At 45.8% G+C, this 120,632-nt stretch overlaps 1 protein-coding gene across 2 annotated transcripts; it reads left to right on the top strand.

Annotated features, from left to right (window-relative positions):
- The first annotated feature begins 5,680 nt into the window (after window positions 1-5,680).
- On the top strand, window positions 5,681-115,985 carry LOC133344678 (potassium voltage-gated channel subfamily H member 8-like). Of its 2 annotated transcripts, none has more exons than XM_061554735.1 (15): window positions 5,681-6,610; window positions 32,358-32,591; window positions 60,460-60,594; window positions 61,717-61,847; window positions 62,832-63,078; window positions 64,627-64,784; window positions 75,648-75,855; window positions 86,402-86,599; window positions 88,346-88,545; window positions 91,900-92,149; window positions 100,166-100,380; window positions 105,932-106,422; window positions 108,373-108,458; window positions 110,149-110,222; window positions 111,783-115,985. In XM_061554735.1, exons 1-15 carry the CDS (start codon window positions 6,535-6,537, stop codon window positions 112,479-112,481), a joined length of 3,402 nt encoding a protein of 1,133 aa, XP_061410719.1. In that variant the 5' UTR covers window positions 5,681-6,534; the 3' UTR covers window positions 112,482-115,985. The 2 variants fall into 2 exon arrangements, with proteins under 2 accessions (XP_061410719.1, XP_061410720.1); XM_061554736.1 differs by having other exon boundaries at window positions 32,387-32,591.
- The last annotated feature ends 4,647 nt before the right edge of the window (window positions 115,986-120,632 follow it).

Raw genomic sequence — 120,632 nt, forward strand, 5'->3', positions numbered from 1 at the left:
TGGTGTGGACCAATCAGTAAAAAAAACAATGCATATTTTATCAGTATGTTTTTTTTTTGCATTCTGACCACAAGTGTTGTGGTTAATGCAGACATGACTCCTTGTAAAAGGTTTCAGTTTGGTGTTTTAACATCTGTTGCCAGAAAAAAGGGGAAAACCTATTATATTTTGGTACTGGCAAAGGAGGTCCCATGACAAAACTTGACTTGTTTAATTCAGCCACGTGTTGATTTTTATCAACCTGTAGCCTTTCAGTAACTAAGGCAAAAGCTTACAGTGGGAAAAACCAGCACAGCAAACATACATGTTTATACAGCATCATACGACAGCACTGTCGTAAAACACTACATATTGGGCAAATGAGAATATAAATGCATACAAATACATGTTATGGGATGCATTAAACTGGTTAAAGTCGGTTGTAAGGTTTTTGTGTAGTGATGGATACATGTCACATTGACATACAACGTCTAAAATCCTTTGCACCATTTTATTTACAATAGCGTTGCTCTTCGTAGCAATGGGTGGTTGGATACATTTTGTTAAAGCTTTTATGGAATAGGGAGTTGTTAGACGAGGTGAGTCATCCGAGGGGTTTTTCCTCGCTGGGTGGCGAATGCATCCAGGCACTGGCGAACTCCCACGTTAAATGAGGTGACTCAAGGTGTCTTGTCTGGTCACACATGAGTGGGGAACACATACAATGGTGTGCTATCTAAAGCGGAGGAGCATTTGCGCTGCACACCTGCCTCTCAGGCTGAAGTAATCCTGGCCAGGTGAATGGTTGACATAATAGGTCCACATCCTGTGTTCGTCTCCATAGCTGCACTAAACAAATTAGATAATTTTAATATGTTTGCAACCACTGGATTCATGTTTATTTAATGCAATAGTTTGTGTTTATGAAACGCTAAATTATATCTGGATTATATTTTGAATTTAGTTACGTAAATGTATGCCCTCGGTGAATTCGTTGAGTGAAGTGCGGCGTGACTGAGTAGGTTATGCTCCATCCCTTAAAATAAGGCAGTTTTATACGCTGGTGGGGTGCTTGCCAGTGCATTGCAGCCAGGGACCAATGTTTAATACGTTTAACTCTTGACCCCAACATGTCAAGGCAAATCTAATTTACCACTTCCCCTGAGCAGACTTAAGGAGGGCCTGGTGGTTGGTCTTCATATCCCACTCGACGCGTGTTACATTATAAAATAACAACGAGCGTGGGGTGGGGCATGGGTCCTCATTTCGCAGAGCTGACGAGTCTGCGTCATTTGCAATCGCCCTCGCCAGTTGTGAATGACTGAATGGCTTACAGGTGAACGCAGGCAAGGTTTGATGCCAGTGAATTATCATGTGTTAGAATAGGCTTGGCCAAGAACACACAAAAGGTACAGAAAATGTCATCTTGATGTCACTGTATTGTGCAAGTTCAGATAAGTTGCAACCTAAAAAATATATCATTTGTGTACATGCCAAAGCCGCCGTGTCTTTGGTTGTGCAGTCCGATTTTGATACGTTTTAAACTTTAGGGTTATGTTTGTGTTCCTTTACAGCACTGCAATGATGTCTCTTCGACGTATGTCATTCATCTCAATTTAAAATATAAATAATAGAGCTTGAACATTGTGTCAGACACGCAGCCTTTAGTTGCGTGTATACATGGTAATGTTTTTTTCTTACGTCATTAATTCGTGATATATTTATGGGTTTATTTTTTATTCTGTCATCAAGTGACTGCATTTGATCACAAGTCATACATGGTCAGGCCTAAACCAGCTCATGACTCCTGACCTGTCCACGAGTGGGATTTGGTATTTTAAAAAAATTCTATATAACTGCATTGAGTTTCTGTAGTTATTCTGTATAACACTCCCATATCTTTTCAGTTTGTACCACGCGTTGTTCGGCATGAAGACTGGAATTTAACAGCACGTGGAGCGAAACCTCATTGGCGAACAACAAGTGGTAGAATCTGAAAACATCGGACAGCAGTTATTTTATGCTTTTTTTTTGCTTTCTCCGAGTCTTTGCTGTCAACGCATACAGCTTTGTTCTTTTCTGGAAAATTGCTACCGCAGCAGCGCGGCTTAGGCGTGCGTTTCTTTTTTTCAGACGCTAAATGGCTTGCGCCATGAGTACACACATAAGCGCTGGCTGCTATTCCATCGACCGAAGGTGAATATTAAACACGACAACGGGAATTTAATTCTCAAGGCGGGCACCGTCTCCTCGGACTTACAGGGTTCATTTAATACTGAGTTCAGGTCGCCAGACAATTTCGTCCTCGGCGTCTGCTCCTCCTCTAATCCCGCAAGTGACAAGACCAGCCCTTATCCCGGCGCTTGCATCACCTGCACAGCAACCCACGTGTTCATCGACAGCTCCCGTGTTTCATTTGCTGACCTACGGATGACCCCCCAGTCGCCCATTCCCGCACGATGCTGTCTTTTTAAAATGTATTTGGGGGGGGGGGGACGGGGGGTAGAGAGAGAAAAAGTGATACACACACACGCACACAACCGACCGGATCGATTTCACCGTAAAACCTGACGCTTAGGAAAACAATCGAGGCGTTGCTTGCTCGCAGCGTTCTCTGCCATCGCCTCTAGACTTGTGGTGACGTCAGCGAGGTTTTTATTGTTCATACATTGCGCCTCCCCCACCCCCACCACAATCAGCCGACCCCCACTTTTGCCGGTCAGGCTGTGTGAGCTGATAAGACCCCTTGCTAGGAGGTCCCGTTGCACATAAATATGAGCCGCTGTCTTATCATGCTCTGCAAAATTGTGCTAATTCAGCCTCATAACCGTAAATCCATATCTAACCAAAAACCGCTATGCCCCTTCCTTGGTAATTCATGTATATGGCGTATCGATTAATGCAACCATTAATAAAAACTACATCAAATAATTACAGACCCTTTATCGACCCACTGCTGGATGATGTTCTCATGCCGTGTTGATCATTGGGTGTATTTTATTTTTTACCATACTTCGGCACACTGCCCACTGTGCCGAAAATGGAGTGTGTGTTCAGAACCGGCTTTAGAGATCACTTACCACTTATGTGAGCTGTGACTACGAAAATTAGAACTCGGGTTGCCAGATTCGTGGCACAATGCGCTTACCACTGCACTGCTGCTCTGCCCCAACACCCGTCAACTCAGCCCTAAAACCCCACGCGTTTGGTGGCGTGATTTTTTTTCTTCTGAGCAGCTGTATTTTTCATGGCATGCTCCGTGCACCAGTTGGCCATTGTGGACCGCACGCTTTCATCACGAGGGCTTTGAGGAAAATTATCGCCATGGCGACGCAGCAGGATGAAGCGTCTGTTAACAAAACAAAAAAACATTTCTCATGCAGATGCAACCGCGTAATTATTCACTTGCCAGAAAATGTCAACCCGGCGGACACGTGCACCGCCAGGAGCACTCGCGCAGCGGCGAGATTGGTCTCTTTACCACCTTTTGTTTTTATATTTTGTACCATCAGGCCACTCGACAGGACATTTCAATAAACTTTAACAGGGCGCCTTGCCTGAGTGTATGAAAGCAAATTTACGTCCATTTCGATCATAAATTGACAAACGAATATGATGTTGTCGGTGAAAGGTTTTTGAATAAATGGAACGCCACATACGCTCTGTGTAATTATGCCTTCAGCTCGGCTGAGAGCTTAGTTTTCTAGCAGTCCAAGCCATCACGTCGAACCCTGCATGTACCTCCTAGTGATTTTTAAGGCTTAGTCTCGCCTTACCACTTAAATGTTACAGTTTCATACTTCAATCTTCGGACTCTCGTGTTTTTATTATGAAGCGGCGGGTACAATGGGACGATTTGAGATGGGATTGGGCATCTGAAGTGGAAGGTACCAAGGTGTGAACAATGCAATACCCCCACTGGCTGCCAACGAAGGTCACAGTGTTCGTGATAAATTATTAACATGAGGGTAAATATATATTCTTTGGCTCTTTCGGTAAAGTCACGAAGATAGGTTCAAAGAAAATAACAAAAGCCATTCACCATTTCTCACGATTACAACTGGGACACAACTGGAAAACACTTCACATATACCTCGGGCAGTTATTGAAGGTGGGCCTGGGATCCAATCGACGAAATAAAAATGCGAGCGCGAACGTTTGGAGGTACATTTCTAAAACTGAACTTGATCATAAAAATAAACAGGCACTTACCAATGTCACTAAAGAAGAAGAACAACAAAATGTAATATCCTGCTATAACATGGCTCAGAAACGTGTACATGGACAAAGAACACGTGCATTAACGTGAGTCTGGGCAGGGCCAGTCGCTGTAAGGTAGGAAAGAACGCGGCTGAGAATGTCGACCACGAAAATGAACGTGGAGATTAGCTCGTGTGTGGGATTTAGATTGTGTCATCGCGGCTCCATCAGAGACGGCGACAGCTTGGGGAGACATTCGTGGATGGTCACGATTAATCAAATGTAGAGTTATTCCTAAACTAGAATGTTTTGTTCAGAGACCACGGCGTACAGGAAGAAAAAAAACTGACATTAAAGTGTAAGCAGTACCGGAATCAGCCCCTCGAAGAATTGTAAAGGGGCCGTCCATAAATGACGTAACGCGATTTTGGACGATTTTTGACCGCCCCCCCCCCTCGTCACACGGCGTCACAAAAAGTCAGACCCCCTCTCAAATATGACGTCACAAAGCTCTGCCTCTCCCCCGCAAAAAAATATAAAACATGCTTCAAATAGCTTTAAACTATTGTCATTGTAGTGCGTATTTAATGTGGCGCTGCTCTCTAATGTTGTAGGAGAAAACATTTATTAAAAAGTATATTTAATTAAGTAGAACGTGACGTCACATTTCTCAACCCCCCCCCCCCTCGTCACACATCGTCACGAATGTCTGACCCCCCCCCCCCCCAGGTGCGTGACGTCATTTATGGACATCCCCAAAGGAGGTGAACAATGTAACGCCGGTAAAATAAATGGTCTCATTCACTGATCAGCGATTTTCACTCACTTAAATACGGATCTATTCAAGCGACCACATTTATTTTCATATAGATCGAAGAGAGCGAGCTTCATAGCATGAAGTCACGTTGCTTCTATTGTAACACTATGGGTCCTACTCACCTGCAAATGTCGGCCTTTCGTCGATTTTTTGTTGTTGTTGCGTAAATGTTCCGATGTTTCAAGAACCAACAGCGGGAAAAGGTTAAGGGTTCAGCCCTGCATTTTCTTGCTGTTGACGGATAGGTCTCCACTGCAGTGTGCTCAAGAGAGACCCCTATTCTGGCCAACTCTTCCACATGTGCCCGACGTTGTGGGAGAAGTGGGAGTTCCACATTTGACCCCATCATGGGCGACCAGCTAATCGATTAACTGTGCCCATTGTTTCAATCGAATCGGCCGACCTCTGATTTGCAAGTCTACCGCGGGAGCTTCCCGGGGATGGGTGCAGTGGCGGTACCAAATTCGGAATTTCGCATTGCAGTGTCTTCAGACAAGATTTGAAGCGCTGTCTCTGCGTTAAGGCTTCAGCAGCTGTGCAAAGCGGTAGTGCCTGAACACCCGGCATGGATCGAATCCGCGCGTACAGAGTCGAATGAGCCAGTGTCAACGTGCACATCGCTCTGGGGAAGCTACAATCCCCGCTCTCCCCAGTACTTTTGCCTATCGGACCCAAGTCTCATGCATCACATGTGGATCCAATGCTCATTAGCGAGTCTCCTAGTCGAAGATACATCACCATCCATCAACACCATCGGCACCCTATTTTGTTTGCGTGAACCTCACCAGTGTTGTTCTCGCACCATCATTTCGGTTAAAAATAAAACGTGCAATCTGCGCTACAATGCTTGGCATACCCTCCCACACCAATGTGTAATGCACACGGATATATATACTGTATAATTATACCGCGAGAAGTGGGCGGCGTGGCTTAGGCGCGCATAATGGTTAAGTCCGACTCGGCGCATGATGTCAGCTGCTCATACAGGCGCCGCTTGGATACCGGGTCCCCGGCTTTTTTGTTAGCGCAGGGGCTCCATAAAAGGGTTATAATCGTAAGAGGCGGGGCTGGTCGGGCACCACTCCACGGCTCGTTCGTTGCCGCAAGATACATGTCAGGTTTTTTTTTTTGTCACACCAGCTCGCATCAACCCGACGACGCTCAGTTTATGTCCACGCTGTGTTAGTGCTACTGGCCAACCCACCCCTCCTCCTCCTCCGCTTCCCTCCCCGCAAACAGCCACAGCCCCTAACCCATCCCCCGAGCACCACCGCTACCACCCCCACAATTATTTATTTAATTCTCTTTTGTTTTTATAATAAAGTAACACAGATCACCAGCGGTGCCCTGCGCGCTAGCCGCGGCGACGTGAGGATGTAATGCGCCCTGCCGCTGTGTTTACTTCTGCGTTCGTGGAGCGCAGAGAGGTTGACCCAGTGCGAGAGACACCGTCGGGTCTCCGGGACCCGTGCCCGGTCCGCGTGGATGCGAGATTAGCACTTTTTATTTGATGGCTGCACCCAGAACATTGGACCAAGATGCCAGTGATGAAAGGATTGCTTGCCCCGCAGAATACTTTCCTGGACACGATTGCAACGCGGTTTGATGGGACACGTAAGTCAAGTGTGCGTGGTTTTTTTTAACGTTGGTTTTTGTTTTGGGCGGGGATGTTTTATGTATTGTTTTGTTGTTTTGCTTGTTGCTTTGCCATTTTTTTTACAGCGCGTGCGCAAGTTGCAAACAACAGCAGCAGCAACAGCGAGACTGAACGTTTAAGTGTGAAACGTGAGCCTGCCGTACTCAATAGCAGTGCGTGTTTGTAATTCTACAGTAAAAGCTGAACTATAGTGGGGTTTTTTCAAAATGTGTAAAATGTTAAGATAATTTCGCAGACCTTCGTGTTTACACGCACGTCGCGTTTTATTGTATGCCCTGTCATTGCTGGCAATAGTTGATGCACATGAAGAAATGACTGGTCAATGGTTTTTCTTTCTTTATAAATGCCCAGATCGCGTTTCCGTTGCTGACACGTTACACAAAACGAAATGCCATTCATTATTGAAACCGTGCAAGTGGACAACGAAGGGAGCGGTATGCTAATGAGTCACCCACAGACGTTACCATGTTTTTTTGTGCTGAGCTTTGCAAGTCCCCCCGTGCTGTAGCCCTTAAGTGGCCATTGGCGTTCGCATTCAGTACCATGGATAGCGCCCGCGCGGTGCGGCGGTTATACAGTGTGCAACGATATTGCCCAATCTGACTGCGTGCAGTAATACCTACTTTTGCTGAAATATCTCAATGGGGGTAATAACATTAGATGCTCGCGTTGTATCTGTTGAGCCCTGGTTATTACACTAATGTAGTGCGTTTTTGTCATTAATATTGGACGACGCGTACTGTTGCAAACATTATTGACACTCATTCGCCTCATTTTAGGTATGCACCGTCATCGTTTTAATATTATACGTTTGGCAATAACGCGTTTGCTGGCTTGTGATGGGCAATAACTCACGGCAACAGTAGGACACGATCAGAGACTAAGTTATTTTTGTGTCGTGCATCTGTTTGTCCAGCCAGAAAAATGTGGGTTCCCAAACCCTGCTTATTACAGAGGCCAGCAATGCACGAGATAGCCCCCGTGTGTGCTGTCAAGTCTATAAATGAGCAGCGCTTTGGAAGCGAAACGCAGACTCCATCCCCCCATCCTATACCCTAACCCCGACTGTTTCATCCGCATCCATAGGGAACCCAAGGCGGTCGTGGTGCATTGTTTATCGATGCCTGGTCACGGCCAGATGATGGCCATTCACGCGAGGACATTAACCCATCTCCACCAAAGCACGTTCTTGCATGTGATTACCCAAATAGCTCCTGGCTTCGCTTAAGTATAACCAGCATGCAATGCAGGCTTTAACGTGAATGTGCAGTATTGTTGGGATGTCGCTTTGACATCTAAGAGTTATGATCTAGAACCATGTTAATGTGTTTTTTTTCTACTTTTGTTTAATATCTTCTGCTGCTGTGATTGAAAAAGACTTTTGGGTTTTCTGCTCGTTTAAAAGGCTCCTCGTCATCCAATGCGTTCACAGGGGTGCGTGGTGTGCGCATCGCTGATTGCTCCAACGTGCGTGTCTGTGTTTGTCAGTTGGCTCAGCTCTGAAAACACAGTACCGCATCACCGTTGACTACATGTTATTGTTGGGACATTTTCTTATATGCGAAATGAATGTAAAATCGCACATTAGTACACCTGCACTAAAAATTAAAACTGTTTATAATGACGCTTTTGAATGGGATTTCATCATTTTTGCCAGCATCTAATTATTCCTGGTTCATCAGTGTTTCATTTACCGCACCGCTGACTCGTCTGAAAAGTGTTAAGGGTGCGTTCAAGTGAATTGTTTAAGCGTGCAAACACCTCACCTCTCCGATCTGCCCTCTATTGTGCTGCCATCTGCTTTCAGTCTTAAAATGTATGGCAGGACATGTATACAATGCCCCTATATTGATGCAGTCTGAAGCATGCAAAGGATATCTAACAACTCATTCGTGACTGTGACATTTGGAAATTAGATATCTCTTCAGTACATTGTCGAAACATGCCTGGTTACCAAAATCCATTATATTATTCACTGCAGCTGAAACTATCTGTGTAACAAAACATAACAGTGATTTAATATCAAGTCTTAAAAAGAGCTTGCAGCATTTTGCAATCCAAGTTTTGAAAGATGTATTATGAATGGCCACTCAATTGAAATGCAAAAGCTTCAGGTTAACCATTTTTAGGTAAGGAGGTGTTCTGTTCACAGTGTATTTTAAGTATTTGATAGCGTTTCAATCACTCTGGCATCACTATAACACGATGGCCTCGTGATGAACAACATCGGTACTGAATTGCAAACTAGTCAGGCAACAAATGAGAAATTACCGTTTGGTAAATTACATTTTAACGTGTTAAACATATATAGAAACGAACTCTATCACAGGTGCACCAAGCATAAATTCAACTCTGAACGATAAAGCAGTGTGCCCATACACCTAATACAGTACATCATTGTCTCTTGTAACGTAATTATTCAGAATGGCTATTAGGTCTTGTGTTGTACCCTAATAGAGTAAATTAGCACAATGGAAAGGCAGCACCTTGTTTGTTGATGCAAGAGGGACCGTATAGTGGGAGAGGGTGGTGGGGGACTGCCGTAGAGTAGATAAGATGTTGTTGATTGCGGGGTGAGCAAGGGCTTTTGGAGTATTGTGCTAAAAATCGCCATTGGTGCACAGCCGAAATCCACACTGCAATGCCTGAACCACAAAATGCCGCAGCGTTGACACTGCAGCTTTGAGTTTTTTTTTCTCCCTTCTGATATAAACAAGTCAGTGTGTCTACTGAAGCTACATGTGCCTTTATCCCAGAAGACAGTTTCACTGCAGATCTGTTCATTGGAGTGCACGGCTAATAGTGCAGCCCAGTCGCAATGGGTCAGTGCAACAACATGCAGATTTAATTAAGAATTTCGTAAACCAGGTTAATTTGCTCGAAAATGACTCATGGGCTTACTTGTCTGATTGGGGTGGCTAAATTACCATTATAATTTCTTAACCTTAGCCAATTTTGATTGTAATATGTATGTTACATAAGCTGTAACTCTATTGCAGGCGAGTGCAGATTTCACTATAGCAGAGTTACATTCTACATTAAATAAAGTATTGTGGGAGGTGGCTGGAGTGACTCAGAGGTTAACTGGAGCTGAGGTGTCACCTCTGGAGTTTGGTTAGAATCCAGGCGGCCACCTATGATTAAACTGAGTTGTGAAGTCATTTTGGCTGGGTTTGCCATTGAAAAATAACTTATTGACTCAATGGGCTTAACCCTAAATAAACGGACTGACTGATTGTCACGGTTGGCTACGTACGATGGGTAAGAAGCTCAACATAGGTACATATATGAAGTGTAGTTTGTTGATGGTTTCAGCCTAGTTACCAATAAATGCACAAAAAATAATGTCAATTTTATTTTGCACTTATTTTGCCTAATTTCCAGGTGAGGAATGTTTGTCATCTGATAAATATAAATCTGTAGCAGGACGGGTGGGAAAGTGCTTCCCTCCATTGTGTACATTAAGATCACTTGACGGGATCACAGAGGAAACTCTGTGATATTCTCTTTCATGGACCATTCTCAAGTACAAAAGGTTGCACTGCTCGCTCTGCGAGAGTTTTTAATCTCGTGCCATGACGCCAATAGCACATTGAGGATGAATTGTGAGAGAAATGTTTGATAGAAAGAAAGAAGGCACAGCGCTTTTGAGTGCATGCTCACAACCTTTAGGCATCAAATTATCTTTATAGAGTATGTTTAAAGAAAACAAACTTTCAGTCGGTCAAGCACGACAACAATATTATTAACATTAACTAGAAAGACCCTAGATGTTCCCTCAATGCCCCCGAATATTTTTGGTGCTCTAAGAGACTTGTGATATATAACACACTTTTCTTATACTGGTAGGAACCTCCTGGTTACACCAGCCCACAGGGGATTATTGTGTCCGTCTGTCTGTCGTGCAGGGAGGGGCTGGGTGGGGAGGGAGGGGCTGGGTGGGGAGGGGAGGGTGGGAGGGGCTGGGTGGGGAGGGTGGGGCTGGGTGGGGAGGGTGGGGAGGGGCTGGGTGGGGAGGGTGGGGAGGGGCTGGGTGGGGAGGGTGGGGCTGAGTGGGGGGTTGGACAGGTGGGGCTGGTCACCCCGTGGTGCCCTTATAAAACTCAACGTTTAACCTACTCACGCCGGCTTGTGCCCGCCCTCACAGTCGGGCATATTTGCGGAATACACCACGCCGCCGTTGACCCTGGCCATTGACCGAGTAACCCAACGTTCCTACCAGCTCCCTCCGCAGGAATGTGTTTATATGTAGCTTGTACCAAATGCAAATGCCCGTCTATGACAGTGATATTAAACTACAATGATTTATGTTATTTATAACATCAAACGTTGTGAAATCTTTTTTTTTAATACCATTGAGTTTGGTAAAGTTTAGATTACCTTTGAAACCATACTCAGGCTATTATGGTATTCATATTATACACACTTGATGGAGTGAATGAAACAAACACAGGTGCACAGGTGCAGTGACAATATCCCTAAATATACAAAGAAACACTGTGAACATAGTATCCATTCTATCATTGTGTATGCTGCAGTAATACCTTGCTAACTAACAATGGGCCGGGATTTACAGCGATCATTGCAGATGCAGAGCTGTATGCCATGGAGAATCCGAATCGTAATACTGCTGTCAAAACAGAAACAATTGAGCGTTAGCAGCATGTGGGTCACACACCCACCTTATAGTCGTTTCCCCCCCAGTTTCATGCTACATGTTGGCTAGTTATAGTTGTCTTGGTGATCCGTAAAAATGAACCCGTAAAAACAAAGTTTTTCACTATAAATCCTTTATATGCGTGGCATCGGTTTTATTTTATTATTCATTTCTGTTTTTCTTGAGTAAGAGTTTCATTTTTATCACATTGGTATTTTAAATTAAATATGAATTTATTTGTTTTCCTAAAAAGTGGAAAATTTTGGAATTTTTTTTCACGAAAATAAATTGTCACGCACAACGAGTCAGTGTGCAAAATGTCAGCTCGATCGGATCACGGGAAGTGGGTTAAAAAACGACCGAAAGATTTGCACGGTCTTAAGTGTGCAAGCAAGCAAGCAAGTGAACTTAATATAAAGGATTTTTTTTTTTAAAAACAAGAGGTCCTCCATGTAAATGAGTTGATCAGGAGGTTTGCCTGTGGCGTGGGTAAAATGTGGGTGCTTCCACTTCTTCTAAAAGAGGTGGAGCAGTCGGTCGAGAGGGGAGCTCTTCAGAACTCCCTCATGGGGGGGGGGGGGGGCTCCTTCCTCTGGAAGTGGCTTGAGCAAGATATTATAGTTCTAGATTTGAAGCTTTCGTGACTGCAAGGATTCATACTCTTAGCTTTTTTCGGTAAAGTCACGTAGGTAAAAAATTTTAAATTAATAAAAGTGAAATAAAACAAATTAAAAAAGTTCACGACGTTTCGGAAGCAACACAAGCCTCTTTATCTTTACTTTATATAAGCAGTTGCTACGGCTCGGGTCGGAATTGTCTCCCGCATGAGAAGCCATGAATAAATGATTTTAAATTACATCCAGAATTCAAGACAACAATAGCTGAACGCTCATCCGTCAAAGCGGTGGGAGAATCCAGATCAGACATGTGAGTGGTGGACCTTAGGATCTGAAGAAGAGAACATGATGTGTCGGCAAGGTTCACATGTTGAAGTGGAAAAAGATCACTTTTTCCTTCTTGTTCCCAGCTGTGAGAGGAATTCAGAGAGTATGAAGCTACGATACAAGAACACACGAGTTAGTAATTGGATGTTATTTGTGGTCAAAACAAATATTTGTCAGCTATTCAGCACCCATGGTCTCAAGGAGCGGAGTGATGGTGGATGTATGAAAACGGCAGGAAAAAGGTAGAGAGAGAGAACATTGTCACAATTGATGATGCCCGCGAGCTGCTTCTTTCACGCTAAATTTATTTCACATGTTCACGCCACATGCACTGACTGACCCTCTCGATACGAGGGGTGATCCTGAAATTCATTCAACATTCAGTTGCCTCATTAAAGCTTTACCACAACGAGGTGATTAGCATCGTATATTGTGGTAGCTCACGAGTTAACACAGCAACCTGCCCTCACTCCCTAAATAAGTTATCTTTAGCCTGATAATTGACACAATACAAGAGGCGTTGGATTAGAGATGCACAGGAAGTCGAGTTGGAAGGCAGCCCCTGTGATCAATGACAAAGTTTCGCTTATAGCCTTTCACCAACTGGTGGGGCAATTTCCATTTGCGAGCACCTATTAAGGCCAGCCCAGCGCCCTATGGGTTTATTGTGCCCGTACAATGCCCAGCCACTTTAGTCTATGTTGATGTTTCCTCGCTGGACCAGGTACTCAGGCTGAATAGACCTAGGGGAGGCACAGACCCGATTATAATAACATATGCCACTTACGATAGCTGGGGCAGAGAATCGAACTCAGTTGGCCAGGATCATAGCGGAGTGCGTTAACCAGTGCACTACCTATCCCCATGATATGTCATGTCTACCTAACACATGCATGCAGCAGCACCATTGACTAATGATTGGAGTCAGAAATATTGTCGCTTAAGGTAGGAATGATGTTCGTGTTATTGTCTAATTAGAGGCGTGGACTTTAACAAGGTAACTAGGAATATCATTCAGTTTCAGTATAATTTATTTGGTATAGCCATGTGAGCCATTCGGCTCTTGAATCGGGTGCAACCGCAACAAACAAAAAACAAAAACATGAACAAGAAAACATCTTAAAGTGACTATGCGCAAACAGAAAAATGCAGGAAAACATTGCAGTCTTCCAGAAAAAAAGCATCGTACACCAACGCTGTGCAAAAATCCCAGTGGGATGCAAGTCAAACAACAACAACAACAACCACAAGACAACTTAGATTAAAGCCATCATTCTAACTCCGTACTACAACAAACAAACATGGCCAAACCAAAACACGTTTTCAATATCACCAAAATAAAGCCATAAGCAATGTAACAGTGATCACAATAAACGACATAAAAAAACATGTACCACCAAACCCTGTAGCCGTAGTTGGCTGCATGAGTCACTCCACAACAGCAGGAGCATCATGTCAGGATAGGGTAAGAAACTTGGAGGTTTGGATTATAATGTGGCAATAAAGTGTTTGAGAGGGAAGGAGTTGTGATGGGTGTAGAATAACGACAGCTTATTGCTGACAATTCCACAACTGTCACGAGAAGGGCCTTTTATATTTCACAAGTGAGGCATTTCGAATGCAGCAAGAAGTCATCATCCATCTGTAATCTAATGACCGTCACAGGAGGCTTACGACGGCGCATAACCCATAGATGTGAGGGCACGGTGGAAAGCAGGGTGGACAGTTATCTAGTTTCAATGATATTGTACAGCCCGTTGTCAAATCAACTGCTGGATGCATTCCGCCTCATGCAATTTCAGTCATGTTTTTTTAACCTTATTTCGCCATGCTGGTCAGTTTGCAGTGAGTTATTTACCAATCTGGGATTTTGACATTACTCATCCCAATACAAACCGTCTGTGGTGTGGCAAGTGTACCGACCAACTAACGAATGCATCCTGGTGGGTATCAATTACAGATATTAAATCTACACAGAGATTGACTACTGGCTCAATGCTGAGCCGACTGTCCGTGCCCCACTGTTTATTAAAATATTCTGCCATCAGCATAATCGGTATTAATGCCACCTAATAGAAGGAATTCAAATGACCATAATTGCAATAAAGAAAGTTTGCCTGCTCTCTTAGTCGTATCAAACATTCAGGAGGTATGTGGACAGCCACGTCTCCCACAATGTACCCCTGGCAAAGACAAAGACTCCCCGTATAGGCTACACATACTGTCGGGGCAAGTGCTGTTAGCAAGCACCTATGAAGGCCGGCACGGCACACGAGGGGGTGGGTGGCCAACACCACGCGCGGGACGCCTTTGTCTCCCCAGCGGCGATGTTTACACACCGCGCCGGGTACTCATTTGAGGCCGAGTCGACCTAGGGGAGGCCCGGGACCGGTTCAGATAATCGTCACTGGTGTCGGTCCGTGGGCGGGAATCGAACCCGGGTGGCCGGGTTAAGTCAGCGCAGCGCCGGCCGCTAAACGCTACCGCTGCCCCCGGCGCGCGCACGACTCCACGGGTAGCCGGTGTGCCACGAGGCTGCGGTGTTGGCAGGAGAATCCCGCGCCGCGTAAGTGGCCACCGCGCGCGCCTCTCGTTCTCCGTTGGGGCGCAGCTGCGGGGCTTTAAGCGGCATCAGAGCGGCTTGTTGCCGGGGCGACTGCGCCCGCTGTCGCCAAACTTTGTTCTCGCACAACAGGCGGACGGACGAACCCCCCCACCCCAATCTCGGGGCCCTCTCTCCGATGGTTTCTCGCGGTCAGCGGTCGTCAATTTTTTTGCGAGCTTTGCCAAGTGACGGCCTCGCTGCTTCCGGAGGCTTGTCGCGCAAAAGGGAGCCAGACGTCGTTAGTTTCTGTCGCTGCTGCCTCTTCTTCTTCTGCTGCTGCTGCTGCTGCTGATGTGCTGATGCTGATGTCTTCTCTGAGCTCGGCAAACAAACTCGGATGACGTCGGAACGGGAATGTGCGGAGTGGCATTGATTAGGTCGGCAACGAACGTTTTGATGTTGCATCCAAAAGTTGGAATTGTAGGGCAATCTGTAAATGCTGCCTTTATTGGTGGTTTAAATAAGTTATCTATTTCGGATGGGATGCGTGCAATGGGAATAAGAATCTGTCCGTCGAATTTTATTTAGAATTGCCCCCTCTGCTTATGCAGGAGTTGGCAGAGCAGATGTGCAATGGTTAACGAGTTGCGCTACGAACCCGGTGAACCCAGTTCGTTTCCCAGGCACGGCTAATATTCGTGACTCGTGATATCGGAACTGCTCGTACTATCCCGCCCCCCTCCACCAAACCACACTGACCAGCGTGGTCAAAAAAAAAAAACTCATCACCCCACATTGTGTGGAGAGGCCTTCATCCAGCAGTGAATTGAGAATGGCTGAGATGTGTTTTGCCGCAGAATATGAATACCCCTCAGAGCAATTTTAACAAAACTCATGAATATTATTATTTAGAAGCACCCCGTTAGCAACTTGAATTGAATAAATAACAATCTAATCTGTCATTTAAGGCATTTGCGCCTATGGGGTTATTGTAGTGGAAAGGTTGCGTGTTGCTTGTCATTTCAAACGTTGGGGTACAGAATAAGGACGGACGAAGCATTATTTTGGACACATGACAACATGGGATGACGTCCGATGGTCAAAAATAATGACGTCTCTAAACTGAGGACATCGGAGCCGATGAATGAGCTCGTATGCACGAGCTGGGTTAGACGATTACACAAATGGCAGTGGATTTGAGGGAGGGGCTTTTTCCAGCAGTAGATTGACCTCGACCGACGACGAAGCAAATTAGCGCAAGAGTGCAGCATGCTTGTAATCTCAACAGCCACTGTATGCATGTACTACGGAGATGAGAGAAAAAAACCCACCCTTTGCAAGTCAGCCTATGTCCGTGCGTGTGACGGAGTGGGGCATCTCTGTGGGCCCTCGTAATGATGTCTCGCTCTCGCCTGGGGATGCAATGCTATTTATTCAGTGAATTGCAGGCAGGTAATCATGTGCATTAATAATCAAGACCTAATGTGCTTAAACATTGTGTGGGAAGAGGCTGCATTTGAAATTTAATATGATATCCGTTGTTAATAGGATTCTTTTTTAAATCGGCCACTTGCATAATTGGCCAGAAATGCATGTGTGTATGTGCATTACAGAACAGCAGGAAATCTGTTAAACATTCATTATTTACGAGATTAAAGGATTTTTTTCAATAGAAGAGGTTCATAAAGAATAATTAGCGCGTTTTATGTTAGAGTTACAGCTTGCGCTGTGGATAGTATATTATCATGTTGTACGATATTGATTTACGAAAAGAAAGCGGTTTGGCTGCAAGTCAGCCACGCGAGCAAAAAAAAATGCGTTCCAGTTTCTCAGCCACCACCATGATACTGTGGATTGAAATGATCAAACAGCTCTGAGCTGTTCTCGTGGACAGCGTAAGAGGGTGGATGGTGCTGCAGCAGCAGTGGAGCAGTGCTTCCACCACCGAATAATTATATTTGTCATCGTTAACCTCCCACCACCGATTACCATTGTTTACCTCCCACCACCGATTACCATTGTTTACCTCCCACCACCGATTACCATTGTTTACCTCCCACCACCGATTACCATTGTTTACCTCTCACCACTGATTACCATTGTTCACCTCCAACTCCGGCGAAATTGACAAATGTCACCGGCGCAGCAGAAGTGCGCGCAGCGATTAAACAGAAATGACCACTTTACTTCCTAAAATTGCGAATTCTGCGAGGTAATTGTGTTGACGGCAACGTTAATCGCATGACGTCAGCTCGAGCGGAACGTTGTTAGACGGCCACATTGTTGGCAGGGTACAGCGTGTGCTCGAAGGCTCGCCAATAATGTTTTACCAATTCCCACACGGCTGCTTATTTATAATACCACCGCCGGTGTTGGGCATATGCTCGCGTGTAGACGCGTGCGTTGCGCACGTATCACAGCTTGGATTGTCATTCCATGCTAGCATGCAATGGGTCTGCAACTCAGCTGCTGATGGGTCCTGGGGCAAGCAGAGCTGACCGCTCACTCGAGCTTGCCACCTTGGAGGAACAAAAAAAACAGGAGCATACCATGGGAAAATAATTCCTCAGGAAAGTGGAAGAGGTGCTGTCTTATCATCATTATTATTATTGTTGTTACACAATTGACAAAAAAATGGGACTCTGAGAAGACTGACAGATTGGAACCTCATTTGCCAGTAAAAAATATTATAATTGGTTTTTTACCCTTCTATCTGGCAACAAAACTGACACCTTTTTTTACAAGGAGTCATGTTTGCATAGACCACAATACCTGCAGTCATAATACAAACAAAAAAACATAACTCTGTATGCACTGTCCTTGAAGTTGATTGGTCCACACCCGAGACAGCTTTCCTTAGAGCCTAGTCTCACATGGGTTGGACCAGATATCTGGTTATGTTTTTTTTTGCATTATGACTGCAGCTATTGTGGTCTATGCAAACATGACTCCTTGTAAAAAAAGGCGTCAGTTTTGTTGCCAGATAGAAGGGTAAAAAACTAATTATCAAGACTTACAGATGTTTGTAGGACAGAAGCTATCTGATAAAGAGATGAATCTTGGGAAAACCAAGACAAATGAAAACCATACTGCTTATATGGCATCGCACGACCTAAGTCAGACAGATGTAGCGAGAACACCTCCTTCATAATGTACATGTACAGCCCTTTTGCCAATCCACTTCTGGATGAGGGGCCCCCTACTCCATGCGGATTGTGGGGGTCATTTGAACGCATTTGTGCGGGTTGGTGAAGGGTACTTGCCACGAATGTTATTCGTTTGTGGCGAGTGCTATCTGCCACTCGCGATGAACATGAGTGCTATGAACCTGGTTACGCGGGCTCATAGCTGCACAGTGTGATAACCACTGTGTCACGGCTCCCCCCCCCCCCCATCCACTATATGTGCAGTGTGTGCCTGTGTCTGTATATCCCATCACCTGTGGAATCTAAATATGAAACAGCCACGTGAATAAAAGCCGAGGAATAATAATACCTGACGTCGCATTGTCCTTTCAGGAAACAGGCGCAACTCATTTGGATATATAATGGCATCAGTCATCAATATTTCAGTTTGTACAAAACTTTTCACAAAAAGCCTCGAAGCACATTGTAAAAATAAAGAAAGAAAAAAAACACAATCTACAAGCACTTGGGAATTAATGGCATAATTATATCCAGTTCGGGTGCATCAGCAATCGGGAAGCTTCTACATCATTAGACCTCTTTTGCCAGTACCAAAATATTATAATAGGGTTTTCCTCCTTTTTTCTGGCAACAAAATTGAAACCTTTTTACAAGGAGTCATGTCTGCATTAACCACAATACTTGCAGTCAAAATGCAAACAAAAACACACTCTGATAATATATGCATTGTCCTTGAAACTGATTGGTCCAAACCAGAGACAGCTTTCTTTTGAGCCTCATCTCAGAAGGCGTCCTCTGGACTAGCATCAGTTTTGCTGCCAGAAAAAAGGGGGAAAACTCCTATTATTAATCTGGAAGCTGTCATGAAGTATAGCAGAAAATCAAGAATAGTTCCAGCAGAAGATGTCCCCCATTCAAAAAAATCTTCATTGATACCTCAAAGATTATGCTTTGTAAAAATGACATATTGCCGGTTCAGTTCGAACTCCTGGCACGGTAGTTGAAAAAATGGGCGAGTTTTTTTGTTTGTTAAATACCACGTCCTCTGTCCACCCAGCACTATAATTGAGTACACCACAGTAAGTCGATCGGCAGGTCGTATATCTGGTTGGATAAAGTGTGGGTACTCCGACCTCTCCCTAAGACATCTATCTGGTCAGCGTGAAAGAGCAGTCTAAATACCTTCTGGAGGGGTATCTCTAGAACTTCCTCGAGCAGAGGCCCTTTTTGGCAGAAGTTGCGTGAGCAGAACATTTCAGGGTTCCACCAAATGTCGTTTTACATACGCCCACATTCGGAGCTTTCAGACGCACAATGCGCCGAGCTTGTGTACACACTTGCTGGAAGCCGACACCGGTGGGGAATTGCCACGGTCGTGGTGGAAAGTTGGTGTTGAATTATTAAAGGCGTTGTTTTCTCTCGGCCCGTGGCGCGTTCCGAAATCGTGGGTGAATGTCTTCGCATTCCATTCCCCACTGATTGTTGACCAAAACTACGGCACGCGCGCGAGGTTACAAAAGAAAACAGGGACATCGCAAGAAATAAAAAAATACCTCGCAATGCCGGAAGAGGGGAGAACTACGCGCAAATACATTGTCGTGAGTGGCATATTAGCACACGACGGATAAATAGATATTACCGTTAATATCCTGGGAAAACTGACAGATTTCCCGGGACAGCAGCTACCTCAATAAAGAGGACAATTCCGTGAAAACCAGGACAGGTGGCAACCCTTCCTGCACGCCCTTGCAAGCAGTCTGCATTTTCCTGTTGATGTGTGCGCTTGTATATTGCGTACCTATTGTATAATACGGGCACAGAGAGCACAAGAGCTCTTGTACATGCATTGTCATATACCCACCTGGATTTAAACTGTGTTTATTGTCCGCGCATAGGAATACTCTCACCGCGGTCTCTTCAAAAACCAGTGGGGCAAAGGAGGGCATCGTCAATACCCCATGACAAAATTTGGCATGGGATAAACGTCCACCAGATGAAACTCGTCAGACTTTTTTCCGTCACAACAGGAAATATTCAGGCGTAATAAGTAGTCTGAGGTTTGCATTTTTCTGCGTGCGAATCTCTCGAAAAAGTTTGCTTCACAGTGAAGAGATCACCTTGCTTTGCGGGCAGCCACGCAGGGTCCGCTCACTGATGCGGGGAGCCAGGACAGGGCTTGCTGTGCTTCACTTGACTCAGCTTGAAGTGTGACATACGTAGAGTCAGTGCTTTTTTTTTACTCTTCTCACACAATAGCACTGATCAAAAGTGTTGTTTTGGTAAAAGGTGGCGAAGGTGTCGCGCGTTCAATTTTTTGCTCGCATTGCTGCCAGCCGAAGGGTCTCCAATCGATGCAGCTCGTGAGAGAGAGAGAGAGAGGCCCTCTTAAAGGTGATTTTGGCCTACTCTTTTGTTTTGGACAGACGTGCCGGGAAGAGTTGTGTGTACCGACGATACTTTGCGACCTGCAGATTGACTGATTGTGGTGCACCCACTTAATTCTACTGGGTTGACAGAGGCGGCAAGATCTCGTAGAGTTGCCTGCATTGATTCAACTGCTGAGCTGGAAGGTCCAGCAACCTCTGCATCGCAAGGCTAATAATCTGTAACCATTACCATGGCGATGGGTTTTAGTACAACGGCTTTGGTCGAACGCTAGCGAATTCGTTAAATCAGCGAATAACACTTACTAACGTTCTTTTCAACGCAGGTAACCGTCAGATGAACATCTTGGCACGCTTTCAGTGCGACATCGAGGAGTTTTTCGCCTTGTTAAATGCATTATTTCAGCTCTTGTGAAATAATGCTGAAGATAACTGAGATTGTGACACTGTTAAATGATTACCCCACCCTCCTCCCCTTGCCTTGAGCGTCATCTGTAAACCCGTTTCTCTGTGTAGCGTGCGCTTTATATTAAAATATACAGTGCAGTGTGCACTGTGTATTTAAAATCTATTTTGAGCAGAGCTTCCTATTTTCCCCTCTATTATGCATGGCTTTCTCCGGACACTGCAGTTTCCACACATACAAAGAAGACGATAAAAAGTGGTGAAAATAGTAATCCATTCCTGAATCGAATCGCATCCATAAATTGTGATAATTCCTGAAATTACTAACAGAGTGAAAATCTACATGCGAATGCAGCATCCACCAAAAATATTTCTATCCTTAGAATCATAGAAAATTCCTCAGGTGCGTGGTTATTATTATAGGATCCCCCCCACCCCCCCGGAATTCCATCTTCAAGGGTGTGCGCGTGTCCGTGTGCCACGTGAGAAATGTCGCGCACGCAGAGGTGGTGCCTCCGTTAAAATGAGGTCTCCCATCCCACCTGCTGCGGGCATGGACTTCTCTACACAATACCCCTCGCACGAGCGGTTTTTGCAGAAAGCAAATCACTGTCACGGCAAGGGGTACTGCTCGGTCGAGGCCACGCGGTCAAATTTAATCATTATCATACGCGGTCAGAATCGCAGCGGTCCCTTTGCTGTTTAGATTTCGTGTTGACGAGTTAATTTCTCAAATTGGCTTGTGAATGGTTTCCTTGAGGAAGAAGAAACCCATCGCGTCAACTATTGTACCGTAATAACACTTCGAAATGGAACATGAATATTTCAAGGTTGCAATTTCGAATGTGCGGCTGTGAATCACTTTTAGATTTACATATATTCGTTTAATTGGGCGTTCATTTTGGCCTTCCTTGGAAAATTTGCATTTCTTATTGCAGACACTTATGGAAACTATATTTAATCATAGTGGGGCATTGCATTTCTCCAATGGCCTCCATTTCTTCAATTGGTGTCATTACTCAGTTCAAATGTTCCGCTCTTCAACGCGCAGGCTTGATAGTCGGGGGCCATGTGCAAACACAGCAATGGCCATGTTAATGATGACATTGATGGTAATGGACAAAATAAATGTTGATATTTCATGGGCAGTAATTTCCTGCCAGAAGTATAATTTAATACTCTGTGCTTGATTGAAAACAGCTGCGTCGACAATTCCTTTATTTTATTTAGGGGAACTCCATATGCTCGCAGCACATCATTGTCGGGGATTTCACAGTAATCTGACACAGCTTGACTGTGTGGGTGTTGTGACCCGGCTGCTATCATTTAAATTGCTACTGATGGATTCTGCTCTTTGTGATTTATGTGGCAGGGTCAAATTAAAACGTTCTTTGCATACATCTATAATAGTAATACAATGCACGTAGCTTTGTCTTTCCACTGCTTAATTAAAACATAATGCCCTGCTGGACATCATTATTGCTTTGCCATTCTTCACCACGCCAGTGAGTGCTTGTTGGTAAGAAATGGCGGAAGGGCCAGAACCAGTTCCGATCTCACTCGACATTGATGTTAGCAGCGGCCAGGGAATCAACTCAATTCGCTGGACCCATTGCGCAGTGCGCCAACCACTATCCCACCGCTCCTTCCCATTGTGTACCTGTATTCATCATAAAATGTTTGCATTCGAATATTTACTCAAGAGGCATCAATTAAATTGATCCTGATAGTCGTGATGCATCTGTTGACCCATCCATCTTGCTTATTGCTTTGCTTTTTACCCCGGAAATCCTCAATGAGTCTCAGGAGGGCCTTGCCAAGGGGGTGATGTAGCAATGTGCCATCCCAATTGAGTAATTTGTATTTGTAAGTTTGGCCGATACCAGCTATTTTGAATGGTTCTTTTTAGGAATTCTAGATTTGAAGCTTTCGTGACTGCAAGGATTCATATTCTTAGGTTTTTTCGGTAAAGTCACGTAGGTAAAACATTAAAATTAATAAAAGTATTAATTTTAATGGAAACCTGAGAATCTGGTTTCCATCATTAGGAAACCTGAGAATCTGGAGGAAAGCCATGTAGAAGAAGGAGATAACGTATTAACTCTACTCAGAAAGGTGCCCAAGATGGGAATGGAACCCAGGCTCTTTTTTACTGTGCTGTGACGCGCAAGTGTTACCACTGATGCATGTGAACGGCACACAAATGACGCAGTGGTAGAACGAGCGGTTTGCAATCACAATGTTGCAAAGTCAAATCTTGGTTGGGGGTTAACGCAGCCCATCATCCCTCCATGGCTGATAAAACGAGTATCACTTTGTGGGGAAGTCAAAAGTGACCGTCTTTTTGAGAGACTCACCCCCGCCAGACGGATGTGCAATATTCACAATTGACTCGGCACTGTAAGCAGGAGATGAGCACTGCTTCAATGCTCACTTGAGCAGGAAATCACTGACTTTATTTTTGGCACAGAGACGCATCGTTAGGTTAATAGACTGAACGAGGCAGATCAAACGAGACAGAACACACATGACGGACAGGCGGGAATGTGAACGTGAGGGTACAAATGAAACTCAAAATAATTGCTGCTTGAAATCGCCTCTTGACCCAACATTGTGACACTTCATCAGTGTACCGTGCGAGGTACATTTTTACACGTCCGATAAGCCCAACCGTGTCAGCGCAAACCGCCTCGTGATACTGTGCATCAACAGCAAACAAAAGTGTCGCGAGAAACCTGAGAGCTCGGTTCCTTATGTTGCTGTGTGGGCTTCGGTTCCTTATGGCAGCGAGCCGCCATGAAAAGACATGCGCGTGGCACAGTGGCGCACACAGAAAAACATTTCAGAGGGCCTTAACAATTTCCATGCTAAGAGTACTCATTTAATTTCCATAACTCTGTTGTTTTATTTAATTTCAGGTGAAACACCCATAATGGAGTGCTTGTACGTTACGTTTAATGTTGCAGTCATAAAGAGCGTGACGTTAAGACGTTATTCATGGCGTGCCATATCATGGGTCTCTTCTCCACATTGCGCCGCGGATGCTACCGTGGCGTCATGGAAAGCGCGCTGGACGCACAATGCCGAGTTCGCCGATTCGATCTTCCAGCGTCGAAGCTGAAACAATGGGCAAACTAATTAAATCCCCTCGCCTCTGTCTACCCAGCAGAATAAACATGTACCGTCTCATTTGTATTAGGTGACCAGCAGGTGTTGTGTAGTGGGATCACGTGTGGATTCTCATGTCTTTTATGACGTGTCCCGCCAGCTGGGATGACTCCTCCTCGACCGGATGCCAGCAGTTGTGTGAGCTGGAGATTGCAGGGCTGCACCTTAACATTTACTTCCCACGCTTGCCGCGTTTTCGCGCCGCGGCAATTTTCCTTTTACGCGAGACGTTGCCTTCGATCAGTTGCGTCGATCTTAGCGCGCGCGACTAATTGAATTCACGGATGGGCACGCTGAACAATCGGTGTTGCCGTCAGATGGTTTCGCGGAGCAGCAGCCGGTTTGCCTGAAGTCGACGGGTTCATAACTACTAGAGACCCCCGTGACGGGAAGAACAGCGGAGGCACTGTCGCCCCCCACTCTGAGAAATAAGTTGCCTCCTCCGTGCCGAAAATCGAAAATGCGATCGAGCAAAAGCGCCCTTGGCATTTCTTGCCTCACTGCTTGAGTATAGTGTCCTCCTGCTTCATCTTAACTGGCTGCGAAGGTGACATCAGATACAAGCGTGTACTATTATACGCGGGCGCCATAGTTCGCATCTCCCTTTATACGATTGTCCAAGTGAAGTTGAGATACTACATCTCGATGAGCTCTCTTTGGGCGGCTCTCGCCTGCCTGGATAAAGGCAGTTGATTGACCGTATTTTTTTTATTTGAAGCTTTCGTGACTGCAAGGATTCATATTCTTAGGTTTTTTCGGTAAAGTCACGTAGGTTCCACCTGAAGACGGAAGCTTGTGTTGCCTCCGAAACGTCGTGATTTTAATTTTATTTTAATTTTATTTTACTTTTATTATTTTTAATTTTAATTTTTTACCTACGTGACTTTACCGAAAAAACATAAGAATATGTATTTTTTTTTACTGCAGGCAAGCAGTGATTGCCGAGTTGTTCACGCCGTCCTTACGCTGAACACACTGAGCGAGCGCGGACTTAAAGTTCTGTTGGTTGGTGTCACCAACCCTCTCCAGATGTCACGCACCTGGGAAAGGGGTTTGAATTGACCACTGCAGGCCAAGCAACAGCAATTACAATTGGGATTTCGGTAGCTATCTCATGACAATTGAGCCCAAGTGGTGTGGCATGGTTCCTAGTGCAAGGAATTAAATGAGGCCCCCTGTCCAAAATCACATTATTGACCTGGGAGGGGGGGGGGGGGGTTGAGACTGGGACCCTCTGGGCCATGTGGCCCGGTGCACTTGCATTGCTTGCACACTCAAGAGCAGAGGCACACCTGGTGGAGAGGGAGGGGGCGCCAAAGGGGTAGTTCATCATCAGCACCTTCAGCATCAGCCATAGTCCTATCCGCTGCTGGACAAAGGCCTCCCCATATGGTTGCCATCCTTCATAGTCCAGTGCCGCCACCATCCATCTCGCTCCTGCAGATGAACTGGTCTCACCGTTCAATCTACGCAGTGATCGCCTTCTTGGATGCGTTCACTCCTTTGGATGCCATTTCACCACCAAATCTCGTCCATAAGCACACAAGGGGCAGTTGCTCCTGCCAACATTTTTAGATGGCCGTTGTTATAAACCATTTATTTTAAAATTTTCATGAATATAATTATAAAATATAATATAACGAAAACAATAATTTATACACTTTAAAAATGTGTTCCCCGAAATGAGTGACTTTGAATTTCGGTCAGAAACTTGATAGCTACGCCGGCGCCGCTGACAATCCCCCAAAATGAGCAAGAGGCCAAGAATGACGGTGTCAGCTCGCAAGCACGCACCCCTCTCCTCTGTTTGCAGCGGCCGCGAGCCATCAGCCAGAGCCGCGCGATCACAGGCGCGGGGTTCAGTGAGCGAGCGTCTGTTGATCAAGTGGAAGATGCGGGCAGGATCCCGGCATCGTTACGCACTGACGGAGCTCTCACCAGCGGCGCATTTCTGCAGGCGAACGACTTTGTGCACCCGCTGCAGTGATATCGACGTCGTGGTGGCGGCGGTGGCTCGGAGAGCTCGGCTCCGCCTCTTGAGTGGAACGGCGAGTGACTGAGAAGAGAGAGAGAGAGCCGTGAAGACGCGGGCGACGTGGGGCGGGGGGAGGGGAGGCGGGAAGAGAAATGGGGAGAGTGCTGGACAGATATACGATTCGTTGCCGCAACCAAGCTCTGAGTCTTTTTGCGGGAGTCAGCAAGTGTCTGTGCGTTTTTGAACGTGTGCCAATGAACGGAGGCGCATGCACATACGCGTGTTGCCTTTGCGTCTGTATGCGGGGAATCGTGGTGTTTCGGTTAGCGCGTTGTGATACGAACCCAGCAAACTGGGTTAATTTGCCAACCATGGCTAACATCAGTGGCGAGTGATATCTGAGCAGGTACTGGGCATCCCCAAATGCGACGCAGTCTTGGACGAGTCCCTGGTGTGGTGTGTGTAAGCATTAGCAATGGGGAGACAAAGACAGCCAGGAATTGTGTCGACCAGACCAGCCTTCAAGCGATGTGCCAGTTTCCATAGGCGCTCGCTAAAGTCACATGCCCGAACATTATGAGGTTTTCATGAGTGATCTCTGTCCTGTATTGTTGTATGTGCTTGTAGACACAGGCAGGCTTAGTGGGAGTCGTGACAGTCATTAGCGCACTGCTCTGCTGCCCCAGTAACACTGGTTTATTTTCTCTCTTTTACAGTACGCGCACTACCATCAGTAGTGGCTGGAATACAAACCTGGCCTGGTCCTCCTTGAGCCTGACTCGGCTTATATTGAGTAATCGGTGTAGTTGTTTAACAGCAGCACTCGGGAGACAAGCGTGTGTGAGTGTGTTGTGCATAATCGTGCACGCGTGAGCCGTATAGGCAGACAATTTGTCGAACAACCTTCCACCTTGAGCAGTGAATGTCAAGATTAATCGATGACACAGAGGTAGACTTGCAGAATGCTAGCATTAACCAATTACAACATTAAGCGCTACGCAACTTGACTTAGTAAGATAACCGCTGTGTTAGATCAACACGAGTTGGAATTATGAATTCGGAAATGATTACTTGCCTCCCAAATGGTTCCATATGTCACGAGAGACAAATGGCCTTTTGGCAAAGTCTGTGTTAATCAAAATATGCTCTGTAGACGATGAGCCCGACTCCTCTGTGCGTAAAAACATACACCATCAATCATTGTAATATATATCGTGATGAACGGCTGCTCACTTGAATTAAGACATAGCCAAAATCATTTTGTGATCCGGAATCGCTTGCTCTATTTCGAATCGATGTTGCGAATTAATGGATTGACCATTCATTCTCCGCGTGTGCGTGTCATTAGTGGCATCGATTTCGCGCTTTTGGTGTACTTGTTTTGATAATCACGCTCGCGCTTACAATATACATTTATTGGATTTGACACAGACCGATGACATCATAGTCACTGCCTTAGATTGTCAGCGCCGTAATCTTCATAGGGAAACGTGTTTATGGCCTCCCATCTGCCAGCGTGTGCACAACATCACACGAGATGGAGTATTAATGCCACCGCTGTGCCGTGAAATAGCTACGGAGCGGATTTTCGGCATTCTGGCCTTTTTGTCACTCATATCAGCCGTCTGAACTGTCCACGTCAGCCCTCTGAACCGAACGGCGTCGCTGCAGGAAGGTAATTTTTCCGCCGTTGATGCGCACTGAAAAATGCGCGCAACGGCGTTTATGCGAGCGGGCGCATCAATATGCAGCGCACGTGCGCTAACACACGCATGCCAACACAGCAGGCGCCATCGTCTCCATCTGGAATACAAATGTAAACTTTGTTTGTTTTAAAATAGCAAACTATTTTCAGCGCTGCATGGGCTCGCTCTGTGTGTGCAGTATTGCCAGTTCAGAGTTAGCCCGGGCAAAATTCTGGAGATAAAGATACCGATCCAACCCATGTTCCTCTTCCACTGCTGTCCTGTAGAATCAGGCAACATCAATATTTCTTTTAAAATATTGATCTGGGAAGACTTGTAACACCAAATATCATTATTAAATAAGTAATCATCACACAACCAAATTGTGCCCAATAACATTATATAGTGATTTTTTTTCATAGACTATTCAATACTGTGTTAGAGCAGCTAAACTGCGTGCATTTAAAGTCAATTAATTAACAGTCAATGTAATTTAAATTAAATAGCAACCTTTGCTCGCAAATTTTAAGAATAACTCACTAAACGGCTTGCATGTAAATTCGCACCTTCAATGGATTGACATTGCAAACATAATCAAATCTGGCTCTTAAATCCCCAAACACTATGGTGTGTGTGTGTGTGTAATTTGATCTTGGAATGTTTATTTCACTCGATAAATTGTGCAGCAAACCTCCATCACAAAGGTTCCTCCTCGATCCGCAAATGTCTTTTTCCAGGTGGAATTTAATTACTAGCCCGTGAAACAAAAATCCACGGGCTAGCGAGGGGCATTTATGCAATGGAAACTACATCGTCGTTATTATTACACTTGTTTACCCAGGAAAGTCTCACTAAGTCTCGAGGCTCTTTTCAAGAGGGTCCTGTCCAGTTGCCGCAGAAGGGGCGATGTTACCATGTGTAATCGCAATTGAGTAATGTTTGCAGGGGATTTTTCAGCATTGGGATATTTGGCAAGTACCAGTTTACATACCGGAGGATCCGGCGGAAACCCATGCAGAATTGGGAGAGAACATACAAACTCTGCAGAGAATCGAACCCAGACCCTTCTTGCCATGATGCACAAAAGCGTTACCACTGCACCACCCTTTGGATGGTGACATTGCCTAGCGGCAGTGCGCGTCTACCTCACGGTGGACTTTGAAGATTCCTTGCCATCGTGTGTAAGAGTAGGCCGTTGTGTGCCGGCATCAGGGTCCAAATTTGCCCATTTATAAAATTCCCACCAAACCACTCAATTGGGATTGTACACAGCAAACGTGCGCCCCCTACCGGCAGACCAAATGCCCCCGGGTGACTCTTGCAAATTAGACTGGTCATACAAAATAAATTTGAAACTTGAACCCGACTGTCCAAATACACACGCCGCACTGGGAACACGAGGAGCCCCTGTTTGTTTTCGGTGTCGTGGGTGTCCTCATGCAGAGTCGCGGCGAGCACCGCGCACCGTGAAATGCTGCGAAATGGTGTATTCTTTTAAATCATCTTGTAGACCAGTGTTTGTAGTAATTTTTTGCGTGATTATAAACCACGACAAAATATTCAAGTTGTTTATGTGTTCTTTAAATATTAGCCTACTTATTTTTTCTGGAATTCTACAATGGCAACAATTAATCAATAACCCCCCCACAAACACTTTAACCATTTTCCAATATAAAAACACGATCATATTACATACAGTATATCATAGCTTACAATTAAACGTATATTACTTCGCATTCATATAGATATATAATGATGTATGCTATGGATTGTGCACTATTTGAATAAATGTGCATTACACATCAAGCCTATGTGACCAAATCTCCCAGAAAACTTCCAATCTCATCACATCTCGGAAGCTCATTAGGCTTGAGTCTGGGTTGTGCTTGGATGGGTGACCACCAGGCTACGGGGCTATGTGATAGGCAGTACTGGGCAGTACATCAACATCTAATGTTGCACTGTACTTCTGTGCTTCCACATTTATGCTTCCGGCCTTTACCAAGCCTCACCGACTGGCACGGTGAAGTATAGTCCAATATCTCCCAGGATCCCGCAGGGCATGACATGCCCTCATTCAATAGTGGATTTACAAAGGGCTGTACATGTGCAGTACGCACCATATCACTATTATAGACAACTCTATGGCAGGTGAATGAGTCCGGCTCATAAACAAGATCCAGACAGCTCCAAGTATTCCGATTGATGGCTGTGGATGTCTGTGACAAGGTGTGTACGTGTGTATGCGTGTATGCATGTGTGCGCGCTTGTGTGTGCGTGCCTTTGCTGGGGGTTAAGGCTGCTGACGTGCAAGCAATTTGTAGGAACTGAGCTGGGTGACCCCCTCTTAACCTCTCCGAGCGTGGAGCACCACTTTTCTGGTCAAGCACGTGCATAGATTAGTTCATAATGCATTCATAGCAGGATATCAAAACCATTGCATAGCCTCGCTTGCGCTGCGCGAACTCGTATAATCGCCCATAAAACCCGACGATGCACGCATTCTATGACAGCGCCGCATAAGGCCGGTGTGTAAAGGAAGGGGCTTCGGCACATCTACCCCGGACATGCATGCGCAATGGTGTAACCATTTGTACCTACTACGTTCCGTGTTATAGATGAACATCGAGCATTGTCGGTGCACGTGTGTACATGCACAGCGCACATGTATTATACATAACACCACTGCTGAAGGCTGAGAACTGGAGTGACAGAATCGGGTTCATTATCACAAACAAACAAAACATGTCACGGGAAGGACTTTCCTCCCGGCGACTTTTCAATGGCTCGTACAATCATCAACCACTTCTCGTATGGCACAAGCGCCAGTTGACAGCTGCCTCTCGCTGCTCCTGTCCCCACCATTGCCATAGAGTACTTGCAATGGGCCCTCGTGCAAGGAATGAAATGGGACACCCTGTCCAATCCCCTCTTCACCCCTCCCACCAGCCCACAGTTTGTAACCCAGAACCTTGGCCGCTCCTGCCCATGGGCCCGAGGATAGTTCCGCAGCCTGCCAGGGTAGCAGCGACTGTGGGCATTGTGGGTGTCCAGACACCCCTAACGTGTTTAGATATGGCTCGGAGGTGTGCACACAATTTTGAATGCAATCATGTTATGGTAGTTTTAAGTCTGTGTTGTTCTCCCTTCAACAAGGTGACATTAATGCTGTCGATGCTGATGAAGGGACCTTTAAATGCACAGAAGAGCACAAACAGTAGGCTTGGTGGCGAGTGAGTAGCCAGCCGTTGCCGTGGATGTAGTAGTAGTTGCACGTTCATTTTGTACGAACTCGGGAGACGAGGGTAGTTTCATTTGCAAGGGCGGCCTGGGTCACCAAAGTGACGAAAGCTAAACAAATACAAACGAAGCAAATAGACAGAATAAAAACAAAACAACAACCATACGCATTACAAGAACAATGGAAAATATTGCAAACATAATTCAAAGTTAAACATTACATTGTCTACAGCGCGTATTGGCTCGATTGATCACATTACCTCTAGATTTGTCACGGCATTAATGAAAAAAACGAAGCTACAGAATCATTGAACATTACACAGGTTAACGTAGACCATATTACTGATATATAAACAAACGAGGATATGTACGCTATCCTTTGACAGATATGATTTTAATTATATATTTGAAGTTTTCGTGACTGCAAGGATTCATACTTAGTTTTTTCGGTAAAGTCACGTAGGTAAAAAATGAAATAAAAATTAATCAAATTAAATAATAATACAAATATTAATTTAAATTTCATTTTTTACCTACGTGACTTTACCGACAAAACTAAGAGGAAGATATGATTTTAGTGCAATACAGCTCCGCATATTTGTTGGGATTTTGTGGATCCAAGGCTCTGGGCCGCAGCTCCGGAACATCCGACATCAGGGGTCGGGCCACCTGCCGCTCCTCACCCGCGTGCGGTGGCTCCTGAAGGCACCGCTTCGAGACACTTCTTTATTAGAGGACCCACACCCGTCTCGTATTCACCACCGCAGTGCATTGCGGCTCTTGAAATATCGAGGGGTTGGCTTTTTTTGGTTTTGCCGAATTAGAACAAAAAAAATGCCTCTCCTTGTTATTTTTGGTTTGGCGACCCCTGCCCGATACGACATCAAATCCAGCTCTGGCCACTCCACTGGTTTTCCACCGTTGACCTCTCTCTTTCTCCCCTCCCGTCTGCCCGCGCACGGCCGCCCGTGTGCCCGCGTGCGTGTGACCGTGTGTCTGTGGGGAGCGGTGGTGTAGCGGTTAGCGCGTTGAGGTACGAACTTGGCGACCCGGGTTCGATTCCCGCTCACGGCCAACACCATTGACGATTATCTGAAGCGGTCAGGGACCTCTCCTAGGTCGACTCAGTCTCAAATGAGTATCTGTTGCGGTGTGTCAACATCGCCACTGGGGAGACAAAGGCGGCCGGGCGTGGTGCTGGCCACCCACCCCCTCGTGTGCCGTTCCACTCTTCATAGGTTGTTTGACTTGCATCTCACTGGGATTTTTGCACACAGCGTTGGTGTACGGTGTTTTTTTCTGAAATATTTTGCTGTCTTTTCTTGGATTTTCTGTTTGCACTCAGTTACATATTCACTTTAAGATGTTTTTTGTTCATGTTTTTTGTTTGTTTCGGTTGCACCCGATTCAAGAGCCGAATGGCTCACAGGGCTATACCTAATAAATGATCTTGAACCGACAGCACTTATCCCCAACAGTCTGTTAAGGCTACACACGGGGGATCTTTGTCTTTGTGCGCGCGCGTGTGTGTGTGTGTGCGTGTGTGCGGCTGCAGACAGTAACTTCGTGCTGGGCAACGCGCAGGTGCCGCAGGGGTTCCCCATCGTCTACTGCTCGGACGGCTTCTGCGAGCTCACGGGCTTCGGCCGCACGGAGGTGATGCAACGCAGCTGCTCGTGCTGCTTCCTGCACGGCGTCGAGACGGCGGCGCCGCTCGCGCGCCAGGTGGAGCGCGCCCTGGACGCGCAGCTCGAGTTCAAGACCGAGATCGTCTTCTACAAGAAGGACGGTGGGTGACGGCGCCGTGGGGACACTGGCTGGGTGGGGGGGCATTAGGATCAGTGCCGGATTAAGCTAGTGCGGGGCTTGTAGCATATCTTGTATAGGGGCCCCTGAATTTAAAAAAAAACGTTAATGTTAAAAGACATGTTTTACTTGCATTGTAAAGTGATTGTATTTTTTCATTTGCTATGCAGCAAGATAATACGAAAAATCGCTAACCTTAAACACCCAGTCGTTCATAAAAGTTGAAGGCAGTATAGGACTATAGTAATAGAGAAAGTGCAGAATCACTGAGCTGTAATTGATAGCTTGAAAGCATTGAACGTGGGGCCCGTAGCATATGCTACGCTTACTATTAGGATAATCCCGCACTGATGACGATTGAGTGTTGGCGGAAGTGATAACTGTGTTGCACTCCTACACTGTCAATGTTGCTGCGTACTGTGCAGGCGTGGTGGCCACTCGCTGGAGTCACACGGCTGAAGGGTTCACACAAACCCACTAACATATACTTAGTCATCATCAGCCATGATCTCTCCACTTTGCCATTTTCTTACGTTATTTTTATTCTTTCTCTTCTTGAAAAATTATTTCGATTTCTTAGGCACTGACAATGAGGCAGATTTGCCCGAATGGTATTAAACTGTTTCGTCAAGATGAAATTCGAGGCCCAAAAGTCACCAAAATGGGAAAACTTGCCAGGGTGACTCACCAGAAGTGCTGCTAAGGTTAGGGTAAGGGGTAGGTCATTCTTAGGGGCTCATTGGATAGCTTAAGGCGAGAGGCTATATTTAGGGGTTAAAGATAAAGAGCTATTGTGATGGGCTGATTAGCTACCCTATTAGGGCTATGGACAGGGAGAGTGTTCGGTTGGTTAGTGGTGTGTGTGTGTGTGTTCATCTCATATGCCGCCCCACTTACCCGATACATGTCCTTGTCACATTTCGTTCGCCCACGGCAACGGGAGGCCGTGCGCCATGTTGTGGTGTCGGACCTCGATCAGTTAGCGGAACCTCTCTGCATTCTCACTGCCGAGGGGGCAGCTGGCACGGGGGGCAGCAGTTCGAATCCTGCTCCCGGTGCCCACCGACTTCATGGGGTTCACTGCCACAGCTCCCCATCGGCTGTACAGTCGAAATTTAAAAAAAAAACACATCGTGGATGTAATTTGTAAGAGTAGGTCCCTGTGTCGCAGTGTCGCCGCCAAACACCGTAAATTCTCCCGTGCCTAAAATAAGAATTGAACTCGGCTTTGGTTCGTCGTGTTTGTGAGTCACTGCTGATGGATGCTCTATCGCATTGCCCCGGCTGGCTGGCTGGTGTGGGCGCAGCCACCTTGACACTTGTGAAAGGCGCATTAGGATTGAGTGTTGGTGGAAGTAATAACTACGTTGGAGCATACACTGGAAATATTGCAGTGTTCTGTGCAGGCATGGTCGCCACTCGCTGGAATCAACATGTTTGAAGGGCTAACACGAACCCACTGCATATATTTGTTATCATCAGCCATGATCTCCCCACTTTGGTATTAAATATAAAAAAATACGACACTTTTTGGACATTTTGCCAGGTAAGACATTCTGAGCTATGCATCTCTTTTTCAGAAGCGACCGGGTCAAAATGATATCTCAACGAAGCAGCTTTATCATTTGGAAATGTGTAGCAGCCCAATACTCTCAAAGCGTGTTTCTAAATGTGAAGGGAAAAACCGGAGGACCCGTAAAAAAATCCACGCGACCACGAGGAGAACGGGCAAACTCCAAATATGCAGCAGGCGTCAGGGTCGGGATCGAACCCACGACCTCCTGTATACCAGGCGAGGTTGTTAACATCCCGCCATCGTGGCACTCAGTATATGTGTAGTGAAGTAATGCGTGGGGGGGAGGGGGGTTGCAAACGGTGTGCACGCATGTGCGCGTTACGGACAGTGAGGTCGCATCAGGGCGAACAGTTGCTGCGAGAGAAAGCAACGGGAAGCAGACGGCCAATTAAGATGCAAGGCAGTGTTTGGCTGGCTGCAAATGCAGGCGCGGAACAGGCGCCGGGTTGACGGGAGATTGAGGCGATAGCGGCGGAAGCCACGGGGCGTGAGACGACAGGAGGTCGCCAGCTTCATTAGAGAGGAGTTAATGAGGAGGAGGATAAACACGGGAGCGTGTGAGGAGAGAGTTGAGTTGGTCGGAGTGAAGACAAGAGGAAAGACGAGAGAAGTCCAAGGCCCTGCTCGCCCTCTCCAGCGGCGATGGCTGAACCCCACAGGAGGCAAGGGCGAGGTTGGAGAGGCGAGGGTAGAAAGGCTAGCAGTAGAGAAACTAGCAGGAGAGAAGCTAGCGGTAGAGAAGCTAGCGGAATCCTAAGTGTGAGTGTGTGAAGACTAGCAGTAGAGAAGCTAGCGGAGTATATAGCGGAATGCTAGCAGTGGAGAAGCTAGCAGCGTGTATGGCGAGAGGCTAGCAGTGGAGAAGCTAGCAGCGTGTATGGCGAGAGGCTAGCAGTAGAGAAGCTAGCAGCGTATATGGCGAGAGGCTAGCAGTGGAGAAGCTAGCAGAGTATATAGCGGAATGCTAGCAGTAGAGAAGCTAGCAGCGTATATGGCGAGAGGCTAGCAGTAGAGAAGCTAGCAAGGGATATAGCGAGAGGTGGACATCCTCTGATCAATAGCCTCGACCACTGACCACCGTGCCTCCTGGGGACGTGTCGTGCTCCAAAGAAAGTTGACAAGTCTGTGAAGAACTAGGGGAGGTGCATGTTTACTTTGGGAAATAGAAATGAGAGACAAAAAGTGGAACATATGGATCAAAGAGCAAACGTGATATGGAAACATTGTAATAGCTGTGAAGAATACAACGTATATGTGTGGAAAGTAATAGCGATTAAAGCATACGGTTGACTTCAATGCATGCATCGGAACCTTAGAGAATTGATTTAAATCGATGATTTGAGTAAGTCATGTCTCATTTCTAATTCCAATCATTCCTTGGCATTTGAAAACAATATGGATTTTAAAGATTCTGTTGACCTCTATTTCCAATCGCCAGGTAGCTTATCTGTAAAACGAGTGTCTTGCAATCGGAAGGTGTGAGTTGACATTTTGGTTGGGGATTGACTCGACCCTATCACTCCTTGGGGGGTCAATACAATGAGTGCCACCTTTGTGGTGGTCCTATGGAGATAATCATCCCTGCCATAGGAACGCAGAATTTACACCACTAGGTGGGAGACGCCCATTGCCTCTGCTCATTTGTGCCGGAAATCACTTCGACGATTATATAAGGAAAGTCCGCAGTGTGTCATGGCACAGTGTTATTGTTCAAAGTTCTCGATGATTTACTGGGACATTAGCGTCGTAAAGATTCACCTTTTTTTCACTCAAACTCTCGTTAATCGCAATAGCTGCTGGAGTGAGTCATCTCCATCAATTGTAATTGATAATTATCTGAGCGTTTAAACAATAACCCAAGCACCCCAACAGCTGCTGAGTTAGAGCTGCTATAATGTGTCGAGGCCAAATTGAACAAAAAAACAAGTAGTTAAAGCTGTAAATTAACTATCAGCTTTTTTATGTTTTGAGTGTTCATTTGTCCTTCCCCAGAAAGTTAACTATTTGTGCACAGATACTGTAGTGCTGCAGTGATTGCATTGCTGTGAGGCCAAGCAACAAAAGTTATTCCCCACCGTCTGAATTATCATCATCATCGTCCGAAATTGTCTATCCACTGCTGGTTAAAGGCCATCGTCATTCCTCGTGATTCTGTGAAAGCACAATCCGTCTCATTGCTGGCCACGAGACGGACCCATCGCTCCGTCCCTCCGCCGGTCGCCCTGTTGTCGACATTCGCTCCATTGGCCGCGAATTCATGACCAGTCTCGGTCTTCAGCCATCATCCCAACCCAACGTATAAATAGTTGCATTTGTTCTCTTGAGTCACGCTCTTCTCTTTCTGTCTCTAAATTTAACTCCTTTGCAAACTCTTTGGCTTTTGCTCGCACTTTAAATCCGTGTTCGTGTTTGTGATTCATATTTCACGGTGGGTAATATGCACTCCATTGGTATTAGAAATAATAACAATTAAAACTTTCTTACAAATCTTCATGTGCATTCCGCCACGAACAGACTGTGCTTGCAACAATCTTTTGCTTGCTGTCGTGGGGAACGTGTAAAATCGTGACGCATATTTACATCGTGATAACAACTTTTAAACATATCATTATAAAACAAACATCGCAACGATTTGCAAGCTGCTGTGGTGGGAACGCTTCACAGTTTAAGAGTGTAAAGTGGTGCTCGCAAGCAGTGCCTCTCCGGATGGTGATATCTAATCCAAGGCAGAGGTCGCAAACGGGTTTTGATTCCTTACCCGTACCCGGCCACACCAGGGTCGCAATCGGGTACCCGTACCCAGCCGGGTAGGGTACGGGTATCGGGTACCTGATTGCGACCTCTGGGATGAAGCCATGTTGCAGGCGCTGGTGGGTTGATTCTAGGAACTTGAATTGTGAGAAGAGACAAGACGTTGGGAAATGAGTGACAAACAGTTACTCACCAGTGACTCACGGCCTACCCGTACCCGTACCCGGCCGCACCAGGGTCGCAAACGGGTACCCGTACCCGGCTGGGTACGGGTAGCCGGGTATCGGTTAGGGTACGGGTATCGGGTACCCGGTTGCGACCTCTGATCCAAGGGGTTCAGCCAGTGGCGTTGCTCTCGAGGGTGCAGGTGGCGTAATGGCACAGGGACACACACGGGCCACGAAGAGAAGGGGGGGGGGGAGGTGGACCGCAGAAGACCCCCATTTATTTTCTTGCACCAGGGCCCATGCCGCGAACCGACGCCCACATCCAAACTATGCCTCCGGCTATGGCCGCTCCATGCCCGGGCAGCGATGAAATAACATTAAGTTTCGCTGTAATTCCCATTAACCAGAAACCACCCCGCCCCTTCCCCGATATATTGAGGCGATTTATTCATTTCCTTAGCTCTGGCGTGGCCTGGAGATAATGAGGTCAGGGAACAAACCAATCGTGCGAACGAGTCTCCGAGGCTTGCGGGCCGGAGCGCCCCGCGAACAGGAAACTAAAAATAAGCCTCGTTGCTTATTTTCACATCCCGTCACGCAACATTACCGGCACACAATCACGCCGGCGGGGGCCGACAGCCTCGCCGCCGCCTCACCGGACCCTGCACGCGCCATCTGCTGAGGGCTAATCTGCTGCTATTTTCTGCTGTCTGGGAAGTTTAGCAATTGGAAAAACAAATATGTGCGCGCCCCCCCACCACCCCATCTGTGTAATTCGCCTGCTCCTCCTGCTCCTCCTTCTCCTGTAAATTGTCGTGGGTGCAGAGAAGAACACTGGATCAGCGAGAATGCTCCGCCGGTCTGTTAGGTGTGAGTGATTTGCGCCGTGCTGGTAGCATGAACCCGAGGCGGGCAGACTCCTTGTGAATCATGTAACACGTGACGCATTTTCAACGAGATAAATAAAATGCCAATCTCAATTTTGGAGCTTTCGTGACTGCAGGAATTATTGTTTGGTTCTTTCGGTTAAGTCACGTATAAAGATAAAATAATAAATTAAATAATAGCATACTACGACGTTTCGACTGCAACACAAGCAATCATCATCAGGCATAAAAGAAAGAAATATCAACAAAAAACTAACCAGAAAACTATAGACAGACACACAAGCAGACAGACATCACAAGGACACACAGAGGGAGAACACGTATCGGCAGAAAGAGAGACGTCGTTTCTGTGACGAGGCCTTAAATATAGAGAGGGGGCGGGGGCGGAGAGAGGGAGGGGGCAGAGAAAAAATTAGCATGTCAATGATGACATGCAGTCGAAACGTCGTAGTATGCTATTATTTAATTTATTATTTTATCTTTATACGTGACTTAGCCGAAAGAACCAAAGAATAAAATGCCATTTGTTCATTCGGATATAGTCGGTGCGATGAAAACTCACCGAGGCATAAAAGAGGAGACGATTCGTAATTAAGGGGCACGAGTTTGTTCTCTCGAGCACTTGGCAACTGGCCGCATGCGGGATCACATAGCTCGACGAGCTCATAACTCCATGCCCCGGAGCACCATTAACATATGAGACAATTGTATGGGCCCTGTAGCGGTGGTGGTGGGATCTGCCAACCGTGGGCTGAGAAAGCCGCAATGATACCAATCGCACTGCACATGCACCGCAGGCCTCGTGGATCGGCACGCTTGTGGGTTTCCGCGCTCACCCTTCGGCGGGGGCGAGCGATGCAGCTGTGAAACACGTGGCCAATTGTACGACTTACCACCCAATGCGTAAAAGGCGAATAAATGCGAAGCTCCGTCCAACCAGTACATTAATGGTTACTTATTTAGACGTTTGGATAACTAGTGCAACTTACACGGCCGTAAGTGAGGGTGTGGTAGTCGCTAACAGTCTGCGAGAGGCTATACAGTACGTGGGATCTTCGTCTTTGTGGGTGTGTTAATGAAAGGCAACCTCTTAGAGGTGACAGTGATTCGTGTCGTGCGCTATGAATCTGGCCTCCTGACTTTCATTTCTGGCCATGGACCGCATCGGTGGCAAATATCCAAACTGGTGATCGGCTTCCCCCGTAGGTCGACGTGTTGAAGCATCAGCATACGAGACACAAAGGTGCTTCTGGCAACACCGCCACCACCTCAAGTGACACGCTGGCCTTCGTTGATGCTCACCAACAGCACTTGGACCACCAGTCTGTTACAGACTCGAGAGCAGCGGTTGGCAACCAAAATCACCAGCAAAGCACTTTTTTGTGTTCCGAGTTCGGTAAAAACACCACACTCGATAGTTTCAAGAGCCGCAATGCACTGCGCTTACAAGACGATGGTCCTCCCTAATAAACCACGTGACGAAGCAGTCCTTAAAGAGCCGCGTGCACCGGCGAAGTCGCAGGTCGCTGACCCCTGCACGAGACATCTTTGTATATTTGTAATGCGGAGTAGCGGTTCAATGGCTCGTGCACAATGCTACATATCACGTTGACCGGGATTTGATTCCTGCCCATGGATAACATAAATGGGCAGTGGTATGCGAACCCTGAGTCTGTACTGACCTTTCCTTAGGTCATTTCAGCCTTAAATTAGTATCCGGTGCAGTGTAAACGTGAACAGATAATTGTGGCTATGTTTTGTGTTGGTCACTCAGTTCCCTCGTGTGCAGAATCAGTCTTTGTGGGTGCTCACTATCAGCCCTGTCCCAGTCCGTCTAAATGGGGATCTATTCGCTCTTATGCGTGGGTGTGTGTTTTGAGAAGATCACAGCAGTTTGTAATGTCCCCTCTCGAGGATTATCTCTGTGGGACATCACTGCATGCTCTTCTTTATGGCAGCGTTACTGGCTGTCAACATGATGTATTTATTTCAATCTATTGGGGACCGCATATTGACCTGGGCGGGAAAGAGTATTGGTTTCTCTTATTATTTACCTAACAATTTGAATGTGTAAGTGATCCTACATGCAGTGTGTAGAGTCTTGGCTTGGTCACAGCCAATGAATCTGAGAACTCTCAGTAAAATGCCAGGACAATTTGGATTTAATGGGCATATAAATGCGAGTGTATTTGAAGATACAAACTATAAAAAAAACTATTTTCTTTTTTTACCACGTAAGGCCCCACTGAGCTATTCAGCTCTTTTTCAGAAGCGACCTGGCCCCAAATGATAGCACTGGTCAACAAAAAAAAAAAAATTCTGGCCTGGACTTTTGCAGCTGTTTTAGACTAATTTCAGGGTGCTGATTCCAAATCTGATCTCAGATTTGCTCTATCATACCCCATTTTCATTGATTTTTACCCGAAATTAACTCTGTCACTTATGATTGCAAGTTGTTGCGAGTCAGTGACTGCTTTAGTGTTAAAATATGGTGCTGTATTTTTAGGATAGTGTGTTTATAATATCATTTTATGTAGATATCCACATTTATTTAATATTTTTCTTCTGCAGTTTTTATTGAAAATGCAATATTTGATATCTCAAAAACCTGATGTGATAGACAAAAACTGATGCCAGATTTGGAATCAGCACCCCAAAATTACCTTAAAACTGTTGGAATACCTTATGTCAGAAAAAGTGTGTTGACCAGTGTAGCCCAACGAAGTGGCTCATTAATGTGGAAATGTAGAGCAGCCAAATTCTCGAAACACATGCTTCTAAATGTGGGGGGAGAGATCGAAGGACCCGGAGAAAAAATCCACACGAGGAGAACGTACGAACTCCAAATATACAACTGACATCAGGGTCGGGATCGAACCCACAACCTCCTGAATACCAGGTGAGGTAGTTAGCAGCTCATCACCATGGCGCCCTGTACAATAAGATGCTGTACAACGCAGTGGACCACGGTTGTCCTGAGAAAAGGGCGCTCATGTGTTCATTTTATGCGTAGAAAGGATCGCTTTCGTCTTGGCACAGTTTATCCAGAGGGAGTTAGAAAACCAATCTAATATAAGGCTGTGTCAGGGATAGACGTGAGAGTGCACAGTGAGGCGGGGTTGAATGACGATACGCAACTGTGTGGCATCAGCATAAAAGTGATCGTTAACGTTACAACTCCGGGTAATTCTGCCAAGGAGGAGGACATATATTGAGGAGAGTGGCAGGCAGAGCGTGGGTGAGCCTTGCGGGATGTCATCGCACAGAGGTTTATTAGAGGAGGAAAGTGCTTGTATGGAAATGTAGAATGAGCAGTTTGAGAGGTCAGAGTGGAAATCAGAAGAGATGTCTACATAGTTAGATGCTCAAGGAGGAGATCTGCATCGAAAGTAGGGAAAGGTCTCGGATAACTAAAGTAAGAGAGATCCATGGTCTGAAGGGATAATTAGCAAAAACTCAACATTTGGGACAATAACACTAGCCTTATAAGGAAAAACAATCTACTGTATATCATAAGTAACGTTTCTAGCAATAGCCCTGTTCATAGCAAATATATCAATATATATTTTCTCTATTTGCTATAAAGAAGGACCATTGCCCAAAACGTCACCTATTATATATTTAAGGCAGCGGTATTGTAAAATGTGTTGATATTGTGTGATGTGAACTTATTCACCGCTGCAAATACAGCATCACCAAAAATAATATTACATGTTTAAGCGAAAATAAGGTCGTTTACCAAAATGTAGCAGAGTGGTGTCTGTAGAAAGTCCTTGGTATAAACCAGATTGCAACAGGTCACGGAGACCATGGAGAGAGAGAGCGACGAGTTTGGAGAGGTGGCAGAAGATGACCACTTTGAGGACTTTTACAAAGAAAAGGAGGTTTGAGATAGGACAGTGATTTGCGGTGACGTTAGGGTCCAGTGTGGCATTTTTCAGGACGAGAGTGACAGCGGCAGAAGTCTCGAGGGCCAAGGGGACATGGCACCGGACGAGGTGGAGGCATTGACGAAGCTCCTCGTGGAGAAGGCCAGGGCGGGTGGGCAGCGAGGAGCGACTTTTGTGGGATTTAAGTGGGATTTTAGTGGACTTTTAGTGGGATTTTAGTGTACTTGTAGTGGGATTTTTGTGGACTTTAAGTGGGATTTTAGTGGACTTCCACAAGCTGATGACGGGGTGGGGTTGGGGAGATGGCGGAAGGTTAATTGTCCCGAGGTGAAATTATTTGCGGCCAGTAAAACACTCGCCCGCCGTGCTCGGGCACCTACCCTCCTCAACGATCGACTTGGCAGTTAAAGCCAAGCAGTGTCAATTGGGAGAGGCGGTGGGGGGGGGGGAGCAAGTCCCAGCGGTGTTTGGGGTGCAGCCGAGGCGTGCGGTGATGTATCGCTCCGCCGGCTCGTCCGCCGCCGGCTCTGATGGGAGCTAATGGCGCAGCATCGGCAGCCCTCGAGGACTCAATCAGGACGCGTCCGATGGGGGGTAACGGCGAGCAGGGGCGCCTCTCTATTTGACTCGGAGGAGAATTTGTGGCGGCGCTGAGGTGGTGGGGGTTGGCTTGCGCTGTAACTTGGCATCGGCAGGTTAGCCTGGTTACGTGTAGCGGTCGACACATTGGACTTGCCGGCCTGTTTTGATCTCCTGGGGCAGCAGTTGAACCACTGGTATGAGTTTCTTAAACCCCCGCCCCTCCTCTCCCTCCACTGCTTCTGTCTACCAAGCAGTATAAATGGGTACGCTACGATTCGTTGATTGGCAGGTCGTGTATGTATAGCCAGTGCGGAAGAGTAGGCCAAATATCCTCTCAAGCGGTTCTATAGAGCTCCTTCGAGTGGCAACGCTTCCGCCAGTTGTGGCGATCAGGCAATTGCAGGGCTGCACCTTTACCTTGTAGTGTCATGCGCCCGGTTGTTTTCCCCGGGTGGAGTGTCACCGGCCTTGGAGCCGATTTGTCGTTCGAAACAGCGCTCCTGGCTATGGAGCAGTTTTTATTTTTGTTTGTAACCACCGTGAAATAGGATTCACATACCCCAGGGGAGGGATGGTATTGGAGCCAGGATCATTTGACCTTCTTGTGATTGCTCACAGAGAAAGACAAAACAAATGATTACTCTTCAATGCGTGTTAATTTTACTAGAGAATGTATCTGCCACACACACACACACGGTTGCAACACACCGCGAAGAAACCACGACATTTTATCTGCTAAAGAAGGGCGTTCGTAAAGAAGGGGCCGACACATTTACGAAGTTGCGCGTGGTTTATGAGTGCTACATTGCTATCACATGCCCACGAGTATTGGGTGTCTGTTATGTTGACAGCTGGCTTTCTTGACAGGGCAGTAATTGAGATCCATTATTTTATCTTGCAAAGCTGCCAACGCTGCTTTTTGTATGGTGAAACTCTGCAAGAAGCTCTGACAATTGATAAAAGCCTGGGTTTGGGGCCTCACTCCGACTGCAACCAGAAGGTTGACATTTCTGAACCTGGTTCGAGGATTGACACAGCCCTTCCTCACTCTGGCGTGCACACAATGAGCATCAAGGGACGAGGAAGGCAGGTCGACCAAGGTTGTGCTGGATGAAGAACAAAGCGTTCTCGATAGGGGGATCGGAGGTAGACTTTGCACAGATCGAAAAAGACCGCGGGAGGTGGAGAGATTTTCTGGTGGCCCCATAACCCCACGGTTCAAGGACTAATGATGATTATTTATTTAGAAGTCAACCATTGTTGCTGTTCCGAGTAGCCAGCGCATCGAATGCTATTGTCATTGCTGCATGCCGCTCTACGGTGGTGACCTTGTTTAAAGGAGGGAATACCAACACAAAAACAAGGGAACGCGACAACAAATATTCAATAAACTTTAGATGAGTACTCGTTAAACGCTCAACATTTTTGTCACGGTTTATGGGTGTTTGCCAAACTCGTGAAAGCGTTTGACTCGACGATAATAATTAAGAAGGGGTGGCCTGAGCCTCTAGCTATGGGGGGGTTCAGCCCCCTACAGTGCCCCCACCCCCTTCCCCCGACGATACGGAGCGGTGGCCACACTGCTCCTGCACGACACCGCGCGCGTGGCGACAGCGGCCGCACGTCCTGTGCACTACGGACCGCTGTCTCCCACGAGCGTCCTCTGGGATCAAAGAGACGCCTCCGTACCGACGGGCGGGGGGGCAGCATATGCCTCCCCGCGTGTCAGCCACCTCGCATTCTAATCGTCCTGATGCGTTTGCCGCTCCGGTTGAAAGGCGCGCACCGAATTACCGTGGCGATTGTGGGTGCTTTTTTTCGTGTGCGTCAAAAGCTATGGGAACAAAAAAAATTATGATACTAATAATGATGATTCGTGTTTGACATTTACATTGTAGCAAGCTGTAAGTCTCGAGGGATCGCTGAAGTGGTTTGTGCTGTCACTGTCGCAGCTTTGGGACAAATGGCAATTTTCTGCAGGTGTTTTGATGGGAGCGCGCGCGCGCGTGTGTGTGTGTCTGTTTATGATCAGATTACTTTTTAAATAGTTGGAAACCCTATCCTGAGGTGGCAGCTCTGTTTGGAGAGAAGGTTACACACACAAACACATGGTCAGTTTGTGTCAGGGCTGGTAAGAGTTTTGAGAATAATCCGATTGAAAAAAACAAACAAGCATTGATCTTGCTAGACTTTTTTTTTGCTACTACCGTAATGAAGGCCTCTCGATGATGACAGTCATGGGGGTTGTTTGCCAATACTTCACCACGATAGTCAGTGTTGAAGGAGACAACCAGATCCCCCTTGATATCCGTGGAATTGGCATCACAAGCCACTGGGTTCTTTGCACGCATGTCGCTACAGCCCACTGCGTCAGCCCTCCAACAATTTTTTTTGGTGAATTTCGATTTTATGGTGTTTATCAAATTGTCACGCAAAACGAGGCTTTTGAAACATGCACACGGCGCGAAGCACCCTCGGATAGCCACACGGGGTACCGTGCGCTTGTTTAAGCTGCCACGTCATACAGTCCCCACGTAGCAGAATGAGTAACGTCTAAATTGTACGTTGCGTATGCGCGAGTGAAATGCGGCGTCGTCGACAGCTACTGGAATAAAGCCTCCGACAAGATCGCTTAGCCTACTTGCCCTCTTCCCCTCTTATTGCCGTGTAATATATCAGTCGTCAGATTGCCGGGCGTGGAGATTGAGTGGCCTGTTGAGGAGAAGAATAACTAAATGCGTTGTCGGGGGTGGGGGGGGCGGGCGGTTGCTGCCGCGTGGTTGTTCGGCATCCTGCGTGACGCTTGACTCCCACGAGCTGCGAGCTTCTTCAGCTAAAGGAATCGGTTCCTGATTTTGGAAGTGAAACGTCACGCCGAACAACAACGCGCTGGATCGTGCAGAAACACATCATAGAGCCGTAGCAGCGCAACCGCCGCTCCTGTATAACCACTCCGATGATGTACAGCACGACCGCGAAAACAAATCTTAAACGTGTTTTTTCTTGATAATTGGTTTACCCTTTTTTCTGGTAACAAAACTGACACCTTTTTTACAAGGAGTCATGTTTGCATTGACCACAATACCTGCAGTCATAATGCAAACAAAAAACACAACTCTGATAATGTATGCACTGTCCTTGAAGTTGATTGGTCCACACCCGAGACAGCTTTCCTTAGAGCCTAGTCTCACAAGGTGTTGGACCAGATTACGCCAAAAGGCGCCCAACTCAAAGACAATGCTCCATCAGAGTATGAGAGCTCGGGGTAAACATTTACACCATTGGAACCAGGGTTGCGATTTCCGCATGGAAAATGCGGAAGGAGGGTTCAAATTTTCCCGCATTTTTGTAAAAGTCAACCGCAAACGGTGGAAAGACTACTCCTATGACCGCGCGCTTTTAACAACACGTTAATGCGTTCTATTGGAAAGGATACATGCAAGGCCTAGCATCACGTAGGGCTTTGAGTTACTGATTGGAATGAATATATGATTTCCGCATTTCCGCACAAGAACCACATACTTTATTCAAATGCGGAGCCGTGATTACGAGCACATGTACATGATGTATCCTTTCCAATAGAACGCATTAACGTGTTGTTAAAAGCGCGCGGTCATAGGAGTAGTCTTTCCACCGTTTGCGGTTGACTTTAGCAAAAATGCGGGAAAATTTGAACTCTCCTTCCGCATTTTCCATGCGGAAATCGCAACCCTGATTGGAACCTCATTTGCCAGAAGAAAAAAAATGGGGTTCCAATGGCGTGTTTTTTCTTCTTCAGGTTTCCGTGTGCTTCGCTCTCTCGCTCTCTCTCTCCACAGTCAAGGTGCAGGACCGTGTGTCCATTGCAATAAGTGGAAACGTGCACCACTTAGGGAAATGACTTCAAGAGAGCGACTCGGCTGGGTTGGTCATTTCTCCGGAGCAGCAGACGGAGAGAAGCCCTGATGTCAAATTAGCGCGCAGCGGCGTATACAATGAGTAAAAAAACCCCACTCGAACAGGGCTAGGCGCTGATGGGAAGATCTCATTAGATTACAGTTCATAAAAAATTGCGCTTGTCTTATACTGACCTTGAGAACGAATCTGAAAGTTGGGTGAATTACACGTTGATGAATGCGATTCTGTAAGGATGAAAACGATGCCTCCCGCACCCACCTCGCTTAAGCAGTTTGATGGACTGTCACAATCCAGGGCTTGATCAAATTCAAGAATGGACCTTTCTTGTCTCGTTTTCACCTTCTCGTTTGCTTTGTTTCTTGCTCTCTCTGTCTCGCTTGTATAGCTTTGTTCACTCCGTTAGCTTAAATGCAGCGCTATTAACTCGTCATTCGCACGTGATTTGCAAAGCATGTGGTGAATAAGCGGCCCTCACATACAATGCCGATTACTCGGTGCGTGCACCGGGAGCGTAGAGATCGATATTTCGTCGATGCATCGTTTGCAATCTAGCACTCAGAATCAGAATATTTATACTGGAGGAGGAATCCGATGAGCTATAAAGCTCTTTTTCGCAGATGTGCAGTGCACAGGTCAAAACGTTACAGCGACAAACAGTACAGACACACGATAGGAGTGCAGAGCATAGGACAGGTCAACAAATCAGTGAAATAGCACAACAAGCGTACGCCTTGTCACATTGTGGAGAGGCCGTAGATAGAGATTGTCTGATGATCACGAAGAAGCTGACACTGGCCTCGGTTCCATCTGCACGGTGGGATGAGAGAGGTGGTGACGTAGAAGGGAAGTAATAAAATAATAAAAATAAAACATAATAAAATAATTCTCACGACGTTTCGGCCACAACGCAAGCATTTCCCATAAATATGCTAAATTTCTCTTGATATCCAAATTCCTTTGTCAAGGCACCCCTTCCACCCTCCAACCCAGCTTAAATATATGCTGCCAAGCCTGGTGGTGCCCATTCAGACGCTGTCTTTCCAACAGACCTGTTCTTCACCTTAATTTTGGAGCTTTCGTGACTGCAGGACTTATTCTTTGGTTCTTTCGGTTATTATTTTATCTTTAGACGTGTTCTTCACCTGAGGACGGCTGCTTGCGTTGTGGCCGAAACGTCGTGAGAATTATTTTATAATGTTTTATTTTTTATTATTTTATTATTTCCCTTCTACGTGACTTTACCGAAAGAACCAAGCAGATGTTTTTATTGCTTACCTAACGTCGAGTGGCAGTGGAAGACTTAGAACGTGTCGACTTGTTTGTATTTGCTTCTTAAAACATCAATTCTAGATTTGAAGCTTTCGTGACTGCAATGATTCATATTCTCAGGTTTTTTCGGTAAAGTCACGTAGGTAAAAAAACATGAAAAAGTAAAATAAAATAAAAATCACGACGTTTCGGAGGCAACACAAGCTTCCGGTTCCACCTGAAGACGGAAGCTTGTGTTGCCTCCGAAACGTCGAGATTTTTTATTTTATTTTACTTTTTAATGTTTTTTTACCTACGTGACTTTACCGAAAAAACCTAAGAATATCTTAGAACATCCTTCAGTGTCCTTCGATCTTCTTGTAGAGACGACCGGGGCTGAACGAGAGAGACCTCGTCACCTCGCAGCAGTTACCACGGCGTCCTTGACTAGTTGCCCGTTTTGTTCGCGATCGGTTCTTCACCGAGCCAATACGGTTCTTCACCGAGCCAATACGGTTCTTCACCAAGCCAATACGGTTCTTCACCGAGCCAATACGGTTCTTCACCGAGCCAATACGGTTCTTCACCAAGCCAATACGGTTCTTCACCGAGCCAATACGGTTCTTCTTTGCGCATCCTCGACTTGTTTTTTACTTACTTGTGCACGTACAACGTCGCGTTTGGTATTCTCTCCCGATCCATTCTAGAACCACGTGTCCCAAACCACCGGCGTCATCATGCCTCTTGGAACTATCAAGGTGTCCCCCATTGTAGCGGGCATTTGCTTATTGCTGCAGTTATTGCTCTCTGTAGTCGAAGCACTTTTGGAATTCTTCCTCGCCTGCTCGTGTGCTGACATTCCAATTTTTTTTTATTCGTCAGATTTTCTCATACTCTAGCACTCAGAGCCAAACGTCAGTATCAGCACAATCCGTTGTTTCACACACCTTGACTTTTATTTTGATATATAGTACATATATATTGCTGAGCTCTGCCAAAATGACTGTGCTTATGTTATTAAAAAAACATCATGTGGATGACCACAATTGTTCACGCAGTTGGAAATTATCTCTCCCACTTCAGCAAAAAAAAATTATTGCTCTGGTTTCCCACCTGATGATGATTGCTTGTGTTGCGATCGAAACGTCGTGATTTATTGTATTTTATACCTACGTGACTTTACCGAAAGAACCAAGAGTATAATTTTTATATTGTTTTATAAACCGATGTGGATACCTCCTTGGCCACTCCGTAACGTGCCAGGTGTTGTATCTGTTTGTTTTAGTAGTCACGTGTGTCGGATCGCAAGTGATGCAACGACAATTGGTGAGAATGCGCATTCTTCCATCAAATCGACATCTGCGCAAAAGATGTCAGTTGTGAGTTTGGAATAGTTGCGTAAACAGTGTAAGCAATATACAAGTGAGGGGGGAAAGTATGAGATTTGCCCACCTCTTCAAAGACATCTGTCCAGTGTGGAAGAGCAGACGAAAATACATTATAGAGGAGGGGGGGGGCTCTCTAGAGCCCCCCCCCCCCCTCTAGAGCCCCCCCCCTAGTGGAGGGTCTTCTGCCAGGGGTGACGTGAGAGACGTCGCAGGGCTGCGCATTGACTCTTCAACACACACTTGGCACAAACGTGAAAAGAGGGCACACACACAAAGACAAAGATTCCCCGCATAGCCTTAACGGTGCTGTCAGCGAGCACCTATGAAGGCCGGAACGGTACACGAGGGGGTGGGTGGCCAGCACCACGCCCGACCGCCTTTGTCTCCCCAGTGGCGATGTTTACACACCGCACCAGGTACTTATTTGAGGCTGATTCGACCTAGGGGAGGCTCATGACCGGTTCAGATAATCGTCACTGGTGTTGGCCGTGAGCGGGAATCGAACCCGGGTCGCCAAGTTTGTACCGCAACGTAGCGCTAACCGCTACACTACCGCTCCCCACCCACACACACACACGCGCGCGCACACGCGCCTGTCTGTGTGAGAGCATTAAACAAAAAGTAATTGCATCCAATTAGCCCTGCGTAGCAAATGAAAATTACGTGATTAATTTGAGAGTGGTGCCCATTATTCCGTTGTGGGAGCCTTGTCACATTTGAATGGGGAGGGGGCGGAGGTGGGTGGGAGGGAGTGGTTTCCAGGCTCGGTAGGGAAATTAGGCTAAAATGTATTTAAATGACAACTATACCGTAATTGGCAATTTCCGCTTGTAAATAAAATAGCTGTAGTTCTGAATCTTTAGTTTTCATGGCATCTCTACGTAAAGCAGTCAATTATAATGCCTACTCAGATGATATGAAATCCACTTTTGACATGTTCTCAAAGTAACAGAGACAATCACTGCTTGAGCCTTTTAACAGAGAGACAAGAGCCAAACTTTGAGTGCACACGTGGCTGGATTTCCACTCAAAATCAAACCATCAATCAATTTCATCTTCTTGGTTCTTTCAGTAAAGTCACGTAGAAGGGAAGTAATAAAATAATAAAAATAAAACATAATAAAATAATTCTCACGACGTTTCGGCCACAACGCAAGCAGCCGTCCTCAGGTGGAACCAGGTCTGTCGAGGCGACAGCGTCTGAAGGATTATTTTTTATTACTTTATTACTTCCCTTCTACGTGACTTTACCGAAAGAACCAAGAAGATGAATCCCTGCAGTCACGAAAGCTTTAAATCGAACATTAATCAATTTCTCGATAAAAAAACAAATATACAGAAAATTCGTCCTAAATTCACCCCGATTTTTCTATCAACGTCTTACCGTGAGAAAAAACAAATCCACTCGGATCTCTGTGCTGACTAACATATCGAGGCCTCGGTAGTGCACAAGGGGGTGATGTGGTCAGCACCAAGGCCAGCTGCCGCTGTCTCCTCAGGTGCTGGTGTCTACACGTCACTCCGAATACGTACTTGTTTGAGGTCGAGTTAACTTAGAGGAGTTCCGAGACTGGTTCCAATATCGCTTCGCCACCCCTGTTTGCCCTTGCTGCGAATTTGAACTCAGGTCGCCGGGTTTACAGAACAGTTTGATATCGACTGTGCCACCACTCCATGCCTACAAAGACAAAACCCCCCGTAAACATTAACATACTTTTGAGGCAAGTGCTGTTTGCGAGCACCTATGAAGGCCAGCACGGCACACGAGGGGGTGAGTGGCTAGCACCACGCCCGGCTATTGTTGTCTCCCCAGTGGTGATTATCTACACATTGTGCCTGGGTTCGTAGCACAGCACGCTAACGAACACACACCACGCGCACCACGTATTCTCGGGATACAACGACATGCACAGCTTCTTGGTTCTTTCGTTAAAGTCACGTAGAATGGAAATAATAAAATAATAAAAATAAAACATAATGAAATAATTCTCACGACGTTTCGGCCACAACACAAGCAGCCGTCCTCAGGTGGAGAGCAGGTCTGTCGAGAAGACAGAGTCTGAATGACAGACCTGTTCTCCACCTGAGGACGGCTGCTTGCGTTGTGGCCGAAACGTCGTGATAATTATTTCATTATGTTTTATTTTTATTATTTTATTATTTCCATTCTACGTGACTTTACTTTATTATTTTATTTTTCCCTTCTACGTGACTTTACCGAAAGAACCAAGAAGATGAATCCCTGCAGTCACGAAAGCTTTAAATCGAGACATGCACAGCCTCCACGTGGCGTGTGCTGCAATCTTCGAGTGGGTTTTTTTGAGCCATTGATACAATTTATATGCAAATGTACAGGTTTGGAAAAAACATATTTGCAAGATGTGGCGAATGGAGTGAAAAATATCATCAAAGACTAAAAACAAGGTTGTGTTGAGCTGACCGTTATCAACCTCACTGGGTACAATGATTGTGGATTCTCGACACCGGAGACCGAGCAATGGCTTGGGAATTTACCGGACAGAAGCGCAGGAACATTTAGCCTGCATCAATTGCATTTTGTTTTTTTCAGAACAATTTCAACGTGGGCTAAAAAGCGGAATATAAAATGTAACAACTGGTTTTCCGCATATCTGTTCACGCTACATTCCATCAATTCACCCCGCTGTGATGAGATACATTGCCACGATTCAGTATTACGAATCGACTTATGAATAGATTATTTATTCTATGAGACATCTCCTTGGCCAGTGGCAAAATATAGTAATAGGTTTTTACCCTTTCAACTGGTACAAAAACTGACACCTTTATACAAGGCATCATGTTTGCAATAACGCCTTTTGGCGTCATCTGGTCCAACACCAATGGAGACTAGGCTCTAAGAAAAGCTGTCTCGGGTGTGGACCAATCAACTTCAAGGACAGTGCATATCATTATCAGAGTTGTTTCTTTTTGTTTGCATTATGACTGCTTGTGTTGTGGTTATTGCAAACATGATGCCTTGTATAAAGGTGTCAGTTTTTGTACCAGTTGAAAGGGTTAAACCCTATTACTAGATTATTTATTGTCTCGGTTTTCCCATCTTGTTTGTGTTGTCTATTGCGTTTCTTCTTTCTCACATTCCTATTTTAAAATCTTGACATTTCAGGGTCTGCCCCCCTCCACCTCTCTCCCCTGGGAAATTTCTAGATCCGCCTCTTCCTGAAGGTGACATTAGTGTATAATTAAAATAAATAGTAAAAAAAACCCAATATATTTGCATTTTCAAAATTAAATTATCAAGAAATGCAAAATTTGATTTGGTGATATGGCCCGAGTGAAAGTGGTTTTGCCGAATCTAGCCGAGGTTCACTGTTCGAATACGGCGGATGTCATTGTTATTTACTGCGGGTGTAGTGACCAAGCATTCTGCTGTAGAGTCGACGCTAAAGATTTGCAAGAGAATAGGCGTTTGTGTGACGGCGTCAGGGTCAAAACTGGACAAAAAAATAATAACAGCAGTTTACTCAATGAGGGTATACATAACAATCAGCAGCTCTTGCTGGCAGACTAATGCTCAAGGTGATGCTTGCAAATGAGGTTTACCGCGGTCTCTTTTGTTTGTTAAAGAGACAGCTTGGAGAGGCCTTCACCTAACACCAAACAGGATGGGTTTGGCTTGAGCGAGATTTTGGGGACCCATGTTCTTTGGTCTGGCCTGGTGCTAACATGGAGTGAGCATGATTGTGTCAACAAGGCACAATATACTCTATGAGACCTCCTTTACCAGTGGAAAAATATAGTGATAGGTTTTTACCCTTTCAACTGGTACAACAACTGACACCTTTAAGCATTTTGACTGCTTGTGTTGTGGTTATTGCAAACATGATGCCTTGTATAAAGGTGTCAGTTTTTGTACCAGTTGAAAGGGTAAAAACCTATCACAAGGCACAATATATGAATTAAGGCTGCAGCCTAGCCCAGGTTGGTATTTTGTCAATGATACTTAGGGTCTTTGTTTGGCTAGATTAGAGCAGGCTTTCCATCATCGACACACGTGTGTTTAGTGTGTACTATCGCCAGTTGCCGCTCACCCTATAGCACTTCAGAAGCTTTCAGAGCGGCCTTTGACATCGACAAACCAACCCTGTCAGCATCCCAGTGGCTTTGTTTCATTCCATCGCCATCACTGTTTTTTTTTCCTCGCTATAAAAAGATAGGATAGTTATAATGGTATACTCTATATGTGTCTCTACCAGGTGTGTGTTTTACGTTATGAATTGTGTGGGAACCCTGTTAAAGGAGGGCAGCTTCCTTAACCTTCCTTTTTAGATTCCTAAATAGTTTCCTGCAGTTTATGCACATTCGTTGTTCTAGCGACTGCGTCATCAGTAAACACATGGATGAGAGAACACACGCAGATAAAGTAGATCGTTTTGGGAGTTGAGAAATATAAGTGGCTTGGGAAGGACATCTTGCTAGAAGGGATGATGGACAGTGGTCAAGACTAATTACGGAGTGGCTGCTAATGGAGGAAACTTGCCCAAGAGTGCATCCACTACGGAGAAAGGGAAATCAAGTAGGCTTGCGTTCAAAAGCTCCATGGTTTACTGTATCTCATGATCATGAGAGATTGTGGAGAATTGAAGAGGCCTTCATTCGGCAGTGGATAGACCATGGCAGTTGCTAGTGATGATGATACAACTTTCAGGGGAGGGTAGTGCCCTGGTTAAAAAATAAACAGACTTGAGAACTTTCCACACACCGTCACCACTCCTGGCACATGAAGGGCTGCACACTAACTAACCTCTTCATGTATGTACTGAATGTATATTGGACCTCTTTCGCATCGTACATAGTCAACCGTGTTAATTCGAGGTGCGAGTGAAGCACAACAGACTATACACAAAAAGCTGTCCTAAATAAATGCGTTTTCAACTTAGATTTCAAAGTGCACAGTTCCGATGGGCATCTAATGTCAGAAGCAAGAGTGTTTCAGACAGTTGCTGCGGTACTGCTCTAAGCATGAGAATAGGTTTTCTCCTTTTTTTCTGGCAACAAAACAGGTGTTAAGATGTTAATTCATCAAACTGAAACCTTTTACAAGGAATCATGTCTGCATTAACCACACTATTTTTGGCCAGAATGCAAAAAAAAATACTCTCAAAATGTATGCATTGTCTTTGAAACTGATTGGTCCACACCAGAGACAGCTTTCTTTTGAGCCTCGTCTCAAAATGGTGTTAGACCAGAAGACGCCAAAAGGCGTACAGCACAAAGACAAAGCACTATCAGAGTAAAGAGAGCTCGGGGTAAGCAGCTACATCATGGGATCTCCTTTGCCAGTACCAAAATATGAGAATAGTTTGTCTCCTTTTTTCTGGAAACAAAACAGGTGTTGAGACGTTAATACACCAAACTGAAACCTTTTACAAGGAATCACGTGCGCATTAACCACAATACTTGTGGTCAGAATGCAAACAAAAGACACTGACAATATATGCTCTAAGCATGCGAAGCGATGGCCGTCTCGGTTGTTTTTTGTTAACCCGAGTGTGAAACCTCACAGCCAGCGAACAACCATTACCGGACTTGCGGCACAAAACGGACTGACTCGGTTTTCTTGTCAGTCGGCCATAGGCAATGGTTCACAACAAGCCTCTCCGGTTTTTCTCTTTGAATGTGCCACCTGTGCCCCACGCGTGCCAACCCACACGCTCGCCCGCCACCGCTGCTCGTGTTCCGTGGCGGCACGATGACCCTGCTCGCATAATGGAATCGAACGCCTTACGTGCTGCTTTTACTGCACGTGGAGATCACGCGGAGCATTTCGTTGTGCGACGCAGTGAAAAAAAAACGCGAATGCTTAACAAGGCAATTGGCCGGATAGAAAATACTTGTGTTGAAGAAATGCCCGCGACCAAATCACCCGTGGGAAAAAAAGCATCGAAGCACGATGGACCCTGTATAGTGCATGCAACGGGTGGTCACCGTGCACAAACGGGTTGCTATAGGCTACGTGGTGGGCAGCAAAGGGCAGTGCTGAGAATCAATGTCTGGGAGGGTGGGGGTGGTGCATCCTCTCTGCTGCCACCAACTTGCACTAACCAGGGCGGTGTGTGTGTGTTGACGATGTATCGTGCCACCCGTGTACGCGACGCGACGCCCCGTGCAGCGTGCGGATAAGGTCCTCATCCAGCCGTGGATTGACAAACGCGCACGTGTGCAGCGGGGGAATTGGGCTCATGTCAAAGGCGTTGGTAACACGGTCGAAGATGCGCGCACGAGTGGACACGCTGCGCGTTTCCAGCGGTTGCCGACGTTGCACCCGGCGCGGTGCAGCGATCGACTCGTCCGCGCGCTCCTCATTAAAATTCCCTTGCGACGCAGCGCTGCGCTCGGGACACCGTCGAGTTGCGGATTGAGCGCATAAAAAGATCGAGTCCTTAAATGCGCGCTCTTAAAACTATCAATACAGCGGGGGGGGGGGGGGGGGGGGGGAAGACGACGACGGTGCCTGCAAATTTGATTGCGGCGCGTGCGGCACCGTCGAACGATCTAGTGGAACGCGATGGGGGGGGGGGGGGGGGGCGAACGCACGCCGAGCGCGCAATGATCACCTTACACAAGCAGAGCCGGTGTTGGTTTACGGAGTGTCTGTCCGCTGGACACGTCGCCGCTCACATTAGCGGCACTTTACCCGCGCCGCGCGCAGCGACCGCAGCGCTGGGTAATTCCTACGTCGCTGCAACGCACCGGGGCCGCAGCCCTCGGTGTAACGGTTAGCGCAGCGGACTTGCAATGCGGAGGTCACCGCTTCGATTAAACCTCCTCGTCGTGCAGCAGGTGACACGATGGTGTGAGTTGCTTGAATCCCCCCCCCCCCCCCCCCCCCCCATCGCTGGCCACCCAGCAGTATAGACACAAGAACACGGCACGGCAGGTCGGGGTTTGTGGTGGTGCAGAGTGCGGGGTGTTTGCGTCTAGCCAGCGTAGAAGAGTTGGCCAAACACCCTCTAGAGGGGGGGCTCTCCAGAGCTCCGTCTCGCGGCGACCCTTCCACGAGCACGTGGTGCGAGCCGGGAATTGCGGTGCTGCGCCTTTGCCCTCGCGCTTCTTCCGCTCGCAGTGTCGCAGTCGTTACTGTCGCGCTTGGATATGTTCACGCGCGTTTTTGTTTGTTTGTTTCGGCTCTGGTGAGCAGCGGTGGCTGCTGTGGTGTCTGCTTTTGTGTCGAGCCTGCGGCGTGGTTACTATTCCGTGCTCCCAGGGGAGGTTCTCTCCCGTCGTCTCGAACTCGCCACTGTCAGGCGTGCGACGACGCCGCTCCCGCTGCGTTGCGAATACAAATCTGTGGTCAGCGTCTTCGGGACCAACCAAACGTTTCATTTTATTTTAAATAAGTTGCGTGCGTTAGCTTGCTTTTGAAGACTCTTTTCGTGCAATGATTGACTTTAAGTCGTGGACTGTGTTCTGCTTCGTAGAGCATTAATCGCGTGTAAAGTAAGATGATTAGGATGAAAAATGCCACTGCTCCATAATTCCATGCGCGCATCTCTCAATGCGCATAAACATCACAGAGACATGCATGCTTGGGATTACACTGGGAGACAGAAAGAGGAACGCATGGATTAACGAACATGTGCAGCTTAACGACATTATCCAAAATGTTAAGAAAATAAAGTGGACTTGGGTACAACACACGGCTAGAAGTGATGACGGCCGATTGGCCAAGATTAATAAAGGAGGGGCAGTCAAGGAATGGAACGTCTCCAAAGAGGAATGTTCCACCCAGGAGATGGAGCGATGAAATTGGTCGTGTGCAGACACTCGATGACTTCTCGCATTGCGATCGTGAGAGATGGCGGGGACTTGGAGAGGTCTTCATCCAGCAGTAGATTGTCTATGGCTTATTATTATTATTCGTTTAATAGATGCATCGTTCAACGCATGCATAGTAGGTGGTCATGAACAGCACTTTTCCTACCAGTTCAAGGATAAATGAGATATATTTGTTTTTGTTACATACAAATGGACATCTTATCATTCACGACTAACAGTATCCGAGTAATAATGTAATAGCAACTGCTGGCATACACTGCTGTTGATTCTGCCAGAAATTAGGATGTGCTTTTAAAAGTCGTGTAATGTTCTCCGTTGTAAACTTTGCCGCCATTAAAAGATCTAATTACAACAACAAGCTTGTTATATGTGAATTAAGCACGCTTTATCAGCTGCACAGTAAACCAATATGATGTTCGTATTGTTTTCCCTCGGCTCCCTTCCACGGGACTGTCGCACGAGTGTTTCGTGATTCATTCTAAAAAACGAAATGTGGACAGCGGCGGTGGGATGGCGTGGAGTTGCCAGCGAGACGGATTAAGTTGCGTGTATTTGGTTTGGTCCAGGGGTAGAGAAAATACAGCCCCCAGATCACGCGTCCCGACTTGATATGTGGCCCACCAACAACATGAGGACTACGAAACTTCGAAACAGGCCCCAAGCAACATCTGTCCGTCACGACACGCATCCTAGCTGCACTAATCGGATGCGAGAGGGGCAATACGTTTGACCTGGTAACATTGCCGTTCTAATTGTAGTGTGCTCCGTCACTTTGGTTACCGACAGGTCCTCTTGCAGTGACGGATGTGACTGAGGTGCGAGTGTGTTCACGTGTGGTTGCCCACCAACGCTATTTGAATGGCATATTTAGCTCGAAATAAGGAAGAGGTTAGATTTGAAGCTTTCGTGACTGCAAGGATTCATATTCTTAGGTTGTTTCGGTAAAGTCACGTAGGTAAAAAATTTTAATTAATAAAAGTAAAATAAAAATAAAATAAAAATCACGACGTTTCGGAGGCAACACAACCCTCCGTCTTCAGGTGGAACCGTCACAGCACGATAGCTGTATCAAGTGAGAGTATGGATTCCTGCAGTTGATACAGCTATCGTGCTGTGGCGGTTCACTTGATACAGCTATCGTGCTGTGACGGTTCCACCTGAAGACGGAGGGTTGTGTTGCCTCCGAAACGTCGTGATTTTTATTTTTATTTTACTTTTATTAATTTGATTTTTTTTACCTACGTGACTTTACCGACAAAACCTAAGAATAAGGAAGAGGTTCCCTAACCCCTGGTTCGGCTAAAATGAAGGGAGAATGCCACATCTTGTGAAGGTTATCTGGTGTGTAGTGAACAACGTTATTCAGAAAAGTCAAATTCGGATCTCACTCACTTGAGAATGAGGTGACACTCACCTCCTGTTGATGGCCCTAAGCCAGTTGTGCAAATTGCACATTAATATGGCAGGGGCAGGTCGTTCTATAGCATCACCAATGTTGGCTTCCCTCGAAAGTGGCTCACCGAGATTTGAACTCGTAACATTCTGATTGCTAGCCGCTCCGTGCTCTAAGCACTGCGCCATTATTGCTCGCAGCTCAAATGTGAGATAGCATCAGCATTCGGAAGCATTTATCTGGGCTGCCCTGCGCGATGCCGCGATGCACATTCTGCAATCTCTCTCCAGATGGGCAGACGCACAGCCTCGATGACCAGCGACGGTGCCCGTGCATCGTACACGCACGAGCTCCCCAGTGTCTTGTTAACTCGCGCTGCTGCGGCGCCGCTCACAATGCCAAAATGATGGCTTTCGGACGAGCCTCATCGCAACGCCACGGCTACAGATAATTGCAACGACCAGGGTCCCGTTCGCCTGAGGCCGCCGCAACAAAATCCCTCTCATTGCTTTCGCAATCCTCCCTGGCCTCGCTCCGTTCACCTCTCTGATCTAATTTTTATCCTCAGCCTCCCCCGCCCGCCCATCATGTTTCTTCTGCTATTCTCTCTCTCTCTCTGCCTCCCTTCACTCTCTGCAGTTTGCGTGACGGATGAAAGATCCTATGCTCGTGCAGACTGGAAATGGCATTGCGCCACCCTCGCCACCAATTGCTGCACCGTTTAAATGCACATTGCAGTGCATGTCTCTTCTCAAATGCATGTAAATGAGCTCTATAAACCTCACAATTATCCCGGCTACCGTGCATGCGATACGTACGGACGTTGGCATTCATACCGTATCGTCGTATACATTCTGAAATCTCATCTGAATGATGGAATGCTACTTCACGAATATACAATATTCGGCGGCACCTTTACATTTTAGCTTTCATATGATTGGGAACATGCTGGAGATGACGTCTGTCGTGGAGATGGAGCGATGAAATTAGCTCGTGTGCAGGAGCTACATGGATTCTTCCAACGGCTTGAGAAACCTTTCTCCAGCGGTGGATAGATCTTGGTTAATGATGATGAAACCTAAATACGTTATTTGTAATTTTTAGCACTATGGCGAATGCCTTTATGATATGTGTCAAACATCCACAACTCAGTGCCTCTTCTTTTATTATATAAAAAAAAACCATCATCGTTTAATAAGAGAAAATATTTTGCTCTTACTGCATATCCCATCATCATAAGCCATGATCTATCCACTACTGGACGAAGGTCTCCGCAAGTTGCCACCATCCCCTCATGTGTTCTCGATGCAGCAATCGATCTAGCTCCTGCACATCATGAGCTGATTCTTGTCATTCCATCTCTGCTGTGGTCGCCCTCTTGAGCGTGCTCCCACCCATCATGTCACAACATAAACCGCAAAGCGCAAAAGGTTTGTGTATGCCCGCCTTGTTTACCTGTCCGTTTTATCAGCTCATCCATCCATCTATCTGTGCGTCAATATACAGCAGCCCATCTGTCTTGTGAGTGTTTATGTAGTTAAGTATGGTTTGGATGTCAGACACTGCGTCACCCTCGATGACAGCTCATTGACTGAAACCATTAATAATCCATTGGTTTCCATGTCTGGCCGAAGAGGCTTCATCTCTGGTTTTGTAGTTAACTCTGGTCTCTGTCTCGTCACATGCTTAAACATCACACGCGTGTGCTTCCTCTGATTTGTGTCACCCTTTTATTACTGACTCAACAGACCGAGTAATTTGACGCATGCTTTTGTTATTCCTTATTAGTTCCCATCATTTTCTATCACTAGTGGGCAGTGCACCTTTCACATACAATCCCACGCAGAGCGCTCACCATGACAGCTTATTGCGATTACAGACATTAAATTACAAAAAAATGGAATAACTAACAAAGGATTAGACATCATTAAGTGCTTTAGAAGTAGAGATGATGACACAGTGTGCTGATGATGATAGTAATGCTGATGTTAAAGCTGATAATCTGCTCCTGCTGATGATGATGGTAGGATGATAACAATTATAATGGCAGCCGTTATAATACTGATTATGGTGACGAGGGTAATTCTGATATTAATTCTGATTAATATGATGATCCATAATAGAGGGTTTTTTGGGTTAAATGATGATGATGATGAAAATGAGGACAATGATGACAACAACGATGATGATGACGATGCTAATGACTATGCCGATGTTTGGAACGATGATGCTGATGACAATGATTGCCCCGTAGGTTCCCAGTTCTGGTGCCTGCTGGACATCGTGCCCATCCGCAATGAGAAGCGAGAGGTAGTGCTTTTCCTCGCCTCCTTCAAGGACATCTCGGACACCAAGCGAGGGCCGGCGCAGGATGGCGTCAAGGAGGCCGGTGCGTATCTCTCGCGAACTGCACAGCTGCCGCATATGATTTCACCTTACACGTGTAAGCAGTGCATATGCAAATCTGTCAACCCCTTATCAGTGTCCTACCTTGTTACAGACCAATTCAGAGCTTATTGGTCACCGCGTGCCCCGTATAACTCTCAACGTTCATCCTACAATATCCCATCACAAGGGAAAAACACAAACAAATAGATTAAAAAAAAACAAAGATTGCCCTACTGAAACAGCTGAACACTCAATTTCCCTGTACAGGAATATAGGTAAACCGTGTGGGTTGACATTCGGTTTACCCACACACATACAGTGGGAAGCGGTAGCGTAGTGGTTAGCGCACTGCGCTACGAACCGGGCAACCCGAGTTTGATTCCCGCTCACGGCCAACACCGGTGACGATTATCTGAAACGGTCCTGGGCATCCCTTAGGTCGACTCAGCCTCAAATGAGTACCTGGTGCGGTGTGTAAACATCGCCACTCGGGACCTAGGCGTGGTTATGGTCACCCACCCCCTCGTGTGCCGTGCCGGCCTTCAAAGGTGCTCGCTAACAGCACTTGCCCCAACAGTCTGTGAGGCTATACGGGTATATTTGTATTATATACACATTGCAGGGAGCGATCGCGTAGCAGTTAGTGCGCTGTGCTACGAACCCGGCGACCCGAGTTCGATTCCCGCTCAACGGTGACGATTTTCTGAACCGGTCCTGGGCCTCCCCTAGGTCTACTCAGCCTCAAATGAGTGCCTGGTGCGTTGTGCAAACCCCACTGGGGAGACAAAGGCGGCTGGGCATGGTGCTGGCCACCCACCCCCGATGAGTGAGTGCCAGTTAACTTGCACCGGTGTCTCAAATGTTGCGCCGGGAGAGCGGATCGAACCGGCAACCTCTGGACCACGAGTCCAGTGGTGCACTGGCCGTCACGCAACGGCAGTGTCCCCCATCGTGACAAAGGACTTGACAGGGAGCTGTACAAGAAAGTAATACATTATTCATGCTACGTTTTCACTAATTAAGCTGCCTTTGTCGGAGACGTCAACGTGGGTGGCTCGTGACAGACGCTCTCACTGACCGGGTCGTGTCCCCCCGCCCCCACGCCGGCCGACCCCCCCAGCAGAGGAGAGACCGCGGCAAAAGGGGCAGACTGGCTCCGGTTTCAACACGAGCCGACGACGCAGCCGCGCCGTGCTCTACCACCTGTCGGGGCACCTGCAGCGGCAGGACAACAGCAAACTGAAGCTCAAAAACGTGAGAGCACTCGCCCGTGCAGAGTGGTTGGGGGGTTATGAGTTCACAACAAGCTGGCGCTTGTCCCTCCACCTGTGTTAATCATCCAATCTGTGGCCGTCTGGAACGCCCTTCGTTCCGATATTAGGAAGCCACTGGAGTTACGCAACTTCTAAATCTAGATTGAAAAATAATTTCTCGAGAGCTGCTTTTTGTGTTTAGTTTGTTGTCCTTCCCCCGTACCTCAGATACGCACGGTTGGCTATGTACGGTGTGAAAGAAATTCAACATACATACATGCAATGATCACGGAGTGAATTCTCGCGGCCAGGGTGTGAATTGCACTACGATCCCAGTGTCCATGAGCACGATGTGAAACGCCAGTGGTAGTTTTTTTTACGTGAATTTGATGAACATATCTTCGACGTTCACTCTATTAATGCAGCCTAAAACAATATCCAGATGCGATCAGCATTGGTCTTGGTGAGATAAATGGGTTGAGCATTATGTTGGTGTGCCGCTGTCTGTCCACCATCATCATCATTTTATTCAGTCATCATACTGTGCTTTGCACAATTCAAAACTTGTCCTAAAGGGCAACATGACAAAAACAAACAGGCGAGAGAGTGAACCAGTAAAATAAAAAAAAATAACATTTGTATGTGGGAACTCCCCCCCCCCCCACCAAAAGACACATTTGCCAATATACAAACACACTTTTATGGCAGACCGCCAATAATAACAATAACAACAACAACCAGGGCTTCATTACCCACTGCCATAGTTTGCAGCTCACTCGTCGACTAAATGAGGCCACGTGATTGAAATCCACAGCCATGGCAAGAGATACACTGGACACGGTGTACTGCGTGCAGTTATATATTTCTGGGTCACTGCGAAATTCAACCCTTGTAATAACAACAACAACAACAGCATTAACAGCCACGGTCCACGTGTCAACCTTGCCGTGCGTATGCGCGCGCGTGTGCCCACCACCACGTGCAGAACGTCTTTGGTCCGGAGAAGTCGGCGCTGCCCGAGTACAAGGTGGCAGCGGCGCAGCGCTCGCGCTTTATCCTGCTGCACTACGGCACGTTCAAGGCCGGCTGGGACTGGCTCATCCTGCTGGCAACCTTCTACGTGGCCGTGACGGTGCCCTACAACGTGTGCTTCCTGAACTCGGATGAACAGTGCAAGTCGTCGCGCAGCACCATGGTCAGCGACATCACCAGCGAGATCCTCTTCATCATCGGTCAGCCTCCCCGCACGTCACGTTGCCCTCCTGCCACCGTCCCCCCCCCCCCCCCCCCCCCGCTGCTCCCAGAGGGCTCCGTGTCACGCCGCGTTGATAAGAGTCCACCACTCGCCTTCTTTTCAATGCAGTCAATTCCTATCTGTTCGCTTAATGGTAAGAGTCCATTTGACTCTAGCGCTGTCAGCTAACATGTTGCTGCAGCGGTGGCATTCATTCGTTCTCGTCAAAGCAAGGTGCCACTCGCCCAGATCTCGTGACACTTTGCGCGAACGAGTTCTCGAGTACACCCGTAGCCAAGTGGGTGAGCTGTCAATCGATGCGGGGTTTTGGCAATTTGACGGCAACTGCGACAGTGTTAATATGTCTCCTTAGGCGGACGCTGCTCCGCAGTCATTTGCATCAATGTCAATGGCAGGATTTTATCTCTTCCTTTTGTTGCAAGAGTGCAAGTTCACAAAGACGTTTCCTAAAATGTAATGTAATAAATGTAAATTCTTGGGCATTTGTAGCACTCGGAGATAGGGTTTTTGAATACAGCAATGCATATCCGTCCTGGCTGTTATGAGCACTGCATCTAAAATTCAGCATGCGTTCAGTATCATTCTCAAGGCAGTGAAGAGATTGACTACTGCTGGTACGCAGATATATGTTGCCATTTACTACTGGAGCAATTACACGAGCTGATGGGTAAGTGTAGACATTTATCACTCTGAGTTTTCGGTAAGCACCAACCACTCCATTTCGATGACATTCATGGTGCCGTGAGATTGCAGCTCTCACTCCTGCTGAGCAGTGAGAGTGACTGCGTGGTTAAGGCATGGAAGGAAGGGCGAGCATGTGGGCCGTTAGATAGGAAAATAATAACCTAACTACACAATTACTTTTTTTATTTGACCAGGTAAGGCCCACTGAGCTATATAGCTCTTTTTTTCAGAAGCGACCTGGACACAAATCATAGCTCAACGAAGCAGCCAAATACCCTAAACGCATGTTTCTAAATATGGAGGGGAAAACCAGAGGGCCCAGAGAAAAATCTACGCAACAACGGGGAGAACATGCAAACTCCATATATACAGGTGTCAGGGTCGGGATCGAACCCACGACCTCCTGCATACTAGGTGAGGGAATTAAAATCTCGCCACAGTGGCAACCCAATGAGTGTAGGTGATGACAGACAAAACTCGCGGGCAGCGTTAAGAACTGCAACCGTCTTATTTACATCTCGTTTTTATTTCTTTGTTTTCTTCCCCTTTCCCCATCTGGCTGCCAGCGATTTTCTTCACGTCAAAATCGCCGCCACAATTCTGTGTTTGCACGGCAATTGCTCGAGTGGTGCGCAAAGCAAATGTACCCAAAAGCCTCGGTGCTGCATAAAACCGCATCGGAAATCACGTGATCGCCCAATGGCCCCCGTTCCCGTCGCGCGCGCGCTCGTTCACGTGTGCCGCCGCTGTGGCACGCACGCCGCGGGGCGGGATGTCGTCGGCCGGTGGTGGAGGGTGGCGAACACCGACGGTAATCCTGTCTCCTTGTCTGAGCGCGCAGACATCGTCCTGAACTTCCGCACGACGTATGTGAGTGGCTCGGGCCAGGTGGTGTACGATGGGCGCTCCATCTGCCTGCACTACGTCACAACGTGGTTCCCCATCGACCTCATCGCCGCCCTGCCGTTCGACCTCCTGTGCGCGTTCAAAATCGCCGTGGTAAGGGCGCCCGGCGGTTTGTGTGATGGGTTCAGGGATCAGTGAGCGAGGTGATGGAGGTGATCTGTAATCACTTGAAACTAGAAAGTAAAATATAACACCACACAGCTTTAAAGTCAGGTATCCATGCGGCCTCATTCAAACCCCACAGACTCAACACTAACCCAAAGTCTTAACACTAACCCACAGAATCAGAATCAGTATTTATACCGGAGGAATCCGATGGGCTATAAATATCTTTTTCGCAGATGTCCAGTCGGGGCAGGTAATAATGTTACAACAACAAACAATACAACAAACATTATCGTAGTGCAACGTACAAGAAAGGTGACCAAATCGCCCAAAACATACAAATGAAACTAAACCACCCCTATCCTGTCAGGCAAATCCCACTGAGGTATGAACTTCTTTTTCAGAATGGACCTGGACACAAATAATATCTCAACAAAGTGGCTTACCATTTGGACATTTATACCAGCAAATTCAGGTAAATAATCTCAATGCATGTTTCTAAATGAAGAAGGGATAAGAGGACCCAAAGAAAAAAATCCACGTGACCACGGGGAGAGCATGCAAACTCAAAATAGACAGGCGTCAGGGTCGGGACCGAACCCCAACCTCCATACGACCCTCAACACTAACCCACAGCCTGAACACTAACCCACAGACGTAACACCAATATACAGCCTCAACATCAATCCACAGCCTCAACACCAAGCCACAGACTCAACACCAACCCACGGCATCAATGCTAACTCAAAGCCTTGGCACCAACATACAGCCTCAACATTTTAAATTACAGCTTCAATACCAATCTACAGCCTCAACTCTAAAACCACAGCCCCCAACACGAACCAACAGTGTATGTGCAATGTAAACACACACAAAAATAGCCATAACTGAAAATATGATTAGCTAACAACCAAGAGTAGATGTGAGCAGTCTACTAAATACTCGTTTGACACCAAACTCTAAGCTGCTGGCCGACCGAACCACTGGTGCATGGCCTCACACTTCCTCCGACCCTACCCTGAACCCCAACTCCGAAGCTTCCCATGGGGCACTGGGGAAGCCTCGACAATTTTCTGACCATTTTCAGCCAGAGGGAATTGGCTTCGTGGCATAGGGCCACGATATATATATATATATACACAAATATTTAATCCGCTTCGAAGATCATCCTAAACCAAGTTGGGTTAAAAGTTTATTCATAGCAGCTATCTGGTGCAGAGATTTAACGTGCCACTCCCATACAAGACTTCTCATTTGTTTGAGGCCTTTGTGTTAACGTGATTTAAAAAAATTACGTTTTATATAGTATAAATATACACACAGTATGTAATTACATTACTCATGAAATTTGGTTAGAATTACCAAGCAAATGATACATCTTTACTATTTTTAGGCAGTTTGTGTAGAAATAGCAAGTAGACGTTAATTTGCGCGAATTATATAACCCACGCACGGTGATCGCTTGAGCCTTTTTAAACAGACTGCGTTTTCGCCATTCTATTCAAGCAAACGAACACGTTTATAATGAGCAGTCTGTAGCCAGACGTAATGTCTGGGGGACAAAAAGATCACGCTCAGCGTCGCTTTCGTTTCATTGCCACTTGTATCCTTTGCGTTTTTGCGACGTTTCAATGTCCAGCAGCGAGGTGCCACAACACTGCTTTTGTTGCATTCAGCCACCGAATACTAATGGAGTGGGGGTGAGGGAGGTTATTGTTTGATACAACTCAACCGGTGCTGATATAAAAACAATAATGATATACAATAATGTACAGCCCTGTGTCCATCCACTGCTGGATGGAACGCGTCTCCATGCCGTGTGGATCGCGGGAGTTGTGTGACCATTCTTCACCAAGCTGCCCGGTTTGGGTTCCTGTCTGGGTGGGGCATATGCCTGGGATCGGTTCAGACCTCGTCCCGCCACTGATGTTAACCGTGGCCAGCAATCAGTCACTAAAACTCAGGCGTGGTACGATTCGAAGGTAGATTTTTTTTTACCTGGGTGGGGGGTTTTGTGACAAGCGCCACCATGATGTTAGGCCGTAAGTTGTAACAGGGTTTCCAATGCAAATGATCACTGCCATCATTCTCATAGTCGTCATCATTAAAATACAACGTTGGACTGAGGATGGCATTCGAATGGCATGTTTTAAGTCACAGTTCCAATAAACAATGCCATTCACACTTTTGATTTGTAAAACATCGACAATGGATAGTTTGTCTCACCAAGGCTGTTCGACCACCAGTGCCCCTTACACAAACGTGTGCATGTGCATATTCATTTACGTACGCATCTCTATGCTCGCACAACACACTGCATGGGAACGTGTATGAACTCCATTTTTATGCAGGATCTGTGCATGACAGCCTCTTGCTGATAAGTCCTATTGATTTTGTTTGGTTAGATTCTTGATATTGTCAATCCCTTGTCTGCTGAGATCAATGACGCTTTTTCTTAGAACACACTGGGATGAACACCAACACATTTTCCCACACTAGACAATGCTGTTATTGTAGGGGGGGGGGGGGGCTGGAATAATTTCGACAAGGCTTTAGAGGCAGGTCATGCCGAACCATCGACAACACCCGGTGAGAAGTGCACAAAAGGAACAGTTACTGCGTTACAACAACAAAAACCCCCGAAAGACATAATCGGGCCAGTATTTTTGTCAAGTAGGCATTGGAACAATGGTCTCCATGAGTCCGGTGGCCAATGGGGGATGCTGTTGAGGTCAGATTTTGAAGGCCGTGCCTCTACACGATGCAGCGGCCACGGATCTGGTTTGAGGGTAGAGAGAACTGGCGAGGCGTGGTAGCATCAATGGCTTTGGCCGCGATGAAACTTCGCTTGATTGGTCAGGCAGAATCAAAGAGAGGCAGACCTTATTACATCCATCATACATAGAGGGGGGGGGGGGGGTTGGGGGTTAGATCGCGTAAATATATAAATGTGTCGTTAAAACCCGCCACCACCCGACACAGCCAACTATTAAGGGTTGTCACGTAAACAGAACATGCCAATTCGTCACTAGTACAGCACACCGGTGTGTTGGAGAGCCATGTTCTGTTTACGTGACAACCATTACTAGTTGGCTGTGTCGGGTGGTGGCGGGTTTTAACGACACATTTTTATGTTTACGCGATCTAACCCAAGAAACCTCTATTATGGATGATATTGGTCAAGAAAGCCTACGTGTTAAACTGACCTTATTACATGTTCGTAACGGCTTTTCGATTACCCCTGTTAAAATGCGCTCGTGTGTGGTCCCTCTGTCATGTGTTGGTTTCTCTCGAGCCCCTTTGAAAAATGAGCTTCGGGTCCTGTGCCACCGCCGCTCGATAAATAGGGACGTCCCTTCGGATGGCCAACACAATAATTAGTAACGCCGTTAATCCTGTCGCACGCTTAATTTTTTTGTCCAAGGAAAGCTTTCGGCGTAGACATCATAGATTCCAGCTCGCGGAACAATTAATCTCCGTGGAGCAGGTTCAATTAACAGGCCCACACATGATCGCAAGCTGTCGGGGGTTGATAAAGATATCTTTATCTGTTCGTAACCATTGCATGTGCCCCATTGTATTTCCCACAGATGGGATTTTTCCCGTGGTTGACCATGAATCGTCATGGTGTACGCGTTAGCGTAGTCCCTGCTTGGATTTGACAGTGACCTTGATATGTTGTAGTCAGCATGAGTACCAACTGTGGGGAAATCTTGACGTTTATCTGAAAATATTAGTTGAAACTGGAGCTATAAATAAATATATAAATCATCATTATGACTAAATATTGCACTGGATATTGAACATTTTGGCCATGTTATCATTGAATTTTAGGACTCCTGCAAATTATCTTAAAAATATGACAGCATATAAAACTAGAGCTCAATTTATTTAATGAAAAAATAATTCCGACGAAATATCTCACTGCAAACTGAACAATTGGGTGTATTTATTGAACGTTTAGAGATCCTAAAATTTTGTGCAAAAACATGCACCTGCAGCTGCGTATATATCTCATTGACACATCATTTTTGGCTCAACATCGCACACCAAATTGAGCCAATTTTGCAGTTTATTAAGCGATGGACTTTCGGAGGACACAATTGAACCCTTTCCCACTCCAAGACGTTTACCGTGGAAGAGTGCCGGTCTTCCTACGCAACGTTTTCCCGTGAGGTCTCACAGGTGTCGGCTGTCTCGTGAGCCGAACGGGCGGGCAGGACATTTAATTAACGATCACAATTCAGCAGATACTTTGACCATTTCTTGCCGGATGGACACGGCGAACAGCGCTGCAGTTGTGTGTTTTTTTTGTGGTCGTGACAAATGACGGCAATTCTCTTGGGTAGTGTTTACAAGAATCTTAACCGTGTATATATCCTTGTCGAGCTGATAATGAAAAATCTTTTATGCTGTCTGATGAAATTATTTGTACGCTTATATTTCCTGTGGATTCCATGGTTTAAATCTCCCCAAGACTCCATTGTACCCTACAAATTACACATTTAGACGTGCACACACACACACTAATCAACATTCACACATCCAATACGTATAGATGCTTGTTACCGAGTCAGTATTGTGGTGCAAATATCGTTGAGTCTATGTGTATAGACTCAACTATATTTATACCAGACATATCCAAAGAGAAACATTTTATAAATTTGAGCCTTCAAAAATGATGGCCAAGAGATTAATTAATTGCATGCGCATGCCAAGCAGGATCAGCTTAAAGTTCTACATCGCTAATGACTCCAACCATCACTGAACCAAGTAATGTACTTATCGTCAAGAAAGTCAGCAGTTAATAGAATACTATTTACTCATAAACAAATCGACATACATAAAAATACAAAGTTCCCCCGTAGTCTTAACGGACTGTTGGGATAAGTGCTGTTAGCGAGCACGAATGAAGGCTGGCACGACACACGAGGGGATGCGGGTGGCCAGCACCACGCCCGGTCGCCTTTGTCTCCCAAGTGGCGATGTTTACACACCGCACGAGTTACTCATTTGAGGCTGAGTCGTCTTAGGGGAGGCCCAGGTTCGGTTCATATATTCGTCACTGGTGTTTGCCGTGAGCGGGAATCGAACTCGGGTCGCTGGTTTCGTAGCGCAGTTGTGCTAACCGCTACACATACACAAACACACAGCTCAGACAGATACACATTTATATATGTACAGATGTATCTGAATGCCACTACATAATAGGCACAGCTTCTTATGTACAGCATTTGATCCTTGTGACTTAGTGTTAGTCTATACGAGTAGCAAGGTGACACTTTTGCCTGACTGATAGGGCTGATGTAGCCAAGTTGGGAGAGACAGGCTCGGGGAGGTGGGCAGGTGGTGGCTCTGTGAGCAACGAAGAGGATTGTGCGATCGCCTTCTCTTCCAATCCACAGGCGGGGGTTGACACAACGCTGTACAAGCGCTACCATCACCTCCCCCACCACCCCTGCTGATGATATCAGGCCGTGTCCTGGCAGAGGTTCAATCGCAGCGTCAGCAGTTGTCCTTTTTTTATTAATTAATTAAATCGCCTCCCAATGCAGTGGCGCACTCTTCGGGGATGGAACGAGGTGGCCTGTGACTCAACGCCGCTCTGTGGCTATGGAGTAGCGAGCCCTGGGCGCGCACAATGCACGCGGCTCATCATTGGGCGGCTCGTGGCCGCCGTTCAGGGAAGGCAGAAAACGCTTCGGGGTTTTTCCGGTCTCAGGCGCCGTGCGTGTACAGGTGGCTTTAAAGATGATTGGAAAGCCCAGATGATGGGTGACAATCAGGGCTTCCTTTATCTTCTGAACAGGCCGTCAGGTTGCACGTGACTCGTAGCCACAGCCACGGAGAGGGGTTATGGTGAATGTGATGTGCCGACAGATCCAGCTGAAAATAATCCCCAGTGATGTTAACGTTGACGATGACGTGCCAGTGCTGGACTTGTCGCTACCACCTGACGTGACATTACCTTATAGGTTCCAATTTCTTAATGTGGCCAACAACAGTAAATAATTGTGTGACGACCATTTGAAATGAGTGGGTTACCGAGTGATTCACTATTTTAAGCCGGATAAATCAATGGGTACTACGAAAGGATCTGCTGCTACTTTAGGTGGTTTCAATTTGTTTGCTCTGGCACAAGGACCATTAGACATTAGACCACTTCTGGAAAGCTGCATGGGCTTCGTACGGCCGTCTGGTTGAGATAGCGTTAGTGCACCGCAATTACTCGATTCAGCCGCATTTGTAATCTCACACATGGGAAACCTGAGACGGATTGGTGAGACCTGAGGATGTCATGATACCAGCTTTACCACTATGCAATTGCTAAATGACGGAGGTATCAGAAACAACAGTGGATCTCTCTGTGGAATGACTCAGCTTTGTCATAGGAATGTGGAATTTCTACCACTGCCTGTAAATAGGAGAAGAGTACATCCTCATGCTCATTGTAAATTGGCCTGGCAGAAACATGGTTTTGATATAGGCATGTCGAGGGCTTGCCTATATCAAAAAGAGAAATATCAAAGGCAGTGAGTGGGTCCTCAAGCAATATGTTTAATGTGGCTGTGAAGTGATAGGCATCGCAATTCAGTGTTGGATAATGATGCCTATCACTCTGATGCGGATCACTGTTTTGCTCAGAGCTAATCGGATGCCTCTTTAGTGTAATGGCTGGGAAATGCTTTCATCCAGCAGCGGATTGACCATGGCTGATGGTGATGATGATGATGCCAGTGAATCGGGTGCACAAGTGACGTGCCATCCACGTGGGAACAATCAAGCACCAGCGCTGCTGGATGGATTTCGTTGTGGAAATACTGGGGGAAATTTGTGAAAAGTGGACTTTTAATTGAGACAATCGTATTAGCGTGGCTTTAATGCATTTCTTTCTCAGCGAATGGGACATTCTATTATCATCTGTTTAGACACAGGTGCATAATTGGGAAAATCTCAAGTGCGAGGCAGACCCTTTGACTAAAGCAATGCGTGCAAGAGCCTAACCACGTCGGAGTTAAAATAATATATATTTTTTTTAAGTCGACGGAGAGATACGATCAAGGATGACTGTTCTATTCCTTTATTCATTTTTTTAATGAAAGTACTCCCTCCGAGGCAGATGTAAGTGCAGTTCACCATTGTTAGAGATCATTCATTAGTTGATTGATTGCTGGCTGCAGGGCACGTTCCAATCAATGCGGTGACAGCACATACCAATGGCTCTTACCGTTCCGCTATCCCCATGACAGCGTCTCGCTTCATCGAACACTCACTCACGAAGTGTGCCAAAGTGGTCCTTTAGTCGCGATGAGCTGTGGGCTACCGACTCCGCTGCACAACAAATGCTCGCATTAGCATCCTGGCGCTCTTTGTGATTCAGCGAGTGGTGCCTAAGGCTCAGGAAGCTCTCGTGTGCCTTGAAGCGACATTTAGAAGAAACGAATAAAGAATGAGAGTAAAGCTGTGGCACTTACGGTAATAACATTGACACGACGCCACGTCGAAAAGTGAACATTCGTGAGAAAGGGATAAATTAATGAAGCATTTTATACCACCAGTAGAGATGTACGCCCTTGTTTTCCTGAACAATTATGTAAACAGTGACTTGCACGCAGGGTGCAATTAATGTATGGGTCTCGTAGCTTTTACAGAACCATGAATCAGGGAATAGGAAGGTCTTAAAGCTTTATCTTGAGGAATTCCCATGCAACATAAATGTAATTATCTTAAAAGTTGGACTGCTCGAAAGCCAGCCTTCTTATTTTAAGATCTGCACTTTACTTGTGTGTTTGAATGCATAACCTTTGCGTCTATGGGTTTTTGTAGAACACTGCTAAAACATTTTCAACAGCAGGCATGTACTGCTGTACTGCTGGAGGCCTGAATCCATCCCTAAATTTGTTGTCCAATGTCCAAAGTGATCGCCTTCTCAGCCGCTTCTGAAGCCTGTGCACTGGTTTGCCCGCGGTGCGCTGCAGAATAGATTGTAAGATGGCACTTGCTGGCTCAGAAAACCAGCTCAATTGGACAACAATCGCACCTCTGACGCAGGCTAAAGAAAAGTTCACACCCTGGTCGTGTGCTGCGTTTTCGGTGATACGCCAACCCCCGAAAGTGATGCAAAGCGAACACCACAGATCACAGCAGCGCCAGTCGCCTGGAACTCTGCAAGGCTGGGGGCCCGCTGCCTTCGAGCGGACAGTCAACTGCAGCTCTGTGACGAGTTTTCAAAAAAGATGTCAAAACACGAATGTTCACAAAGTGCTTTCGGAAGCAGATGTCAAACAAACTAGCAAGCACCTCAGAATCTTGGGAATTGTCAGCGCTATACAAATGCAGATTATTATTACTATCAGGAATGGAGGGATTCAAGACCTGGTTTAATTATAATATAAAGAGAGGAAAGACTCGATACATGTACCGATACAGTTTTTTTGTTTGTTTACTCAAATGTTGGGGTTAGGTTAAGTGTTTTATTTTGGCATATATAAAACTCATCGGCCTATAAATGCTCATTTTCGGTGAGGGTCTGATGACACAAAAGAAATATGGTGACAGCGAAACAACAAACAAATAAATATACATCCGAAAACAAAAACTGTACTCGGGCAAGTTCCGAATGGCAATTGCCATGTATCACTATGGTGCAACGAGCACACAGAAATACAAGGCTCGAAAAAAACGCATCGCGTTCCAAAACCTATCTTTATAACTTAAAGTTTGCAAAGCGTAACGATCAATTTGCTCATACGCTTGAAAGGAAACCCGAGGTGCAAAAAAGTGATTCCGGGTAGGACAAGGGGTGGTGAGGTTTTGATCCCAAACAATTTTCACACAGTTATTCCAGGGATTAGGTGCCACTAGACGGAACGAATGAAAACCGAGTTTGGTTCTCACACGGGGGACGTTGAGGAGGAAACAGGGAGGAGCTTCTAAAAAATTAACCCGTAAAAACAAAGTTTTTCACTATAAATCCTTTATATGCGTGGCAGCGGGGCGGCTAGAGTCCTCTCGTCCTCTGGCTTGAGATGGCTGCCACCTATGGGGCAGATGATTGTCTGGCAGCATTAAACAATTGGTAATTAAATATTTTTTTCCACTAAACAGTGTAAAATTTTGGAAATTTTTTTCACGAAAATGCATTGTCACGTACAACGAGTCTGTGTGCAAAATGTCAGCTCGATTGGATCACGGGAAGTGGGTTAAAAAACGACCGACAGATTTGCACGCAAGCAAGCGAACTTAATATAAAGGATAAAAAAATGGGGGAATTTAAGTGGTGGATTACACGATCAAATAACTTGGCAATATTCCAGCTCTGACAGTTAGAATGATGAGATTACCTGTCGTTTGATTAACTGGACTTCGCGTGGCAAAATTAGCAAGGCAAGTGCCGCCTGCTTAACTGTGTCGAACACTTGAAGGATCTCAGAGGTAGCCCTGTGATATCCGCTTCCATGGGCTTGTTTTCTAACACAAATGGCCGCACTGCTCTGCGAGGGATCTGAACGGATACTTTGTCTCGTGCCACGACGCTCATAGCGCACTGGGGATGACGTTGCGGGAAAACACATTTTCCGGAAATAAAATTGCGGCAAATCACAAACGCCATTTTACCAAGATGGGAATATGACCCCATTTACAAGAACTCCATCCTCTAGGGGTGATGGCACTCATGGGGGCAGTGTACATTGCAAATAATTAATTCTCATGCGCTTGATTTGATGCATGTGTAAGGACAGTATGGGTCCCCGTGGCCGTGGTTACTAATTAACGTGACGGGAACAGACAGGGTCACGTTTGGGTAATGTGGGACCTAAGTGGTCGTTAATAATGATTGACGCGATGGGCATTGACTCGGTCACGTGAGGATAAGCACGGACCTAAACGGTCGTAAATAGTTATTGAGACAGAGACAGACAGGACCTGGGGGGTGAGAGAGGGTTCCGGAAGAGGGGCGTGGCCGGGTCGTCAGGGGGATAAAAGCCGGCATGGAACAGGGCTCTGGGCTGCTGTTGTGGGGGAACCAAGGAGCTGTCGTCGCTGTCGTCACCTTGGAGCGGGTCGTCTTCATCATCTTGGATTAGGCACCTTGTAGTCTTGGAAGGCTAGAGTTAATATTGTCTCCGTGACTACTACGCGTCCGCTCCTGTGTAGCCAGCCAACTACACAGGGAGCGTCGCGTAGAGGCACGGAAGTTACCCAGCTGTGTATAGTCACTCGCGGTTACTCGTTAAGTTATCAGTGAGCCGGTGGAATTTATTCATAATAAATATACATATAACCGAACAAGATGGTGTTTCTGAGAGCTACATTACACATGCATTGTAAGTGTAAGAATCGGTTTTAATGTGACTCATCAATGCATCATTGCACGCCTATAAAACACCTCATGTAAAAACATCCTGGAGTAATATTTTTCGGCTTTCGAATACGATTATTATTTATTTTAGAGTAAAACTTCATAGTGGATTTCCTGAACACATGATACTGAAACTCCACATCCCTATTGCTTGAATGCTAATTATTTACTCGTAAACAAGTCATGTGGGGCCCTTTGACAAGAACATGTGTGAATAAAGGTTTCCCCACACTGTCTTGGCCATGGGGATTATTCGACCATAGTTCACCACGACGGTCAGTGCGGGTTGGTGAAAGGGGGGGGGGAGGGGGGGGGTCAAGACCGGTTCAGATATTGCTCGCTACTGAACGTTAGCCGTGGGTCAGGAGTACGAACCATCAGGTCGCCTCCGGTTTCCTCGCGCGCTAAGCACTGCGCCGCCACCACCACTCCAACGCGTGTCACCACCCCCCCCCCCCGTCTCCCCCTGAACGTGTGGTGCTGCACAGACATCGTTTGTGCACCTGCTGAAGACGGTGCGGCTGCTGCGTCTCCTGCGGCTGCTCCAGAAGCTGGACCGCTACTCGCAGTACAGCGCCGTGGTGCTCGCTATGCTCATGTGCATGTTCGCGCTGCTAGCGCACTGGATGGCGTGCATCTGGTACATCATCGGCTTCGAGGAGATGAAGTCCACCGACTTGGTGACGCACCATATTGGTAAAGCCGCGTCGACGCACTGCCGAATTTCTGGGAGGCTCAGCGGTGTCACTTGAGGCATTGTGACCCCGGGTCGGCCGGGTAGGAGGGACAAGTTACGTACCGAGGCTGCGTAACGCGAGATGTTTGGCACGTGTTTGAAGCTTAGTTAATGAGAATAAATAAAAGATGAGTTTGGAACAACACACATTACTGTCAGCGGTAGGGCAGATGGGAAAGTGCTGGTACCCGCCCCTCCCCCTGCTGCCTTCCCCCGACTGTGTGAACCAGAGGTCACTTGAAGGGATTATAGAGGGAGCTCTGTGGCGTTCACTGCCACGGTCCATTCTCTAACATGAAGCGGTGCACTGCTCTGCAAGATATCTGAATAGATTCTGTGTCTCGTGACAACAGCAAAATCGTTAGCACGATCGAGATAAAAACGGGAGAAAAGGAACAATACAAAATGTGTAACCGGGGAGAACCAGCTATCGATTAGTGGTACGAACATGTTAAAGGGATGGCGCAAACATCACAATGTAAGATCGCCACCCCAGAGAATCTTGACACTCAGTGAGTCATTCCTGGATAAATTAAGAATTGTCAATATATTGAATTCTTGTTTTTGGTTTATTTTAGTTTTTACAAACACTAAAAGTACAGTTTGTTATTTTCGCGTGGGTTATAATCTTCATTGTACGGAATGAGCATATGAGATAATATAAGCAAGACATAGTTATGGAAAAGTATGGGTGTATATATGTCGAATAGGGTGCCGCTCAAAATTCTAGTTGATTATTTTCAAAGTCACGCCTCCTGAGTTTATTATTTTGCTGTTGAACATAAGTTACTGTGAGTTTAAAGGAAATCCCTCTATATTTAATGGTTGCTCAATGGAGTTGAAAATGTATTACCATCAATACACATGCAGTCCACAGTATGAACTAAAACGAAACGACTTCATTTTCCAGAATGAAGGTTTTTTTTTTGGTTAGCCAATTAGCAAGGAGTGTCACGTAAACAAAACGTGCCAATTAGTTACTACACTAAACCGGTGTGAGAAAGCCTTAAACTACTTTACTTCAGCAGGGAAAGCCCACTGAGCTATTAGCTTTCAATCAGAGGTGACCTGACCACGTACGAGAGCTCATCGGAGTGGCGTATATCATAACATCTGGGAAATTAAAGTACCCAAATTATCTAAACGCCTGTTTCTAATTGTAGGGGGCACAGTTGAAGGAACCCGTAGAAGAACCCACGTGACCACGGGGAGAGAGAACGCGTGAACTACAAATATAAAACAGGCATTGTCAGGGTCGGGATCGAACTGACGACTTCCATGCATGCCAGGCGAGGGAGATAATATTTCACCACAAAGCAGGAGAGGGGATCTTGAGCAACATGTAAATATGAAGAAATTACAATGGCATTGTCATCTATTGACTTTTATACCAGAAGTAACAAATGGAGTCAATGTGATCCAAGAAACGTGAAACTTCACTTTTCCATCTGCTTATTGAGTGGCACGATAATGCCCATGTAGGTATGCTCGTGTGTGTATAAACAATTTTAAGGTGATCACCATTATTACCTAATGCACATGCAAATAATAATTATTATCATTACCTTGTCAGATATTTCTGTATATTAAAAAAACACATTTAGGTACAATTTAAACACCAGAGTTTCACGAATCACCCCTTGTGATTCCGTACTCCAATTAGCGTGGTTTGCTAAGTACGGTGTGAAAAAAAGTTTAACGTACATACTCTGCATATGAGAATCGGTTGCATTTTTTACCATTGTGGTATTTGCAGAACGTCTCACGTGAACTCACAGCATACAGCATCTACCAATCTTATACACACACACGGTCCGATGCGCATATCGTGAGCATACACATTGATGTCAATTAATATACTGACGTGTCGTTAGAGCTATAATACGTATCATAAAAACTAACAACAGCAAACAAAGTATATAGCTAAATGAAAATATATCGGGGAAGATGACGGCTTGGGGAAGCTTTCATCCAGCAGTAGATAAAACATGGTTGGTGATTATTATGATGCACTTTAATGTCTAATTAGGTATCCTTGTGTATATACATCATATATGAATGCTTATTAGTGCAATCTGTATTTATTACTTTATCCACATATGGTTATACGTTTAAAGAAAAAAAACCATCCCTGTTACCTTCAGTCGGCTGAGATATTCTCAGTGGGTGACATCCACTCGGCCAGGTGGCTGCCAGAGAGAAATGTAGATAACGGGGCATTATAGAGAGTAATACACCATAAAAGGTCCCTCGTTTTAATAACTGTTTTGAAATACGCACAATGTGAGCTGGCTTGTCAGCGCTGAGGGCCGTTGATCAACCAAACAATGGCATTAACAAGAAGCTTCCACGGAACGCTCTTGCTGAAAGGCCTGAGTAATAAAGTCATTACGGCACAGCAGCGATGGGTGCGATTGTTAAATTCATAGCTTTCCATATTAAAACATCCTTTATTGCATTCAACAGTTTAGCATTTTTTTGTTAGGTTCTGGTTTGCAAAAACAGAAGCTTGACGTGACTCGATGTCCCACTGCTGTTTTCATGGTAATTCAAACAAGCAGTGGCTTTGTAATTGTTAACTGTTGCCTGGATTATGTCTCGAACCTCGGTCAATTCATCAAGGGCCTCTTGTGAAAATTAGCTCGGAGCAGTTTGGCGCTCACAAAATGCGATGCTCTATTTTTTGTGGCCCGTGGTTCAGGAAATGTAAAAGAAAGAAAAACCGGATCATGCTAATTGGCGTCACGAGTTTGAAAGCAGAGTGCAGCAGTCACTGTCCACAGGTCACCGTGCACCAAAAGCTCATACAACGACACATTTGCAACGCGGATTCCTCGCGCTATCGTGTGCAGAGTTCTTCATGGGAATTGTCGCCAATTGAAACAGCGGAAATTGTCCCCGATTATTAACAATTTGATTTGCACTTGAATTCGCCGTAGAAATTACTTGCGTTTTTTTTATTACTGTCGTTATTCAAGTCTAGAAATAGTCAAGCAATATATATATAAAACATTTCAGCCAAGATTCCGAGCAGCGAGGACCAATGAAAGCCATCACCGCTCTTGAATATTGCACATTTACATTCATTACATGTTTGCGGGCTCCCTGCGCCCCCCACCCCTTTCTATATTTTTTTGCAAAGCGCATTTTGTGCAGCTGCCATTTATTCTGATAGCACTGGGGGGGGGGGGCATGTCTCGGCCCTGTTCAGAGCAACAGAGAAGATGTAACAAATGTTCCGCGGTGCAGCCTGGAGCCACGGAGCTTGAAATCACCGCACGACAATGCACAGCGCTGCATCGTAAAATTGCGCCCGGACTTTGACGTGAGTGTGAAACTCCGTCTCGTTGGGCGCGATTTCAAGGCAGTGTTATCATTTGTATACATTCATTTATTCAGGCTCGTCGTTATGTTTTTGTTTGTCTCGTGCGTTTTGCACCTACCAGTTGCGTACATTTCACCCGTATTATTTTGCATTGAATTGAAAGAAAATACGAAACAAACACGAGTAGTTAACGGTTTATTTCTTTAGTTTACGTTCAAATTCGCCACAAACACTTCCATGAAGTCATTAATGTTTCCCTCCTGCACTTTTAGAAAGGAGTTGTTTAATTCTCCCAGGAAAGACGTTTGAGAGTCAGAATCAGAATCTTTATTTGTCCTGGAGAAATCCGATGAGCTATGAAGCTCTTTTTGACAGACGTCTAGTAGTAGTTTGGGTCAGTACGGGACACCGGGACTAGGTGTGTAGCTTCAAGATAAGGGCTGTTTAGTTTTGAGCTGTGCCTTCAATTCATATTTTAGAACTGTAATAGACTGACATTTGCCGTGTATAACAGAGGAATAACCTCACTGTGGAGTTATATATCTCTATAAAAGTGAGTGAAGGAAATTTGAACCGAATAAATAATTCGCAACATAAAAGTTGCAGACATTTGTGTCGAGAAAGTACAGTCAGATAGATGGAGATAATACCAATGAATGTTCAACACCACGTGAACAGCAAAGGAGAAGGATAGACCTCCCATAATTTAGAAATTTCTGGGAGGTTAATCGAGAACGCTGTGCTTTTTTTAAATAATCGATCAGATGTCTAAAGCTTGTATTCAAGGATCTCAGAACCACTGTGCTTGAACCGTCTTAACATTACGTTGTATCACCTCAATATCACGTGTCTGTAGGCTTGGACAGATATGGGTTGCAGTCAGATAATTGTTACAAGCAGAGATTATTCATAGCTCTCCAATATCATAATGTGACGCGCTTATTTTTCCACGGACCCATTCATCTCGACAGAATTGAACGTGCATGCACAGTAGCACGCTGTTCAACAGCGTTGGTGGAAAGCAGAGACACTTGCAATGCTGCCAGAGAACACACCGCACATGAAAACGAGCACACAGCGTCTTAGCCCAGGGCACATATGCACAATTAACATCTCCCGCACCAGCAACGATGCACTGTGAGCCTAAACACACAACATACGCTCGCATCACTGTATGCTCATCTAGTGGCCAAGTGTAAGTCACTCCACAAAAACCAACAACGCCCCTTGGGGAACCACAATGCTGCTGCTTCAGGTTTCATCTATCTCGATGCTGCTATTAATATTGATTGTTATAATGGTGATGTGGATGAGCTACCAGAATTGTCATCATCAGTATCAAAAGTATCACCATCGCAGACACAATGAATACTATTACCACCAGCAGAGGTGGATTTAGATACTTCCCAAGGGGGGTGGTGGTGGTGGGGGGCAGCTCCGGCGTATCAAGCGTTTTAAATTGGGCCTTACTATCATCACCGGCTACCATCATCATCATCATCACCACAACCACGATCACAATCACCGACATAACAGACTGCTGGGGGAGGTGCTGTTAGCGAGCACCTATGAAGGAGAGCAGCGCACGCGAGGGGATGCGTGACCAACACCACGCCCCATACGCCTTTGTCTCCCTCTCGGTGATGTTTACACATCGCACCAGGAACCCATTTGAAGCTGAGTTGACCTAGGGTGAGGACCAGCACTGGTTCAGATATTAGTCAACGGTGTTGGCCATGAGCGGGAGGGAATCAAACTCTGGTGTCCGGGGTTCATAGCACAGCGCTCATCACTACGCTACCGTTCCCCCACCACCGCAGCCACCATCCTCGCCATCATCCCCTTGACCACGTTCATCATCATTGCGGGTGCCACGAGACGTGATGTAAGTTCTTCTCTCCCCTCTCCTGCGGGGGTTCCATGCGCTCAGGACACTCCGTCACAGGAGGAGAAGGCACCCCCATTGCAGTTTCCCCAATAATTAAACCGGGCACACCACTTCGCTTAATGAGAGTCAAGTCTAAATTTAGCAGTGACCCACGCGGAGGAGCGATTTTGGTACACGACGTGGCACGTGGACACATCCAATATCGACTCTCCAGAACCCCGCGCATCGGAAGAGAAATAAATCAACAGTGTCCGTGCATTTCGTTCGAAAGATTATTATTGATAAATAATTCTATATTTGCCGTTCAAACACGCGCAGCGTCGGTGCCTGTCGTATTCGGCAAGTTGGAGATGCGAATGTTTTAGCCGTGTGACGGAGCAGCGCTCTCTAGCTTGAGTGTTTAGGACAGAGGTTTTTTTTTTTTATCCTTTATATTAAGTTCGCTTGCTTGCGTGCTTGCGTGCTTGCTTGCTTACGACCGTGCAAATCTTTTGTTCGTTTTTTAACCCACTTCCCGTGATCCAATCGAGCTCACATTTTCCACACAGACTCGTTGTGCGTGACAATTAATTTTCGTGAAATTTTTTTTCCAAAATTTTACACTGTTTAGGGAATTTTTTTTTATATTTAATTACCAATTGCTTAATTCTGGCAGACAATCATATGACCCATAGGTGGCAGCCAACTCAAGCCAGAGGACGAGAGGACTCTAGCCGCCACGCATATAAAGGATTTAGAGTGGAAAACTTTGTTTTTACGGGTTAATTTTTTTAGATCATGATTAACGTGCTTTAACTCATTTGTACGCAACGAGTCTTTGGTCAGCGGTTGACCGATCATATAATCTAACTTCAACTGACCCTTTTGGCACATGGCAGTCAAGCGAATGAGATCCTGTCCGCTGGTGCAGTTTTAAAAATGCAATACAGTTCAGAGTGCGAAAGCATCGACATGCAACCGCATCTCAAGCACGTGAGCAGCACGTTAGTAGCGTGCTTGAGATGCATCGGCATAAATTGTCTGCGGAAAATCACATTTCGGCGGAACGATGTATAGTTTTAATAGAAAAAGCAGCACAATTTCACGCAGTGCAAAGCTCATTGTTGCAATGGATTAATTTATAAGAAAATTGTATTTTAAATTAAAACTAGAACTGTTTAGATTCCAGCTGAACCTAATATGTCATCTGCAGAAGAATACGTTTACGTGCCAATCTTTTTCCTTTTAATTTGCAAATTTTGAATGCAAATTAAAAGTAATCATTCAACTTCCGACATTGTTCAGTCAACTGCTGATTAAAAGTCTCCCTGCACGGGGTCACGTGTGCCTTATCAGGCATGCACAATATTGAGCCATGCTTCACCATGCTGGTCAGTGTGGGGTGGTCAAGGGCGGAGGGGGGTATGTAGGGGTGGGTGTCATGGCCTGATTGAGATATACATCTCGTTGATAATATTACCATTGGCCTAGAATCTAACTCAGCTCACTAGGCCTGTTGTGCGGTGCGCTGTTCACTTCACCACTGCTGCCTCCGAATACTGATTATAAAACGTAAACTTACGTGGGAATTTGTAACGATTCGCTGAACTCGCCGAAGTCTCGTGCAATTTATTTAATGTGGAAAGTTGCAATGCAAATGGGTGAACCCCTGGGCTATCTTGTTACATAAGATTGGCCAGAGCACTCAATAATTGCAGCGGAGTGAACAGTGAATTGCTCGTTGTTTCAAGCAACCAGGCATACGTGCCGAATGTTAACAGTCATGTTTGCTTTGTGAAGAATCGTTAAATAGGGCCAGTTGTTATTTCAGAAAGCCTAGAGCAACTTTTGAGAAAACAATAGCTTATTCAAGAACAGAATGGTTTTATCATGTAAATGTTAATTGGATTTCGTCCTCGGGAAGCACATGGAAGATGCGCAATGCCGGAAGGTGGCCGTTATGAAACAGGAGTGGATCTTTTTTTTAAAAAACGACCAGAAATAAAAGGCTTACTCTGTTGAAAAACAAAAGAAAAAAACCCCATAAAATGGAATAAAAACGCTTCGAAGATTGATAGGGCAAGCTGACAGTACACACAATGTGCAGAATAAATAAAACGAATGGGCAACCGTCGTTAATGTTTGAGAGAGAGGGAGGGGAAAAAAAAAGATGCGACCGATTGTGTTGGTTCCAGGCTGTAGCCTGCGGCCGTCAGCTGCCACAGAGCCGGTTTAATTACCGCTAATGTGATATTCTGCCCGGGGCCTTTTGCCCCTGTAGGCTCTCTCCCGCTTGACAGGTGACCCACCCAATCGCACGCATAACGGATTCTCTTGTTTCCGTTTGCTATGCAATATTTACCTTTACAATTTGATGTTATCATTATTAGATACATATTTTGTTTTGTCATTGAGCAGTGCACATTAAAGAACAATCTCCCGTGCAGGTGTTGGAAGAGACCGGTGTTAGAACGATGAATGTTGCTTGTGTAATTGTTGCGTCATTATACGTTGTGTTACCGAATTGTCAATTTTCTTTGAAGCTATATAACTGCATATGTGAAACCTGAATGTCATGTGCATTGGCATTACACAGCCCTTGTTGTTCGCCAAGACTTTGGCAAATTTACATCAAATGTATAGATTCATGCAACGTGTCACATAGATTGTCGCGCCCCTTTGTTAATCTACTGCTGGGCGAGGTCACCCCGCACCTGAAGGGTCGTGGGGGATATTTGACCATAGTTCACCATGCCGGTCAGTGCGGGTTGGTGAAAAAAAATCAAATTAACCCTGTTGGATGTTGGGAACGTCACATAGAGAGCAATGCCTGGTATAAAGTAGTCATGGACACGTTTAAAGAACCCAGCGCGTGTTATATAAGCACTTTTAACGACATACGCATGGATTGGTAGGACCAGCGTTTATTGGAAAAAAAAATTGGTAATTAAGCGTTTCCCAAATTCAATTCTTCTCCACTCACCATGGTGCATGTTTTTCCAAGAATAACAATTTCCATCTGTTTAAAGACAACATTAAGCCATTATGTATGTATGCATGTTGAACTTCTCTCGCATCGTACTAATCAGAGGTGCGCACGCCCGATGAATGTTAAAGTTTGTCATACAAAGACGCACACGGACACATACAAGATTTATAATTTAATTTGATTCTGTGGACATTTTAATCTCCCCATATGCATGGCTTTTTCGTTGGCTTTGCCGATTGCTCATTATATCTATACACATAATTCTCTTTGCAAACAGTAACTCGTTTAAGAAGGAAGCGTCCCATCATCCCAATGCAGAATTCTCCTAATACAAAAAAAAACATTCTTGAAACTCAATGAAGCTTTCCTGGAGGATAAAAAACGAACAAATGAAAATTGACCATATCATTTAACTAATTAATTAACAGCGTCATTTGCGGTTGTCTTATTCGGCACTGACACGGATAGCGTGAGTGAGGAGCTGATTTAAACAACAAAAAATTCTCCACGGGTCTCACCTGTGGTGGCACGATCCCTCCCTCGCCGTTGCCGGGTTTCGTCATTAATCCACGGCCCCTCTCTTAAAGTCTTAAGTCTTAAAGTCACTTTATTGTCAAGTGTGTTACATGCATGACATACAACACAGATGAATTTACAGTCCTCTCTCTTGGTCCCACGGTGCAACCAAGCAATTAAAAAATTAATCACAATTAACAGACATAAATAAACAATAAACAATCGGCGATCAACACAAGATAAATAATCAAAAATGTAATAGACTTAAAATAAACAACAGTCAAGAATTTTTAAAATGTAAAATATTATTTAAATAAAGTATTTAAAGAAATAAGATATTTAAACCAGTGTGATAGTGCGATGTAGTGCAATGTGCAGTCCAGAGATCAGGATGTACGAGTGAATATGTGTTTGGGGGTTCGGGTCAGGGGGCAAAGGGGGGTGGATGGGCAGAGGGGGGGAGTGATGGTAGAGCAGGGAGGGAGTTGAGTCTCCTGACAGCCTGGTGAAAGAAACTGTCTTTGAGCCTGCTGGTCCTGGCTGGAAGACTCCGCAGTCTCCTCCCTGACGGCAGCAGGCTGAAGAGGCTGGAGACCTAAGCGTTGAGCTCTCCGTGCGGCGATGGGCCTGAGGTTCGGTCCAGTAAAGCCGCTTTAATCACAGCTGTCAAATTTCGCCACTTACAGTAGGACACTTACCAAGCATGGGATGTTCTTTTGTAAGAAGGGTTTTTATAATAAATAAATAAATAACGCCGGCACATATATTCTCCGCATAACCATGCCGAAGGGGAGGTATTTTTGGCTGTGTTGAAAATTGAGAAAGCTTTCTGTGAAAATCCTCATTTCAAGTTGAATTTGGCTAAAAGTGTCACGCTCAATGTTGCCACCTCTTGATGTACAAAAACGGGAACATATAATGGAAGAATATATCACAGTACTGGGGAGCGGGGAGAGCTGTGTGCAAGTGTGGTGTGTTGTTGACAAAAACAAAACATTTATGTACGGGGAAGACTTACCGATTTCCCAAGGCAGCTAGCTACCTCAAAAAGAGGTTAATTCTGGGAAAACCAGGACAGTGGCAAACCTACCACCGAACCGGTCTCCATAAATACCACAGCGGAGTCTGACCTTTGCACTCTCCTGACAAGCAACTCCTTACAGCTGCTTCCTCTCATCCCCCAACTCTTCCTCCCATGAGACACTGGAGAATCCAGACCCCAGGTACCAAGCCATCGTGGCTGACACCAATCCCCACAGACCCTTTCGCTGAGCGCTTGCTTGTCAGATGAGCTGTACATACCCGTGTGCTTCTGTCGGTAGAACAACTGTGTATTAGTGTGTCCCAGTAACCACTGTGCCATATAGGACCATAGCAGGAAAGCTAGCGCATGTCATATCATTGATATTTTCAGGGTGCGGTGGCACACTCCTGTTTATCCAACACTTTGCAGCCAAGGGTTGGCAAATCACAGATTTGTGGAACTCCAAAGACTCCTGATCCCCTATGGATCCACGAGATGACAGCACAGCAAGGGGGGGTTTATGGACCCATTTGTACAGCCCTTTGATTTGCTTTTTTCATCTTGTGTGTGAGTTTCCTGCGGGCATGCCAGCTTTCTCCCCCATACAAAAAACACAATTTGGACAAGGAGTGCTCAGCTGGAAAGTTACTTTAATTCACCACCGTACACACTAAAGAATTCTCCAAACATTTCTCCCAAAATTCATGACCCTCATATATAAAAAAAAATAACAGTCTGAACCTTCAATGCAAGTGCCCGTGGTGCCGTCTGTGTGTTGTCTACAGGATGGCTGCAGGAGCTGCAGAGGCGGCTGGTAGCTCCACACTACCCCAACATAACGCAGGGCATGCCTCCGATCCGCAGCGCCTACATCACCTCGCTCTACTTCACACTCAGCAGCATCACCAGCGTGGGCTTTGGAAACGTGTCGGCCAACACGGACGGCGAGAAGATCTTCTCCATCTGTGCCATGCTCATCGGAGGTGAGCAGTGCATTCTCCATGGCTTCTATCACACCCAGCCCCCCTGCCGACCCAACTCTCCCCCTCCCCCCACTGGAATAATGCATTGTTCTTTAACTGAAAGTTTATCATAATCAGAAGTAACGTGAGCAAGTAATTGCAGGGCTGCACCTTTGCCTCTTACCTTACCCAAAGATAAAGATGCCCTGTATAGCCATGAGTAGACTTTTGGGGCAAATGCTGTTAGCAAGCATCTGTGAAGGCCGGCACGGCACTCAAGGGGGTGGGTGACCAGCACCATGCCCGGCCACCTTTGCCTCCCTAGTGGCGACGTTTACACACTGCACTAGATACTAATTTGAGGCTGAGTCGATCTCGGGGAGGCCCAGTTCATATATTTGTCACCGACGTTGGCCGTGAGCGGAAATCGAACTCGTGTCGCCAGGTTCGTAGAGCAGCTGAGCGCTAACCACTACACCACCGCTCCCCACTTAACCAGCACGAACATCATCATCAGCCATGGGACATCCAGCATCTTCCTAATCCGCCCCCATGTCTCACGATCACGCGATGTAACTATTTATTTTTCAGACGAGCTGATTTCATCACTCCAAATCCTCGGTGGCTGTGCTCTCAGATGCGTTTCGATCCACAGCTCTTCGTGCCAGGCTAGGTGCACACACTAATGCACACGCACACACGCAAACATAAGTAGATTTCCCTATAGCCATACAGATTATCGAATCGTGCTGTTAGCAAGCACCTATTAAGGCCTGCAAGGTGCATGAAGGGACGCATGTGGCCAGCACCACTCCTGGCCGCCTTTGTCTCCCCATTGCTGATGCTTCCACACTGCGCTCGGTACTTATTTAGGATTGACTCAACCTCGGGGAGGCTCAGCAATTAGATCAGATAATCACTCTCCGCTGGTGATGGCTGAGGCCGGGAATTTTATCTTGATTTGAAGCTTTCGTGACTGCAGGGATCCATACTCTTTGGTTCTTTCGGTAGAGTCACGTGGGTACAAAATAAAATAAATCACAATTTTCACATTTTATTTCATACCAGGAATTTTAAGTTTGGTCCATGGATTTGTGGTGCAGTGTGATAACCGCAGCACTGTTTCCCATGCACACACAGACACACTTTCACGCGCTCAAATACTATTTCTTTGGCAAACAAGCTCGCAAACACGAATTAAAGCCAAAATCTATACGGACTGCACAAGCATGACAGCTTGTTAAGAAGCAAGTATAAACATTGCACTAATTAAATTACTTTCGTGGGATTGAAGGTTAAGTTGATCGTTGCGGGTCTTAAACCCCAAAACCTTACCACCTTCCCCCACTCGACATGCACTTAGACAGGGATGGATGTGTACATCTGCGTGGGCTTGGGCAGGACACGTCGCGAGAAGGGTTGATGGACGGTGGTCAAGAATAATAACGGGGTGGAAGCCAAGGAATGGAACGTCGTCCCAGAGTACGTCCACCGAGAAGACGGAGTGATAAAATCGGTGTGCAAGTGCTGAGGGATTAGCTGCATCGCAGGGTCGTGAGAGGTGGCAGATTGACCATGGCTGACGATGCTGACGATGACGAGATGTAACGTCATGCAATAAAAATCAGCAGGACCGTTTTTCTCCGACCTCGTCCCCCAGTGCATTTTGTTTGTTTGTTTGCAAGGTGCCTTACCGATTGCAGTTGCTCCCCCTCTGCTTGAGACGGCTCCCTTAACCTCGCCCCCTGACCTCCGTGACCCCCGCAGCGCTGATGCACGCGGTCGTGTTCGGCAACGTGACGGCCATCATCCAGCGGATGTACTCGCGCCGCTCGCTCTACCTCACGCGAACTAGGGACCTCAAGGAGTTCATTCGCATCCACCGCCTGCCGCACCAGCTCAAGCAGCGCATGCTCGAGTACTTCCAGACGACGTGGTCCGTCAACAACGGCATCGACACCAATGAGGTGACAGTGAGAGCAAAATCACATTAAATAGTGATTTCCTGCTCAGACGAGCGTCGCCGAGGCGGGCGCTTAATCTCCGCGGTTGACGGCGCTGAGACAACTTTGGCACTGTCCTATTCCGAATGCGAGGGTCGAATCTCGCAACAGGACACCCACCGTTGAGCCGCCCGCAGTGGGCATCTGTGAAAAGAAAGCTTCGTAGCTCATCGGATTCCTCCAGTCGAAGTAAAGATTCTTGTACTGATTTTGATCTGACCTCCCCCCACGAAGCGAGGACGTATTTGATTGACTCCGCTGGGACGATTGGCCGATTTAAGTGCCAACCAGGTTTCGAGCTCGCAACCTTTCCGATTTTCGAGCCGCCCACTCTCCCGTCGAGGCACGCGGGGGGAATTGCTCGTGTTGTTTTGTGTGTTTCACGCACACGACTCTACAAAAATACACGTTAGGGTTTTAGAAAAGTGAAAGTCGAGAGTTTTCAATAAGTGCGGAGGTGGGACACATGGATCAGACACATGGTCTTTACGTAATTACCCAGGAGAGCCACACCAAATTGTAGGTCTGTTTCAGGAGAGTCCTGCATTGGGTTTTCTATTTTAAGATGTTTTTCAGCCAACTAGTGAGTGTTACGGTTGATGGTTTTTCACAGAAGTGCGGAGAGGTGCACTCTTGAAATTACACTGAGGCAGGCAGAGGGACACGTGCATTAGAGAACGTACGTAAGGTACAGAGACGTCGCATTGACTTTCAGGAAAAATGAGTGAGCTTCGATAGGACACATCACTGGGAAGGGACGATATGAGATGGCTGAGACAGGAGATGTAATAATGCCAGCTTAAGGAGATTCCTGAGAGTAGCACCACTGAAGAGATGGAGTTATGGGATTTATATTCTTAGGTTATTTCGGAAGTCCTCTCACTTGATACGGCTATCGTGCTGTGACGGTTCCACCTGAAGGCGGAAGCTTGTGTTGCCTCCGAAACGTCGTGATTTTTTATTTTTTTATTTTATTTTTATTAATTTAATTTTTTTTACCTATGTGACTTTACCGAAAAAAACCTAAGAATATGAATCATTGCAGTCACGGAAGCTTCAAATCTAGAGTTATGGGATTTGTTTAAAGAATAATAATTTAGAATGTTTGGTACGAGGCCATTCTCATAGCGCAGGGCGATCACGAAGGGGCTGTTTCGCAGATGGATAGAGTCTGCCAGTAAGCAACGATGTTGCTCTGTGCAATCCAAATTGAGTAATTTGCAGGTAATTTGTCAAAATTGGCAAATTTGGACCATGACGCTGGTAAACAATAGTCTGCTCTTTTCAAATGACATCAGGGGATGCCTAACGCTCACTGTGAAGCAGGCGGTCTGTATTTGTCATGGTAGCGAGATGTTAACTACCTCGCCTGGTATACAGGAGGTCGTGGGTTCGATCCCGACCCTGACGCCTGTATATTTGGAGTTTGTATGTCTCTCTCCCCATGGTCGTCTGGATTTTTCTCCGGGTGCTCCGGTTTTCCCCTCCACATTTAGAAATGTGCTTTTAGAGTATTTGGCTGCTATACATTTCCACGTGATAAGCCACTTCGTTGACCTATCGTTTGTGGCCAGGTCGCTCCTGATAAAAGAGATATATAGCTCAGTGGGCCTTACCTGGCAAAATAGCAGTAAAAAGCAAGGCAGCGTGCCAGATTCAAACCACAAACATGTTCAACACACGACAAACGCGCTATCACTGGGCCATGTCAGCACTCCTAATGAGATGAATTGTGACATTGTAAGACCAGAACAGACGATAATGATGGGGGGAAGCCTTCATTGGGCAGTGGATATAACCATGACTGGCGATGATTAAATATGACTGCATCGATATACACCATATAGATAGGGGCAAAAAATTCATGCACATCTAGGACATTTGAAAAATAATATGAGGATATTTTTAGAGTAGGGGAAGAGGTTAGAATATTGCAGGTTAGAGGTGGGGTTGAGACGACATTATGGTAGGTGTGCTATTGAAGCCACTTCACAGGCAGAGTGTGTGACCGCTCCGATCTGTTAGCACAGCCCAGTGACAGCGCTGGCAGCAGAATATATCGTTATTACTTTCACATGCCTAGAGAGCTCTTGATGGTCGCACAAGGGCTCTTAGGCTACACGCGTGTAATTGCATGGTTCAAAGGTAAAGGCATAGGTTACGGTGGTCATTCTATTTTTATTGGTGTAATATTTGTGCTATCGACGAAGACCAGGGGGGGCAGTCGACACCGTCACTGAGGACTCAAGTGGGCAACAGTGAATTTAATTCGTTCCGTGGTTGGTGCATTGATCCAACAGATTCAAACAGAGTACTGTGGAATGCAGACCTTTGGTGGCAAGTGTTGGCATCCCACTGGGCTGTGAGGTGATCAGGAGATGGGGGTATGGCAAATAGGTTTGAGACTCATATCTGCTGAACTTGGAATGTTACCCCCTCAATTGCATGGGTTTTCTCCAGTTACTGCAGCTTTCGTCCAAGCGCAGTGTCATTTGACGTTCTCAAGTGGAGCAAGTCAGCGACCCTAGATAGATCACCAATGGCTGTAAAGAAAACCCCATCAATTTAGATTAGTTTTTATCCTTAACTCTGCCAAATTCCAGCTTTGATAATATTTTAAAATAGTGGTTTGACTGCAATGTGACGAACATCTTGAAAGCAAGGCAAATGGGGCATATTTACCACACCTAGTGTGGAAAAATAAAATAGGTAACTTGAAAGGTTCTCTGAAATAGTCATATCTCCTTCCATGGGGCATTCTCCAACACATAGGGCTAAGCATTGCTCTGAGAGAGTTCCGAATAGATTGTTCTTCATCCCTTGACATGGTGCCAGGAGCTCGCTTGGAATAAAACTGTGGAAACAAATACAAATAGAAAAATATGCATGGGCATAATATGACTTTGAAAACCCCCCGCCCACCTCCTACGCATTTCACAAGTAGCACTAGTCGCATTCCTGCATTTCCCATAAATATGCAAAATTCCTCTTGATATGCAGATTCTTTTGTCAAGGCGCATTTTCCTCAACTTCCAAACCAGCTTAAATAGACGCTCCAAGCATGGTGGTGTTTCATTTAGACGCTGTCGCCTCGACAGACCTGGTCTTCACCTGATGACGGCTGCTTGTGTTGTGGCCGAAACGTCGTGAGAATTATTTTATTATGTTTTATTTTTATTATTTTATTACTTCCCTTCTACGTGACTTTACCGAAAGAACCAAGAAGACAAATATATCTTTCAAAAAAACTAATTAGTTTAAATAAATACGTGCCATTCGGAACAAGCCCAAGCAAGCTGTCACATGTGACGTCCGCAGCTCCTCAAGGACTTCCCGGACGAGCTGCGCGCCGACGTGACTATGCACCTCAACAAGGAGATGCTGCAGCTGCCGCTGTTCGAGTCGGCGAGCCGCGGGTGCCTGCGCTCGCTCTCGCTCAACGTGAAGACGACGTTCTGCGCGCCGGGCGAGTACCTCATCCGGCAGGGCGACGCGCTGCAGGCCTTCTTCTTCATTCTCTCGGGCTCCATGGAGGCGCTCAAGGACGGCACGGTGCTCGCCATCCTGGGTGAGGCTCGGCGCGACGTCGGGAGAAGTTGCTGCCGCGGCCGCCGTGGCTCGGATACCGCTTTCCCGCTGCCACATCCGGGACGTGCCAGCATTGTGTGGCCCCTCACAGCACGGGTGGTTTTTCCCCACCGGCTATTTGCCGTGCCGTGCCAGAGCAAAATCGTGATACGCTGGCCTCGCGAGACATCTGAATTTGGCCCGGGGTGACCAAACAGGGCCAGTGGCGGAGCTAATAATGGTGCTCTTCGCACGTGACCATCAGCACACTGTGTGTAATCTCGATGCGTCTCGACTCGTTCATTGTGTTACGACACGACTCAGCTTCTGCTGTGGATAAACAACCGGCCGCTTCTTGAGCAGCGCCGATCTGGCTCGGCACGGACCCTTGACGCTGCTCGGCTGTATGGTGGGAAAGTCACGAGGTGGTCGGGTTGGTTTGACGGGTCAGAGCATTGAGCCACCACTGCTGGAATGCTGGGTTTGGATCAGTGATGTTGTAGCACGTACGGCTCTACTGTCAATCCACTGCTGGATGAGCAATGCCCCACACCTGTGTGGGGTTGTGAGCAGCTATTTGACGATGCTTCACGACATTGGTCAATGCAGATTGCTGATGAGGAGGGGAGCATAGATGTGGAAGCATATAAGTACAGGACAACAGTGTAAGTTGCAGCAGAGCCCTCTTCTACCCAGCACGTAGCCCCTACCCACCGTAGCTCAACACTACTTATCTTCTGAGATCTGATGAGATCAAGTGAATTCTTGATCCATTTTATCACGTTTGAATCTTAGCTCTTAACTGATTATGAATGCAGGTCATCTGTCTGTGTCTAAGTTGGGACAATTCCCCAACCGTTCCCCTTCTACATAGGGGACAGGCGCCCAAGTGAGCACCTCGCCCAAACGAGCAAGCGTGCATCCTGTGCGTCGCTCAGTAGCGCGTGGTTGAAAGGGGGCCCTCTACTGGAAGATACTAACAGAGGTGGCTTCTTATGAACTTCTCTGCCCAAGAGTAGGTCCCACGGCGGCTCAACCTTCCGCCATTCCATCCGACGACGCTCCCCCACTGGCGAAGCATGGTGGCCATTGACCCTGGTGCAAGGGAATGAAAGGAGACCAGATGTATAAATCCTTCAATTTCGCCCAGAATTTGGCCCATAAGGACCCGATGCAATTGCACCACTTGCACACTTGATCGCAATGTCCCTGTGCACTCCCCCCCCCCCCTCTTAATCTCGCAAATCCACATTGGTTTTTTTTGCGCCAAAACCAGGCAAGTATTCTTCAGGTGACTTCTCCTTGCCTCCGTGAAGAGTATTTTATTATTTTAGGCGACACCATCACGGGATACAGTTTAGCACAGGGATATGGGGGTGGTTGGGGGCGGTGGACGGGGGGTGTGGTGGGCGAGCAGTTGTGAGGCAGCTTGGCCAGACCTCAGATCCAGGGAAACCTTACGAGGGGGCATCATCTGGCATTTAGCACCAGGCCTGCAAAAACCTTTTGGTGGCAGGGCATTTTACGCACCGTATTCTGCAGATTATATCGCACCCCCCCCCCCCCCCCGAATTATGCTTATGTTAAATCTAAAGTTTTTGGGTGCGCCTTACTTTCCGGAGCATCTTATGAGCCAGACAATATAGGAAATTCCCAGGACGTTATAGAATCTATATTTGTTGCATTTGACCGCTGCTGTAACCTTACTCCTTACACGGTTACAGGGCCCTAACCATCAGCTGCTGAGAGAGAGAGAGGGAGACAGCCCGAGGGACTCCATTTGCCTGAATTCATTGCAGTTTAAGCACCTAAATGGAGTTTGCTTCGATGTTTGCCCAAATGATAACATCAATGTAAAAGCTTTAGACGCACCAGTAATCTTGTTAAACGTAATTCAATTTCGCTCTTTGGCGTTCCTTTACTGGAATCAGATGGAAAAAATTCTTACAGATTTTTTTTCCATTTTAATGTTCCACGATCTTCATTTGGTGGCACATCAAATATAGCAACAACATGGTGATGGCCTCTATAATAATAATAGCAATACAATATGCAATGACATTTTTGTATTATCGGTGGGCTCTTTAAAGATAGCTTTTTGGAAAAATGTTTAACTCCCGAGTCGCTGCCGTGGTGTCAAGGTTGTCACACCGCCGGTTCGTTCTCCTGGAGTGGCAGTTGAAACATTGGGGACGTTCCTTCAATCCTGCCCACCTCTGTCCACCCAGCAATATGTAATTGGTGTGCACCACAGTTAAATGGCAAGTAGCGTGTTGGGGCGGGGGGGGGGGGAATGTGGGTACCCACACCAATTGCAAAATGTCTGGCGCAGTGCGGAAGAATATTCTTAGTTCTTTCGGTAAAGTCACGTAAATAGAAAACAAAAAATCTACGTAAAAAAAAATCAAATAAAAATAATAAATTGAAAATAATAAAATGCGGGAGAATAGGGCAAGAGACTTTCTAGAGGGGCTCTCTAGTGGAGGGCCCTTTTGTCAGCAGTGGAATGAACACGTAATTACAGGGCTGCACCTTTATTTTAATACCACCTCATAATTAAATAAATGGAGCTTCCAATTAACTTTGCTTTGTCCAATTAACAAGATAACAGTGGCATGTGGCTGGGTGGTTCAATAGTCAGAACACGAAACAGCCTCCATTGAGATCCTGGGTTCAAATCAGGGCAGCCACCAGTGTCTTCGCCAAAATAAAACATCATATTCAACGATATTTTTTTGTAGCTTAATTTTGACTTAGTCCAGCTCCGATGTGATAAACACTCTTTGAGGGGCATGTAAAAGGTATGCGCCGAGTATGTGTGAAGTATGTGTGAAGTATGTGTGAAGAAACCCTGTGAAGTGACTTCAGGGGAAATTTCCCAACGTCATCTTCCGGGGCCGTCATGTGCCGCAGGGTTGATGCACTGGGAGCTGCGAGGGCTCCCAAGGCAAAAATGTTGTCGTTTCATCGCATGACGCTGACGGCACAATTAGTACACATACTCTTAGTTTTTTCGGTAAAGTCACGTCGGTAAAAAATGAAATAAAACTTAACAAAAAATTAAATAATAAAAATCACGACCGTCACAGCCAGATTTGCTGTACAGCATATCTGGCTGTGACGGTCCCACCTGATGACGGAGACTTGTGTTGCCTCCAAAACGTCGTGATTTTAATTATTTTATTTTTTATTAATTTTAATTTCATTTTTGACCTACGTGACTTTACCGAAAAAACTAAGAGTATGAATCCTTGCAGTCACGAAAGCTTCAAATCTAGAATTAGTACACAGTAAAGGTAGTGGGTAAAGACGCAGCCTTGCAATGCCCTTGCTCACACCACTGCTGGCGGAAGAGCGGCCAATACAGGGAGCTCTTAAGAGACCCCTGTAAAGGGTATTTTTGTCCTACTCTTCCACATTGTCGAGATTCCTCGGAAGATAAATTGGAATATATCTGGAGGGAACTAAATAATATACACATATGTATTTTAGAACACCACACTTACTCAATCAGCCCACGGCATGATGTTGTACACTCCTCGTATTGGGCACGTGTGAGTGCTCGAGTCAGAGGTGGTGGGAGGTGCTGCACACCGCCAGTTCTCTGCAAAGAGGACGGCAATTCGACGGCGACGGGTTTGCTTGAGTCACCCGGACGGAGCGCGTGGAGTTGTGAAATGTCGGCGCAACACGTCAGACGCTCACGTTCACTGCTCGTTGACAAATCGTTTCCCCATCTGGGCCCTCTTGACGAGGTGTTAACCGGCTTGGATGGCGGTGCTTCCAGACAGCATCGAGTATGTGCGTGGGTTGTGCGTGTGTTCTCACACGCACAGACGAGTCAACAACTTGACTCATTCTATCTGCAGCAAAACCATACCGTAGAGGAATGAGCAGCTGTAATATGTTTTTGGAAAATTATTTTAGAAACCCTTCACATTTCCAATTTAGGCATCAAAACAAATAGCTAATCTGATTTGTCAGTGCGAATGCTAGTGCACTGTGTGACTATTGGCTGGTGTTCTGAAATTAAAAAAACAACAGCAGTGAAAGCAAATAAACACATGAACGTGTTGTGGTACAAGCTCGCGAATGGCCGTCAGCTCTAATGGGCTTGAGAGTGATTTCTGACGGTGAAAACACTCCTCAAAGGAATGTTTTATTTAAAGGCAGGCTCACGGCAACCTAGACCATCGGCGTCTTTTTTGAAGAAAGAGAAGTTCTGAAATCATAGATCACGACGACAAAATAATGAGATCTCGATGAAAAAACATAATAACGTAAGCATATTTCAAATACAAAACAGAAATATGATGAATAATTCAAGGTAAGAAATTCTTTTGAAGGTGAAAATATATTTTTTTACGTAGAAAGCGCAACTCATCTTCTTGTTTCTTTTGGTAAAGTCACGTAGAAGGAAAATAATAAAATAATAAAAATAAAACATAATAAAATAATTCTCACGACGTTTCGGCCACAACGCAAGCAGCCGTCTTCAGGTGGAAAACAGGTCTGTCGAGAAGACAGAGTCTGTCTTCTGTCGTGAGAATTATTTTATTATGTTTTATTATTATTTTATTATTTTCCTTCTACGTGACTTTACCAAAAGAACCAAGAAGATGAATCCCTGCAGCCACGAAAGCTTTAAATCGAAAAGTGCAACTCATTAAACAATAACACTGCTTTTTAAAAAATATATATATATAAATAAGGCAGTGCTGTTGACGAATTTGTTATTTGGTGTTTGTGCACCACTGCCAAAGCAACAGCATCACCAATGAATACATTTTGTTTCACAAAAAATACTAAAGAATAAAGCGTCCGCGTGAAAGATGATTACCTTGATGAAAACATCGATCAGTACTAATGTGCAGCCCTTTGTCAAGCCACTGCTGGATGAGGGTTCTCCGCACCACCACGTGGAGTCGTGAAGGGTTGTTGACCGTACTTCACGACATTGATCAATGTAGGTTGGTGATAGTCGGGGAGGGCGTGGCGGGGGGGAGGCAGCGGGAGGAACCCAGAATTTGTTCAAAAATCACTCGCCAGTGATATAACCGCCGCGGCCGGGATTCACACATGGCCCAATGAGTTCATGGCACGGTGCGCTAACCACTGCGCCACCACTCACCCGCATTTGACAATCGCAACTGACACACGCCGCCTGCGGAGCGCTCGCGAGATGTGCCGTATGTCCAGGGTAACATTTTGGTGAACATAATGGCAATTCACAAGTGTCTAGGGGCACCCCGCATCCGCCCAAAGGCAGCAGGAATAGAGGAGAATGGTATGGTATCATTTGTTATTGCCCTGCCTGGACCGCGAGGTTATTAAAGCGTCGTTTTCATTATTTAAGGGGGCGCTAGCCCCTGTTCTTCGCTTTTTCACAATTAAAAGCTTCAACAAGAGCGAGCGGTAATGCCCCGACTAAAATGTGCGCGCTGTCGTTGATGAATATTACATTTTGCTTTTTAAATGTCAGGGCTGTGTAAGCACAAAATGTACGAAGTTAATTATAGCGATAACGTTTGACTAATAGCTCTCTGCCAATCCTAATAGTTTGCGGAGTAGCGCGGCTGGCTGTATACGGTGCACAAGAAGTTCAACATTACATTCTGTAAAAGGAATAAATGAAAGAAGAAAACAAGCTGGAGCCTTGGTATTCAAAGATTTCAAATGAATAGGTGTATGAATGAATATTAATGAGCATAAACTATGCATTATAACCAATTGTCAAGAAAACAGCACAAGTTGTTTGACTGGCTTGGCCCTGTTGCCGAGGAGTCGCTGAAGGTTGAAATTGCTCCAGAGTTTGGCGGCTTAAACAAATATTGCTTGAATACATTGGTCCGGAAGGCCAATAGATGGAGGAATATCATTCGTATTTTTATTTTATGTGGGGAAATAGACTTCCCGTGTGTTCATTCAATATGCATGATTCAATGCATGTGTCACGAGGGAAGGCATCTATTTTTTTTCAATTAATCAATGCCACTGGTACATGTCTACGACGCAACTATCCTCTCAAAACGGTGTTGAGACGGAGTCCTTTATGCGTAAAATAAAGTATATTATATGTCAGGGATGTAACTATGCATAAAATCATTTATTCATTCAAAAATCTCAATACATTCTGTATTTACGTGGCATTGAATCATTCATGTGAAAATTTATTTTTTAGCAGTTGTATGTAGAGGTTCATGAGATTCCTTGCAGCCACTCAAGGTAATACAATCAAAACAATACGATTTAATCTGTATTTACATAGCGTCTAAATGTGGCCGGAACACAAGGTGCTGTATGGAACAATGGGCATTCAGCGGAAAGGGAGCCTATTTATTTATTTCACCTTCATGGAATCAAATCGTGATGCCCATCTCTCTCACATCGTCACAATTCATTCAAATGCAAAAGGTTGTGAAATGATGGATGTTTAATTTCTACGGCTATTATAATTATTAAAATCATCCATTCATTCACACATGCATTTTTTGTTTTACTAAATCAGCCCAGAATGCACCCGATTTCATTGGTAAAGCAGAGTTGAGCCTGGACAGTGCTTGGATGGGTGACCACCACCACTCATACAACAAGTGCTGCAGGTTGGTAGAGGGTTACATTGCCAGCAGAGGGCAGCATAACAAACTTAGAAATTTGTACTATACTATGCTACAACGTCTATGCTTTCAGCTGTCACCAACACCGCACAGAGCAGTATGGACAAGATTGGTCAAATAACTTCCGCAACCCATACGGGTGTGGGGACGCTCTCATCCAGCAGTGGATGGGCAGGAGGACCCTACGTGTACACGTGTGCACGCGTACACATCGTGTGTGTGTGTGCTCTCCATTGTGCCGTCTCTCCCTGCAGGGAACAACAACAACAACTTGCATTTATGTTGCGTCTATAATGGAACAGGGATCTCACAGTGCGCAGTTATTAACCTAGGGGGGAACCCCTAATGGCAGCTGCCCCTGTGTGGCACAAGATGAACACAGAATCGACTTGCGAGTGGGAATTCGCCTGCCAGTGTGGAGCAACGTTACTTTTCCTTTTTTCCATTTAAAGTGCAGCATGTTCTCCTATAACGCGTTTTCACGACGCGAACTGGATACAACACGATTGAGTGAACAGAACTATGTCGCGCGAGTACGAATAAGCGATCGTACGGCTGCGTCGGCGTAGCATCACACAAGGCGGGATGCTGCTGGATGCTTCTAGATGCTACCCACGCGCCTCAATCTCTGGTCAGCCTGCGTACGCATCTCACGCGTTATCGTGGACTGCGCGTTGCCCCATGTCATATATGATTTCTTATTACGTGATATATTACGCTGGTCAACACACTTTTTCTGGCAGAAGGTATTCCAACGGTTTTAAGGTAATTTTGGGGTGCTGATTCCAAATCTGGCATCAGTTTTTGTCTATCACATCAGGTTTTTGAGATATCAAATATTGCATTTTCAATAAAAACTGCAGAAGAAAAATATTGAATAAATGTGGATATCTACATAAAATGATGTTATAAACACACTATCCTAAAAATACAGCACCATATTTTAACACTAAAGCAGTCACTGACTCGCAACAACTTTCAATCATAAGTGACAGAGTTAATTTCGGATAAAATCAATGAAAATGGGGTATGCCGATAGCATAAAAATGAGATGTGATAGAGCAAATCTGAGATCAGATTTGGAATCAGCACCCTGAAATTAGTCTAGAACAGCTGCAAAAGTCCAGGCCAGAAAAAAAGTTTTTTTTTTTGTTGACCAGTGTTATTCCCCCCGCCCCATCACGCGGTGTACTTCAGGAACGCACCTACTACCGCGTTACAGGAGAACGGGCTGTACGCGATGTGCGAATAATGTTTCAACTTTGGCGACTGTCACCCTTTGGTGACTCCAGGGCACGCGTGCCCCCCCGCGTCTCCTTGGCGTCGCGTCGCGTCGCGGGGTCGTTAACGCCCGCTGCGGCTGCGGTGGCGGGGTGTTCCCGCGGTTGGTGCGCCCGCAGGGAAGGGCGACCTCATCGGCTGCGATCTCCCTTCCCCGGCGTGCGTGATCAAGAGCAACGCGGACGTGAAGGCGCTCACCTACTGCGACCTGCAGTGCATCAACCTGCGCGGCCTGGACGAGGTGCTGCAGCTCTACCCGGAGTACGCGAGCCGCTTCCACGGAGACATCGCGCACGAGCTCACGTACAACATGCGGGAGGGATCCAGCACCCAGGTGGCTCGCGCAAGCAACGTCCCGTCCGTCCGTCCGTCTCGCCCTTTCTGTCTCTGCGTGTCACCGATTTTCCTTCCTCCGTCTCCTCCGCGTTTGTGTCTCTCTCTGCTGCAGCTTTGTTTTGCCGCTGTCGCTCTCGCGTTTGTCCGTCCGCGTACCCGCTTGTCTTTTCACCTCTCCAGCTTTCCCTGCACCTCCATTTGTCTCTTTGATGTCTCCTTTTGACCAAAGGGATGCAAATATTTCCTTCGCGACACTTTGCAGTGAGCATTGCACGTTAGCGATGCTGCAAAATAAAGACCTTACCCTGTAGCCTACGCCACATTGTAGGATAAACAGGTCTTTTTTCCTACTAATATTGAGCAAATATGCATATTTTAATTGGTTGAAACTGCTTTTTAGAAAACGGTTAACCAGAAGTGAACCTTTCGAGACAGTTTTCTGGTTAACCCGAACCGTAGCTGTAAATAAATCAACTCGCCACTCACTACGGATGTTAGCTGTGGCCACAAATCTCACTGCGGGTCGCCGGGTTCGTTGCGCACTGCACGAACCACCATGCCGCGCTTCTCCACCCAAAAAAATGTTTCCTTTTTTATTGAATTCAAAGTCTCTTGAGAATCAAACAACTTTTTTTTTGCAAGGGAGACCTCAGGTAAATATATTCCCCATGATATACGTCGTGCCCCTTTCAAAACAGAAAGCACGCGAAGAAGGGAAAAAAATCATCACTGTCGCCACATCAGTCGCGCCAGCCACGCTGCGCTGGGTTCTCTTGTTTTGGGACAAAACATGGCAAGTGGAGTCCCCAGCTCAACAAGCTATTTCCAACGACACGGAAACAGGACACGCAATTCCGAGCTAATTTTCAAGCGGGCGTGTGAAGCTCCAAAAAAACAATAGCCTAACCCCCTCTCCAGGACGCTAAGCGTTTTCCCACGGGAGACTTGGAGCGCGTGGTGGGGCAATCGACTCGTCCGGCATTCCACAATTCCTGCGCCACCTTCACCGGTCTCAATTGTAATGCAACGTGTCACAGAGTCGCGCCCCGCAATTATCACGAAACAACATATGCACGGCTCCAAAAGCCGCGCTTAATTCTTACAAATCCTCCCATTTTACGAACGCGTACGCGCGTGTATATATATAACATTTAATGATGACAAAAGATGGCAGTTAGCTGGGCTGAGTATAGGAAACTGCAGCTGCTTTCGCGATTGCGAATATGCGCCGAACATGTTCTTTAGCAAACCGTTTGGGATCAATTTCCCGGGCCCTAATTAGACGCTACGGGTAAAAACAAAAAGCTTAATGGTGGCGATTAGGGCGCGTCGGAAGAGAGAGAGAGAGATCGAGTGGGCGCACAGGCACGACCCGTCCGTCTTTCCAAATGTGCCTTCCCCCCCCCACTTTGAGGAAAGCCGCGCAGCTGGCGGCGGCAAAGCAGAGATTGAATTGAAAAGTGATACGAGGAGGGCTAAGGGCTTCATCTGATCAATCTCCCGGCGAAATTTGAGTTGTCAGAAATGACGAGGGACCGCCTGCTCGGAGGAGGTGGAGGAATGGGAAAACACTGCTTTTGTAACCGCCAACATTCAGAAAGATTTCCACGCTGGCTTGGGACCCAGCCGAGCAGTGATAGGATGCAATCTATTTTTTTAAAAGTGAATCTTGAAACTAAACCCATTGCTGCTTGGGAAGGGCTTTCTTTTCAGAATACCTGTCATCGCCTGGGAACCCAGCAACATTTCTTGGCAAACGTCCTTGAGTTATGGCTTCAGATATTGAAGCTGAAATTCTCGTGGAAGGCTCGCATTTTCGAGAAACGTTTACGGCATTGAAAGCGCCCCGAAAACTAGGAGACAATTCGCTTTGAGTTAAATTCCACTTGAGTTAAATTCCCCGAACGGATCGACAACTCTATTCTATACCTACGTTACTTTGAATTAACCTTGTTATTATGAAGCTGTGGCAAAACGGACATTTCCGCCCACAGTTAACGTTTAAAAAAAAAAGAGTGATCCAAATGGAAGGCAGTGGCCGAGATGGTCCCCCCGGGGGTTCCGTTTCCATGGGCCCCACGGTGTTGTGGGTTCTGAAGACTCACTGCTCTGCACGCATGGACGTCCCTTGGCATTAGAGCCTGAGATGCACGCTCTCCCAGCGGCAGATTCACAATCGCTTTTATATATTTTTTTAAAAATACCGAACAAGCAAAATTGGCTGCTTCGGTTGTCGCTGTCATCGCTTTGCACGAAGAAGATCGATAGACAACAGCTCAAACGACTGGGCATCCATTGATGCACCTCACCCCACCATCACCACAGCCATTTGACGAATGGTCCATGATTCAAGGATGTGGTTTCGATTAAAAATGTACGATTTTATTCGTCTCGTCTTTTGTACCGTCTCATCTGTGTTGTTCCTCGTTGTGATTTTTTTGTGTACGTGTCACTTGTGCAGCAAATAACTGTTTATGAAATAATAGTTGTAAGCGGTTGACAAAACATATTATAATGTTTGTGACATCTCTAAATAGGCATGGAACAGTGTTCATTTTTTTTAAACATTGTTTTGTACATAGATATAGGACAGTGTGTGATATCATTCTGAATGGAACATAACGACATGTTTGTGATAATCTGTATTCTGCGCCGAATTCTTTTTTTAATGACCCATGCATTTCATGCCGTGTGTGTAGTGGCATCACAAAATTCCACGCAAAGTCAAACTTTGTTTAGGAAACTTCTATCTTGTGATTTATTCGTGTGGCTAAGGCACATAGGTATTAGTCAATAAAAGCCTGCAGCAGTATACATTTCTTCTGACAACAGACATCAAAACAAACCCAAGAGGAGGATGCATTTGTCAACATTCGACAGCAAATGCCTCTATCTTTCCCTACTACAACCCGGCATTTCACGGGCAGGACTGGGATTTTTTTTCCAGCTGAGTGTACACACACAAATATAAAGATAACCCGGATAGACATCCGGGCTACTGATGAAAGTGCTCTTAGTGAGCACCTATGAAGGCCGACACGGTGGACAAAGGGTTGGTGTCGCCAGCATCACGCTCGGTCACCTTTGTCTCCCCATTATTGACCCAGAACTGCTTTAAAAATTCGTCACTAATGTTGGCCGTGAGCGGGAATTAAATGTAGGTGGCTGAGTCCGTAGCTCAGCACGGTTAACCACTACACTGCCGCTCCCTACACGCACACATTTACACACGTGCACCTGTGCAAACGGGCACACCTTTTCATAACTAGAAACGTGTGCCGATTCTGATTATCGCCTCGTATTCTTTTGTTCATTAAATACCAGTGGCGCTTGCTAGACTGCCATTTGATATAATATAAACCTGTGCCTTTGACGAGTGACACCATTAGCGGGCTTCTGCTGTTTACAGAACTAATCAAAAGAGTTGCTCAGATGCTGTGCTGCTTGAGAAAATATTTGGTGAGGATGCTGATTGAATGACACCAGATCCCGTCGAGTTTAATGATTCGTACCACTTCTCAAAATTGCAATATAATTCAGACGAATGAGAAATGTGGTCCTTTCATTTATCAGGTCTTTTTGTGTTTGTTATGACTGCAAACGTTTAAACTCATGAGGGGAAATGCACTATAAGCTTCCATTATGATTCTATGCACAAGAGCTCGGGACCACAGAGTTTTTTTAGAGAAAAGAAAATCAAGAAATATGCCATCAGTAATTTAGTACCATAATTCTCAAAGGCCCATGTGACAATGGTGTCTGGAGTGGTGGCACCGTGGTTCACCTAACTGTGATACGCACCTGGTGATTCAAGTTAGACACCCAGCCACAGCTCACATCAGTGATGCTTGATATTTGAAGCCCCAATCTGCGCCTATGTTTTATCCAACCAGCATTGACCAGCGTGGCGAAGTATGGTCAAACAACCCCTACCACTAACACGGCCGGGGGGGGGTACTTCATTCAACACTGGTTTGACAGAGTGTTTTACTTTGTTACTTTTCATATATCAACGTTCATGCCAGTCATTTCTCTTTATTAAATGTTACAATTCACACTGGTGCATTGCAGACACTTTCCATGATTATGAAATTCATTAACTGTGCTGCTGTTCTTAGATTTCTTTTGTTTTAACGCTAAAATCTGTTTTTGGTGACGCACGTAACATAATTGGCTTCCTGCGCCTACTTGCTGCCAAGCAGTATATTAGTATTTGACAGCAAGTCCGTAAATCTGTCCACGTTGTGCAACCTTCGTGTTGCTGTGCCCACACGTGACGTTAATGTCGCACAACTGACCGTTTCAATTAAGCAAGTGAAGGAACGGACGTGGTCATTTGCATTCGTAATTTCGTAAAAACAAAATGTCCAAGGCCAGAACCCTCACACTTTCCACCACCGCAAACCTCTTGTCAGCCATCCCAGATTTTTTGGGGAGAGTGGGACGGGAGGGAAAGCGTGGGGCAGATGTACATTCGTGTAAACGTTTGCTGTCAAGTGTAGCGTCGTTAGCAATGGGTTCTGGTGCCAGGATTGAATAGGGCCTCCTGTCCAAAGTAATCCCCCCCCCTCTTCATAGGCAAGCATCCGCTCTCCGCACCACCCCCACTGTTCACTCAATAGCTATATGCCACACCTGCGATTAGCACGGTTGGCTACGTACGGTGCGAAAGAAGTCCCACATGCATACATGGCACGAATAGCGAGGGCGCCACAAGTTCCGGTGGTTTGTGTGACCGTATACAGCTTGCGATGACCCACGTGAGTGACCTCAGCTCTTCCATCTTCCTATTACGTTATAATTTACCGTGGCAGGTTTAACAAACCGAGCCTGTCATGTGTCTCAGCTGGCTCCTCTGGGCCCTTAATCCTTAATCGCTCAGGGCCCAGGGCCTAATCTTCTCATTTAATAGTTATTCAGCTCTCCAATCGGTTTCTCCACCATCCCGTCCCACTTATGGGCAAGCACTTCATTTGGACTGCTCGGATCCACTTTGATCACTGCACTTGGCCCGAGGAAATGGGATGGAGCAAATGGTTGGTGTCCCTTTTCACACTTTCACTCCCGTGAAAACGCAATTCATTCACTGGCCTTGCATAAAAAATAATGCTACACAGCTCTATATTGGAACCATCAACTCCATTCCAGGGCTGTACCATGATACGAGCAGCAATTGTCCGATTCTTTTGTTATGGTTTCAGTTATTTTTGGCAAAGCTTGCAAGTTCGCAAATCTGAGCATGCGAAGAAATAGTTTATTATGTAAATGGTAATGCATAGGTGGTGGAACGAAATCATTTTAGGAGCTTCACTCTGGCAGAAACGAGTGGGGCAAGAGTCATAAGTGGACATCCCTGCGCTGCAAGAGGTATTCGGAGGCATCACTGTCGGCCATACAGAGTCGGTCGTGAAAACTCCACGTTCCAATAGCACGAACCAGTCCATCCACCAGAATCACCACTAAAACAATTCGGACAATTTTTGTTACGACCGTTCCACGGGAACCAAACGCACGCTCACGTTTATCCATGTATTCGTATCACCCTGCAGCACTTGTCCGACAGCAACGGAGACCTCATCAACAGACTGCCGTCAATCCAGGAGGACGAGGAGGAGGAGGAGGACAACGACGAGGACGAGTCCGACGAAGTGACACCGCTCTCGTCCAACGTCATCAACACCTCGCGGTCGCAGCTCCCGACGCCCTCCACGCCGCCGCGCAGGCGGACCGCGACCGCCGCTACCACCGCCACCGCCGCCACCACCGCACCGCCCCTCTACCACTGGGCCACGTCGTCGCCCCCGCCGCCGCCGCCGAGCGTCTACGCCAAGCCGGCGAAGGGAGCCACGCGCCGCCCGGGCAACGCGGCGCTGAGCAACGGGAAGCCGCGCTCGGGCGCCGGAGCGGTGGCCCGGGGTTCCGGCCTCCCCGGCGTCGCGCCCGGGTCGCCGCGGCTTGGCGCGGGCGAGACGGCGTCAGGCGGCCGTAGCCGGCGCCCTCCGCCGCACGGTCTGCCGCGCCTTCAGCCGCTGAGCCCCAGGTAAGGGGTTGCCACCTGTCCTGGTCTGGCTCCCTCCCACCCCCCCCCCACCTCTCCGATGATCGCTTCCTCTTATGGAGGAAGCCCTCTTGGGAAATGTTGTAAGTCTTCCCAGAATGTGTAAAAAATATAAATTATAACTCAAGAGGTGGCAACCCTTTGCCCCGAGTTGGCTTTAAAGTAGCAGTGGCACCGATAGGGATGTCAGGAGGTGGGGAGCGAGGAGGTGAGTCGGAGGTGAGTAGCAGTGGCGTAGCTCGTTTGGTCGACACGCTTTCTGCTACAAGCAATGAAAGGGGCCAGCTTGTCCAATTTCCTCCTCACATCCCACCAGCTGAACCCCTCCGGGCCGAAGCTCCTGGTGGAGCTGCAACAAGGCCAGCACCACTCATTAGCCACAACATTGCACGCGGTAGATTTCGACAAAAACCCTTAAAGGCTGCGTCCCTGTGGATGGTGCTTTTTATCTGGAATTTTTTTACTGTTTTTTTCCTGGATGTAACATCACTTTAAGATTCTAGATTTGAATCTTTCGTGACTGCAAGGATTCATATTCTTAGGTGTTTTCGGTAAAGTCACGTAGGTAAAAAATTAAACTTAATAAAAGTAAAATAAAATTTAAATCATGACGTTTCGGAGGCAACACAGGACGGAAGCTTGTGTTGCCTCCGAAACGTCGTGATTTTTATTTTATTTTTTATTTTACTTTGATTAATTATATTTTTTTACCTACATGACTCTACGGAAAAAAAAACTAAGAATATGTCACTTTAAGATGTTTTTTGTTCATGATTTGTTTGTTACGGGTGCACCCGAGTCAAAAGCCTCATGGCTCACAGGGCTATACCTAATAAATGAAACTGAAACACGTTCTAGATTTGAATATTTCGTGACTGCAAGGATTCAGATTCTTAGGTTTTTTCGACTTTACCGAAAAAACCTAAGAATATGAAACACGTTGTACGTCCCTAATGAAGAGGTGGCAGTAGGGTGGACAGTGCTGGGAATTTCCTTGAGGCCTTGCACATTCAGGGGTTTGCATGTGCTTGGAACTTTCACTGTGGGTCGAATGACCCCCGTGCCATGTAACTTGCCGTTTTCTATGAAATACCCACGAGACCAATGTACGGGAAGTGTTGTTTGTAGTCGCCGTGGTGTGAGAGGAGGGAACGGTGTATTGTATATGTGGGGGAATTAAAATAGAAGCAGCCGCCTCAGGATTCAGAAGACCCGCATCTGAACTTGCAGCTTGAGGCATACATTGCTGGTTATACGCCAATGAAGGTGTGTGAGCATTCGGTGTATCATTCAACATTGATGAGTTGTTCGCCACATTTTTTCAGTTGGAAGTGGGCACTGGGGAGAAAATGCTGTTATTTACGGTAACATGATTTTGAATCATTCATATAATTCGCAAAGCAGACCATTATTGCCCTAATAGTATTTTAAAATATATATGGTAATACCACAAAGTCAATGTAAGCTTCACGTTTACGTGGCCCGGCACAATAATGTTTCATTCGATTATTTGAAAGATATTATTGGTTCTTTCGGTAAAGTCACTTAGAAGGGAAATAATAAAATAAAAAATATCAAACAAGAATTGTATTGTTTAATATTTTTATATTTGTATTTTTTTCCCTTCTATGTGACTTTGCCGAAAGAACCAAGAATATGAATCCCTGCAGTCACGAAAGCTTTAAATCAAAATATTTGAAAGATGTCATGATAAGTCATTGCACAATCCTAGACAAATGCGAATGATTATCGACGTAAGCCTCTCATCATTCTCCGCTTTCCATGATTCGTGCAGCAAGTACCAGGTGACGGCCGTTCAAGTCGAAGATAAATAAACAACTTTCAAAGAATATCAAACAACAAAAACGGAAAATAACTGTGGCTGCCTGTGAACTCCGAGCTCTGACAGCTGTTGTTTCCCTTGTGTCTCAGGGTCGTGGTTGGGGTTGAAGGCGGAGCGGTGTTTGATTTTGTGCACGTCATCCACGCAGACCTCACGACTCCTCCAGCAGAGAAGGGTAAAAAACCACCCGCGGAAAACGCACCACTGACAGTGACGGGCACCACCACCACCTCGTTCCAACAAAGCAGAGGCGGCCGATGGAGAAATGAGGCCGGTAGCAAACGTAGACCGACAGTGGAAAGGTGGCACAGTGCCACCGACTGAATGACTCAGTAGTTGTATGCTGCCTGCTGATTCATCGTTGGTTGTAAATTGTAAAGCAATAAAGCCACATATGTTATTTTCTCAGTACCAGGAGCTTATTTTTGCGTATTTTACCGCTCGTTTTCTGTTACGTAACGTACGATTTTGTTATTGGCATCGTGCTATGAGCTTAACAAATTACCATTCCTCGCTCTGCAGCGAAATACGCATCGTCCTATGTCAGAGAACGATCATCGGAAGACGTTGTCCTAGAACTACTTTTTGAGTCGCTGCAATAGACTTCTTTGTCCACACGAGGGGCACAACTTGTATACGCCCTGCACAAAGATTGTACCTCACCTTCATCTGAAACGTGTAAACCTTAATGAAGTGAAAAAACAAATGTAATACGTTGTTTGTATATTTTTTTATGCAGCTGTAACCAAACTAAGACCATCAACCCACTGCAGTTGTGAACGCGGTTTAATATCGGGCTGCTAAATTCTGGCTTCGAACCCAGGACCTCGGGAGAGCTGGTTTAGTGCTTAGACCCTTCAGCCACCCGGCCACCTCAATGATGGGGGCTTTCTAGCAGATCGCCAGATGATCCATTGTCTGGGAAGTCTTCTAAGGGGGCATATTTTACAGGAGGATTAGCATCTTGGCTAAACCAATTAAGCAGCACTGCAGAGAAGGCACATGGTAGGATAACGCCGCTTCCGGAAAAGAGCCCTCTTCTCAAAATTGCAGCATACAGCACATTGTCCCGTGCCAAAGCGGTGTTAATCATGAATTTGGTGAGATATGTTGCAACAGTGCTTGCAAGACCGCTGCCAGTGCCGTCTCTGGGGCTTTGTCTGCAGTGCTGCATCATTAAATTGATGTGCACTGTATATAGATTTAAAAGGAGGGACCACCACGTAAGTTACAGAGTCCACTTCTTAATGAGGAAAAGGATGCACTCCGGGCGCTTTTACTGAAGGCCGGAATATGCAATTGTTTTATGTTAACTGTGAATGCTTTACGCACGATTACAGTTTTTTTTTCTAGGATTTATTACTTGGGTTTTATGGAATATGGCAGGGATCTTGAATAATGCACTACTTCATATTTCCATGTACAAGGGCACACACGCATTCATGGCATACAAGGATATGTGTAATGTCAGTGTCCTGCTGTAAAATATAAAATAACAAAGCAATTACCGCACATCTGAATTTCATACGTGGACTTTGATAAGCATACAGATTGATGGACCGCTCACTATCCAATTCAGGAAAAAATAATTCATAGGTGTAATTTGCCTCAGCCTGTTTTACCAGAGAATCCTTGACTTTCTTTAAAAACCTGTGGGAAATCAGCCAAAAACCTGTTCAGTTTATTTTGTTTCAGCCAACGGTGTCTGTGTTATATTTACTCAGAATTACATTGCATTGCCATTGAATACGATTGGGCCAGAATCTCATACACGTGTAGTAGGGGCCGAAGCAATGCATTAAATTTACACAGCGTCGGCCAATGTAACAAACTGATGAATAATTTGCATGTGTCGGCACTTGCAGAGGGGACCTCGCGGAGCGGAGAGCCGATGGAGGTGGATGACACCTGGAGAGGCATATGTCACCTTAATCAGCAGGTACGTCAAAGACAAAGGTCTCCCATGTAGTCTTAACGGACTCTTAATAGACTTGTGCTGGTAGAGGCCGCCTATGAAGCCCGGCACAGCACACGAGGAGGTGGGTGGCCGGCATCACGCCCAACTGCCTTTGTCTCCCCAGTAGCAGTGTTTACACACCGCACCAGGTACTCATTTGAGGCTGAGTCGACCTAGGGGAGGCCCAGGACCGATTCAGAGAATCGTCAATGGTGTTGACCGTGAGAGGAAATCGCACCCGGGTCACCAAGTTCGTTACGCAGCGTAGCGCTAATCACTACACTGCCACTCCTCCATTAGCCACACACATTCACCTCCAACAATGCAAACATCAAACTCCCTAGCAAAGGGACCTGTAGATTCACTCATTTATTTATTTCGTTGTTTGACTATGTTTGAACTTTCTTATTAGCTAAAATAAATATTTAAACGTACCTAGCTTTTAAAAACGTTATTCTTATCATGGGAGTAGGAAGCAAGCAAAGAATGAAGCAGTTTCAGCTAAAACACAACTTCTGCCGAGTTATGAGCGCCTGAAGGCTGGGAATGTGCACGCTGTGCAATATTTACAACAGATTTAGTTTAAATAGTTGAGAGGTTGTTTGAAATAAAAATACATATCATAAAACTCTCCAATTACAGATCCATTTAAATATTATCCGTAAAACATCCACACTAAAGGTAAAATTATCTGCATTACTCAACATAGCAATGAAGCCTTTAGAAACATTTTGCAGCAACTATTTAACAAAGCACCAATTATCCACGATGCTGACACGGAGGTTCTGAATAAATGTAAACAAAAAACTCCCCTGACTGCTAATCACAATTTTATGCAGAGCATCGTTTTTCTTGAACCGCGCAATGTGTGGGTCACGCTCATAAACGGGACGCAGTCGGTCCCAGCCTGTAATTACGGCAGTCCTGCCGCAAGGCTGCGCTAATTACACCTGTGCCAGCCAACAACCATCGCCGTGTCACTGTCACGCGAACAGCTTAAATTTGAATTTCTCCCCCTTAAATATTTATTACTTTTCCCACTTTATTTCTTTCTCTTTCTCTCACTTTTCAAAGATAATTACATCGCACCGTTAAAATGGCCACGAGGAGTATCAACAGGAAACGTCAATTGAAGTGCGTTGAAAAACTACGGTCACCAACGAGAACGCAATGTGCGGAATTGTGTTTGCTCTGATGTGCTCTCTCTGTCAATCTGGACAAACGAGGAAACGAACACATGCAGGGGTGGAATGAAAGCTCATTAAACACCGGTGTGGAACACTACCGGTTATTAAATAAATAAAAACTCACTATCTCTAACTGTCCACGTAAAATATGTGTTTTAATTCCAACGCTATATTTATGTCATGAAATCTGACAAGACCGGACGCACTTCAGGTGGTTTGCTCAAGTGCAGAGGCCCTTGCACCAGCGGCAGTGTGAGCAATAAATAGAATGGTTACATCTGAAATGTTGCTAATAAATCAGCAGCAACAACAGTCTCGTAATTTCCACACTAAAGGGCCAATTTGCTCCTTGCAGATGTCAAGTCTGTCGCAAGAGGTGTCACGGTTGGGCAATGATCTCCAAGCCCTCATGGAGATGCTGAAACCCCTCGTGCCCCACGGGAACCAGCTGAGCCCCCTTCCATCGCACCCCTCGCTTCCCTGGGACCCGGCCCTGAATCCCCTGTGCAGAGGAGACCAGGACTGCACACCAGTCCTCAAGCAGTCTCTGCCATCGTACCATCCTGGCGTCAACAACGAGGAGGCCAAAGCACCGGGCTATTCGGCGCAGCAGGCTCCACCGAAGTTCGTCTCTCCTCCGTCGAGTCCTCGGGATTTTGTGGAGGACCTTGGCGGTGGAATCGTTCGTCAGAACGATGGAACTGACACGAGGTGTTCTGACTATCTCGTGAGAACATCCCAAACCGTATCAAGCGTAGACTCGTTGTGCGACGAAGAGGAGGCTCACCGTAGCGAGGAGTCTGTGGATTTCTTGTGCTCAGCAGAAGCCGCCCAAAGTTTTGCTCCAGAATCTCTGAGGCAGCTGTATATTGCAGACATTTCCCCGGAATTGAGTCCCCTGAACGTAGACGAAACGTGTCTAAACATGACTGAATCAGAAATGCAGAGTGTTCCTGAGAAGGAGGTCATCTCCATGCGTGTTATTAGAGGATCCGACGGACACCAAGTGATTGAAATAATCGACTTTGCAGAAGACGAAGGAACGAACGTCTGAGCGAGTCGCCGTTCCGCAGTGCTTGTGGCGTCGTCTCATCTTTGACAGTCGAAACGAACTAGCGCCCTTACAGCTGTCAATAATCGTAAGAAAGGTGACCAAAGAGAGGAAAATGAATGTTGTGTTTGTTTACAAAAATGTCATCGCCCCCGTGCGAATCGCCGGTTGCTTTGGAAACATGCCGCTTGCCGTTGGCTGCAGGAATTGTGTCCCAGGTGTCGTTTTAAAACCTGTGTCATCAACACGGAAAAATACCTAACCCCTATAAGTCATAAGCATTCATAGCAATTATGACATACCTTTGCATTATAGACGAACGTATTTTTCCCCCCTGTTTCTAAATTATTTTCCATTTTTTGGAAAAGTATAACAGTGGGAATTGCTTCTTTGTACTGACAACAAAGTTTTTGTTTTTCTGTTTTACATTCTTTAGACTTTAAAGATGTGAAGAAAGAAAACATTTTCAGCGACCGATTTTGTAGACACCTTGATTTAATAAACTTAACACTTTGCGATTAATATCCCATATTCATCCAGCCAGTCGCTGAAAAAATACGGGTCAAATGATTGATCTCTCCTCACAACGATTCGATTAATTGTCATGGTCGCGATTCGATTCGATTCAAGAACCAATCCCGTGATTTTTGTTGACATTGCACTGGATGGTAGGGCCCCGCGTAGTTGCAGGGTGTGATTGAACCCCATTACAGACAACATACCAAACATCGACTCCTACTCATGCGGTTTGACGCAGGTAACGGGGCTTTAAGAACAGATATTATTCGACGAACTAATTAAATAAAATATTATTGTCAGCCCTTTGTCAATCCACTGAAAGCCCAGTAAATGAATACCAGTGCTGATTTGTTTGTGTGTTAAGGCAGAGAAGCACTTTAGACCAATAAGGATTCAAAGCTCTGGATTTTTCGTTGTTGTTCAACAACTTTGACAAAACATCATTGAAAGATATTTTTTGATTAATTACATCTGAAACAGCTACACATTTTCTCGGAACAGAAACGTGTATTTATTCAAAGCATTTGAACTGCTTAAATGGAATGTAAGGCATGTTTGTGCGTGAGTGTACATATTATACAGTATTTTTTGTATTAATGGGAACCGCTGTTGTGTAGGCTGCACAATGCCATGCTGTACAGACTTTGCACTGAGAAAAGCACTGAGATAACGTCGTAGAATGAACAAAAGTTGTTACGGTTTGATTAATTTAAACAACAGAAAAAAACTGAAAAAAATGCATGATGCATTGTAAGTATATAATTTTTTTGCATGATGTCAGACAACCAGTAATATTAAGCCAGCATGCCTTTTCAATTGTATATGTCTTGAATGTATATTATTTCCTTGCAGCAATGCTTCAGAAGACTGATTCATGTTTTTTTTTTTATCTTGGTGCCCGTTTTCTGTGCAGGGGATGTTTTGTGTTCTGTGGCGGTTTGTATGGGGCAGTCAACTGCGCCTCGGGATTTATTTATTTATTTATAAGTGTAATTGCAGAAGACATGAACAGGTAATACAAAACAATGTATTAGGGTGCAATAGAAGGGGGAAAAACTAATTGGGGAGCAATAGATCAGTGGTCTGTGCCCTGAGTGTGCTGTAACCTCGTAGACCTGAGTTAGATTTCTGGCTACAGCTAAACGTCAGTGGTGATGTCTGAACTGGTCCTGGGTCGCCTCCTCTCTTTAAACAAAACTACACTGTCCAAAGTGGTGAAGTACGGTCAAAAACCCCCCGATGATGAAAGTTCTGACCTTTCATTTGAGGACCATGGCCACGACAAGGCATCTTAGAGATTGCTCTGTAGTATCCGCTTCTGTGGACTCTTCGCCAACTTTAAGGGTCGCACAACTCCGTTCGAGCTATCATTTGTGAACAGGTCGCTCCTGACAAAGAGCTATATAGTTCGGTGGGGCTTACCTGCTAAAATAAAAAGTTAGAATAGTTAGATATCTAAATAGATGCTTCGTTTCACGACATGCTGCCGTGACCATAATTGAGATACAATTGGGAGCTAATGACAAAAAGTTACGTTTTAAAAACCCACGGCTTGGCGAGGCCTTCATCCAGCAGTAGATTGACAAAGGCCTGTGGATTCTAAAAACAAAGTGGAGACTGATTCACGCAACAGTGGGCGCTGAGCCATTGCAAAACCTGTTCTCCTAGGCAAGCTGCATGCGATATTGGGATGGAGAAAAAAATCCTGGGGGGGGGGGTGGGGGGGAGCTCACTCCCTCCCTAAATGGGTGCCACGGCACACCGCGGATTGTTGTCTTGCGACTTGACCGGTAACGACTGCGGAGTGCAGTGGTGGTTCCTCTTCTTAACCTGGGGTGCACGAAACCTCCTGGAGGTGGTCATATGCCCTTTCTGGGAGTGCGAGACATGGCCAGATTTATTGTTTTTAAAGGTAAATCATCAGAACACAAATTAAACACGGGCACGTAAGTACAACGACTTTGTTTCATCAAACCCCTATGAATTTATTAACATTACACTTTTTTTTTTAATGATTGAGAACCAAAGGGGTGCAAGGCTGCAATGAAGGTTAACAATCACTGTCGTAATGCATTGAAGCAATGTTCGTTTCTTGCGTCTATCTTTCTCCACTCCACCACCAAGTGTTCAGTTGCTGCCTTCATCGAATCCTCCACGATCTGTCCGGTGCGCAACGCTGAGGGTTTTTAACATTCGCGCAAAACACTCGTGTCAATATTTGAGTACAGGGAGTAGGAGCCGTCCCGTCTTGCTCGTCACATGCTAAAGCTAACAACAACATGTGCTGTTAACGTAATGCATGGCAGTCAATGGTAAATCAATGGGGATATGTCTGTCGGTTTTGAGTGGTGTGAACCCCCCTGCTGTTTAGGAATGAACATCAATTTACGTTACGTGCTGGGCCATCATGCCATGTCTACAGCCTAAGAGAAAATGTTTAATGAAATTATGATATTCTTATGCAATGTATATTAAACTTTTAGAATGTTTTGCTAGTTAAAAGCATTTATGAATGAATTTTGATTGATAAAAAAAGCCGCAGGATATTTTCGGTATGCATGCACGTGTACGCATTCTTTAAACAACAAAAGGGATGTATTTCATTTATGATTGAGCATTTGTTACTTTTTGAAGTTTCGTTTAAGTTTTCATGAACTAAATATGCACAGTTGGGTGGGATTGATAATAAAAAATACACTCGCAAATTATTTTGAACTAACCATGCGCTCTTTACGCGATAGCTAACAATGCTCTTTGAAAAATGCCCGATGTATTTGACTGACCGAGGTGCACTGAAATGACTGCTGAATTAATTGTAATTTTACGTGTCCTATAACTGTTTATCATGCTTTGGATTGTTTTTATTTTATTTTATACTGCAATTCCATATTCAATGTAAGTTTCACTTTGCTCCTAATAAATTATTTTATTGTCATAGCTCCTCTTACAGTGTTTCAAAATTATATCTTGCATCCGAAGCTTATTTATTGGCGGTGTGTTATTTAGTTGTTTACATAAAAAAAAAACTCCTAATTAAAATGTGTTCTTCTTCGTGGTCTATGCCAGAGTAGGGGGATGTTGGCTTTAATTTATCGTCTTTCATTAAACTTATGCAAATCACGGCAGCAGTATCTTTAAATAATAACAATACTATTCAATTGCTTTACTGTGAAAGCTGTCTTCAGTTCAAGTAGAGTTGTGACTATTTCAATGACGCTGAAGCAGCCTTAATATGACCAGCAAGCCAATCAGCCGTGGTCCCAGTTAATATTTCATGGCAGTGATTCATCTTCTCAATTTCTCAATTCACCATCGTCGGTCCTCACATTTTCTTCTTGTCGGTACCCCCCCCCCCCCCCCCCAGATTTTGCCGCTGCATTGAGGTGCAGGCGTGTGGGTGCAGGACACTGTGTGTGCTGAGGAGCTGTCTGCCTGCGGCTTTCTGGCAGCAACATTCATGCAAATGGCAGTGGGGAGAGTGTGTTTACTCGGAACCCTCAGTAGGCCTGTCACATGTAATTCACAAGAAAATAACATTAATCGGAATGGGTTGCTAGCAGCAGCCGAGAGAAGGAAAGTAGAAAATTCTGCCCTGCGGATTTTGAATTTAATGGTGATGAGGTGGCTGGGACGTGGGAAAGGATGACGTTTTGAATGCCTGTGGGAACATGTCATATGATAGCAGCTATACACTGTGAAGAATACTCACCAATTCGATTATGGATCAGAATTGACACACCTCGTCTTACTTTTAGAGGTACATACAATTAGATGATCTTTGTGTGGGAAGTAAACAATGCTGGTCCATGGGAAACACCAGGCCCCGACATTGTAATGTGGAATTTCCACTGCTATATTTTTTATTTGTGTTTTTGGCTTAGCGCTCAAAAACGTTTTGACTCCACTGAATTTTGAGTTGTTTGTGTTTGAATTCTGTACAAATAACCTTTATTTAACCTGCAATTTCTTTTCACAGTTGTTAGCTCGTGCAATACTGATGTTTTGTCGCAATTTTGTTTGCCAACGGATGGTAGTACATTCCATTCGCTACTCGTGTGAAGGTATTTCTTTTAAGATATAATGTAATGCATATATTTGTAATGTCTTACTTTATGGCTGCATGGTAGTGAAATAAAAACTCTTTAGATATTAGCTATGTGGCATAAATCATTTATTATAATGCGAATTTGAATGGATTTTTCTTTATTTTAAATTTACATTATAGCTTTGCATAATAATAATTTATCTTTGACTTTTGGCGAGCTTTATTTGTTGGCATATAATATATTGGTGAAATTGATCATCTTGTACCGTGGTGATTTTAATTATGATTATTTCGGAATAAACGACTACGCAGCATTGCAATAGATCTTTACTCAATGCTGAAGGAAATCAGTACAACATTACCCTCATCCATTGCTTTTTCGAAGCTTACAATCTCACAGGGCACTTTATAACCCAACTGCAATCTGCAGTTACTTTAACACTCGACAGCTAAGACATTACAATTATACAAATAAAACGCATCACATTCCAAACTAGTTCAAATTATATTTTTTGCAAAAAAAAGCCTTTTGAACAAATGCGTCTTTTTCTGGATCGTCTTATCTTACGAAAGGCACTGCCGAGAATATTGAGGGCATGGCGTCTAAATGTATTTGGTGAAACCAATTGCACTCAATAATTTGCCAAATTAGACAATTACCAGCAAATTGCTCTTTTGGGATTATGCGTAGCAATCATTGGCACCGACTGGCAGACAAAAGCCCATTTGCAGGCCAGGTGTTGAAACGTATTTTGTCCACGGGGATATCTGTCAAGGGGAGTGCCCTTTCAATTGAGATGAGATGCAGAGCATTCTGAGATGCCCCAACGTATTTGGACCTGATCTCAATAACAAATTATTATCATTGAGATGTACAGGGCTGGACCAGATGTCTTATAACCGTCATTTAATGCTCTACAACTGAATATTTTTTTAAAGGAAGGTTTATTTCAAACAGAAATTAATATGTAAAGTAAAAAAAAATGTTAGGGGTCAATTAATTGGGGATCACAAGACATCTGGACCACCCTTCAGGTATCACTGCAGCAGTGTCGGCAGGTGAGGGATGTGGTGCTATCGATCGATTGCTTCCCACATGTTCATTGTGCGGGAGTCAAACGTCACATTTATTTTGTTTAACCAGGTGAGAATGAGAAAGACCAGGGCGAGTCTCATTTGCAAGAGTGACCTGGGAGCATTCGTCTGGCAGTTGTGTGGGCGATGATCGCTGCCGTGTGAATCATCCGGAATGTGCAAATTGCGAATCATTTTCGATTTTGTAAAACAACAAATGGACCCTGACGCCGGCACACAATGGCATATTCTTGCGAACAACACGAGTGGGTCTTTAACTGTCCATGTGAAGCAGACGGTGCGTTTTTATCCTCGTCATTAATTATAATCAGACCCCCCCCCCCCACACTCCCGCTGGATTTCAACCTTTAATCCCCTCTCGGCAACAGGCCACGGACGGCGCGCCACCGCGAGGCGATCTCACCGCCCTGTGTTCAAACTCAGCACCAGGTTGCAGCATGGGAACTATGCAAGTGGAGTTCATGATACATCACGCGAGGGCCCTGTGAGGCTCCGGTGGTGGGCAGCAAAAATCCTGGACCTCATTTGCTCCCACGTCTATGCTTCCCGCCGTCATCAACCCAACAGTGACCAGCGGAGTGAAGTATTATAGTGAAAACAAAATGACCCACATGGCACAGGGAACAGGGCCGGATTCAGGTTCTTGTAGGCCCGAAGCACGTATGTTTCGTCGGCCTTCCGTGATAACTTTCTACAATTGCTACTGCTGCCCACGTTACTCCCGTCGCAGTCAATTCGCTTGTTTCACGCGTGCTTCGTCCAGCCGCCGGACAGATGTCGCCTAATTCGATGGGAGCACGCTGTGGCGTCCCAGATAAGCAGATTTAATTGTAATTTTTTTTGGTGGATTTCACACCTGATGATGATTGCTTGTGTTGCAGTCGAAACGTCGTAATAATTTTTATTGTTTTATATTTCTATTATTTTATTATTTCCCTTCTACGTGACTTTACCGAAAGAACCAAGAATATACATCTCTTCATAATCAACGTTTTTGGGTTTAGATCGCGTTTATTTATAAATGTGTCGTAACCCTCCACCACCCGACACGGCCAATCAGTTAAAATGTGTCACGTTGACAAAGACAAATAGTTCACTGCTTTAGCCCACCGGTGTGTTGAAGCCACAACATTTACAATTTGAGTAAATGTTGTGGCTTCAACACACCGGTGGGCTAAAGCAGTGAACTATTTGTCTTTGTCAACGTGACACATTTTTACTGATTGGCCGTGTCGGGTGGTGGAGGGTTACGACACATTTATAAATAAACGCGATCTAAACCCAAAAACGTTGATTATGCATAACATTGGTCGCGAAAGCCTACATGTTAAATATACATCTCTTGTTCAGTGGAGAGATGGGTTTCGCGGATGCAGCTAAAAAAGTACAATTTGTCATACAAAGCAACATAATTGAAAAAAATATATTTCTTTCGAATATATGAGATAGCATTCGACATTTTGTGATGTAAAGTTGTGACTTCTTGTCGTTTTAATATACAAACTCATGATGCGTTGTTGTTCCTGAACAGAGCCCCTTAGATGATATGAGCTCTTGCCAATAACATCTAGTTACCCAGCAGAATGTGTTCAAACAAGTCCCACTCCATCTTCTTGGTTCTTTCGGTAAAGTCACGTAGAAGGGAAGTAATAAAATAATAAAAATAAAACATAATAAAATAAAATAATTCTCACGACGTTTCGGCTACAACGCAAGCAGCCGTCTTGTAGCCGAAACGTCGTGAGAATTATTTTATTTTATTATGTTTTATTTTTATTATTTTATTATTTCCCTTCTACGTGACTTTACCGAAAGAACCAAGAAGATGAATCCCTGCAGTCACGAAAGCTTTAAATCGAAAAGTCCCACTCCGTTGATGAGACCCTGAAGGGCGAAACCGCGCCAGGGTTTGCTTGCTCAAACACGCTGTCGGATAATGTTGGTCTGGAACGACAATCGGTGAATGGGTTAGGTTATAGAAAAGGTCAATAGGTTATATAAAATTAAGGCAAAGTTCCTGCAGCTTCTTGCTCACACCACTGTTGGTAGAAGGAGCTCTAGAGGGCATATGTTTGTTTTTTTACTTTACCTATTCTTCCACGCTGGCCAACATCTGACAAAAGGTGAGGGTTACCCACACTTTGCCCCACTACATGCGAGAACTGTCGATCGACAAGTGTAATGTAAGCAAAAAACAAGACAGTCAGGTACTGTATACATCAATGTTGTAAAGCGTTTACATTCAAACATCCGCAACAATTTCACAACATCAACTGTAGAATGTTCCTGCAATGTTGCGGTTATCTCCAGGTTACCTAAGTTCGGTTTGCCAATGTTCACTACAGGCAATGGCAGATATTCATTGAAATGTCAAACTGTAGGTGCCGAAGAACCACCCTTTGTCGTGCCGATGGCGGTGACACGCATTGATTCCCTTGCACAAGCGTCAGCCAATCGTGAACGCTCTGGACAGCAGTCACCGATTGACGTTTAAG

The sequence above is a fragment of the Lethenteron reissneri genome, chromosome 20 (assembly GCF_015708825.2).
Source record: "Lethenteron reissneri isolate LAM-NWPU_2019-01 chromosome 20, ASM1570882v1, whole genome shotgun sequence".
Classification (NCBI taxonomy): Eukaryota; Metazoa; Chordata; class Hyperoartia; order Petromyzontiformes; family Petromyzontidae; genus Lethenteron; species Lethenteron reissneri.

Coding starts and splice junctions, on each gene's coding strand:
- LOC133344678 (XM_061554735.1), top strand. CDS start 6,535: ATGCCAGTGATGAAAGGATTGCTTGCCCCGCAGAATACTTTCCTGGAC. Junction 6,611..32,357: donor AACGCGGTTTGATGGGACAC/GTAAGTCAAGTG, acceptor GTGCGGCTGCAG/ACAGTAACTTCGTGCTGGGC. Junction 63,079..64,626: donor CGAGATCCTCTTCATCATCG/GTCAGCCTCCCC, acceptor CTGAGCGCGCAG/ACATCGTCCTGAACTTCCGC.